The 140,225-nt window shown below is 40.6% G+C and overlaps 5 protein-coding genes across 16 annotated transcripts; 1 reads left to right on the top strand and 4 right to left on the bottom strand.

The window, feature by feature from the left end:
- Window positions 1–22,954: 22,954 nt before the first annotated feature.
- ankdd1b (ankyrin repeat and death domain containing 1B) lies at window positions 22,955–33,429 on the bottom strand. 4 transcript variants are annotated; one of them, XR_007386626.1, is made up of 16 exons: window positions 33,237–33,429; window positions 32,337–32,437; window positions 32,136–32,234; window positions 31,660–31,758; window positions 31,314–31,418; window positions 31,095–31,199; window positions 30,232–30,330; window positions 29,716–29,814; window positions 28,992–29,090; window positions 28,708–28,806; window positions 28,340–28,438; window positions 27,319–27,414; window positions 26,194–26,395; window positions 25,504–25,635; window positions 24,365–24,547; window positions 22,955–24,017 (listed from the first exon to the last, which is right to left on the bottom strand). XR_007386626.1 is itself a non-coding variant. In XM_048998999.1 (15 exons), exons 1-15 carry the CDS (start codon window positions 33,394–33,396, stop codon window positions 24,492–24,494), a joined length of 1,650 nt encoding a protein of 549 aa, XP_048854956.1. In that variant the 5' UTR covers window positions 33,397–33,429; the 3' UTR covers window positions 24,041–24,491. The 4 variants fall into 4 exon arrangements, 2 of the variants coding, with proteins under 2 accessions (XP_048854956.1, XP_048854961.1); XM_048998999.1 differs by lacking the exon at window positions 22,955–24,017 and having other exon boundaries at window positions 24,041–24,547; XR_007386627.1 differs by lacking the exons at window positions 22,955–24,017; window positions 24,365–24,547 and having other exon boundaries at window positions 26,194–26,337.
- A 204-nt stretch (window positions 33,430–33,633) lies between these two features.
- On the bottom strand, window positions 33,634–46,448 carry polk (polymerase (DNA directed) kappa). 4 transcript variants are annotated; one of them, XM_048998939.1, is made up of 15 exons: window positions 44,272–45,623; window positions 44,016–44,185; window positions 43,000–43,119; window positions 42,635–42,787; window positions 42,316–42,447; window positions 42,042–42,180; window positions 41,417–41,605; window positions 40,894–41,018; window positions 40,256–40,422; window positions 39,238–39,270; window positions 37,649–37,745; window positions 36,573–36,744; window positions 35,395–36,459; window positions 34,855–34,924; window positions 33,634–34,637 (listed from the first exon to the last, which is right to left on the bottom strand). In XM_048998939.1, the coding sequence occupies exons 2-15, from the start codon at window positions 44,145–44,147 to the stop codon at window positions 34,553–34,555; spliced, it is 2,679 nt and encodes an 892-aa protein (XP_048854896.1). In that variant the 5' UTR covers window positions 44,148–44,185; window positions 44,272–45,623; the 3' UTR covers window positions 33,634–34,552. The 4 variants fall into 4 exon arrangements, with proteins under 4 accessions (XP_048854896.1, XP_048854897.1, XP_048854899.1 ...); XM_048998940.1 differs by lacking the exons at window positions 44,016–44,185; window positions 44,272–45,623 and adding an exon at window positions 46,329–46,448; XM_048998942.1 differs by lacking the exon at window positions 44,272–45,623 and having other exon boundaries at window positions 43,000–43,129; window positions 44,016–44,261.
- LOC125722783 (ceramide transfer protein) lies at window positions 46,321–90,548 on the top strand. 4 transcript variants are annotated; one of them, XM_048998997.1, is made up of 19 exons: window positions 46,321–46,460; window positions 46,843–46,951; window positions 47,886–48,020; window positions 58,176–58,292; window positions 75,596–75,703; window positions 76,560–76,698; window positions 78,325–78,408; window positions 78,795–78,952; window positions 80,942–81,034; window positions 81,221–81,307; window positions 81,779–81,871; window positions 82,195–82,272; window positions 83,044–83,139; window positions 83,845–83,977; window positions 84,060–84,130; window positions 84,604–84,732; window positions 87,756–87,885; window positions 87,985–88,121; window positions 88,949–90,548. In XM_048998997.1, the coding sequence occupies exons 2-18, from the start codon at window positions 46,856–46,858 to the stop codon at window positions 88,110–88,112; spliced, it is 1,875 nt and encodes a 624-aa protein (XP_048854954.1). In that variant the 5' UTR covers window positions 46,321–46,460; window positions 46,843–46,855; the 3' UTR covers window positions 88,113–88,121; window positions 88,949–90,548. The 4 variants fall into 4 exon arrangements, with proteins under 4 accessions (XP_048854954.1, XP_048854953.1, XP_048854949.1 ...); XM_048998996.1 differs by lacking the exon at window positions 46,321–46,460 and adding an exon at window positions 46,512–46,752; XM_048998992.1 differs by lacking the exon at window positions 46,321–46,460 and having other exon boundaries at window positions 46,512–46,951.
- Window positions 90,549–93,787: 3,239 nt separating this feature from the next.
- LOC125722769 (myogenesis-regulating glycosidase-like) lies at window positions 93,788–99,204 on the bottom strand. Of its 2 annotated transcripts, none has more exons than XM_048998974.1 (3): window positions 99,004–99,204; window positions 97,584–98,052; window positions 93,788–96,638 (listed from the first exon to the last, which is right to left on the bottom strand). In XM_048998974.1, exons 2-3 carry the CDS (start codon window positions 97,859–97,861, stop codon window positions 94,847–94,849), a joined length of 2,070 nt encoding a protein of 689 aa, XP_048854931.1. In that variant the 5' UTR covers window positions 97,862–98,052; window positions 99,004–99,204; the 3' UTR covers window positions 93,788–94,846. The 2 variants fall into 2 exon arrangements, with proteins under 2 accessions (XP_048854931.1, XP_048854938.1); XM_048998981.1 differs by lacking the exon at window positions 99,004–99,204 and adding an exon at window positions 98,348–98,981.
- A 2,698-nt stretch (window positions 99,205–101,902) lies between these two features.
- On the bottom strand, window positions 101,903–127,936 carry LOC125722840 (protein FAM219A). Of its 2 annotated transcripts, none has more exons than XM_048999026.1 (6): window positions 127,554–127,936; window positions 115,623–115,722; window positions 107,620–107,722; window positions 107,165–107,245; window positions 106,100–106,175; window positions 101,903–105,612 (listed from the first exon to the last, which is right to left on the bottom strand). In XM_048999026.1, exons 1-6 carry the CDS (start codon window positions 127,611–127,613, stop codon window positions 105,454–105,456), a joined length of 579 nt encoding a protein of 192 aa, XP_048854983.1. In that variant the 5' UTR covers window positions 127,614–127,936; the 3' UTR covers window positions 101,903–105,453. The 2 variants fall into 2 exon arrangements, with proteins under 2 accessions (XP_048854983.1, XP_048854985.1); XM_048999028.1 differs by having other exon boundaries at window positions 106,121–106,175.
- Window positions 127,937–140,225: the final 12,289 nt, after the last annotated feature.

Here is a 140,225-nt window from a genome sequence, read left to right as displayed (position 1 = left end):
TTCAAAACACCACCAAAATATAAACAGAAAGTTATTAAATGCAATGAATATGACCAAAAAGAGCATAATCTATTAAATAATAAATAATAGATATTTATTATAATAAATGAATAATACATATAAATATATACATCAAAAGATTGAAGCACACAAACCTCGATGTTTCAAATGTAACATTTTGAAAATCAGATTTTTCCCCTTTGCAAAAATCAGATGACCCTCTATACATTTTATGATTTCTCAGTTGCATTCTAAGTTAAAATATGATGCTTGTCACACCCATCTCACGAGCTTACCAGCTTATGAGGGAGATTTGCCACACCTGCCGCTTGCTTCTTAAACGATCCAGGCTGACTAATAGTGTGAGGTATTGTTGATCCATTTACTGAGCGATTGCTTCCTGTCCTCCATCTAGCCCTGTGGTCCTGTTCGTGCCCGTTCTTCTCGGATTCCCTTCTTGTGTTCACCTCCATCTTGAGCCTTCTCCGTTGGGCTGACCTCTGACCTCAAGCGCCGTGACCTTAACCAAGATCCTGCCTATGGATTTTCCTGTGTTTTTCAATTAATAACCTGTGGACTCGGCAATCCATGCTTCACTTTGTGTTTTGTTGCGTGACAATGTATATTAAAAACAGAGGGATTGTGTTTACTTGGGAATCGCAGTAAAGAATTTTAAGTTGGGACATCTGACTATTAGAATTGTTCAAAAGGTTGCATTATTTGGTAGTGCTTAAAATCTTTTTGTCTTTATGTCCCCTACACTGATCTCCCATAACATTAAAACCACTTGCCTAATATTGTGTAGGTTTCCCTCATGCCACCAAAACAGCTCTGACCCATCGAGCCATGGACTCCATAAGACCTCTGAAGGTGTCCTGTGGTAACTGCCACCAAGACGTTAGCAGCAGATCCTTTAAGTCCTCTAAGCTGTGACTGTGGCCTCTATGGACTGGACTTGTTTGTCCAGCACATCCCACAGATGCTTGATCGGATTGAAATCTGGGGAATTTGGAGGCCAAGTCAACACCTTCAACTCTTTTTCATATTTTCTCAAATCATTCCTGTACAAATTCTGCAGTGTGGCAGTATGCATTATCCTGCTGGAAGTGGCCATTGCTATTAGGGAATACAAAGCAACATCCACATGAATGCCAGGACCAAAGTTTTTCCAGCAGAAAATTTCCTAAAGCATCACACTGCCTCCGCTGGCTGACCTTCTTCCTATAGTGCATCCTGGTGCCACCTCTTCCCCAGGTAAACAATGCACACGCACCTAGACATCCACATGATGTAACAGAAAACGTGACCCATCAGAACGGGCCACCTTCTTCCCTTGCTCCATGGTCTGGTTCTGATGCTCATGTGCCCCTTGTATGCACTTTCGCCCGTTGGACACGGGTCAGCATGCGCACTCTGACCGGTCTATATCTACACAGCCCCACACACATCAAGCTGCAATGCACTGTGTGTTCTAACACCTTTCTGTCATGGCCAGCATTACTGTTTTCAGCAATTTGTGCTACAGTAGCTCTCCGGTGGGATCAGCCCACACAGGCTACCTTTCGCTCCCTCCGTGGATAAGTGAGCTTTGGGAGCCCATTACCCTTGTCTCTGATTCTTTTCATTTAAAAGAATCCAACTGACTAGCTGCAATGACAAAATACCTCAGAATTGTTTTCTTTTTTCCCACTCTTCTTTTCACTATTTTCTTCCCTGCATCCCCAACTTCATCACCATTTTATTCTCTTGCCAATTCAGTGATGGAGGAATGACATTATTCTGATGTTTAATAGGGGTTTTAATGTCTAAATATGTGTAATGTTACAGAATGCAACCACAGGTAATTCTTATATATATTTTTTTTTGGGTGGCACACCGCTGCCCAGAAGTGACACTGAAGGCATCGAGAAGCGAGCAGAGCGTGACGTCACCCTGCTTCTCTGTGTTCCCTCAGGCCAGTGATTACACCCCTTTCACCGCCAGGTGACTTGCTGACCTGCGGATCCCCTGCCCGCCCTGCACCACTGGTGGAGTTCCAGCTATGCTGTTATTTACAGCAACTTCACCATCCCTGTCATTAGGGGAGGCCTCCTGCCAGGGAATTAGGGACTCGCTCCAGAAGGTTAGGAGCCCAACGCCGGCAGGCTTTGCTCAGTGTCCGGGGGCATCATCCTGATGCAGGGTCGTCACCTTCTTCAGATCCAGCTGGGGCGGGCAAGCGTCTCATATGAGATCTGCATCATGGGCGCGGATCTCATCATCAGTCATCCTTAGTGAGCGGGACAAGGCCCAGCTGGATCTCCTCAGCGGCTGCTGGCAGGTCCGTAGGCCCGGGAGAAGATGGCCTTCATGTGGGAGCAGGGCCTGTGTCAGTGTCCGGTTCTCCCTTTTGGGCTGTGTAGCGTCCTCCTGACCTTCGAGAGGTTGATGGAGCAGGTACACGAGTGGATCCCGATCTACTTGTCCATGCCCACATAATGTATCAGCCAACCTATGGCTGGTGTTTAGAGGCATCCGGTGGACCAGCCTCCTACAGAATGTGGTCAGGTTCATGGGTCATGCAGTCAGCGAGAAGAGCATCGAAACAGACCCAGAGAAGGTGAAGGCGGTGGAGACCTGGGCAGTCCCATGATTGACCACAGAGCTGTGGAGCATCCAGGGCCTGGAGAGGTTCATCCGGGCCTTTGCTGGCATTGCAGCCCTTCTGCACCAGCTGGCCTGGAATGATACCACGTTCCAGTGAGGATGCGTCCAGCTAGCTGCCTTTGACCCGCTGAGGGCTGCCCTGTCCTGGTCTGCCTTGACTCCACCCTGCTGTACATCATAGACATGGACCCCTATAATTCCAGCAATGGGGCAGTCCTGTCTCAACGGCGACCTAATAGAGAGAGGGCCATCACCTACTTCAGCCACTGTCTCATAGATCCAGGATGCAGCCAGAGCTTCTGCCGGTGGTGGCCCGTCCTTGGCCCGTCTGTTGTGCTGGCTCTGTGGGGACAGGAAGCTAGAGTGATTGGAGCGGAGGTCACTCAGTCCCACTGTGAGGGCGTACTACTCTCCTTGGGACAGCCTTGCTCTCTGTGGTGGTTTGCTGTATCAGTGCTGGCAGGACCCTGTGCCGGGGCAGACCGTGTGGCATCTCAGGGGGGCGCGGCTTGGGTGCATACAAGGGCTGCCGCTTTTGTTTAATTGTGAGTCCTTAAGAAGTCCTTGTAAAAACTGCCTTTAGTCTCCCCGTTATAATGGCTGGGTCTGTGAGACAGAAGCAGACTTTTACGAGCTGGGTTCCATTTTTTGTGCTCAATACCCTGATGATCTTGTGTGCGCAGAAAAAGAAACATGCAAGCAATAAAGTGTATAAAAATGTTTATTTGCAAGCAATTTTAATTAATAGATTATTCATTATACTACAAGAGTGGGGACAACATGGGTACTTTGGGAAAATGTACACTCATTTTTAAATTTTTAACACTGTTATGCATCAAACTTGTCAAGAATGAAACTGCTAAATAGCATGAGTAGAATAGAATAGAACAGTACAGAATACATCTTTATTGTTGTTGTTATTAAAAAACAATGAATCACTGCTCTAGGATTGTCAGGATATAAAACGACACCAAATGCAGACATAAATATGAATACACATTAACATAACACAGTGAAGTAGTATGTACCAAAGTAGAGGTAAGGAGCATGTACTGATTACAGCATGTTGCTGCACCCACCACATGACAAACCACCTCAGGGGTGAGAATCTGAGTGCAGCCATGTGGCCAGTGATACCTCAACACCACACTAGTCCAAAGTACTGGTACAAAATGATAATCTGTTAGCTTTGGTCCTAGATCCACTTTCTCTTCACTGTGAGTCAAATGAAGCACTTCACTGGCTTGTGAGAGGAGGCTGACACAATACTGTGCATGTTTATACACACACACACACACACACAGACCTGTACACATATCTTTGTGAGGATCGTTCAACAATGCCAAACTTAACCCCCACCCACCCCTAACCATAACCACAAGTAACCAAACAAAACACAAGACATTTGACATTTTTAATTTTTTGATTGCAGTCACCGATTTTTATAAAATTTCCATTTGAATTTCCATTTGGGATGACCGGAAAAATTGTCGACACAATGTCGATATAACAAGCTTTTATCACATTGTGGGGACATTTGGTCCTCACAATATAATGTACATCTGATCCAAACACACACAGACACACACATAATATTTGAGGTTGGAAATCAAAAGAAATGTGTGGAAATTGAATCGCATGCCGCTGGTGAGATGCTCGGTCATTCTATAAATTTCAGTTAGAGTCGTTTTTGACTTTTCTTGGATGTGGTGTCTGTGGTGGCCTCTCAAAATAATCAAATATAATTGCTTCTGTATAAAAGATGCCATGTCATGCTGGGTCCACAACTTTATAATAGCAGAGTAATATATGGGTGTGTAACTGCCACCCTTACCTCTTCATCCCCGAAGTTACAATGCTGGGGACTTTCTTCAGTGTGATTAACCTCCAAACCGCATCATGCAGAGATAGTAACTGAGCATACGCTTAACAGACAGCCCCGTTAGATGGAAGGTCACCTCACCACACAAGCCATCTGTTAGCCAGGAGAACGTCTTGCTTGTGTTGCTTACAGAGATTTCATCATTAATTACTACATCCACCTGTATGGCCTTATTTACTGTGGTACCCACTGCAGCTCTGGTTACCAGCAACTGAAGCATCATGCAGTGATCTTAGCACCTTACTCAAGTCAGTGGTCGATGTTTGATGGACGGAATGGAACCCAGTACCTCTCAAAGATAGTTATTATATTTCATGTGCATACATTTCATATATTTCTGCTGAGAGAGCAGAAAGAAACAAATTTGAAACACTTTGGGGACAGAAAAACAAATGTAACCTCAAACAAAGTCAGCCTCTTGTATCCCGTTGTATAATACTGGCACTAAAACATCAGAATTTCATTGACCTGCAGGACAATTTTCGGCACATTTGGATCTGCATGAAAAACGTTTGTGTAAAAACCTCTATTCTTCCTCTTGCAAGCCTTCAGTCTACAAATGATGTTTCATTACAAAACACCTGGAAAGATAACCTTTTCAGTGTCACTGTGCTTTTAAGCTGCGTCTTTTAGAGCATCAGAGCTGCTTTCTGGCCTTTTTATTTTTTTTGCCGATATTTAGAGATAAAACTGACTTTCACATTTGATGGATCAGTCATTCAGCCTAAGCAAAAGTTGTCATCCTTCACATTTTGACCAAGCAGTGTTTTTTTTCCTCATACATATTGAGTATTTAGTGCTCTGGGAGAAAATAACTACAAAATATAGGGAAAGTTATATTATGTTAAACCTCACAGAACTTCCTCATGGCTGCCTGTGATATACACAAAAATAATAATAATCATAAAAAAAAAAAATCTAAAGAAAATGAACATTACTTTGTATTTTATCATTCCTCAGTTGTGGCAATAGTGTGTAATCTCGGGACACAGCTGACAAATAACATACGACGAATGCAACCCAAAAATGGCCGCAGCTGTAGACTGAAAAAAGCCGTTCGGTGCCTGCGGCTCGCAGGAGTTCCCTGCATTAGAATGTGTCTGCATGGAATGTCTGAAGCATCTGTGCAGGGATGTCAGAATCGGAGCCAGCAGCTAACAGGGCTGCATGACAGTGTGACGGCGGAGCCCCAGTTACCCACAGCTAGTGCTTAATAAGGCCTCCCAGCTGTGGCCCAGTTCCAGCCTGCCAGAGTTTCCATAAAAGCAGGAGAGCAAGGAGTGGTGATGGGTGGGCGTCTTCTTCGGTGAGGTGTCAGCCGCAGTTTGAAGTCAATTCAAAGCAGGTACGGAGGTTTAAGTAAGTAAGTAAGTCAAATTTTATTTATAAAGTACTTTTCACAGACAAAAGTCACAAAGCACATATATATGTACAGTATGTGTGTCTGTGTGTGTATATATACTGGGCAATGTGTTAGGAATGAAAGGATGCCACATCATTTGATGGAAGTGAAGATTATCATTATCAAATACATCCTGAAAATCAAAGTGAAAAAATGATGCGGCAGGCTAGTCCAGAGGTGTTCTATTGGATTTAGGTCAGGCAAACATGGTATCAATTCCTTCATCCTCCAGGAACTGCCTGCATGATCTTGCACATGAGGCCGGGCATTGTTGTGCACCAGGAGGAACCCAAGACCCACTGCACCAGCATAGGGTCTGACAATGTGTCCTAGGATTTCATCCTGATACCTAATGGCAGTCATGGTGTCGTTGTCTAGCCTGTAGAGGTCTGTGCGTCCCTCCATGGATATGCCTCCCCAGACCATCACTGACCCACCACCAAACCGGCCATGCTGAACAATGCTGCAGGCAGCATAACGTTCTCCATGGCTTTTCCAGACCCTTTCACGTCTATCACATGTGCTCAGGGTGAACCTGCTCTCATCTGTGAAAAGCACAGGGTGCCAGTGGTGGACCTGCAAATTCTGGTATTCTATGGCAAATACCAATCGAGCTCCATGGTGCTGGGCAGTGAGCACAGGGCCCACTAGAGGACGTTGGGCCCTCAAGCCACCCTCATGAAGTCTGTCTCTGACCAAACAATCAGAGACATTCACACCAGTGGCCTGCTGGAGGTCATTTTGTAGGGCTCCAGCAGTGTTCATCCTGTTCCTCCTTGCACAAAGGGGGAGATACCGGTCCTGCTGATTGGGTTAAGGACCTTCTACAGCCCTGTCCAGCTCTCCTAGAGTATCTGCCTGTCTCCTAGAATCTCCTCCATGCCCTTGAGACGGTGCTGGGAGATACAGCAAACCTTCAAGCAATGGCATGTATTGATGCGCCATCCTGGTATCACCTCATGCTACCAGTAGTGACACTGACCGTCGCCAAATGCAAAACTATTGAAAAAACAGTCAGAAAAGATCAGGAAGGAAAAACGCCAGTGGCCTCCACCTGTTAAACCATTCCTGGTTTGGGGGTCGTCTCATTGTTGCCCCTCTAGTGCACCAGTTGTTAATTTCATTAACACCAAAGCAGCTGAAAATGATAAACAACCTCTCTGCTACTTAACTAACCAGTTCAGTTACTAATTGACTTGATGCTATACTCTGATTAAAAAGTGTTCCTTTAATGTTTTTGATCAGTGTATGTGTTTCTCGAATGCTGTGGCCTACGAACAATTTGCTTCGCGACAAAAAATTTCATGAAAAAAGTGCATTGGTTCACGTACAAAATTTGGTCAACAAGTAGATTCCTCGCCCAGATTTCTTTTTTGTTATACTAGTGTAGCACCGGCGGGGCACATGTCCCAGCATGCACCAGCATGTCCCAGCATGCACCAGCATGCACCAGCATGTCCCAGCATGCTCCAGCATGCCCCACATGTCCCAGCATGTCCCAGCATGCCCCGCATGCCCCAGCATTCCCCGCATGCCCCAGCATGTCCCCGCATGCCCCAGCATGCACCAGCATGTCCCAGCATGTCCCAGCATGCCCCAGCATGTCCCAGCATGCTCCAGCATGCCCCACATGTCCCAGCATGTCCCAGCATGCCCCGCATGCCCCAGCATGTCCCCGCATGCCCCAGCATGTCCCAGCATGCCCCGCATGCATTTGTAAATAGAAGGACCACAACAGGCACCCAACGAGCACCAAACTCAAATGCATAGATGGGAACCACAAGGTTGTCAGATGCTGAACTGCAAGATACACACATGGTGTAAGATTTACACACACTAAATACACATGAGGATCGGACCGGGTACACACAAGACACGGGCAAACAATGCATTTGCATTGCATCCGCCTGTCCCCACACTATACTGTATTGTGTTTTAGTTTTTACTATAAAAGCCAGAAAATTAATTAGGCCTGTGAACGAATTAATCAGCCTTGGTTCACATACAAATTGGTTCGCGACCACATTCCTGGAACAAATTGTGTTCATGAAGCGCAGGCACCACAATATATATATATCCAAACTTTTGCTTCAGGCCCTTTTAATTTTTTTGCAATTCTGTATCGATGACAGATGGAAATAAAAATGTTATCGTGCTTAAAATACTAAAGAAATGTGTCAACTTTAACTTTATGCCTTTTGGTGATAGTTCATCTTCTGTTGTCTTAAGTACTCACAGTAAAACGTTTTAAGAAAGGGTACCCAAACCTTTGCATGCCATTGTGTGTGTGTATGCGTGTGTTAATATATATATATATATATACCTAAGGAGGAAGATCATTCCGTTAAGTACTTTGGGGCTTGACTGTTCACAGCCCTATAGGTAATTGCAAGGATCTTAAACCTTATTCCAAAATCAACAGGAAGCCAGTGCAAAGATGACAATACAGGTATTATGTGAGCCCTTTTACTAGAAGGTGTTAGAAACCTAGCTGCCACATATTGAACTGCTTGAAGACGGGAGACAGTAGTTTTATTCAGTCCTGAAAATAAAGCATTACTGTAGTCTTAACAAGATGAGATGAAAGCATGAATACGCTGTTACCCTTGTCAGTCATTGATGTTACCTAGTGTGCGTCCTCGAGTGATGTTTCCTATGTCCAGTCCGTCCAATAAATCCCCATTTTCCCTACTTCTGCCGGCTCGCCTGTTACCTGCTCGCTCGCCTGCCAGCGCACTCGACCGTTTCCCGGACGGTCGTGACAATTTGCATCTTTCAGTTGCTATGGCATTTGTTACTGTTTAAAGTGATAGATATACAGTCAATGGCCACTTTATTTGTTACATTCCAATTACAGAGTGGGACCCCCATTTGCCTAGGAACAGTAACATCCTGAAATCATTGAGGGTGGACTCAACAAAGTGTAGAAATCTTCCTTCAGAACTTTTGAATAGTTTATTACATTTTTCATTATAGCCTTTAATCCTCACTTTACCTTTAATCCTACGAGCACCAACGCAAGTGGTTTCTCCCTCAGATCAGCAACTGACGAGATCTTTATCACACCATAATCTCATAATCTACAGTGTAGATACTGGACTGCATGAATATTACAAGAGGGTAGCTATTTCATGGCTGGTAGACCAATTGTTATGTCTGACACCAACAATTCTAATATGCTCAAAATTGCTTAGATCAGGTTCTAAAGCAAAATGTTAACTGAAGTCACAGCTAAATGATTTTTTTGTTCGTAGGAAGTTGGAATGAATGAGCAGGTATAGCTAATTAAGTGGCCTTTAAGTGCATGTACAGTGAGAGCTTATTTTAGAAAGGCCAGGCAAATTTCTAAAATAACCCCTGCTGTAAGATAATTTGATGGGGAAGGAAGCACTGGAGACACGGGTGCAGAAGGATACCCTTTGAGAGTCAAGGTTTTTCATTCCCATACTGTACCCTACTGGTGCTCCTTACTTCAGATCTCTAGGTAACCATGGTTACTTTGGCCTGTGTGGTGCTGTTTGCCCCCTGCTGGTGTGTAGTGGGTTTCCAGTGAGCCATTCCATCACAGCAGTGTTCTTCCCTGGCAAGGTGGAAGATGAATCTGTAGCATTTTATTTCTAAAGATATTACATATTTGTTGTATTCAGGTTTATATGATATTATATTATATTATATTACGTTATATTATATTATTATATATTATATTTAGGGCAGGGAACTTTTTTGAGGTAATGCATACTGTTAATTTTAAAGTCATAACAGATCAATGCATGTAGTATTTTGGTACCCAAATGGAACAATAGTATAAACAAAGATCTATTATAATATTCCTTCCTCATTGTAAACAATGTGAGAGTTTAATTGATGCTGTTGCACAGAATCTCAGATTTCAAAGCTAAAATCAAAACATTCAGTTACCAAGTCATGGAGAAACTAGTGTTACATGTTTTCTTTTGTCAGAATTAAATAGTACTTCAAGCCAGAGTACCTGCTGGACAATATATGGACATGTGCTATATGCCATTAATCACCAAGGTGTGCAATTAAAAAAATGTTTAACATCCTAACTTGTAATGCAATGCCCCTCTTGTCTTATTGTCATTTGTGAATCTACTCTTTTTGAAAGCATAGAAATTCAGCTTGTTCTTGTCTGTATGTAGTATTTTTATTGGAAATGAATAATCTGTACACCAGAAGTAAAAGTTAAACCATTATATAAACATGGGTCATTCTTACAAAACAATGGCACAGTGAAATATAGTACTTTAGTGTAGAGCCATTGACATTACCTAAATTTTTTAGATATATTAAAATTATGTCATTTGTTTGATTTGGTGATTTTTAAAACTGTGACCCACTGTAAACAATATATTTAGATAGGATCAATAGTTTTGCTCACTTTTTGGTTAGTTTTGCCATTTTTGCTTCTGTTTAATACAGAAATAAATGGTAATATATTAGGTGTGATTAATGGTGATTAATAACTGAAAACTGCAATTAATTCTTTTTTTTTTTATCAATTCAAAGCCCAAATTATATAATATAATATAATATAATATAATATAATATAATATAATATAATATAATATAATATAATATAATATAATATAATATAATATAATATTGTGAGTGAATGGTGTGTGAGTGTGCCCTGCGATGGGCTGGCCCCCCATCCTGGGTTGTTCCCTGCCTCGTGCCCATTGATTCCGGGATAGGCTCCGGACCCCCCGCGACCCAATAGGATAAGCGGTTTGGAAAATGGATGGATGGATAATATAATATAATATAATATAATATAATATAATATAATATAATATAATATAATATAATATAATATAATATAATATAATATAATATAATATAAGAATGGTGTGTGAGTGTGCCCTGCGATGGGCTGGCCCCCCATCCTGGGTTGTTCCCTGCCTTGTGCCCATTGCTTTTGGGATAGGCTCCGGACCCCCGCGACCCAGTAGGATAAGCGGTTTGGAAAATGGATGGATGGATATTAGGTGTGATTAATGGTGATTAATAACTGAAAACTGCAATCAATTCATTTTTTTTAATCAATTCAAAGCCCAAATAATATAATATAATATAATATAATATAATATAATATAATATAATATAATATAATATAATATAATATGGGGGCTAGGCTTCGGATCCCCGCGACCCAGTAAGATAAGCAGTTTGGAAAATGGATGGATGGATAATATGAATAGAAAGGATTAATAAAAATGCCCTGTGTGGTACTCGATGTCCTGCAAGTATTGCATGAGACCACAGTGGATAATATTATATTATATTATATTATATTATATTATATTATATTATATTATATTATATTATATTATATTATATTATATTTTTATATGGCCCAATTTAAATTGAGGAAATTCAGCATGGATACAGTCACAGGAAAGGTCGGCTCCTACAGTAGCTAACGATCTGAAAAGTGAAAAATCTACTCATTGAAATTCTCATTACATGCAATTTAGAAACACCCTTGGCCATGAATTATAGGGGGTGGGGGGTTGTAATAATAAAATCAATACCACCCAATACAACCCCTAGACCCTCTTAAATGGGTGGACATCTCAACCCCTCCAATGCTCACCCCAAAGTTGTGCCCTCGGAAACACCAGTTCACTTAAGTCAGTGGTTCTGAAAGTCGGCCTTCGGGACCCACTGCCCTGCTTGTTATCCTGCTATCCCTGCCCCACACACAAGTCCCAGCTGTCTTTCAGCTTCTGATTGAATGAACACACCTGATCCAGGTAATCAGCAGTGGTTGGGCAGGGATAGCTGGGAAACAAGCAGGGCAGTGGGTCCTGGGTAAGCTGGGTAGTAAAAATGAATTATTCATGAAATGACAGCCGTTTAAAGAGCTGGGTTTTACTTAAGCTATTCACACATTAGTTATAAATCTTTTCCCAGAAGCAGCAGCATCTGTGGTCAAATGGAACAAAATTGACCACAAGCAGAGGCAAGTTTGAGTTACGTTTCTCAGCACAGACCACTGGGTTGTTGATTAAGGCCTGTTTTTCTCCCCTGTTTCAGTGAAACCCTCCAGACTGCTGTGACAATGTAGCATTCAATAAAATTTCCTCCATATACATGTCACTTACAACCCCAAGTCAAAGACTATAAGGGGGTCATTCTGCTAGTTTTCCACATTTCACACTGGGACATTTTTCAACTGTTGTTCCAGTTCAGGATACCCTTGTTCTTTTGTTTTATTTTTTTTATCAATGCCTTCATGTAAACACTTAAAAAATAGATCTATGCCTTTCATTTTTCCATCATATTTTCAGTATTTAATGTGTACACTCATACAATTTCCCATCTATTTAATTCAGACAAATTTACGCCATGTAGTATCATTAAAGGTAAGATTGTACTGTCCATAGAAGCATGGATGAACAGGAAGATCTATTTTCAACTGGCCTCCAGCGATGATGCAGTGTGAGTAGGATGATAATGAAGTACCAGCTATAGTTGGCGTTTTGTCTTTCTGTCCATAAGTCTATCATTACATTTCCCTTTTTCCACCGCAATAATTTTCCCGAAAGACCATTCAACTAAAACACCCTGCCCAATAAAAAAAAAACAAAGCTCTTTGCTGACATGTAGCAGATTCTATTTAATTGGGGGATTTTTTTTTAATTGCTTCACCATACCCTTCAAGGGCAGTTGTGGCGATACTTGGATTTTCCATGGTTAGTGTGACATTAGCTTTATATAGTCATATTCTACCGGCTCTTTCTTTTTCTCTTCAGCAACTGTTTTCATTCTCCCCATTGCCACTCCAAATTTGCAGAAATGTACCTGTTAGTCAAGGGCTGTGTGCAGGAACCTACAGCAGACAGATTTTTTGTGTGGGTGTGCTGAAGATAACGGTGCATATTCATACCCCTACGTCTGACTGAACCTGAGCTGGCAGGATATGCACATTGACATGGTGAATTCAAACTGATACAAGGATAAACAAGGCAGGGAGAGGACTGTGTGGGCGGTGTTGTTTGGGAACAAAAATGCACAATTCTGCTCTCATGTATTTCTCTTGCAAGCAAATTCCCTGAAAAGTTAAAAAATCTCTAGCAGTAATTGGTGCACTTTGTGTGCAGTTTGATGGATGGGTGTGTTGAACAAACAAAGTTAAAGGAGGGTACTCATAAGCATCATCTCCTCATTGGAAACAGGGTGAAATGGTGTCTGAAAGCTGAAGAGAAAAGCTTTGCACTGATAAAAGCCTGGCAAGAATAACTGTTTAATACATTAGAAGCCAACATGAAAAGAAAATAAGCCAAGGTCAAGCATTTGGAAGAATAAGGATGTAGGTAATGGAAGCATTTCTGTATTATATAGTTATACGATTAAACAAGGGGCTGCATAGTTATTAGGAATACACCAATACAGGCAATAACACCAGGACTAAGACTGCAATAATCAAATTCTAAAACAGCACACCAGCAAGAAAATAAAATAGTAGCAGATGAGAAGACTGGTCAAACATGGCAGGTGACCAGATGAGCAGTATCATAAGTATCATATTTGAACATATTACTCCATGAACTTCAAAGTATAAACTTCAGAGATTTAATTTATAAATATGTACAAATATTATAGTGTTGATTTTTGCACAGTTGACAAGAATCAAAGATGATTTCACAGAGTAAGAAGGCCTAACTGAAGCTCCAGCTGGCTGAGTTTGAGGGCCGAGAAGCCTGTCACTGGCAGAAGCAAATTATGCAGAGCAATCGTGGTGCAACATTCTGTTATGCTCCAGTGAATTTAAGTGGCATTTGAATGGGGAAAACCTAATTATGTGATGCAAATGGGAGTATGTCCCCACAAAGACCACTAGCCTGAGGATTGTTGGGCTTGTCCAGAGTTGTGTAGTTGCTTATGGACTTTAATGATTAAGATTAAAGAATGAAAACTGATGTCTTCTACGTCTTCAGAAGTGAAGCTGTGGTGCAAAAAGCCAGACCAAGGAAGCCTATGTAAATATATAGTATAGTGCATAATACTCGGGTGAGAAGTGCAGTTTGTATTATACAAGCTGCTTGTCCTACTTTTTAATCAACTGAATGTTTTGAAGGCCTCCCGTTGATACTTTTTCACAAGTTTTACAAGACATTCATGAAGGTTTGCTTTTTTCACTGCACCTGAGAGGAGGCTTAGGGACAAGATACACTACATTTACTATAGTACTATTTTTATTTCATCAGTCTGATATTTAACCTTATATTTAAAACAACGGAAGTGTCACAAGATGTTTACAACTTCTGATCAGCAGAAAAACCACACGCAGTTTTTGATGCAATATTAAAAGTGAAGCAAATTACCATGAACTCTGTAAAAGTTCAGAACCACACCAGTGGACAGCAACCTCACCGACTCAATAAGGCGGGGATGAGTTTCCTGAAGCCTTCTCAACGATGCGTCGCTCGTAAATGTTATCCTTTAACATAGAACTCATGAACTATGTAGCGTTAAGAAGGCTTTGGGAAACACATCCCAGACATTTTAACATGTTAAAGCTCATACATGTCTTCCGCCAACTCCCAGGGTCACAGAGAGACTCCTAGTGATGAGTTTTGGTTCTCAGTTACAGCCAGCACAGGGAACAAGATTAGGGTATGTGCTGTGATATGTTGATAGAACTTTAGCTAACGTACTTTTGACTTGAATTCAAAAAGAGTGGTCAGGGAGATGGAATTATTAAACCTAGTAACTCATTGTTGCCCTTAACTCATATCAGTACAGTACGTGTTTAACCTCCAGAATAATACTATAAAGTTAAACGATATAATGAGATATTGAAATATTAAATATGAGATAGTGAGATATTAATGTGCGGTGCTTAATTTAAAAACTAAATACCTAACTAAAGTTTTTTTGTTACTGTCAATTTACAATCATTAGAACCTGAGTATATGGAGAGTTAAAAAATATATAGATATAGGAAATACATGTAGAAATTACATCCATTAATCCCCATCAATAGACAGTAGCTCTCTAAATGTCAGGGTTGGTGCCTGTCTAGGCCTGTCCCATTTGTTTTGTCCCCATTTGGCCAGCAGGTGTTGCTGGCCATCCTGTTCCCTCTGTTTTGTTGCCGTAGCTACCTAGTGTGCTTCCCTACTCCCTGGGCCAGCACATACCTCTTTGGGGTGATTGAGCAGCTCAGAAGCTGACACCCCTTCAGTCATGGGTTCAAGGGTGGCCTAAGGCCTGCCTCATCTTTTGTTTAATTTATTGGGTTTTATTTTATCCTTAGCTGTTGGCATTATTTATCTTAGTTTTTGCTTTCTGTCCCTGTTTATAGTCTACCCCGCCTGTTCCTTGTTGAATTATGTTCTGCTAATGTTCCTAGACTCTCCTATTTTAGTTCGCCCTAAGTGTTTATTAATACAGACTCTCCTCTACTTACGAATCAGTTACATTCCGAACGGCTGTTCATAACTTGAAATGTTCATTAGTCGTTATTCAACATCATTTTAAGGGTATACGCAAGTACAAAGAACTAGGATGCTGGGAATATACATGCTACGCTGCTGTGTGGCGAGGACTTGGCAGAATTGGCGTGCAGAAAAAAAAAATGTTGCGGACAGGAAACGGGAGCCCAAGGAACACAATTTGGACTTACAGTCCTCTTCGTTCGTATGTCTGACAGTTCACAAGTTGAAAGTTCGTAAGTAGAGGAACATCTATATTTCCTAGTTTCTTGTACTTAATAATTGCAACTTATTTCACTTGTTACTTGTTGTCCTGTATCTATCCTGATAGGTTGATTTGGTTATGGTCCACACCTGCCCCTTGTTGTTTGCATGTATTTACATGCCTGCCCTCATCCAGTTCTTTAGTTAGTCATTATGTTTAAGTTGTTTTAGTTCTTTAGTTTGTACTTAGTTCTTATTTATTTAGTTCTTATTTCCCTCATTTAGTTCTTCACCCCTCATAGTCCCTTAATTTTGTGGTTTATCCATTTGCGTTCGGTTTTTTGTTAATTAACCCCTTTCTCCATGGATCATCACCCGGAATCTGCCTATGTCATGCTACACTGTAACACTTAATAGTAAAATTTTGAAAACAAATATCCTATATATAGTTTAATAATCCATCTGGGCTGGAGTGGTGGCTCTGAGGCTAGGGATCTGTACCAGCAATTGGAAGGTTACTGGTTTGAATCCCATGAATGCCATGAGTTATCTTACTTCACTGGGCCCTTGAGCAAGGCCCTTAACCTGCAGTTGCTTCATCCTGGGTATGATGTTAATCTACATCCAGCCCAGCAAGGAGGTCCTAACTTATAGGGAAAAATTGCCACATGGCTGCACTCAGGTTCTCATCCCTGAGGTGGTTTGTCATGTGATGGGTGTGGCAAAGCACTGCAATCACTGCATGCTCCTTACCTTAACAATTTTCCTTAGCTGCTTGTCCTATGCTGGGTCACAGGGGTCTGGAGTCTGTCGCAGAAGCTATAGGTGCAAGGCAGGAAATAACCCAAGATGGGGCAGCACTGCATTTCAGGGCACACATACCAGACAATTTGGTAACTCCAGTTAACGTCAGCATATTTATCGATGGTGGGGGGAAACTGGAGTACCCTGAGGAAAGCCTGCGATGATACAGGGAGGAGATGCAAACTCCACACACATGTAGCCACGACTCAAACCCTGGTCCTAGAGGTATGAGGCAACATTGCTAACCACTGTGCCACCCATAGCTTTGTAGTAAAACTATATGATACCGCAATTATTAAATATTGGGACTTTGGAACTCTGCTCTAGTCAGTATAGTTAAACCACTCCAGGTGTGAGGTAGCAGAACTCACCACTGAGACACTGCGCTGTTCCAGCTAAAAAAAAAAGTGTCAAAGGAACTAGTAAATTAGGTATTGGGTATTAGTTAAAGATCTCCAGGGGATTCGTTTCAAACCTCACCTCAGTGTGTGTGTTTTGGGTTTGCATGTTCTTGCCATTTTGAGGTGGATTCCTGTAATTCCTGCTCCACTTTCCTCCTACCGTTCAAAGACATGCAGGCCTGGCTTCCTGCCCAGGAGAGTCCCAGGAACGCTCTGTGTCCTTCTGCTCCCTCGGACAGGCTCCAGGTTCCCCTTTGCCGTAGATGCTGAACATATATTTAGAGGTTTGTTTTTTTTTTCATGCAAATCCCCAGTGATTTTTATTTTATTAGGTTAATTTTGCAGAATCAATGCGTAGGCAGAGAAGGATGTTCAGGTTACGTCGAAGGGTAATGGCAATAATCTAATTCGGCCTGTTCTTCCACCTCCTCGTTCTCCTGCTATGAATTGTCTGCAGGGACATACTGCACCAGATACCCATTAGCAGCTGACACCCTAACCTTGCTTGGATTCTTCCGTAAGGTGCTGGAAACGTTCTTCATGGTGAACTCCACTGATTGCCTGTCACACCATCCTCCGTAAAGTCTAGACACCATGATGTATGAAAATCTCAGCATGGTGGCAGTTTCTGAGATGCTGTGGCACCAACAATCATGACATTCAAAATTTCTTTTGGGAATATTGCTTCAGCCCCCTAATCCAATTACTATTATTCCCCAAATCCAATGATTTTGTGATCTCTGTAGTTTTATCTCTCTAGTGACAGTATAGCAGTAGACAATCAGCAAACACTCCTCCAAGCACAAGGATGAGCCCATGTAATACATGTGTTCTTGTATTCTGTTTGTATGACACCTAGTTGAATCTAGATGGTATTCTATTGGTCTAGCCTCTGCATTTCCAACCAGTTATTTGCAAAAATGGCCAAAAAACATGTTGCAGCTCAATTCATTGTAAAGCTGGGCAGTTGTCAAAACTTTTTTAAGGAGTTGAATAATTTACTGTGTATTACTTCATAAGTTAAAAAATGTAATATTTGTCGTCAGTTCATAAGAATATAATTGAATTGGTCCCAGAATGCGGTATTATAAGTAATCACGCTACATTGCATATTTCCTGATGGAGAGAGAGACCCAACAGGCAAATCAACACACTATTTAATTCTGACTGCATGACTGATCTAAAATCTAAAACCTATTTGGCAAATGACTCTAAAAACCACTGGAAGAACATTTAATAATATGAAATATCCTAAGACTTTATGACATAAGCCTTTAACAAAACGTAGGGATCGTAGACTACTCATCACCGCATCGCTTCAATAGCCACATCACTGATCAGGCCTCAATAATGCTAAAGCATGATATAAAAAAATAGACGGGGAGACAGACAAGTCAGATGACAAGTCTTCACTTGCATATTCACTTGCAGCCGTTTTGCTAATGATATCTATATTCATTTTACTTTCCTCAATGGATTAGACCAACATTCCATATTTGTATATGTCTTTGTACAATGACTGTCTCCTTCTTTGAGGATAAAAATCCCTTATTTGAGTTTACTTTTCACCACCGTGAAATGAGGACCTGTTCTATATTCATACAATATTTGTAAATATTACATGAGATGCTAAAACGGAGTCAGAGATCATTCACAGGAGACATCTTTCAGCACTTACTGGCATGTGCACCTGACTGATGATCAAATTGGTATCCAGGAGATCTGCTTGTTACACTCTCCTTTATCCCAGAATGGTACTTGAGTCTAATACATTATCATTTGTCAGTATGTTGAAGCAAATCGCTGCCGGCTCTCAGAGGTCAGAGTCTGAATGAACTATCTGACTGTTAGCACTTTTTGCTAAACAAGTAATTAAGATAAGCTAATGTCTATTAACCCCAAAGGAGTAGTAACAAATCCCCAACTTTGCACATTTTAACAGGACGGTATGTTGTGTGAACAGGGACAGGTTTTCTAGAGTGGATATAAATGAGTAGATAGAAGTAGAGAAATATTATCTGTTATAGTAGAATAAAAGCCTGATTTGTCTGGCATTCATGCAGAGATACAGCACCCTCCACAATTACTGACACCCTTTGTAAAGATTTGTAAAAAAGTTTAGAAAAAAATCCACCTTTTGGTGACGACACATTGAAAAATTGAGAAAAATCCAACCTTTCATTAACATAAATTTATTTCCAAGAAAAAAGAAAGAAGATCCTTCATCAAGAAATACTTATTTTTAACAAAACCACATGCGCCATGTTTATTGGCACCCCTGGAAATTATAGTGAACACAATGTAACTGAAGCATGTTTCCCCTATAAATTATACATCTGTAAGTTGAGTGCAGTGAATAGGATCCATCAAGCTATAATCCATGACTTCCTGGTTAACAGAGATACGAACATGAGGTGACACAGATCCCAAATTCCCTTTATCATCCATCAACATAGGAAAGATAAGAGAACATGCAAACCAAATGAGGGAGAAGTGTGTTGACCTTCATAAGTCAGGGAATGGGTATTAAAAAATAGCTACTCACCTGCAAATGCCCATTTCTACTGTTAGGGCAATAATAAAAAAGTGAACATGAACTGGAATTGTTACAAACCTGCCAGGCAAAAAAATCCCATAGGATGACTGTTGGTGAATTCCTCTGAAGGCCCGGAAACCTTGTTATGGTACATGGCATTAAGGATTCCATGAAATACCAGAACATTTTAAATAAATTTGGCTGCCTTTGCCAGGAAACAAAAACTGAACCGTCATTGTATCTTCCAGCTGGACAGTGATCCTAAGCACATGTCCGAATCAACGCAAAATGGTCAGCTGACCACAGAATCAAGCTTCTGCCATGGCCATCTCAGTCCCCTGACCTGAACCCCACTGAAAACCTGCGGGCTGAGCTGAAGAGGAGAGTGCACAAGAGAGGGCCTCGGACCCTGGGTGATCTGGAGAGATTCTGTAAAGAGGAATGGACTCAGATGCCCTGCTCTGTATTCTCCAACCTTACTGTATAAAGTGTTACAGGAGAAGATTCAGTGCTGTTATAATGGCAAAGGGATGTTGTACAAAGTATTAAAAGTACGGCTGCCAATAATCGCGGCACATGTGTTTTTGTTGAAAATACTTATTTCTTGATGAAGGATTTGTTTTTCTTTCAATAGTTATTTTAAGGAAAGGTTGGATAGTTCTCATTTGTTCAGCCTGACATGAAACTACTTCACCAAAAGGTGGATTTTCACTAACCCCTTTTACAAATCTTTAGAATGGAGGGTGCTGTACGTAAGTGATGCGACTACAGGGACTGTGTTTTATAAAGTGCACCTGCGGCTCTCTCCTGTTAATGCTTTAGAGGTCCAGTTACAAATAATAAGCAAGAATTTAATTGTACCTTTACTTCATGTGTGCATGGGCCATGTAGTGCTACTGCTTGCATTGTGGATTATGCATACCAAAAATATAATAAGCTATGCAATATTTTGGTAACACTGTTGGCAAGACTCTGTTTTGCTTTTTCTTCTGTGATTCCAGATGATTATATAGCATTAAGGAGTTGTGCAAATTGGTGTATGTGAAAGTTATCTGGACTGATGCCTACTGCCCCAAACAGATGGCCTAACCGTTTTAGCAAAACTGTAAGATCCATGATGAATCTGTTCACACAAACCCAGGAGACTGGAAGAAACTAATAAGCCATTTATTTTTAGCTGTTGCATAGATTCCCATCTCCTCCATGAGGTTTTCCCTTATGAAGTCTTACACAGCCAAAGGCCACAAAGAGTGTGGGGTACATCCAATACCTGTGAGCAGCCGAATCACTAGGGGCGCTGTCATGAAATTATTAGGTTTGCAAACAAAATTTCTGTTTTCTTCATACTGGGATAGAAAATGCTTGCAATACTGCCTGTGTTTGTCTCTAAAATGTTTGCCAAGACACAAGGGCTGTTCATGGTCAGAACGTAGATAGGGGCGATTTTGACAGTCAGCAGAATGACTTGAGGAATGCAGTCCAGGTATGGAACAAGGAGAAAGGAGGCCAAGTTGGTTTACTAGTAAAACAGCCTAGCTCAGTAAACTTACGATGTAAACTTAACATTTAACAACTGCTAGTTTTCAAAATAACAGAGGTCCAAATAGGACACTTATCAATGTTTTTTTTCTCAAAATCACAACTTATTTTTCTGTGCCACAGCATCAACACACAGGACTATGCTGATGAATAAACTCCGTTTCAAACTTATAACAAAGTATAATCAGTCTTACCCAAAATGTATGCAACTATCTAGTAGAGATCTAGCAAGTAGTAATTATTACCTAGCAGTCCATAACTATGACTTCTCAGTTATACATGAAAGTAATCATTACCTAGTAGAGATTTAGTAAGTAGTAATTATTATCTAGCAGTCCATAACTATGACCTCTCAGTTATACATGAAAGTAATCATTACCTAGTAGAGATCTAGTAAGTAGTAATTATTACCTAGCAGTCCATAACTATGACCTCTCAGTTATACATGAAAGTAATCATTACCTAGCATTTTGTAATTATGTCCTCTCAATTATTCATGAAAGTTACAATTCTTTAACAGCTCACTGTTATCTCATAGTCATGTTCCCTTTTACTGGAAAATCAATGTAAAGCCCTGATTTAGTTGGTCCTCTTTTTCTCAAGTGATGAATATGTCTGCTTGTACTGTAACAGTCTATGATCAAAATAAAATCAAATGTGATGCCCATGTTGACGATGTATAGCCATAAGATCACGATAAGATTAACCTGTGAACTCAAGACAACAACTTTATCTCAAGATCACAAGACAAATAAGTTGAGATAACTTGAGTTCTGAGATAAGAAAAAAATAACGATGATGCATGTCCTCTCTGGATTTCCATGCAAAATTGGCCAAAACGAAAAATTATTCTTATTGAGTTTAACTGCAATCTTTTAATTGTTATTTTGATGCCTATATTTAGCATCTGTAAAATGGAATGAGCAGACAAAGATGGCGTCAAGCGAGGATACTCATGCTGTGATACTGTACATAGTTATCCTAGGAAATCTTTGGACATTGAATCTTAATCTGATAGGAATATGGTACATTTACCTGAAGCACCATGAACTCAATACTAACAAAAATACAAGCTGAACACTGATAGTCCTATAGTGAGTGAATTGATGCTGCAAAAATTAATGAGAAAAAGGAAAACATGCACTGTAAAATCGTGCAAAGAATTCAGGCATTCCTTAAAAGAGAGAAACAACTATTAATGAAAATCCATCAAGCATTTGCTGACACCTTAGAATGTATCAGCAAGCAGATGGAGGATGTGATGAAAAATAAATGAAATGGCAGAAAACAAAGTGGGAAAACTGAAGAAGAAAAATGGTCATGCTTCATGAAAAATACGAATTTGAGAGTCAGTGGCATTCAGGAGCGGGGTGACACTAGAGATTATGGGCCCAATGAAAAAATATTATATTACCAAAAGGACAAAGTCTGGAGAGATTCCAAAACATTTGCACTTCTGATATAAGAGAGGATTCAAGGATCCTTCACAAGGTATAAAGTACACAAGGAACAAAACTACTGGTTGAAAAGGTAAGAAAGGAAGAGTGATGGCTGAGTTGCACTGTACTTTGCATTAATAGATGGCTGGAAAAAGAAACTGACTAAAAACAGTGTTTATGATCAAATGAGTTCTCAGACCCAGTGGATGTGTGTGGTTCTGAGTTGACTGCCAAGGTCAGCAAGGTTCCAAGATTCCATGAATGTGACATGCCCTGCATCAACGAAGGGCTGGGTAACTTGGAACTTTGATTTAGCACTGGAGCACCAGTGGTAGGTTTCCTTATGCCTTGAAACTGGATTTAGCACTGGAGCACCAGTGGTAGGTTTCCTTATGCCTTGGAACTGCATTTAGCACTGGAGCCCCACTGGCAGGTTTCCTAATCCCTTGGAACTTGATTTAGCGCAAGAGAACCACTGGCAGGTTTCCTACATCAGAATGTGGCAAAACCAAAAAAAAAATGTGAGGGTTTACTCAAAGACACATGGCTAGGTTTTGTGATGTTACACTACAGTATTACAGTAGTCCTTTAAGTGGTTTACCATACCAGCTTCTTTTATTTCACTTAATTTGCATTCATATTAAAATAAAATGGGTTGATATTTTCCTTAGTGAATATACTGTGGCAAAGAATCAAAAACGCTGGAATAAAAGCAACTAGCACAACTTTTTTAATCAACAACAAAAATGCCTGCATTTACATCAGATCTTAAATATAAAGATAATAAAATCACTTCATGTATGTGTGTAGTTAACCACTATTTTCTTTTTCCCCATATACTGTGAAACAATAAAACCAGCATTTTCAGACATCTTTTCCTGCATGTCCGTTATAGCGAACAAAACTACAGCTGGATATCACCGGCATGCCACGCGCCTTGTAGGCGGAGCCTGCAAGTCCATTATAGCGAACAAAACTACAGCTAAAAGCAGCCCAGGGGACCAAATTGTTTGTCCGTTATAAGCGAAATTCCGTTATACGCGAGTCCGCTATATACAGTAACATGCTTTTTCTGCATGTTCTTAAAAGCGCACGGCTGGGATCATCGGACCTCGTCCGTTATAGACGATATTCCGTTATAAATGAGTCCACTGTAACGGGATTTTACTCTATTACATACTATATTCTACATCAGACATGTCTGCTGCATGATTATCAATGACATTGCCACCACTATGCTTACAGATATAGTTGTGTGAGGCAAATCATAAAAAATGTATATAACCATACTTTATAATGATTCAGAAATATAGTTTAAACTAGAAGAGCTGTTTGGTCTTCTCTTGGTACTTAATTTCATTCCTGTTGGCCATTTCACAACAACATTTTTTCTCACACTGCGTCAGAGATAAGGCTAAGGAGTGAAACATAGAAAATACTGAGGTAGTAACTTACTACATCACTAGTACAAAAGTATCTTCTTAATATTGTGCTTACAATGACAAACATAGAATTGAATGGTGGGTTAGGGGTGCACCAATGAAGGGGGGTCAGTGTCCACTTCTGCCAACTGACGTATTAAATCCAGGTTCTCAGCCAGTTGCTCAGAGGTCAGTTGGACTTTTGTCCAATTTGCTGATTGTAATAATTAATCTCAAAGCTGATTATAAACAAATGCCCTAAACAGGGCTTTTTGGTAGCTGCAAAGAAAGGGTGGAAGGACTTTCACAAAACCGAGCTCCTGTAGTTTCTCTTCATTAAAAAGGATCAGAATCACAATTAGGCGGATAACTGTATCCTTTCAATAGTAACCTAGTCAAAAATGAAAGTCAAAAGCTAATTGATTCTTGTATGGCAAGTATTAGAACTTCTCATCTCCTCATATGTCCTTTTCCATTGATGATGCATGTAATAGGTTTGTCTGTCTACAGTAAGTCTAATTAAAAAGTGGTAGGATAATAAAAATTCATTTTTCTGTTCCACTGATCATTTTCTCCAAGGACAGATTGTACACATACACAATTCCAGGAGAAGAACACCTACTTACTGTTTTGCATATTTTAATGATCAGATATTTTCCCTGAAAAACAAATGCTGCTATTGAAGCAAATCCAGAAAATCCCATATGACTGGTGTTGGCGTCAGGTGGTCTATGCTGTCATATGTTGTTGATGTTATGAGACCGAACATTTTCTCGTCTCCTTCCCATTTGTGTCTGCCCTTATTTTGTCTGTAAAAAAAGACACATGATTTACACAGACAACGCCAGACTGGAAACATCTAATACTGAAAACATAACATAACTCAGTCAACACACTATATATGTTAATGGACATGTAACCTGCAAGCTATGAAAATGTGTGCTGGACAATAAAACATAAGTATATAAGCCACTAAGCATGCATGAAATATGACCACCTGACATCATGCTATGTCATAAAAATGTTTACCAGGAAGATGGTACAGTAGACACAATGGGAATTAAAGCAAGAGATAAGTGCTCAGAACTGTTCACAGTTTGTGATTTAAATCATTACAAAGCTCTTTCATTGGCCCTGACCAGCAGTGAAAAGATGAAGATTTTCCCAGTTCACATACTAACCACAAGTTCAATAGTGATAATTTTTCATTTATGACTTCAGCTCTTTTCCTGCAAAGCCCATAAATGATCCTTATGATCTGGACACTGGTATAAGAGCAACTGTTAACCATGATGGGTCTCTTGCCAGAATGTAGGATTTGTTCTTGCATACACGTCCTGTTTCAGCGACTCAGTAATTCAATAATGAATGCTGACAAAGCACTGGTCAGCAAGAGCGATTTCGTTGGAGATGGTTGGAGTTTTCCTGTTTGTCACTGACACTATCCAAAACAATATATACTTTATAATTTTTCAACATTGTCCACAAAGAACAGGGCAGTTAAAAAAAGGATTTAAAAAATGTCCAAATAGTTGTAATACTGGTCATGCAGGGGTGGTGTTTGGTTCCATGGGCTAAGCCTCTATGCCTGTGAGCGGAAGGCTGCTGGTTTGACTCCAGCATCAGCAAAGAGAATTCCCCCACAGGGATCAACAAGGCATCATTATTAATATGCACTGTAAATTAAACTAAGCATAAATTGTGAGTGAGTCCCCCCCCCCCCAAAAAAAAAGGAACCAAACCAACGAAATGACAGCCAGGGTACCTGCGATACTTGTGTATCCTGTAGAAAGTAGACTCTCATGAAGCTCTTTGGTTGCATTCTTGCCTGTCATACAGACTCCATGTAGCCAAATCAACATCATCCGGTTGCCATGTTCCTGGTAGCTCTTCAGGCCTGGTGATGTGCATAAGAATGTTATAAAGAATGCATCACAGGAAAAGACTTCAGGCGAAACATTCGAGCCAGAGTTTATCTGAAAATCTATTACACGACTTTTAATTTTGTTGTTGATCCAGTAGGATTTGTGGTTCATGCTGGTTTTTGTGTGTGAGAAACTGTTCTTTGTGGTTGATCCAGTAGGTTTGTGGTTCATACTGGTTTTTGTGTGTGAGAAACTGTTCTTTGTGGTTGATCCAGTAGGTTTGTGGTTCATACTGGTTTTTCTGTGTGAGAAACTGTTCTTTGTGGTTGATCCAGTAGGTTTGTGGTTCATACTGGTTTTTGTGTGTGAGAAACTGTTCTTTGTGGTTGATCCAGTAGGTTTTCTATCCTACCTGGCTTCGGATCTCAGGAACATATCAGGAACAGGTGTGGCTCGTCAGAAGCCAGGTAGGATAGAGAGTTGCACAGTAAGTAAATGACAAGATGGACATATTTAATTTCTCCTCTCCTAAACTTGAAGATTTCTTTGAATACTTTGCCTTATCCTTTAAAGTTCATGTGATATATCACCTGTCCACTGCTCTTCTATGGCTGCAATCTGTGGGCCAGTGAAATCCCAGTGCTGTGCAAGTTTCTTCCAGTCATTTGGTTTCAGCAGGTGGTAGCCCAAATTCCAGATGGTAGCACGGATCTGCTTGGTTTCTGCACTGTGGTCTAATTTGAATGTCAGTGGAAAGTCGTTGTGAAGGGTTTCATTAAATTCCACATTTGCCTGAAAGGGTAATCAAATCTAGTCATTTCCTGAGAAAGGGCACCCATCCTGTAGCCAAGCAGTGAAACAGAAGGCTTAGGCAGGTCACACAAAGACATTACTAGGTATCAATGACCTTTTCAAAAACATAATTAAAAATCATTATCATTTTTCATTGATCCAGTACAGGATCTCAAGGACCTGGAGGAAATCCAAGCAAAAGGCTGGAGATCACCTGGCATGTGATGCTAGACCATCTCAGGCCACAAACACCAACACATCACACACTACAGGCAATTCAGAGATTATGTTTTGCCTAACTGCACATCTTAAGTAAATGCGACAACAATAATAACAACTATCGTTATTATAATTACCACCAAGGGTTGCCACCGTTAGTCAATGGATTGGAGGGTCAAAGACAGAAAGACTATCCTGTAGTCGTGGTCCCCATTGAGTAACATAACACACATGCAGGGAAGCTGTATTTGCCTGAATCATCGATGTAGGTGCCAGCCAATAGTAGGCATCACAACACAGTGATAATGAGGAACAGGAAGCCAGCTGTCTACACCCCCAGCGGGAGGCACGTCAGTTTCCATTTGTTGGGTTTCCCTGCCAAAGGTGGCTAATGTTGCACAGCAGTCATTGTTCTTGGGTCCAGACGGCTCCAATTACGCTTACTTCACACGCTGGCTGGAGCAAATATTACAATAAACGGGGAGTCCCCTGGATTCAGGTTTGGCCACCTTGCCTTGTATTTCTTGAGAAATCACTTTAGAGCCATGTTTCCCAGTCCGGTCCTTGCAGACCGACTGTTGGTCCATATTTTTGCTCCCTCCCAGCTCCTGGTAAAACGTAGACTGACTGTAGGCCCCCGAAAATCAGATTTGGAGACACTGTTTTATACTGTAGTAAGAGCTGAGTGAATCACACTGGCTCACCTTTTTCCACGCAAAATATCTTTCTGCTTTAATGATCATATCCACAATGATGACCATGTTGCCCCTGGCTGCCACTCCCAGCGGCGTCTTTTCTTGCTGCGCGAATGGAGAGAGAATGAGAGAGACTTCCAGCAGACTGGCCTTCGCCACGTAAAGCCGCAAATAGTGGCAGTCTCACTTTTTACTTTGGCTATAGATGCTCTCAGCAAAATTCTCTGGAAAACTGCGACTGACAATAGCTTGTTTCTGTTATTTGTTTCTGTTACTTCAAAGTCAAATTAGCAGTGTTATATGCTTCAATTGGGAAGGTGCTCTGCCTCTGAGCCCGTACATTGTTGTTACAATTTTGTCCAGTAGATGGCACAAGTTTAGAAAAAATACATAATGAAAAGCATGAAGTTGTGCATATATTAAACTAACTCATGTTGAGCAGGGGTCATTAAAGTTAAATGGCACCCAAAAATGCATAATATTTTAAGAAAATACATTTTGAATTTTTACTGAATTTTAAAGCCCAGTACCGGACTGGCTTATAAGGATTATAAAGAACCTACTTTAAATGCAGATTTTTTTAAACAACTACTGCACAATTTCTAACACATAGAAACCAATATAAAACCTGTATCATTTCATATGCAGAACCATTTCCTTCATTCTGGGAAGGAGAATAATGATGTCAGGTGAACATTAACACTCTAAGGTTCAGAGTTATTTATTTCACATGACAATCCAAGCATTGGTCACCGTGAGCCGACACTATATTTTTGATGTCTTCTTTCTTCCCGTCAATTGTCAATGTGATCAACAGGTGATCAATCCACATTAAACAGATTGTTTGCTGTGTCTGTTACTTTCAGAGATGTGAATCGCCTGGCATCTTCCATCCTGCTTTGAGCTTTTAATGAATACTGATGACAGGCATCGGGGGATTTGTCTGCAAATAATCTGCCGTTTCGATATAGATCTATGAGGTTCTTTAGAACAAGGGACCGATTGTCTATATGCCAGTAGTTCTGGTTACCTTGTCCCGGAGAGATAGGTCTGTATCAGCTTTCAGAATCATCTCCACAACATCAGTCTTTCCCAGCTCTGCTGCAATATGAAGTGCGGTTTGTCCCCTCTGAAGAAAAAACAGGGAAATGTCTCCTGCCCATTTTGGTAACTTAAAGATAGGATCTGAGCAAAGATTTACATATTTCCGGAAATAACTGAAACATAATGCAACATAGGCGATACAGGAAGAGGAGCAAATATAACACCAAGGAAAACTCCTGTTTCTGTCTGAGAAAGCAAAAAATTGGCAGCTGAACGTCTTATTTCAAGCTTCTGGGGGAGCACAATGGCTAGACAATTATTGTTCCCTGTGGTTTTCACTGTGATGTCACACACATGGTCGGTGACGTCAGTGTCACAGCCGGCCTTCAGGAGTGTGTGGATGACAGGAATATGGCAGTTCTTCACTGCCAGGTGAAAGGGAGCCTGTAGATGCTGAAAAGGAGATCGAAACGTATTAGCAGTTTAGCTTAACAGGGAGTCTTTTCACAGAGACACTAATAGCGTTTCTTGTGTCGACCAAATGAGAATGGATAGGCGGTTCATTCAGCTACGCTGTGGCTTTTAATGAAGGTGAAATTAAGAACACATTCTTTCACACATTTCCCAGACTTCCTCACCTGATTCTGCAAATTCATGTCGGCACCATTATCCGTGAGGAGCTTGACCAGGGACGTGTACCCCTTTTCTGCCACGGGATGCAAAGCGGCATTCTTAGCCTGGCAAGAATAGTCAGTCTCATTCAAGCTAGCATTATATGAGTCCCACTGTGGCTTTGATAAAAAACAGCTACACAGCCCTATAAAATGCTTTTTCTCTTTGAACAAGTTGCAAAGAGCCATATCAGTAACATACAGAGCATCTGGTGCAGATCTTACTGCTTTATGAAGCACGATTGAGAAGTAGTTCTACTCCATTTATTCCACAGGATTTGATGCTCTATCACCACACAGGCACTCGTAATTAACACCATCATGCTCTCGTCCTGAGTTTTACTGCTGGAAGCCATGGAACTTAATTTAAGAAGCAGTTCAGTATCACTAGTTTCCATTTTTCTTGTCCTCAGGGGAACCAGGGTGTCATAAACAGTGCGATTTCACAGAAGAAAAACAACACATCAAACAGATTTCACCATCAGCTTGTTCTGTTACAAGATGGTACCATGGTAAACAGGATTTATTACTTATTACTAATCACAGCGAAAGAGGCACTTTTCAGGTGCTAGATTTACACCTTATTTCAAGAACATACTATGTTTTAAGCTAGAACTCATCCCAAGATTCCTTTTGGTAATAAACTGTTACACTGAGAAGACCGAAGGGTCTGTAAGAAAGTAACACATACGGTAGTAACGATATTAGGGTCACAGTCAGCTTCTAACAGTGCTTGGACACAGTCCTCATAAGCACCGTTTGCAGCCAGGTACAGTGATGTCTCTCCTGCCTTGAAGGAATGGGCGTGGTCAGTAACACATGATCAAACAGGCACTAAGGTGTTCAAACAAATGCAATAAAAAACACAAGGCAACTTCCTCATCTGAGGAACATAAGTTACCTAGAATGTAACACACCAAATATGTTACGTTAAAAATGCTTTGAGGATCTGTCTTAGAACAGGCAAACGTATGAAAGGCCAGAAGAATGATGGTACTACCACGGCTGGCAATATTGCCAATGCAGCGACCAGAGGTGGAGATTTGAGGTCCAAATGTACAAATCCAGAGCAGGATTTTGTTTCAACCAACCAGTTGAGCATAAAGAGTCACAGTCACAGAGTATTCAACTGGTTGGTTGAAACAAAATCCTGGTCTGGATTTGTACTTTCTGGACCTGAAATCTCCACCTCTGCCAGTGACCCTACCTTATTGACCTCATTGCGGTTGTCAAAATTCTGAAGTAGGAGCTGAATAGCATTCAGGTGTCCATTTTTTGCTGCAAGGTGCAAAGGGGTGTTGCCGTTCTATGAATTAACCAGAAACTGTTAGTTACACACTGATCCCATGTTCGTTCATCATTTATCAGTCATAACAGTTCAAGTATTTCATGCACTTACTTTATTTGTTTATGGTTTGTACTTGAGTAGTTACTGAGTTACGTGGTTACTTGTGCCCCCTAAAGTGAAGTGTTATCAAAAAGACTAACAAAAATGTAATATAATTATAATAGAACTTTTCACTGACAAAGATAAACTTGTTATAGCTGTAATGGCATTAGCTATTAGTACTATAATATTAGTAGCGATAATAGAATATCTTTCAGCTTCATAAAAATAGTAGCAGTATTCGTAATCCTTAAGTTCTTTAAAGAAAAACATTTTCATGATACTTTTATTGCACCATGGATGGCTGATACTTTCTGTGAGTCTCCTTTCTTCAAAATTTAATTTGGATTAAACTAATTTTTCAGACTGTAACTGTACAGTATAGTCTAGGTAAGTTTTGCAATATGCATGAAATGTGCTATTTCATCATCATTATGTTTCATATGTCATTATGTTAATTGTCATTTTATGTTACGGATATCGCTTCGATAATAGTAAGAGTGGTATAATGGATTAAGTAGTAACACTTCAGTAGTAACAGTGGAAGCTGTATTATAGGTGTAATGTTATGAAGGAATAATTGTAGGAATGTCACACAGTTATTGCAGCAGTATCAGAACAAGAAAACAGTTGGATTTTTAAACAATCTTAAAAAGACCCTTAATCCCTTGGGTGGGATGAACCTGATCTTCCTGCATGGTGGCCATACTGAACGGCTCCTCCAGCAGCAACTCCATCATCGGCACGCAGCCATGCTCAGCTGCGCGGGAGAAAGCCCGCTTCCCTGACTGAGAGACAAGAACAAGGCTGGTCCTGTGGGTCTCTTCACTCCAGGGTGCACCATGAGAAATGGCTAACTTCTAGCCTGAATCTAAAACATGTAAGAGCGATTGTTTCTTTACCTGGTCCTCTTTATCCAGTTCTTTCATCTGCAAGTCATTTACAATGTATGTCACAATGTCGGTGTGATTATTGATGGCAGCACAATGCATAATGGTCATTCCTTCCTAGAGACACAGTTGAAAATCAAAATCAAACACTAGAAGATTCGAATGAATTCATAACGTATTTTGACATGACATCTTAACAGCCTGTTTCTGATCTATCCTGCATTGAACATTTAACAGTTCTTCAGGTGGCACTAAGGTTGAATTTACTGTATATACTGTAGTGTGCATAATATGAGCTTTGTTTTTTTGTGAAATAAAGGCATTTTGTGTATTAGGGAATTCAGCTCAGTGGTTGTACCTGGTTCTCAGTTTTCTGGTCGGCCCCAGCCTGTATAAGCAGCTTAAGAATAGCCAGACTCCCAAACCAGGCAGCCAAGTGAGCTGCGGTCACTCCATGCTGTTAGGGATGAATATCAAATCATTTCCTGTCTTTGCAGGAATTGAATAGTAGGAAAGGACAAATAGGTGTCTGTGTGTCTATAAAAACTTGTGTCCACAGTATAGAAAGGGGCATTAAAACCAATTCACCAATTCAGAAGTGGGCGTAAATTATGGTAGTAATCAAAACCAGCTAATACAACCTCCTGGACCCCCTTAAATAGATAAAATAGGTAGAGACCTCACCCACCCCCCCCCCCACCCAGTGCTCAACTCAAAGTTATTCCATTGAATCAAATTCACCATCTGCATATACTTAATTAAGATATATTACATTGCTGTTCATGAGGGCTTCTGAGAAACATATTATTCAACTGAAAGCAACATGGCCCTCACCTTGTCTTGTACATCTAACTTGGCTCTTCTCTGAAGCAAGAGTTCCACCGCTTCCTGGTTTTTCCCAGCCACAGCGTAGTGTAGTGCGGTTCGATCGTGCTGAGGCAACATGCAATCCTTTACTGTTTTTGCACCAGCACTATGAATGCCTTCGTTGCACACACTAACACTGCACTTCTCAGACCTCTGGGGGATACTCACGACATTCTTTGCATTGACATTGACACTCTTGCCAAGGAGCTTCATTGTGTGTACATCATTCTTCTTTGCAGCTTCCATATAAGCCTTTTCGGAATCCAGCACTGCCCAGACATGAAAAGACAAATCACATAATACTTTTGACCTGTTATCAGAGTGAAGCTAAACTAAGGAGATAAAGGTGAATGTCAATAAAATACTTCCCATGTTAAGCAAATAGCTAAGATTAGATGGTACACTTGTCATAAACACAGGAATGATCACGAATGTTTTGTACAATGTGACCAGCCTCCATACTGTACCTACACTCAGCCCATCAAAAAAGGCTGCAACACCTTCCGGAACTGTAAAGCTAATGATTAACATTAGGAATGAGCTACATTCTGGTGAAACCATTTAGCAATGCTAGGGTATTCTTTCATAAAAGTATAATGGTAAAATACCTGGTAAAATAAGATTTGAATATTTTATAAGCTTTTGTCATTGTAAGGTATAGGTCAACAAAAGGCACACATAAGACTTTCATGCAGAGGATATAAAATGATCAGCGGAGCAGAAGCAGCCAGTGCCGCAGGGTCAGCCTTAGGCAAACACTGGTGTCCTTATAAAGCAGGAATTCTTCTCACACCTTATGGGTGTGCCATCTTAAAAGACCTCATTATTTATGAAATAATGCCATGTTCATACATCTCACAACATACATTCCCCTGCAGTAACATTGAAATAAAATGTGCCTTTATGTTTCTATATATTTGGTCAATGTGCACAGCTAGAGTGCTGTATTCAATTATGCAAGAGAACTCGGTAGAGAAACGAGACACAATGCCTACAGCTATTGTTATGTCAGAAAACAGATGCTAATTGGTATTATACATATTGTGCTTGAATTGCAGATGTACTTACGCATATTTTCATCATCAAAATTTTGTCCATCTGTCTCTTCTGATTCTTTCTGCAGTATAAAGTCTTTAAAACCTTTAATATTCTCTGCTTTTATCCAGGTTTTGGGATTCAGGTTTTCCTTGTTCAGAATTCGATCTTTGAAAGCCAAAGCTTTGTCCATTGTGACTCACTGCAAGCACACTACTCTGTGGTTTCTTAGATGTAAAGGAAGTTTAAGGAGTCCTTTGTTGATTTTAGAGGCAACCGGGTAATTACTTGCCCACACCCTTGTGAAACTCGTTCCTTGACCAACTACATGATTTGGCTCAGAAGTACAGGTGAGGGGGAAATGTGGGGTGTTTTACCCTCTTACGTTCGGAAATTTTTAATTCAAATAATGCATCAAATGCTTCCAAAGTTACAATCAATTTTGTTTATCCCCAGGTCATCATACACACCATAAAAACTAACTACTTGCAATCATATTAATGGTAAACGCATCCTCATTACACAATGACAAGATAACAGTATTTATGTAAATTACAACATAGTAAACAAATTTAGTCAATACTCTGGTTGATAGTTTACGCATTAACAGTTAGGCAATTTCCTAAAATCACATTGCAATATGTAATTTACTGATGTACTGAGTTATAGATTTAGCACATAAAGAATATTTTACATACATTTCATTTTTATTGGAGTCGAGTGTTTTTATTGAATACATTTCACAGAAAGCAGGTTTTCCCATTTTTTATTTTTACTGCAATAACAATATTTTACTGCAGTAAAAGTACACATATCTAAAACCTAGGCATTCAAAATATTAAAGCACTAATAAGACATGAAATTATACTGAATCCATCAAGAGAAAAGCACAGAACTATTAAGACAGCATCCCTCAATTCATTTTACAAACCAAGATACAGCAAGACTACCAAGGTAAAGCTCCAATACACAGGTCAGCACAAGCATAATTCCTACACAAGCACCGTGAAAGAAAGCTTGCCTGATAACTTCTGTCTAAACTACTATATAAAATTGTAGTTTGATACAGAAAAACATACATTTTGATTTTGTAGCAATAATAATGATAATTTCAAGGGAATAAATAATGTCATAAAGTGATCTAGTGTACATTCTAACTGTCAATAGTTCATTTCTCACTGCACAGTGGAAAAGACAATCATTGCTGTGGTTTGCTGGTTGAATTAGGTGGGAATCCAACATGTCTACATATGCTGCTTCCCTCAGTGATACGGTATGTGGAGACCAGGATGTAGGGCGATGGGTGCTGAGTATCCTCTTGATTTTCCAATCGCTGTTTCCCACAAACTTTACCTGAAGAACCTGTCAATAGTGTTCAGGGAACCCACAGCTTTGGCTCTCTTATGGGGAGCAGGTGGGGGCGGTGACCCCTCCCTAGGAGGAGGAAAGAGAATGGGCCAAACACGCATCATTGTATCTCCAATTTCTGTTAAGTAAGCAAGTGTTAAGCGGAACCTCTGCAGACATTCACTGATCCAACATACAGTACGTGAAACACCAGTATTGGACTGTAGTATTTGATTTAGTATAAAAAAAGGAATCCACTCATACAAAACCGGAAATAAATGCTTATGAGGTAAACATGCCGTACCGTTTGTGTTTGCCTCTTGAGTCAGAAGCTCTTGATGTGCTGTCAGATCTTGGGAATTCTCTGGGAAATCCTGAATTTCAATGAAAATAAAAGTTTGCGATTCCCTGGAAACAATTTTAAAGTCTCCCTTGGTTTCCCACACTTTTCACTTGTCTAACCTGCTGATTAAATAAAGCCACCAAGCTGCATTTTAATTTGCAATAAACATTAAGGACAAAAAAGGTTAAAAAATTCAAACCAATAGGAGAAGCACCCCCTGCTGGTAAACTTATAAAGTGCAGCTTCATTTTGCATTTATCAAAACTCTACAGTACAGAAAGAAAATTTTACCATTGACATACAGAAAGCAATACAACCTTTGATCATAAGTGACATTTTTATCTTCATTTGTCTATTCCAAGGGGATTTACTGATTTTCTGTTGCCCCGCAAAACCACTATGAGAATCTTGACTCGCTTTAACTTCAGAGAAAATGTGTATGAACTAACAAGCAAGATCATTATAAAATTAAAATCCAGTGATCTAAGGGGAGATGCTGACCTTTGACTTTGGTGCATGATGGACTGCTGGGATTGCTCACTGCTACGTGTTGGCCAAGCTCCTGCAGGATACCCTGGCTAAGACAAACGTCCACGTGACGATTGAAGAGGACGAGGTCGGTGGTATCTTGCGGCACGCTGCAGACAGGGCAGACGAGATTCGGGTTTTGGGGATCCAAACACGCTGCCTCAGCAGGAGTCTCTCCACCAGGAAAAGTCCTGTCGTCATCTCCATAGCAACCATGAAAATCAGTAACAATGGTGTCACAAGCGGTGGAACGCCTGCTTGAATTCTGGAAGTCAGAACCTGAAGGGCCAGGAACACAGAGGCTGGGTTCATTTTTTTCTGTTTGCTTAAATAGCAGTCCACCAGGGGCAGCGGGTCCGACAGGCTTTCTATCTGAAATGGCTTGCAGACGCGTGCTCTTCGGCCCCGAGGCTCCATGCAGTTTGTTGCTGCCCTTCCTTTGATCAGTGATGTCTTGGCTTGCATTATTCAGATGTACCTGCCAGCTCCCTTCTCCTTCCCAGACACAGTTCCCCACAGCATCTACACTGCCATCTTTCTCCCCGGGCGCTATGGAGGACCCACTAAGGCACTTGTCCACATGTCTGTTAAACATCGCCAGATCTGTGCTTTCCTGCTCCCTGAAGCACACAGGACACGTGAAGCACTCTGTCCTTATTGGATTCAGTAAGACATGACCAGTATCACTAACGCCTGGGAATTCCTCCTGCTTAGCCTGTACACGGAGCCTGTGTGCCCTCTGGAAGAAAGACTCCGGGTTTCTCTTAGGCCCCGATTCTGGCTTCGATACTTCCTGTTTCATCTGGCCAGTACTGAGCTGCTCAGCCAAATGAAGAGTGGCTGCCTGCTGACTGCACACTGTGTCTGGATGCATCAGATTGGAAGCCTTTTCTGGACTGACATTAGTGACCCCATGTTCAAGGCTTATGTGTGGAGTAGCTCCTCCTGATTCTGACTGGCCTGTACGTAGAAAGCTGATGATGCTCTTCTGAAGGGGTTTCCTGTCATCTGTGCTGACAAACCCAGACACCCGAACACCTACCGGAAGGGGAAAAAAACTCATAAGAAACTGCTGCCTCGTTTACAGGGTATTTAATGATGTATGGGACTCACCCAGCAGAATGCCCATTGAGTAAACAAAGTGAATTTACCCATAAGCCTCAGCTTGAGAGGATGGGGGCTAACATGGTCAATCTCAACCTTCAGGAGATCTTTAGCGGCAGCAAAGATCTCCTCCTCTGTGGATACCACGGATGACAGGGTCAAAGCTCTGGTCTTCACCTCAAAGTTAACATTCTTCAACTTCACGGTCACAGTTTTGCCCTGAAAAAGAAGGAAGCATGAAAGGGATAAGGCCTCTGTTGTTTCACCCATTACACCAGCATACAGGGTCACTGCAGTGTAGCATGTTCCTCTCACCTGTCCTATAATGCTAAAGTAGTTGAATCCAGCCTCAAAAAAAACTTACTTATGAGATGGAAACTGGAGTGAGAACCAGCCAATACGACCAATGCACACGAAAGGCCTGGGTTTGAAAGATGCATGAGGTTCATTCCATGTATTGATTAGAGCAGTGTTTCCTAACCCAGTCCTTGGGGAACACTGGAAAGTTCAGGTTTTTGCTTCCTCTCAGTTCTCAGCCTACCTGTACCAGGTATTCGGTGTTCCTGATTGGCTGGGAGCTGGGAGGGAGCAAAAACGTGGACTGTCCGGGGTTCCCCGAGGAATGGGTTGGGAAACCCTGGATTAGAGAACAAAATGACAGAGAGAATAACACTGGCTGGATCACTGTTCTGTGCATGCTGTTAATTAAATATGTTTAACATATCGCTAATGAATATTGAAAAATACTTATAGATCGGAGAAAGCACTGGTAATACTAAGGCTTTGTAGGATAGTGACATGAAGTGGCAACCATATTAATGACTCTTCTCATGAGCATTTTCTCCTGCCCTGCTGCAAAAAAATAGCAAACAAATGAACACCAAGAAATACCTGAATCTGAAAATTTTATTTGCCAAGTACAGAGACGTACAAGGAATTTCTTTTGATGCAGGTGGTGTCATGACATAAGCAAATTAAACATACAACTAAAAAAATCTAAAAAGTAAAGATACTAGAGCAAATAAGTAGAATAAGGAACAAAATATACAATAAAAATATGTAATATTGTTTTATGTAATATCCGATGATATTACATAAAACAGCAGAAGAGGTAGCACTGTACCTTCAGGCCCTCCTTCTGCAATTCCTGGGACAGGTCTCTACAGAGCCCACGGCATAAACCGTACTGTTCCTCTGCATCGCTCATCTCAGCAAATGTCCTGTAGGGGGCAATATTGAAACACCCAGATAAGGAGGGAAAAGAGATAAACACAGCACAGATGATGTTTTCCTACAAAATAACCATATATTTAATTTCAGAAGCTTTATCACTCATCCAGAATGGAATTTACAGCAGAGTCTTCCAGTAATCACAAAATATTCCATCTCCTGGCAGATATTAGAAGATTAGGAAATAAAAACAGGGGAAAAGCAAAAAATGGGCAAACATAAGATGCCTACAAAGTATCCTGTAGGAGGAGTGAAATCAGAGCACAAAGACATTTCTAAAAGAAAAAATGCCCTGATGGTTCGTCGAAAATCTTACCCTTATGTAAGTGGGAACACACTGTAAAACTATGTAAAATGTACAGGCACAACGATATTTACAGCGACAATCTAATACAACCATGTAAGTTTTACCTCAACCATTACTGCACCTTGTATTGCTAATCAATACCTCATTGACTTTGTAAACGAATTAGTTAAGATGGCTGGTGGTGAAATTTAATGAAGACATAGAATGGCTGGGATGCGCCTGAGCAGAGGTTTGGGAGCCGAAGCAGTGATCTTCTAGTCACCCAACAAGATGATATGTTTTTGGAGAACAGAAGAAATTCTTGTTAGTTTTCATGTGTTACTCTTTAATTTGCATATGTTCTAATGTTAAGTTGTATTTCTTGTCTGAGCAAATATATACTCAGTACACAAATAAATAGTGTGTCACAAAGCAGGATTTCTTGTTTAGCCAGGTAACTTGTTGGATTTAAAGTAGTCTATGTGAAATGTAAGTGAATGAGGATAAAGTCCATTTAATCTGGGATACTTTAAATCTGACAAGTTATCCAGCTTTATGATACAGGTCTCTTTTAACAAGAAACCAAATCATAAGGAAATGTATGTTTTATATGGATACGAAAAGCCAACCACGTGAAAACACTGCAAAATTGCAAAATACATAATATTTATTGGACAAGAACAGTGCAATTGAAATGTCTGTCAATTTCATGGAAGTAATTGGAACATTTTTGTCAACGTAAATATAGTTACCACAGGGTTTCGAATTAAAATATAACTTATTTTCAGTGGGGGGCGGCATGGTGGTGCAGTAGTTAGCACTGTTGCCTCACACCTCTGGGACCCGGGTTCGAGTCTCTGCCTGGGTTACATGTGTGTGGAGTTTGCATGTTCTCCCCATGTCGTCGTGGGGTTTCCTCTGGGTACTCCGGTTTCCCCCCACAGTCCAAAAACATGCCGAGACTAATTGGATTTGCTAAATTGCCCATAGGAGTGTATATGCAAAAGAATGGTGTGTGAGTGTGCCCTGTGATGGGCTGGCCCCCCATCCTGGGTTGTTCCCTCATGCCCATTGCTTCCGGGATAGGCTCCGGACCCCCCCCGACCCAGTAGGATAAGCGTTTTGGAAAATAGATGGATTTTCAGTGGTTGCTGTTAATTCTCTGAAAATCAAGGAAAAATAAACACAACATTTACCTTTCTGTGCTCATGCTTTTTCTCTCACCATCCCTGGAAGGGAAAATTTGAAAAAGGTTTAGCTCCTAAATCTGTGTAGAACTTAGAAAGACAATCCAGATGGGGGTGTGAGATACCAGTTACCTTATCTGGCTCTCCCACTACCTTGGCAATCAGATTTCCCCACTGCAATCTGCAGTGTGAAGTCTAGTAACGCGTAATAGTAAGAGCAAATTAATGTGCAATTTTCACAAGTGACCTATTCAAAAACAGATTTGTGAATGTTGTGGGAGTGGTGCTTGGTGTCTGATTAATGTTTGACTAATTTGCAGCTTGGGGGGGGGGTGTGTATGCACAAAGCAGAAGGGCAAGGGGGAGTGGATAGACAAGAGAATAGTAAAACTGCTTGGGGACCGCTAAAGGCATCTACAGCAATTGTAAACAACTGCAGTATAAATGTTACATCAAGATGGCAGAGAAAGTAATTCTATCTATTTTGAAAGATTAAGCTGTATTTAGTGTGACCTTCAATACCTAAAGGAATCTTTAAATAATACTAATAAATAATACATGGAAAACTGCAATTACTGGATGTGAGTTATTTTAGTGACAATTTGATCACTATTATCAATTACTTAGCAAGTCAAGTATGAGGCCTATTGCATCTAGAGTACATGCAATTTCACATATAGGCCTTGCTATCTAACTTGACTGAAAAAGTGATTATAACATTGGCAGCAATCATGCATCAGTTTCCAATAGACAACAGGAATCTTTCCTAAACTTTCAGGGAACTTGTATGGGAACCTCTATGGATTGTAAATATTCACTTTCCTATTGAAAAACATTGGACACACCTTTTGTTGAAGGTGTGAAAATATTTACATTTATTTTCAGGAAAGAGACAGAAAAATATTCCAGTGGACCACACACAGACTTGACAGTAGCTTTCAAAATGAATAGGATCAGAGATTCATGACGTTTACCAGACTGCATCACTGTGGTATCTAACAGATTATATAGTTTATAAATTAAGTACCTTTCGACATTTGTGGATCCCAGGCCTAATGAGATCTGCAGGAAATGATGCCATGAAGTGTCGGAAAAAAGCAGGGAGAGCAGAGCCCCTTTCTGACGGAGCTCGGCACAAGTGGTGATTTCCAGAGCACTCAGCATCTTCTCGGTCACCTTTCCAATACCTGGCACCTGCAACAAAAAGACACGTATCATTAATAATACAGCTTTACGTAGAACGCCCTTAAGAAGCTGTCCCTTGATCCACGTTTTAGCGGTGCATGTCAAAAACTGTATTGGATTTTCAGGCATATTCTAATAAAGGCAGCACGATTAAACAAACAGAGGCAAATAAAGTATATAAAGATTCTTAATGCATAACTAGTTGCATAATACAGCATTACCTGTTCAAAATCTTTGGCAAAACCTATGTACATATTCAGTTACTGCTAACTTCAATCAAAAATTCTATATTTTGAACAGAAGTTACTTCTCTACCTATTTATTAAAATCTATCAATCTTTCCAACTGACTTTAATCAATTCTGACCCATTTCCTTTAGTATAATAGCTTAATCCAAGTCTTGCGACAACATGTTAAGGGCCTCAGGTCTGATCTCAGCCCTGCTTTCCTTCAGTCATCCTGCTGTTGATAGGAGCCCACCTTGCGTATGGGGAGATCCTGGATGAAGTCCATCACTGTCTGCCGCTCGGCTGGGATCCTGTACTGGCCGTTTGGTTTGTTCTTGTCACTGCAAACCTTTGCCAGCATCATATTTGGGGCAATGCCTTAAAAAAGATAAAAGAAAAAAAAACAAGGGTGGTATGTTGGCCAGCACTGTTGCCTCACACCACCAGGGTATGGGTTCTAATCCCACCTCTGCTCTGTGTATGTAGGGTGCAAGTTCTCTCTGTGTCTCACCAGCTTCATCCGAGTCTGATTTCCTCCCAGAGTCCAAAGACATGCAGCTAGACTAATTTGCGTCTCTAAATTTCCCACAGTACAGGGTTTTGTCAGTGTGTGAGCCCTATGATGGACTGACATCCCTTCTGGGTTGTACCCCTGCCTGGTGCCATATGCCTCTTGGGATAGGCTCCAGTCCCCAATCCAAGTAGTAAAAAGTATAGACTCCCCAAGTAAGGGAAATAAGGGTCTGACTGACCACGAGAGGGTAGCACAGCCTCACCTGCACTGGCTGTCAGCGCCGTCTTCTGCTCAATCCGGAAGCGCATCTCTCGCACCGCCTCTTCGGCGCTCATCCCAAACACGACAGCGCCTAGTGCATCACAGGGGCTGGCTGATGCAGTGGGACTGTCCTCAAACAGAACCGGGGACAGATCATCGGGTGCTGGTTGCTCCTTCCTTTCCCCATCGCCTTCGCAGAAAGAGAGGCACATTACACAGAAAACAATAATCACTCACCAACCATGTTAAATGAGGCAAACAGGAAGAAAAGTCAACATTAAAAGTTAATGGAAAACGGGTAAAAAGGTCATGACACGTAAATTTATTTTACACAAGCCTTTTCTGGCAAGATTTTAATTATTGGTGGTGTTATTTTTCATCCAGGACTGCAAACAAAACAAATATGAATTAGGTTCAACACATAAAAGAATATTATCAGAGTGAAAAAAAAAATATTGCTTACTCTCTTGTAAACAACTTTTACACTGCCTGGTGAACTTTAAGCAAAACGCACTGAAGTGCTAAAGGCTAACTGCAGTCCGCTGGCACAGCGCCTACTCGTGTCACGGCCTCCATTCTCCTAAGTGAAAATCACCGCGAGGCAGACAGCATTCGCTACTCGGCACCTGCTGAACGCAGGTGGTGTGTCCTCATGGAGTCCGGCCAGCTCAGTCTCTGCACCAGGTGATCGGTGATGTCCAGGTATGCCTCATCCAGACTCATGGGCAGAAAGTTCTCGTCGTATTCTGCAAAGATCTCGCGTACCTTGGTGGTGGGGGTGGTGAGGCAGCAGTAAAAAAAAAAGAATAAATCTCTTTAAAAATGTGATTTGTTGTAACACCTATGTGGTTATATCTTACACTCACGACTTTTTTGAAGAAAAAAAAATCAAGTCAGTACCTCTAAGCTCACTGCTCTGTACTTCTCAAAGTTGAGGGGGACAATAATCAGGTTTGGGCAAAGCTTTTTTGCTATAAAACCAGGCATTGCTGCACGAACTCCAAACTTCCTTGCATGATAATTGGAAGTTGACTAAAAAGAAAATCAGAAAGAGACACATTACACAGAAACATCAACACGGGAAAAAATGTCAAAACAGCAAAAACATCATCAAGAACAAATATAAGAAGTTAAAACACAGTGGAAGACTAAAAACTTTAAATTTTGCTTAAATATACCGGAGAGGCCCGTGTGAATTGGGCGAGGAGCGGCAGCTTACCAGCATACTCCAGGAACCTACTGCCATTGGTTTATCCTTCAGCTCAGGCCGATCCCTCATCTCCACAGCAGCATAGAATGCGTCCATATCCACATGCACGATGACTCGACCCAACTCCCGACCCCTTTCCAGTGCAGCTGTCAGCTTGTCTACCTGAATGTTTTTAGCAGGCCCACCTTAGTTCTCCGTGTGCATTTAACTCTTACACGCTCCTACCATAACTGTCACTATGAAAAGTCACCTTACATGTGCATTTGGGGTCAATTTGACCCCAGGGTAGCTATGAGAGATTAACCAGCTTCGGCATAAATAAATCTGAAACAGGCTGGAAGTTTGCACTGTAAATCTGAAGCAGGACGTGTCACCTGTGTCTGGGCACTCTGGAGTTGCTGCTCTGTAATCTGAGCCGTCTGCTTCATCATCCTCCCAATGCGCTGGTTCACCTGCTGTTCCTTCTTCAGCTCGTTTTCATAAAACCTGGAGCCCTGGAAGACACTTTTAATAGCTGCTTAATGATCCTCTGATACAGTGCAGCAGTAGCCGTACTTAGTGGCTATAGAGAAATGCCCTACGCACTCAAAATGAGAGAAAAACAGCCGGTCGAAAACAGATTCTTGGTGCTTTTTAGTCATGGCATTTCAGTTAACAGGAGGATCTCAGCTTTTGGTTAAATGAAAACAAACCAAAGGAATGTACAGTTATATAGTCAGTTTTCAGAGTTGTTATAAATCCCTTTTGACAATTTTCCTATAAGTTTTACTCCATTATTTAACCACAAACCAAGCATTTACACACACAAATATTTTCATTTAAAGCAGTGACACTGATACTGGACTAGTAAGGCAGTGTGATGGACAAGTTTAACAGTGTTTGACACAATATATGAGACAAATAATTTATCACGTATGCTTCACATTGTAACACGACGCCAGTCACGTGACATTCGCCTATTCCCATACCTTTATCACTTGTACACAGATTTACGAATATTTTCTTCCAAGATATGCTATTTAAATCACATTACCAAAAGAAGCCAGAATGACAAAGATTCTTACTTAACGGGTAAATTATGCAAGATTGTATGACTAGTAAAGATACACGAGACGTTGAAACATATATAAATATTAATATTAACAGCTGCAGTACGCTGTCTTCTGTTGTATTAAACAGGTTTACCCTCAAGATATTCAGAAAAGTTTTCGAAATAATTAATGAGGTTTGTATTAGCTGCATAACAGATGGTTTTATTGAAAGTATAATGTACAGTATAAACGTTGCCTATTTGGGGTTAGCTAGTTAGCAATCCAGTTTGAGTATCATGCTCAGTATTGCAAGAGCTTTTGAGATTTTATATATTTTTTTTTACTTATCCCTCATTTACCTTGGACGCCTCCAGGATAATCTTGTTGATTTTGTCCCGGTCTAATCCCTCCATACCAGCTTTGTTGTCATTAAGAGCCATTCTGGACAGGAAACCGCTCCCGAAAGTAGCGGCTGTGTTTTTCGCTTCCATGCTGTCACTTTTTCCACAGGCCGATTCTAGGTGAACTACTGTGTGATGGAACCACATTATTTTCTTTGTCAGTGCTAAACAGACGTTTCTCTAAAAATATATACAATAAAATAGGCAAGAGTACCTGCTAATGTTGAATAGGCAGACAGTTTTGGCTTTCTCGTCAGCACAACTTAAACCACAAAGTGTCTATATTTCCCTCGTACTACCTATATAATCAAGGAGATGCATCGTATGCTACGTTTCATAAATTCGCAGCATTTGATGAACAGAATTCAATTAATTGGCCAATGTAACCCACTTAGCATGCTATCTGACAAAGTCAGAGAATACAGCAGCCTGTAAAATAAATACGAAACACGTCAGGTATGATCCTTTAGCTAGAGACAAACTGTCACACTCGAAGTGCTGGAGAGAAGCATTTCAGATCTGAAATACAATCTAAGTAGCACACCAATCCGTCGGATCTCTCTTTCTTTTTGGAGATTGAAATCATGTTGGCCGTTTCGCTGCTGTTTCTCCCCAACACGCGCCAACATTAGTACTTCCGGGATTTCGCGAATAGACACGCCCCCAAGCAAACGGCACAGCCCTCGTGACGCCACAAAGCACAACCCTCAGACCGTATGCAAATCTGCGAGCGTGGAGCAACCTAGGATATCAATTTAATGCACCTATGAATGTGACAACTATGTACAAGCTTGGCATCCCCACTAGAGTGATACCAGGATTTCTCAGTTAGCTGGGTTAAGATAGAAGTTATGATTGTGCAATAGGAACGCTCCTTACTTAAAGTCTTACTGGACAATCATCACTTCTATCTTAAGTTAACTCAGCTAACGGAGAAATCCTGCTTATTTTAACACCCCAGACTACATTCTACCAAATGGGATAGGCTCCGCAATCAACGACACATTAAATACATAAGAGGTTACTGCAGGGGCATTGATTATAAGTGACATTTTACACAAGCAGCACAGGTAAGCTTTATTTTAAAATGCGTTGCAGCAAAAAGAGAGGTATGGTGGCTCAGTGAGTATTATTGCTACTTCCCAGAATTCCCTCCTGCGATCAGTAAAGTTAAACATAATCTTTTGGTGTGTAGAATTTTCAGTCTCCCCATGTCGTGCAAGATTCCTCCAGATCCTTCCATTTCCTCCCATGTTCCAAAGACACGGGTCTTTAAATTGCCCGCCGTATTTGAGTGCAAAGTAATGGACATTCCATGCATACTGTACCTCTGTCTAGTGCTCTTTGCTGCTTGAGAAAAGCACCAGGAGCTATAGTAAAATATACTACAGATATTGCAGCATTCTCCGTATACAATATAAGAAAGAAGAAAAGAAAAAAATCTCTAACCCTCCCAAAGTTTACCACTTCACCCCTGGACTACAGTATAATACAGAGTAAATGAACTTGTTTCAGTCTGACATTAACAGTGAACAAAATATTGTATGTTATTCAGCCAAGATCAATACTGAGAAGATTAAGGAAATGTTACTTGTTATGTACACATGCCTTACGGTACAGGATCAGAGCCACTGCTAAAACATGATCAGTATATATATTATATATACAGTATATGTAACACAGTATACTTGAATCCTGTCATACATGTATCACCTGTTTGGAGAATATCCTACTAGGAGAGCATAACAAAGCGCTCTAACTGTATTAATTGAACTATTTTTCGTAGTTCTGAAATTGTAAGGTATTAAATAATAATTCCAGCCACACTTCTAAAATTTTGACTATGAATCACATACATTTTCGTTATATTACGGGGAGTAACACTGGAAATAATGGACTAATTAAGTTGAATACTTTATAACATGCATTTTCTAAATTTATAGTACGGCTACAGGCTTGGAACCCAAAATACCCAGTCTCAATTCGTATTCTCCAAGTGAACAAACAATATTACAAAATACCACTAAATACCGTTATATCAGATTAGTTTATAATAAAATAAATACTAGAAAATCAAATAATGCATCTCAATCTATAGTTTTAACTTTTAGTTGTTTTATGCCATATCTACATTATACAGGTTTAAGGTCAAGTGATCAGTTTTATCCGCGGTGAAAAAGCGTTCTCGTCATTTTCTGGCGACGCGTCGCGCTTGATTATACGTCATAATTTACAAAAACAACAAGACCACCGTCTGACAATAATCCATACCTTGCCATATAACTCTTTCAGCCCACAGATAAAAAAACAAAACAAAGAACAACAGACATCGTCAACACAGAGCATTACAGACAACCAATTAGATAGGAGAGAAGGACGTAGAAGAAAATGGCGTCTGTTTAGGTCAGTTTCGTCACCTCCCCTAACATCGAGCTCATTAACTCAGAGGTCTGTCAAGGCGGTACCAGTGCGGATCTCATGTTTCAGTGTTTTCCCTTCAGCCAAGCGTGCATACGCGGTGCTTCTTTTTGTCCTGCCTTGTCTGATTGACCAGTTATTTGTTGTCATTGGTGCAGTGTGTTAGTATCGTTTAAATGGGCAGTTTTATTTCTCGCCTTATCGATTTAACCACCTTATTCCCGATGCTGGATTAGATTTTAAGTGCGCGCTCCTTTATTTTCACCTGACTTTCAATGTGAGAAGTGACGCCCGTTTTTCGCGGCATAGTTTATTATTATTATTATTATTATTTATTTCTTACTTTTTTGTACTTTGTTTTGAGGAGACTGGCCAGCTAAATGTCGGATAATCAGAGCTGGAACTCTTCGGGCTCAGAGGAAGATCTGGACACGGAGTTCGGACAGCCTGTTGAGCTCTGTGGGGTTCTCAGTAAGGTAAGGCTGGATACTCTGCTGCTGTTGTGCTTATAAAAGGGAGGGGTGCCCACATGTAACCAGCTTAGGTACTATTACAAAGAAGGATGTACGGTATTTAAGTTTTCTTTCATAGCTTAAGCTACTTTATCATTAGTAAAGAAAATCTCAGTAATTTCTGCGGATTTATATCCATGTTATAATAAGGTGGACTGGTGCGATGATTACATTTTTCATTAAATGCAAGCAACACCCAGTCAGAGTTATGCGCTCTTAAGGGTTCCTGGAGGCAACATTAACGTAGTTACTGGACATTGGGAAGACAGCTGATGTAAATTATCTTAATATACAAAATACTGATTAGTGTGCAGAGTTTCTTGGCAAGCGCTTTAGTTTCACACTGGGTTTTAAACTCACCCGATTCGTAATAAAATATGTGCGTTGCGTAAAGTCCAAAGATCTTGCCGATCCCAGTCTAAAGTCGCCTAGCTTGGAGCTATCTGGTAGTATAGCTGGCTTTTTACTGCTTCACATTCGTTTTAACTGTTGTAACTTAAGTTTTCCTTTCCCTTGTTTCAAAACACCGCAAAATGCTGTCCGATCAAAATTCTAAATTGAGAAATAGCAGATCTGCAGCAACATGACTGATCAGGTTATAATATCTGTTTCACTGACGCCCATGAAATTAGTACCGGTCATTTCATCTGCAGAATAGTGAGGGCAGAAACGAACCACTTTTCTTAATAGGATTATATCTTGCTCCTTATTGCATTAATTGCAGAATCGCATTTTATTATAAGGTCAGGAAAAATCTTTTTTTTTTTTTTTAATATGTCTCCATTTATGCATCATTACACTTGTCATTAATAAAGTAAAAAAATTATACACGCTCACACACTGTAACAAAGAATGTGTTCGGAGGTTGTCTTCTCTTACAATGGTTTGTTTTCTGCAGTGGACCAACTACATTCACGGATGGCAGGACCGATGGGTGGTGTTAAAGAATAACACCCTGAGCTACTACAAGAGCGAGGATGAGCGAGAGTATGGATGCAGGGGCTCGCTGTGTCTCAGCAAGGCTGTCATTACGGTAAGGCCCTTGTGGATGATGTAGGGTAGTTCCTGCGCTTTAATCAGCTTCATTCAGAATGCAAGGTGACAGGGTGCTGCTTCCTTTGCTTGGATTGCAATTTTCGGGACCTTGGGGGGCCGGAGGGAGTGCCTTGCCTCAATCCATGTCTGTGTTTCAGCAGAACAAGGACACAGTTTAGATGTGATGTTTTTATTGTCCATCTAAATAAGGAAATGTATTGTCATGTGCTGTCTTGAACAAATGGATAACTTGGCCAGTGTCATCTGTTAGCCACTTGTTACGCTTATAATTAGAGCTTCAAGGTTACCAATACTAGTTTTCGTATCAAGTCTGATAAAGTGTAGCAATACCTGCGACCGAAACCACATGATGGCATCAGCGATATTGTTGGAGCAAAATTTACAATTTTGCAGACAGACTTACAGTTAACGATAAAATCCGAAGCATAGTAGACTACAAACTGTGCTGTGCTGAAATATCAAGGAGAGGCATGAAAAAGTTCATACAACACAAGTAATCTAATTAACCATCTAAAAATCAAATGTAAGAAAGAGTTCAAAAGAATTGCTCCCAGCAGCACCCTGCAACAACCCAGCGAGCGGCAAACAGTAGTGTGGAGTGAGAGAATATCAAACAATAACTCTTGCAGTGCAGTGGAAATAAGATGCTCCTTGTGGTATGATTCTGATGTGTTCCTGGGCTCGACGCTGTACTATACTTTCTAATGATTCTGGTCTTGAAAGAATACATCCAGCCACGCTTCCAGTCTCTGTAGTGATCATGAGCATAAACATCTCATACAGTGTTTAACAACGTGTCCTTTTTTTCATTTTTTTTCTTCTGTTTAGTCAAATATTTACTTATTCCTTGACTTCCATCCATCCATCCATCCATTTTCCAAACCACTTATCCTTCTGGGTCGTGGGGGGTCCGGAGCCTATCCCGGAAGCAATGGGCACGAGGCAGGGAACAACCCAGGATGGGGGGGCAGCCCATCGCAGGGCACACTCACACAGCGTTCACGCACACATTCACACCTACGGGCAATTTAGCAACTCCAATTAGTCTCAGCATGTTTTTGGACTGTGGGGGGAAACCGGAGTACCCGGGGGAAACCCCACGACAACATGGGGAGAACATGCAAACTCCACACACATGTGACCCAGGCGGAGACTCGAACCCGGGTCCTAGAGGTGTGAGGCAACAGTGCTAACCACTGCACCACCATGCCGCCCCCTAATTCTGTGACTTATTCATTTATCATAACACATTGTTAATAACTGATCTTGATGGTGAAGTTTCTGAATGACTGCTTTTAGATGGTTTTAGCCTGCCTGCGACATTTTAAAATCATAATTATATCTAGCACGTCTGTCCGTCAATTCCTGCAGAGAACAGTGATCGTCACCCTTAATCAGCCTTCCGGATTAGATTTAACACAACCTGTTATCCATACATCTTTTTATGCTATTATTTTTTTGGAAAAAAAAATTGTGGCCTTCTTGGTGCGGTGTGTGTGTATGTCTGTCTGTGGAGGGTAATTTCAGTATTCTCATTTATCCCAGTATTAAAATATTGCATTTATTTATATATATATCTCCCATCTGTAATTGGTATCGAGCATCAGTGATTGTACTGGAGAGAAAATGGCATTGATTTATCCCCAGTTATAATGTTGACTCCTTTGCAGGATATTAGAAGTATTATTATAATGCTGTATTGCTATACCAGAACAAAGTCAGAATATTCTGCCGTAATGTCATCTAAATAGTTGCCTGGAGTCAACATGAACTTGATGGCACCTAATAATAACCCTAATAATACTGCATCCCATTAACATACTCTTTCTGGTTATATAAATAATGGAGGGAAAACACATCAGTTTTCCTCAGCTGTAGATGATTAAAGTTTTTCCTGGTTGATGTCCGCATTGATATTGCCAGACTTGCTTCACTTTGCATCCTCCAGCAAAATGAAATCATTAAGTGACAGAAAACATATGGTCCTTGGTTAATTTACTGCTTGAGGTTTAGTCCTTTAAGTTACGATTCGAAAGAGGCTTGTGGGCTGGTTGTGTATTTTAAGGAAGCCTAATAGTCCTTTATTTATTAAGATACGACACAGCCTGAAACTAAAGCTTTGGTTTTAAATGTATTTGTTTGAAACAGAAGCGCAAATACAATGTCAGTGCTTTTCAAAAAACAAAACACACACCCCTGTTTTCTAGCAGTTAGTTTTGCCTTGTTGATGTTGTTTGAATGTGTCCTGCAGCTGTCTTGTGCTCTGGGCACAGGAGGCCTAAACGTTGATTTGAGTAACTGGAGGTGGGACGGCATAGTGCTTATTTTGTGACCATGTATGTACCATATCAATAGAGTTCCATGCATGACTGCTGGTTGAAAGTGCTGTTACATAGCTAAAAAGAAAATCATTGGGCTGCCTGGTGTAAAGGAACTCAGAATCTCATCAAACTGGAATATGTGGCATTTTGAGTCCATGTAATCAAGTGACATTGATGGAATATTTCTGTGTTGTGTTCTGGTTTTTCCGCTTTGTGCGAAATGCATTGTCGTCTTTGGAGTGTTCCAGCGTCGTCTTAGATTTTAACTTTGAAATTTGAGAAGTTAAAAGCCACAGTATCTGTTCTTACATGAAGGCTTCCATTTAGTCAAATTGCCTGTCTTTCACATTTTAAAATCTTTTATGGGAAATAGCTGAAGAGGCATATTAATCTTATTGAGAAAAATATTTAAAAAAGAACATCCATCCATCCATCCATCCATCTTCCAAACGCTTATCCAGGTCAGGGTCACAGAGGGGAAAAAGAACGTACATATCTGGGGTGGGCTGACGGTGAAAGTTGTCAACGGGGGAGGGGGGGGGTATGCTACGATGTTCCTTGCCAGGGTCTGCTTCTGCTCAAAGATAAAAAAGAAGGCACTTTGAATAGTTTGTGCCTGCGTTTCTATAGCCTTTGGGGATGAGTTTTTAATGTTGCTATAACAAAACTTATCTGTGACCTATTGGGGAATAAATCCTAGTGCCTTTTCACAAGAGTTGCAATTTTAAAAGCAGTTTATTGCTTTTGTTTTATTCTGATCTGGAGATGTTCTCGGATGTCCAAGGGTTTTATATAAATGATCAAATTGTTCAGTGGAGGTTTTACTTCTAAGTTGCTTCTTCTAAGACTTCTAAGTCTTTCTGGTTATTGATGTAGAACTTGATCATGCTGGAAAAAAACATTTAGAATGTTTTTTTGTGCCACATTGAGAATAACTATTATCTTACCTTTACACTTCATTTAATATGATTTATATTCTAATTTGGTCTTAGATGTATATGTGGAGCAAACACCTAGAATGTTTAGACAATATATTTGCAAGAAAATAACTTCCAGTTGGAATTATGCGTTGAGCTTGTTTCTGTGAGATATAAAAAGTGGCACTTGTCTCTAGAGGTGCTGATCTGGATGTACTTTTGAAAAGACCAGAAGCAAATGTTGCTTTTCCACTAGCATGCTGAGCCAGAATGAAGCACAGCCAGACTTTTCTGCAGGCTGAAAGAGCCTTTATTGTTCGTTATGCTTGTTCTTTTTTTGCTGAAACTAGCAGAACTGAAGTTAGTGGTGTGTGTCTGTGTGTGTGTGTGTGTGTGTGTGTGGAGTTTGCATGCTCTCTCTGGGCTTTCTCCAGCTACTCTGATTTCCTCCCAGGAGTATGAAGGTATACGGTTAGGTGAAGTGACGTTTCTCAGTTTCTCGTGTGATGTGTGGGTATTTGCATGGACGTGCCTTGTCATGGGATGGCATCCTGCGCAGCGCCTTCCCCTGTGCCTTATGCCGCCTGGCATGGGCTCCAGCTTCTCCGTGAACCGTGTATGAAAGGTTCAAGGATGGATGGATAGTTGGATGGCTGGATGGTATGCAAGGTGCCTTGCAAATAAGTCTACATCTAAGAACAATGAATGCTGGCTCCCCTGGACATTGGTGTTTATCCAGACAGAGATAAGTGCTTGGACCTTGTCCTTCTCAGGGATTCTTCAGGCTCCATTATCTCAATTTGTAAAATTCAATGAACGCAGCTTAAAGATTAGTTTTAAAAAGGCACTGCGCATGATTCTCATTGATGGTACTATGGATGACCCGTAACAGAGTGTTATGTCAGCAAGCTCTTATTGAAGACATTCTCTTCTGAAATCTTTCCAGGGCTTGAAAATGGCCAGTTTTTTTCCACTTTGGCAAGCATAAAATTACAATGGAAATGCTCCAAGAGCTGAGCTTTCCTATGAAAAGCAGATCTGGGCCTGGCTCGGCACAGGGTTTTGGAGAAGTTGAAGACTTAGCGTGCATACATTCTTTTTATTCTGCTGGTTCTTAATGGCGATGTACTGTTTTTGTGCTGAGGCATTCAGTATAGTATGCCTTGAATGTTTTTTTTGTTTGGTTGGATTATGTGCTCGGGTATTCGGTATAGAGAGAGGTAAGGAGCATGCAGTGATGTCAGTGCGTTGCCACACCCACCACATGACAAACCACCTCAGGGATGGGAACCTGAGTGCAGCCATGTGGCCGGTGATACCTCAACACCACACTAGTCCGAATAGATCAGTATGAGGTTTTTCCCAAAGGACAGAGTGCAAAACCTGCCACCAACCCCCAAGTTATTCTCTGTAAGTTGGAGGACCTCCTTATAGGGCTGGATGTAGATTAACATCATACCCAGGACAAAGCAATTGCGAGTAAGACAACTCCGGGCATGCATGGGATTCAAACGAGCAACCTTCTGATTGCTGCTACAGATTCCTAGCCTCAGAGCCATCACTCCAAACACAATACATTTTGTATAGTATGCCTTGAATGTTTTTGGTTGGATTGTTTTCAAATAAATAAAACTTTTTAACACCCTGTGATGGCTATGCATTTCAAAAGTTATGCAATTCACTATTGTGTTTACTCCTTCACTGTCAAAATATCGGTTATGCATTTATTTAATACTAAAAATGTAAAGTTCTGACATTTCAGATTTATAAAGATGCTAGCCTTTTCTACCTCTTAAAATGTTTAATATGTTAATATAAAAGCATTGCATGTTATTTTTTCCAAGGATAAAAAATAACTTTCGCGGGTTAGCTCTGTGTACACTGGACAGGGATCCTAATGAAATTACGGCAATGAGGTTCTGATGACTGCCTGGCTCACTAACAGCAAAGAGCCTAAATTGCATTAACCTGCGCATTCGTAAACTGTCCTGTGTATTTGTATTCTTTTTCTATTTCGTCCCACAGCCAATGACTGCTGTTATGGCCTATTTAGAAACACATAGAGTATGATTGTATGTGTTCCCAGTCATGGACTAGCACTTCGCCCAGCGCCTCCCTCCTTAATGGCCACATGACCCTTCCCAACCCTGATTATGATAAGCGGACATAACATAGATGGATCCATGCATGGATATTTATCCTGTTTTCTTGTTTTGAGTGGTTTGAGTGCTCTGACACACATATAAAGGTACCAATTCCTTAGGGGACATGTACAGTATCCAGACAGCAGGGACTTTCTCGTTGTTTGCGGGCTGATGGCATAGGAAATTTTTCCCCAAAAAATTCTCATGAGTACAGATGTTGTAATAATTTCCGTTTTAATATTACTATGCACCTAAGAACAACATGAAGATACAAATTCGACTTAATCCTGAAGGTGGGCATTCATATTTCACCTCAAGTGCTTCTTGTTGGGGCACCTTGTCATAACTTTCATGCAGCCATTGTTAGCAAGTGCTTATCCAGTTAGGCTCAATGTGATTTGGATCCTGTTGACAGTAGAGTAACCCTTAAGGCAAGGCTTGGTTCAACAGCAATCTGTCACATGCACTTACATTTAGACCCTCTCGTTCTCAAAGGCACTTACAATTGGTAATTTACCGGTTTTTCCTGAACCACGTAGCTTCGGACTGTGGGCGGACACCCATAAAAACAATGAGGAAACACACTGTAAAACACTGGCCGTTTTCAATGTGCCAGATCCAGTCATCCAGACCTGCCTGTGCTGAACATGCTACACTGTTGTGTTTCCCATGATTTGCTGCCTTCTCCAAAGAAACAATGCATACTTTAAGTGTTTTTATTGCAGCAGTATTGACAGAAAAAAAGAAACAATTTATGTTTTGTTTCTTTCACCCCTACTGTACCAGACAACATACTGAGCGTGACTTCTAAACCGAGCTACGTACCCAATCAGGATTTTTCGTACCGTTACACCACTAAGTGCAGATATACCAACAGTCCATGACCTTTCTTGGGTTGCCTGGTTTCAGTCTTTTTCACTTTAAGAAGGCTGTCTCTCTTAAGATGGTCACTAGGCTGGAAAAAGCAAATAGCACTCAGGGCACAGCGGTTTCTGTTTTGTGCCTGTTTGTGAGTCAGCTGTAGCTGACAGTCCTGATTCTTATAGGTTGTTGAAATTTACTCTTGAGAAAGTCATGAAGCCTGGGGTATGCATTGCTGTGACCTAGGAAGATTTCTAGATGTGTGTGTAGCCTGTGTTTCCTCATGCTCCAAAGAATATTATGTGAAATTACCACCTGCAACACTTCATTTTCATTTGAATTATTTCATTTGAATCTGTAAGTAACGCATTTCATTTTGTGGTAGTTTAGTGGAGTGTTTAGGCATAGTTTGAGTTTGAACCTGTAACAGGGTCTGATCCCTTGCACCTTGCTCACGAAAGAACCAACGAACGAAAGTTTCCAGGCGGTCTTCTTATGTGAGTGCGCGCAAGCTGTCAAACATTTCTTCACTGTTTACGTGATATGTCTGAATAATAAGCACGAGCCTTATAAACATCACCATAACAGAATAATGTTCACACTTTTATGATTTACAAAATCATCACTCAGACGTCTGTAATGTCTGTTCAGTTTATTGTCAAATCAAGGAAAATACTCCATTTAAAATCAATATCTGACACATTCTGGAATTCCAAAAGGATTTTCAAGTTCCTCCTCGTACCATGCAAATCTTGACTCTGTCATTGGCTCTGAAGCTGAGGTCTATGGATGCATTTCATGGAGGAGAAGTTTTTGTCTTCGTAGAAACTGATGCACAGAAAAACCTATAATATGTACAACTGTAATAAAAAACACGCAGAACGAGTGTCCATCCACACTACATAGTCCTAATAAGCCAAAAGATTTCTAGTTTAGTAGTGCTGTGGGTTTTCTTGTCTTTGGAATGAATGCAGTTGTGTTTTGCCCCTTGTCATAACATGTGGTCCAGATGAGCTAATTCTGAACCCGACCGTAAGATTGTTCCCCTGTGATGGCTGTGCTTTTTAAACTCTTATTATTGTTTAAATGACTCAAGGGGAGAGTAGTTTTCTCAGGCTTGTGGGAAAAACCTATAAACGAGCCCAGTGTAAAGGAGACAGCGTTGCTTATCTTTATTCGCATAATGGTGCGGCTACACTGAACACATCATTGAAAGGGATTGGTTGTGTATGTAATATTTTATGTTGACAATTGCAATACATGAAGGGACGTGTATTATAAAGCCTTTGCTCTGTGTGAGGGTGATATTTGTTGGGTACTGAGGGTTTGTTAGGACTTGTGCTTATTATTCAAAGTTATCATCGCAAACCATAACAGTGTAATGTAAAATTAGTGTTCTCAAACTGCATATATGATAAAGTGATGATAAATCTTCTATTTGCCATTCGCACAAGTACTGGTACATTGGAATGCTTATCTTTGCCTGTCCCATCTTGTTCTGTAGCACTCTGGGGTGGGGTAGGGGTCACAGCACAGGGTCAGCCAGTATTCAGCACCCCTGGAATCAGAGGGGTTAAGGGCCTTTCTCAAGGGCCCATGGACATGCGACTGTCCTGCTGAGGCCGGGGCTTGAACCGGCAACCTTCCGATCACAGGCAAAGGGGCTTAGTGCTCTGAGACACTGAGACACCCCTGTGGGACTTCTGTAGATAGGCATACATTTAGAACGGATTTTGTCATTTGCTCATCTTTTAATTACTGTACTGTGATTTGCAGTGACAAAATATATAAAATATACACACATAAAATAAATGAAACTGTATTTAAGGAATCAATTGTGCATCTTTTACTTATAAGCCTAACTCTGTTTAAAGTCTACTGCGGTGAGTGTGACTAGTGTGTGAGAGTATGCCCTGGAAAATATGCGTGCTTTAGTTTCAGACTTCACTTTCTTAAGATGTTTGACCCCTGCCACTGTACAACAATGCATTCATTTAAGCACCAGCTCTCCTTTCTTCATTTTCTGGCAATGAGCACACTGCCAGTGTCCCACCTCGCAAATCCAGTCCTGGCCTAGGTGTAACCTGCCACACACGCTTTGGACTGGGACAGTTCCTGATCCCAGTCCTGTGGTTGATCTGAACTGCTTTACCATGTATAGAAAATATATTTTATTCAATGAGCATTTCAGTAAGCTCTAGTGTTAATCAGTTATTTTTTTTCACCATACAGTGGTACCTTGGTTTGCGAGCATAATTCCTTCCGGAAACGTGCTTGTAATCCAAAGCACTTGTATATCAAAGCGAATTTTCCCATTAGAAATAATGGAAACTCAGATGATTCGTTCCACAACCCAAAAAATATTTATATAAAAATCATTAATACAAAATATAAAGAAAAATACATAAAACAAACTACCCTGCACTTTACCTTTGAAAAGAATTGTGGATGGTGTGAGGGAGACGAGAGAGAGGAGAAGAGGAGAGTTATTTTGTAGGACGACTTTCACTATAACTAACAGAACCACTGCTATCTGTTGGCTCACTGGAGTCTTTTTTTCTTTTTGTGCGACTTGTGCTTTTGCCTCCTTTTCGATTTTTGCGGTAATGTGGACATTGCATTGTTATTAAACAGATTCATCGCTTGCACTGCTATGCCCTTATTCGGGTGGTGCTTTTCTATCAAATTTTGACTACACGGGTGAGGCTGAGTCCAAGCATGGGAAATGATTACCCACAATCCCGCAGCGAGAGAAATAGAGAAGAACCATGGGCTCAGTTGTGATCACGTGAAGCTCAGCATAAAAAGCGTATACGTAACACTGGTATTGCAAGACCTCGCTTGTTTATAAAGTTAAATTTTATTTTTAAAAATTTTGCTTATCTTGCAGAACACTTGCAAACCAAGTTATTCGCAATCCAAGGTTTTACTGTATATTGTACATCTCACCACAGCATTGCAAGACTGCATGATTTTCCCTTTGCCGAATAGTGCTGCAACTGAAGAAATGTGTAGAAAAATGTTTAGTTTTCCAAACCACATTATTGGCCTGACTTTAAATACCACCATTATATAGTTTCAATTTTTACAGTCATTTTACCAAAAATCTATTGTTACTAGTGGTTTACTGTTCATAAAACAGGATTCCTGTGTCGAGGATTTTTTTGTGTGAATTTGAAAAGTCTTGTTTGCGATTTTCTCTGCTACAAGAAAAATGGATGACAAACTTTGCAAAATGTCACAAGGTAATATCAGTGAGAGAGTGAATGGTTTGTCACAAAACCCATTCACAATCTGTTAAGACCAGAATGTACTTTTTTTTTTGATAGGATAGTGCTATAAACGCCTAATCCCCCCGGGGCACTATAGTTCAAGTACTCATAAAAAAAGGTATTCCTGGCTGCTCAAACCACCAATTTTGTGTGTGAGATGAAAACATTCCTTTGTTAATGGAAGCTGTATCAGAGGATTTTGTGTCTGGGGAAAAAAAAACCTGCTTCTACACTTTTTTGTTTTAGCTTGGTATGTGACCGTTTCTTACAGCGCTTCATGTACAGCAAAAACACTGGCAATTTTACACTGGCAAAAACACTGGCAATTTTAAGGCAAACAACAGCTGCTGTAAAAACAGTGTTTTAAGTGACTCTTGCAACTTCAGGGACTTTATAGGTGGCATGAATTTAAAAACAGAAAGGCGAAACAAAAACACATTTAATGCTTTCGAAGCAGATTGTCCCGTAACACTACAAATTTAGTTTTCCGTAAGTTTTGGCTGTCTGCTCTGTCGTATAATAATTAATAATAATCATTATCACCATCATCATATTTTTTTTTTTTTTGTCTGTGTGCCCTCTACAACAGCTTTGCTAACTTGCGTTTTCTGCCGCAGCCCCACGAGTTCGATGAGTGCCGCTTTGATATCAGCGTCAACGACAGCGTCTGGTACCTGCGCGCCCAAGATCCTGAGCACCGGCATCGGTGGATCGACTGCATTGAGCTGCACAAGGTGATTCCGCGTTAACTCAGCTTAGTGTCAGCCTGGGGGCCATCCGCAGCATGCTTTCAGAAAGTATGTTTATATACACTCTGCTGTATTATCCCAATTAATTTTTAGCATTGACTCTCACATTATCACATGTATTAAGTTGCATATCAAGTTCAATGTTCCTGGCAGAGCTAATGCTCATTGGCAGCTAATTACATCATGATCGTGACTCAAACCACATTTTGGATTTCCTGTATGATCATTTTTAATCCGGGGCAGATATTGATTCTGCAGTGACGGATGTGTCAGGGGGTGAACGTTGCTCCTCCCGGGGACATGGTGGTGTGCCGCTGCAGACAAAGAAAGCCGGTCTGGATGGGTGGGGCGGTGCGTGTGTGTCTGTCTGCACGTGTGTCAGTGTGTGTGCGTCAGTGTGTGCGTCAGCATGTATGCGTTTGTCAGTGTGTGTGCGTGTGTCTCTGACTAGGCTCCCACAGCAGGGTTACTTGTTGAGATTTCCAGGCTTGAAAAACCTTTCGCCTGTGCAGAGAGTCTAGGGGCCATGGTGAGCAGTTCGAGATGGCTGGGTGGTTACTGCAGAGACATGGTCTAGTTACTGTTGTTGCACCTTTTGAGGAGAATTCGTAACCCCCCACTGGTCTGCATCGAGCTGTATGAATGACTAAATGAGAAAATGGGACTGGAGTTAAGGAACCCTCCGGTCACAGTTCGGATGCGTTCCAGCTGCATTATAGTGAATTATATTGTGAACATCTCCCTGGCTTGGTGAGTGTAAATGGGTGGGACCAGCCCTGACGGCGATTGTCAGACTGAGAAACATCTAAGCTAAGGGGAAACACATGGATCTTTTCAAGTCATTTAAACGGAACCATATTTCAGGCTGCTTATATGGAGAGACAAAATGCCCCCCCCCTCCCCACCCCAGAGACTCTTCCAGGCTGCTTTGTTTTGATTTGAACTTGAAAGGCAACCCAAGGCTCATGACTTATTGTTATTTTTCCAGCGCATTGATCGGCGGCCAACACGTGTGCAGCCTGCACGTCCCGCTGTCTGCCCTGTGCCGATGCTGCCTGCCCCCAATCCCCACCCATCCCCAGGCGCGTCATGCTTTACCCCCCGTCTCCTCCCTGCAGCTCACAGCCATAATGTCTCCCTCTACACCACACTGCTAGCGCAGGACGCTGTGTTTTTTTCTGCCTGTTTAACTCCCTGGCCCTGGTGCAGTTCCTGTCTGCATACCAGAGATGGGTCTCTGTGCGAGAGGAATGTGGCGGGATTGAGCAGAACTTTCTGCTGGGTTAGGGTTCCCATACATATTTTGAGTTTATTTGAATTTCTTGTCATTTGCGTATTTGGATAAATAAGTAAAAATGTCTTCCAAGTTTAGTTGGAAAACATAACAGACAGCTGTAATATTGCAGGATAGTATTTCTATTATCATGCTAACATGCTAAATCAACCTAAGCATTTACTAGGAGTAATAAGGTAATAATCAGGTAGGCTTTCATATTTCCCATATAAAAAAAGACTGCAATCCCAGACATTTAGACTCAGTTTTAATGGTGCCTTTCCCACAGGAGCCTCCTAGTAGATCTGGTTGCCCAGACTGCATGCTGGCTTCCTTGATGGGCCCTCCATGCTGATCCATCATTTCCAGCGGAGTCTGGGTCCATGCCAGCTGGGAAACCTGCTCGATTAGTGCAGTATTTATTTGCCCTTCCCCAGCTTTGGGCATTGGGGAATGTGTTGAAAAGCAGTCTTCAGATGTAAACCAGGTAGATTTACCGCTTGTTTTTCCAGGCTCGCGATCAAAAGGAGATTTTAAGGCAGCTCTCAAATGTAACACAGCCCAAACTGCCATTTGTCTGTCCTGATGGCGGTTTTGACATGTGGTCGAAGGTGGCAAATCGGAAAAGTGCATCATGCTGTCAGCAGATAATTGCTGCTTTCTTCACTCAGCCAGCTCCAAAAAGTGCCCTACTTTTTCCAGAATAGCTCCACCGTTGATCTTTGAGTTTTTTAAGAGCTGTGTTACCAGTGAGCACTCTTGATACACACACATATACACACATATACACACATATACACACATATGCTCTTCCCTGTTCTCACTGATACAGCCGGCTCTTTGCAGTCTCTCACCATTAAAGATCCCTGTAACTGCTCGCCTCAGTGGGGGGAGAAATGTAAGAGCCTACAGCCCTGCAGGCACGGCAGCACACCCTGTGTCCCAATTTCCCTAACTGCCTCTCCCCCGATAAGCTTGGTCGAGCAGCATGGGTCACCTTGTTAGTCTCTCTGCTTGGGTGGTGGGATAGTGGCCCGTGTGCAAAATTATGTACAAAACAAAGGCAAGTTTTTGCTCATTTCAGCAGGGCAGCTCTTCCTTTTGTTCATCATTGGAATGCTGTGTGGACTGAAGCACAGAGCACTCTGTCTGTACACGATGCACTATCCCTGTCCGCACAAAAGATCTTTGTCATGATTTATCAGGTCCGACAGCTTACGAGCTGGTGTGCTGACAACTAAATATTGAGTATGTCCAGGGCTGGGTGTAGCACTTGTTGCTTGTCTAGCTTGAGAGCTTCCAGATGTTTTGCTTCCCTGCATGACTGTAAGTACATAAAACCTTCTTCACAGCACAACTTGAATTTCACCCCCACGTTTATAATTTAATGCAAACTTCACGCATGAAGTTTATAGAGTATGGAGTGTATGAGCGAAGAGATATGTAATTGCTGGCTGGGGCCTCCATGCGATCAGGACGACTCGAGTGCAATAACCCAGACCTGCTCCTTTGAACCATCGGTATTCCTGTATTTCCAGTGTTTCCAGTGTTTCTCTTGCTATCCAGTGATGGGCCTTTGAATGTTAATCCTCGTCACTCTGCTCTCATGAGTCAGAAAGTATCAGCTTACAGGAAATGATTTCTGCACCCATCCGCACTTTTCTGGCCTTTCTGACCCATGGTACTTTGGACTAATCACTGTATTACGTTTGTGCATAAAATTTTTGCAACATCCCGCAGAAGGATTGTGCAACCAAGGCCTTGAGCTGACTGCTACGTTATATGTTTTTGCTACCAGGTGATGGCTTTATTAGAGAGTCAGGCAAAAGCGTTGTGTTTTATTGTTTTCTGTTAGCTACAAATATGTATTTAATATTGTATTAATTTTTTTTGGGCAAAAAAAACATTTTATAAACAAAGCCGTTTGGCTAGAGCTGAGCTCTGGAAAACCTTGATGATCCATCCAGGCTCAATCGCATAATATGTCATTACTTTGCTAAAAGAACTATCCAAAAAATTGAATGGAAATCCTTTAACACTCTTATTACTCTCAAACTCATTGTCATCACAGATTACAACAGTCGTAGTTATCATGACATTCATTCATTTTTGTTTTTTTTAAATCGTCTCTGGAATGGTAAGTTTTTGTGTTTCTTGTGTCTTTTACACAGGAATAGGAGAAGGGCAGGAATGGTGCTGAAGTCTTTGGGGTAGCCCCATATTCATTGGCTCTGCTCTTTGGGGTAGCCCCATATTCATTGGCTCTGCTCTTTGGGGTAGCCCCATATTCATTGGCTCTGCTCTTTGGGGTAGCCCCATATTCATTGGCTCTGAATGGTGTCAGTCATAGAATGTGGAACACAGGTTTCCAAAATGTACTTGTGTGAAGCCACTGAAATTTTAATGTTTCTCAAAATTGCATCAATACTGAGTTTGTGTGTGTTGGTGTTTCTACTGATATGAGTGGTTTATTTAAAGTTAGCGGGCCCTACTAGGTGAAAGGTTGAATAAGAACTGTAGTGGGCAAACACCGCAACATGGGCTATCACAGGAAAACCCGACTCATGGAAACTCATGGCACAGTTATGGTGACTCTCATCACGTTCATGGGAAAGAAGGAAAAGAACCATGGCAAAATTCCGAGTGCCTTAGAGAGAGAGAAGCTCATTTATGTTCCATGGGAGCAAAGATGGAAATCACAGAATACTGTAACTTTGAGTCCTGACCATTGTGCTGTATGCATATTAACAAAAGAGTGCAGAGTATATTGGAAAAATAAAATTAAAAGGTTAAAAATATTTAATTTTATAGCCAACAAGTACAAGAAATTAGCGTAATATATTTTACTTGAGCTTTAGTGCATATCCAGATTAAGGCATCATAGCCCTAATTATTGTGCAATTTTACAAAATATTGGTGTTTTTATTATTTTGTTGAAAAGACCTTGGTGATGGCCTTGATTTTCCTGTTTGGATGCCCCCCCCCCCCTTCAATATAATGTGGAGCTATCACTTATATATTCACACCGGACTCAATAATAAAAAAGCAACTTAAAACTGAATGCAACACAAGAGCAGCTGCAGATAAACGGTAAGGCAGCTCACAATAAAACTGGCAAGATTTATATAATGCATTTGAAAATAAAATCTTGCGTTGCCCTTGCCTCATGTGAGTATTTTATCCAAAACTTTTTAGTTGAATTAAGTGAGTTATCCAGTGTCAGTTGGATTGCACTGAAGTTGACTTCAGATTCATTATGAAACAGTCATTTCAGATACGTTTGGGAACTCTGAAAACCTGTGGGAAGAGTCTCTGGGACATTTTTGCCACAGGTGTGACAGTCATAATGTCATGCTAATTTCATCTGATGTCTCCTATGTGGTGTTGCGTCAGCCCTGTGAATCACATCGCATTGAGTAAGTTTCTGGGCTATGATTGCGGATGATTCTGTGAAATTTAAGCACGCTATAATCCCAATTTGGTTTAACCTCTAAAGAGCCAAGTTCATGTACCCACGCAGATTCAGTTGCAAATGCCTTGTTACTATAGCCCACAAGAGAATTTTATATATTAGATTCTATACCACAGGAACTGGAAGAGGGCTTGATCTATTCAGGTCAACTGGAAGGCCTCTTGAACAAGGAAGAGTTTAATATACAGGATTGATTCAGCACAAAAGACTCCTTCTCTTTGACCACATCTGTATGTTATTAGTGTGGTATCCATCTGTATTACTGCATAGTGTAAACTCTGCAGACAGACCCGTTAATCACATAGCATCATCAGTATAATTTGTTGTCTTAGATTAGATTAATTTAGAGATACTATTTTAATCCTATTATGTCATCAGGTACAACTGGGAAAATGTATTAACAATAAGGAATGAGGGATAAGGAAAACCTTTGGTAACAATATGATCAGTAATTAAACTATGTTTATAGTGCAAAACTCAATGTCTATATTCATAGTAATTCAAGAAACAGTGTAACATTAACGCAATCATCCCGAATCAGCAATGACAGCTCTGATTTCACCGGCCGTAGCCAGTGGTGTGGCCTTAGTCTTAAATTTAGGCTCATCCATTGCAAAATATCTGTCAACGATTCTTAATTTTCTTCCAGATTTAGAGACAAGCATTTGGAAATAATTTGCAATTGAAGCACCCAAAGGCAAATTCAGCACTTCTGGTTTTCAGGCGATGTACGGCAGAGCCAGGATTCCAGTGGACTGTTCCATCTGCATTATATCAGAATGGTGATACACTGAACGAAGACTCTGCGAAAGAACGAAAATATATTCTTCGATTTTAGTCAGTTCTCAGGTGGATGGATGGGTGGATGATCTATATGAAATTATTTCCTATTTTTTCTTTTACTGTTTTTTCTATTAGTACATATTCTGTGATAGAAATAAAAAGTGTAACTTGGATATAGTTACACCTTTATTCAGAATTTATGCACTTTATACAGTATATTTATACAGTATATTCTCTGTTAGCTGAGGGGAACATTAACAATGTTACCTAGATGCCGGTCCGGAATTTATAATGTCTCTTAGGGTATGTACATTTATTCTGGGGAAAGAAAACAGGAAAAAGTCATGCCCACATAAATTTTAGTGTGAGCTGCCTGGCAGATATCAGGTACAGAGGGCGTGGATCCCGTCCGAAATGGTAAAGAGCAGCAGCTGAGCTTGCAGTGTTTAAGGCCGGGTCAGTGCCAGTGATCCGTGGCTGAGTGTGGATCACTGCACATGACGCCGGCTGCAGGCGGGCCAGTGTGGAAGTGGCCTCGCACATTCCAGGCACGTGTTAGCCAGGCCAGACTTGCTGGAAGGAAACGGCAGCCGGGACTGGGGGGGAGGGGGTGGTACCAGTTTATCTGTCTCTGAAATCATAAGGTAGATTTCTAAGAGTGAGAAGAGGTGCAGGTATTTGGAGATCCGGGCATGAATGTTGCTGTCGCAAAGGATCATCATGCGTTTCCAGGTTCGGTCTCATTCAGAGCCACTGCAAAGCAGTTCTTGGAGTGTAATGAGATTTCTGCAGCTAGCCGCTTCACTCTGAGGGCCTGATGTTGGCTAAAATGGGCTCTTGGGGTTGGTACTGGGTTCACTGATGGATGGGAAACCAAAGTGATTAACTGTGGGAAACTGGCCCTGCTGAATCCGTGGCAGGATTGCAGGCTTTGCTGGAACTCTCTTGTTTTTGACAAATAGTTACCCTCCCCTCGCAGAGACAGAATTGGTATGGCCCTCTGGTTCCCCCTGCTGGTGAAATGTGAGCCTGCCGATCGGTCTGATTAGCATCAGATAAATGATTAAGAACTTTGACTATAGCCACTTTTATGTCCCGTTAAGAACAGTTGTCATTCAGCGTTTTATGTCTTGCCTTACGAATTACCTGTAAAATGCTGAGTGTGCTTGGGTATTGTATCTCTTTAAAATCAAATCTTTTCGTTGTTTAAAATGAGATTATATTCTAATTGTTGCAGTGTTATTTGTATCATCAGTAGCATATTTTGGACATGAATCGTTTTTTTCTTCTGAAAGACGGCCTTTATTTTACCCTGGTTCCTGCAGACTTTCTGAGCCAACCCCAAACTGCAAATTGCTTTAATCGCACATTATAAATAGTCTACTGCAGTCTACCCCCCTGTCCCATATCCCCTTGGTGTCCCTACATGCATGTAGGTTTGAGCCGTTTTCTGTGACGGCTCAGAAAAAGGGACGAAATTAGAGGGAGAGCTCAACGTTTCTATACTACTTTTACTTCTATACTACTTTTGTATGCAGTCCAAGGAAAATTAGTCTCACACTTCGGGGACTGGGGTTCGAGTCTCACCGTTTCACTGTGGGTTTTTCTCTGGGTACACGGATTGAAATGGAATTACCAGATTACCCTTAGGTGTGGATGTATATGAATGGCATGTGAGTGTGCCCTGCAGTGGGTTGGCGCCCCATCTTGGGTTACTCCCTTCCTTGTGCCCCTAGCTTCCAGGATAGGATCTGGACCCTCTGTGACCCTGCCTAGGACAAGCAGGTAGAGAAAATGGATGGATATACTGAAATGGAAATCTTCATAAATTACACTTAATGTCTTTTTTTGGTTTCTTCCAATTGCTCTCTTTCATTGCATGGCTACATAATTAAATTGACTATGTTTGGCATAACAGACTGGCGATCACTGACAGAATAATATTTCATTCTCCCAGCAGGCTGTGTCATCACACCCTTGAGCTTTATTTAAGGCGGGGACTGAGCTGTTTGAATTGATAAAATTGTAAATAGCTGTGGTATGTTGGAGGATGTTGAGGGGTTGGAGTCTTAAAAAAAGGCAAAAGCTATAACAAAAGTAGAAATTTTCAGCATAGAGTTATAAACGCTAATATAAATCAGTGGACCCCTCTTGCATATCTCTGCCACTGAGCATGCACGCCAGTTCTACTGTCCTTATCACCAAACTAGTAGTATACTGGTGGAGACTTGGGCCATGTGACAGCGGGTCTGAGACTGATCGCATGCTTACTGATAATTATTGAGGGCAGAATTCTGATTCCCACTAAACAAATGTTTAAAATTCAGCTATATGGAGATTTAAACTGTGATTTTGCATGTGTAGATAAAATTTTAAAGTGCGTGTATCTCAGGCTTTTACCCTGACCATAACGAAGTTACGGTCTGGAAGTTCATTGGTGGGACTTGGCACAACGGAAATGACTGGTGTCTTTTAATTGGCTGTGGTCCACTTTCTCACCATAAATATGTCTGGTCCAGGGGTTTCTCTGCTCTTTGTATTTTTGGCAAAGAACAGATGCCATAGCAATGTGTAACACACTGACGCAGATCTGTCACTTGCTGTTGCCTTACGCCAATACTGCAAGGGCATAATTAACGCCTGCTTACTCTTCTAGTGCAATGTAATGTAATATAATTGTTTGCTGTGTGGTGGAAATTGTTGTTTAGTGTTAAACAGGTTATTTAAATGCTGTAAACATATGCACGTTAGAAATACGGGTACGTATTTCTGCCTTATACCATTTTCTAATTACTCATTGAAAGAATGAATGCTTAATGTAGTCAAAAGGGATTGTACTTCCACTCGAACGGGGTGATAATGTAGTGATTGGCTGTTCCAGTGTGGATTTGTTGCTTTTTGAAGAGGTTGGGGAGTGTTTTATTATTCTCATTTGGAGTTTGTGGTGGTACTTACGAACAAGATACGTTCCGAACGGTCCTTCGTAATTTGAAATGTTCGTAAGTCTTCATTCAACTTCATTTTGAGGGCATACGCGAAGAACTAGGATGCTGAGAGTACGCACGCTATGCTGTTGTGCGGTGGAAGTAGTTTAAGACTACTTACAGTCCTCTTTGTTCGTAAGTCTGAAAGTTCGTAAGTTGAAAGTTCGTAAGTAGAGGAGCGTCTGTATTGTCTAATGTGGGCCCGATCTCAATGAAGGCTGGTCACTGCTCTGTTAACTGATGAGGTCATCTGCACCCCATTAATGGGATCAATGTCTTCTTTGCAAAATGAAGTTATTCTTCATCCATGCGCAGTAATATCACTATAGCCAGATTAATTAATTGCTTAAAATAGGGCGAGTTTTGTTAATTCCTTTAAGAATTCACATACCGCTCCCTACACTGCGTCAGCTTTCTCTTCATTACAAATGATGTAATAATATTTTTTAATGCAACCATAGACTGACTATATGGCTGACTAGCAGGAAATCATTACAGCAGCTATGATAACGGCCCAGATGGTGTACGAAATTAATGGTTTGAAGCATAGCTTTTATAATTTGCAAATTCTATCGTATACATTAAGCAATTTCCCCCGTGACCAGTAACAGTGACATGTGCAGCTGATCTGAGCAAGTCTGACATCCACAGTACATTTTTTTATCTGCCATTAGATTTATTGTACCCTAAGTAACATGTTTTAGGTCATGTAATCTATACAAATGACATATTACTGTATGTTTTCCATGGCTGCAATGCTTGCTTGGTGAAAAATGCAGCCAAATGTGAAGACTTAGGAAATGTTGGCACAATGACTCATGGCGGGGAGGGGACTCTTCTGAGTTCTGAGTTTCTCTGACCGCCTAGATGCAGTACATCACGGGCGGGGAACCTGTTCCATGGAGGGCCGGAGTGGGTGCGGGTTTTTGGGTGATCTCGCCATCAGTCAATAATAAAGCAGTGGTTCTCAACTCCAGTCTTGGGAACCCTCTGTTATTGGCTGATTGAGAGGTCATTCCAAAAATCCACACCCACACCGACCCTCCATGGAACAGGTTCTCCACCCCTCCAGTAGATAATATTTGATATCGGTGCTTTCTTTATGGACTCCATTCTTTAAAGAATCAATACTTTCACATGCTACATGTAATTTTGAGATACCAGTTAGCATCTGGTCTCGTTTGGAAGCGGTGCCTTTAACCGAGAGGGAACCCACAAAGGATGGAGAGAACCTGCCCACTGCACTTGTACAGGGAGAAGGAGGCATTTGAACCCTAAACTTGGAGTGCAGCACCAGTGCTGAAAGCTGACTCTGTGTGTGTTCCCTTTGAAGGCCAAGCTCAATATTCTAACCCCATGTTTATGTCCACTTGATACATTTGATACATTTAGGTAACAAAACGATTTGCTTGAATTACTTGGGTAACAAAACGATTTACTTGAATTACTTGGGTAACAAAACGATTTACTTGAATTACTTGGATAACAATACGATTTACTTGAATTACTTAGGTAACAATATGATTTACTTGAATTACTTCATACATTTTTTTTACATTCCGAGAATACTGTTCAGCTGCCTCGGTAGCTGTACAACACCGCTGCCACAATGCTTGTCGACAGCACAGCCCTAACCCTAACCCAATGGAAGTTGAAATACTTTAAAATTTTAATGCGTGTGGCATTATCGGTTAACCTAAGTGTAGCAGACAGCAGTGCATTTTTATAAATAAATTAAAAACATTAATTCAGGTGTCTGCCTGTTTATTGAGCTGAAACCTAATGCGATAGATGTGTTTCATTGTTGTGACTGATCACAGAATTGCCAGGCGTTGTTGTTTAAAATGTTTTTTTTTTCCTATTTGCCATGACATTTATTTCACTTGAGATCAACAAGCCAATGGGTGATTTGAAATGTTAGTGACAGTGGCCTTTAAGGTAGGAAATCTTATTGTTTAATTGTGAAAGAGACACATTCAATTGATTTGAATACGTGTTTTATTAGCACAAGCCCTTTCAGGAATGTAATTACGAAATTAAGCAGCTTTAAATGATTAAAGTAAATGATACAATGACCATGAACAGGATAATAAATTAGAGGCCACACACATACACTCACATACACATACTTACATACACACATACACAAAGACGCACATACTATATTCACAAAAGTATTGGGACACATCTCTTAATCATTGAATTCAGGTGTTTCATTTAGACCCATCGGCACAGGTGTATAAAACCAAGCACCTGAATGGGTCGTTCTGAAGAGCTCAGTGAATTGAAGCGTGGTACTTTCAAAGGATGCCACCTTTGCAAGTTTGCAGAATTTGTTCCCCGTTAGATATTCCGTGGTCGGCTGTAAGTGGTATTATTGCAAAAGGGAAGCATTTAGGAACAACAGAAGCTCAGCCCCATGAAGTGGGAGACCACTTAAGGTAATAGAGCGGGGTCACTGAGTGCTGAGGCTCATAGTGCGTAAAAGTCGCCAACGCTCTGTAGACTTAACTGCAGAGTTCCAAACTTCTGCTGGCATTAACTTTTTGGACAATTCTATGCTTCCGACTTTGTAGGAACAGTTTGGTGAAGGTCCTCTTCTGTTACAGCATGATTCTGCCCCAGTGCACAGAGCAAGGTCCTTAAAGACAGGGTTAGGTGAGTTTGGTGTGGTAGAACTTGACTGGCCCACACAGAGCCCTGACCTCAACCCCCTCGAACACCTTTGGGATGAAATAGAATGGAGATTGTCTTCATGTCCACCATGAGTGCCTGACCTTACAAATGCTCTTCTGGATGAATGGGCAGAAATTCCCACAGACACACTCCAGAATGCTGTGGCAGCTGTTATAGTTACAAAAGGGGAACCAACTCCCCACCTATGGATTTAGAATGGAATGTCATGAGTTCCTGTAGATATATTATGTTGTGGGGACCAAATGTCCCCACAATGTGAGTATAAACAGTTATTTTGACATTGTGGGGGAACCTTTTTGGTCCATGCAAGGGGGAGCTCTGTTTTATAAAAAATCTGAGACTGTAATCAAAAAACAAAGAATGCTGAGAGTTTTGTCATGTGTTTTGTTTGGTTACTTATGCTTAAGGTTAGGGCTGGGTAGGGGTTAAGGTTGGCATGTGTGCGGTGCATGCGTATCATTTCTTGTATATCGGAATGCTTTATTAATCCCGGGGGAAATTTTGGTTTTATTGCAGTTGCTCCAGCCAAGAATAGAAATAAATGAGAACAGGCAATTAAGTTGGCATACAATAACAATTAAAATAAAAAAGATAAATAGTACATAAATACCTATGAACAAGATGTATGAAAGTGTGTGCAGTTGCTCAAGAAACAATAGTTGCCCAAAGTTTTCTGCTTTATATTAACATTAATAGCAGTGTAGGTATTACACAAGTCATTACTGCATAGTTATTTCACTGTGGTCATAGTGATCATTATATTGCACAGTTATTATAATAATAGAATAGGTGTTGAGGGAAATGCATGAGGGGCGGCATGGTGTGCAGTGGTTAGCACTGTTGCCTCACACCTCTGGGACCCGGGTTCGAGTCTCCGCCTGGGTCACATGTGTGTGGAGTTTGCATGTTCTCCCCATGTCGTCGTGGGGTTTCCTCTGGGTACTCCGGTTACCCCCCACAGTCCAAAAACATGCTGAGGCTAATTGGACTTGCTAAATTTCCCATAGTTGTGTATGTGTGAGTAGATGGTGTGTGAGTATGAACTGCGATGGGCTGGCCCCCCTTCCTGGGTTGTTCCCTACCTCGTGCCCATTGCTTCCGGGATAGGCTCTGGACCCCCCGCGACCCAGTAGGATAAGCGGTTTGGAAAATGGATGGATGGAAATGCATGAGTTATTTGTGTAATAAACCAGCCTATTGACCCTGATTGACAGACATTCAAAGGGAGGAGTTGTACAGTTTGATGGCCATAGGGAAAATGATTTCCAGTGCCTCTCTGTAGTGATGCATCACAGCATCTACTGAAGGATTTACTAAAGGAACTCCTATGCTTGTCCAGCATGTCAGGAAGTGGGTGGGAGACATTGTTCTGGGTGGCCTTCAGCCTGGGCAGCATCCTCCTCTCTGGCACTGTTGTCAGGGACTCCAGCTCCACCCCCACTGCGTCAGATGCACATATTGTGGTCTGCTAGTCAGATAGTTGATTATCCAGGACTGAAGGTGGGCATCAGCTTTCATTGCCATCAGCTTCTCCTCCAGAAGAGCAGGATGAATGGTGCTAAACACACTGAAGAAGTAAAAAAACATGACCCTTACAGTGCTCGTCCGCTTTCAAGGTGGGAGTAGATGCAGTTTGGCATGTAGATATATTTCTGTGAGGATGGTAGGGATCTACTACACGAGATCTACCATATTGCGGCAAATAATGTTAGCGATGTTTACATTTGGGTAATTGCAAACTATCAGTAATTATTTTGTATCTTTTGTGCTAATGTATGTTTTAGGGTACATGTTAGTGTTCATTAATTTACTAGTCATCTGGCATTTAACATTGTTTTATAGAATGTATGGCTGCTTGTAATGGATTCTATCATTAGCAGTTAGAAAGGAAAAGGGAAGCTTGCTCATTGTTGCCGGAGATCTCTGAGCATAGCGGGGGCGTCTGCTCCACCCCCGACACCCACCCTCACAGTGTGCACAGTTCAGTAGCGGCATTGACCCACAGGGAAACCACATGGCCCAGGCTGCAGACCGAGCCGATGAAATGGGTATCGAGAGAGTGGGAGGTAGAGAGAGCGAAGGAGAGAGGGAGGCAAAGACGGAGGAAGAGAGAGAGAGGGATGGGAACGGCATGATGACCCCCCCCCCCCCCCCCCCCCCAGAGAGCCGATTTCCAGCCCTGCCCCCTGCCCCGTAATCACCCTCGGTTTCAGTAACTCGGGCCGGCCGCTCAGATGGATCCCATTCAGCGATGCGAAGACGGCGTGGTCATCCTGCAGGGATTCCCTCACGTCAGTGGCTCCGGGGAGTGAGGCTGCTTGCGCTTGGCACTGAAGAGTGGGAGCTCGCGGGGGGAGCCCCGAGGGGCCGGGGGAGGTCGCGGGGGGCCGGGGGAGCTCGCGGGGGGCCGGGGGAGCTCGCGGGGGGCCGGGGGAGCACTCCGCTTTCCCTGCCGCTGGCTGCCACCGCTGCCTTTTTACTTTTTCGGTTTTTTTCCTCCCTGCTTTCCTCGACTGTGGTGGTGAGGGAAGTCCCCCCCTCCCCTCCTCATTACCACCCTCACTGCCCCCCCCCCCCACAGCGATAGCGGCGGCCATGCTTCTCTGAACAGCAGCGATGGTGCGCTCCGCCGGCCGAACGCGCCGCCACGCGCTTCTCTGCCTGAACTGCTGGAATGGCCGACGGGTGGGCTGAGAGTCCTGCATGGCTGCATGCGTGTGCGTCCTGCGCAGCTCCGTGGCAAACTCACTGCGGTCAGAGGACGAGGCCGGGCGGTGCAGTCCGACGCGATCCTGCCGTCTGCGTGGCTGTCTGTGCTCGTGTCGTCTCCATCTGCTGCATCTCGCTGTTTCTCTTTCATCTCCATCTTTCCTCTCGTCTGAAATCAAACTACATGTGTGATAGTTGCGATTCACTCACTCGGTGGTTTTGTTTGTTTGCTTTTTTTTCCTGAGCTAATCGTCAGTGTTTCAGCCTTGGGTCAGTTTTATCAGAATGTGATTAATGTTGAAAAGTCATGAATTTAAAAAGTTGTGCCAGGAGCCTTTAGGGCTAATGCTTCCCTGTGAACTCGTAAGGTAATTTTACATATTTTTATTGAAACTGCTTTTTGTTCTTGTGTATTTCAGTGCGCTTTTACATAGTGTGGACACTCCCTCACTTCTACTGATGTTGCATTTGTGGAATAGCTCCCAGATTCAGCAGAATTTAATGACTGGCAGTTGCATGAAGCTCGTTAGAGTTAACACAGGTCTAGGGTATGATCTGGATGTGCAGCTTGAGGAAAATTCCGTTTTTTCTATTATGTTGTGATGGAGAAGCTTTTCTGTTCCCATTAGGCTGTGATTTAATCGATGGGCCGGACCGCAGATCCACGTCTCTGCACTTCAGTTGGTTTGAAAATAGGAGTCCTTTCATCTGCATATATTCCTTTCATCTTGACTTACTTTTCATTGTTAATGCTGGTGAAGATCCGTAGTATTAAAATAATCCACTTTGAACATGGGGATGTGGCTAACCGCAGTGAAGTGTTAGATATTGTATACTTTTTGGTTATGCTCTTTGTGTGTGTTTTTCTTCAGCACTTTACAGTCTGTATAGCTGTCACAACGCAGCACAGGGACGTGAATTTGGAAACAATCCGCAAAAGCCTCTAAGCCAACTAGAAAAGCATTAGGTGATTTATAGTGAGGATGCTGGACTGCAAGGCCAAGCTGTTCAGCTTTGCATTCTGAGGTCTGTACTGTATTGACAATAGAATGCTACTACTCAACTACCTTTATCAGATTATAAAGCAAAAAAATGGTAGCCTTGCTTACATTTGGCTAATTGAAAGCCATATGTAGTCACAAACACAGAAGCGCTTTGCTCAGATGTGAATGGATGAAAAACCTGTTAGTTAAGTGCAAGTTAATGTTAATGCAAGGAAATGTTTGCTTAGGTTTTCTTACTTATAATTTGTTGGCATATACATTGATCGGTAAGTATGTTAAATTTGCCTTTGCAAATTGTGCATAATGGTATTTGTCAGCGTTTTTGATTTTGCTTTGATAAAATGAGTACTGTTATTATTTGACATTTATTACAAATGATAATACTGTTATGAGTAAGCTCGTAATGATTTTAAGTATTATAATTTATCTGTCGTTCAGTGATAGTAGTGTGACTGACTGACTAAGCTACCTTGCAACATCCTCCGCAATCTCTATAGTCAATAATTAAATTTACTGGTTTGTTAGCTGGACTGATGCTGCAGCTTTTTATTGCAGTTAATGAGATCACCTTTTAATAAATAAAAGAAATGTAACTTATCTAATCTGATTTGAATCCTGTGCTTTTATTATTATTATTATTTAAGATTTAGGTTTCAAACATTTATCACAGGTAATATTACCCTGCCTTTAAGCAGACTAGTATGTGAGTTGTGGAAGGAAACGTAGCATGCTATTAAAAGAAGTAAACAAGTTATGGAAGCAGGGCCTCTTTCACAGGCTACATTTTACAGTCTCTTGAACCAGACCATTAATCTGCCAAGAACAGCCATTAGCTCTTCTAGGAATCTTTAAGAATTTAAAGCATATGCCGTCATTTAAGGTATAGCATGAAACACATACATATTTGCTAATGAAGCACAGGAACTTTACATCAGTGAAAGCATATTGTTATATGTGCATTACTCAATGCTCACGATGGATGCTGACATCACTTAGCCTAATAGCATGATGGAGGTACTCAAACAAGTAATGTTAGCAAAGCAGCCACACAGTGGTCAGTTGTCACTCACTGCAGACCTGCTTATGTTATTATTGCCATCATAGCAGTTTAGAATACTACAGCTTCCTGGCCTTTTATCCCTGTGTATGATTTGTGTTAATGTTTTTCTTCACATAAGACTTATTTGATTATTATCTTGGGTTCCTGAGGCCAGTGTTAGCCAATGTTTTTGAAATCAGTGTTTTTGGTGTGTGTTCCAGTGCAATAGAGGAAGGCCACAATATGCATTTCTGTATGTTTAATTTGCCAAATGGTTTGCATCATCATATGCGTTCCAGAAGAAATCTTGAAAGCTGCACATATGGAGGAGAACATTGTAGAATAAGCATCATTATTTCTGTCTGCCTGCCTGGCTGCCTGTCTGTCTGCCGGGAACCTTTGTTCTAGAATAAAACACAGCAGAATACAATTGTGAAGGGTGTTATGTAAGTTTGTAAATGTCTGGCCACTGGGCATGGCCTTATCTTAGAGCGCGGAACTGGAAGGGATATGCTGTTACATAATCACCCTGAGCTGCTTTACACAGTGACACCCAGCATTAAGAATAGTTTTAGGCAGATATAAAATGGCTCCATTCTGCCCTATGCAGACTTGCTGAAAGTACTCGTTAACATATTCCAGGTTGCTTCCAGATACCTTCTTAGCTGTGTTTATTTCACACTTAACCTGCAGCATAACTCCTACGGACAAATAGTTAGTTTCTTGATGTAAATCCTCTGAATCAATTGGAAAAATAATCGGAGTTCTCTTACCGGCAGTAAGAAAGAGTCACATATAAAACCATTGTGTCAGTCAGAGCCTTTTACCCTAAGCTGAAATGTGACCTGAATTGCGTACATCCGACATGCTTAGAAAGTGAATTATAGTTATTGATAGTGCACCTGATGATAAATGTGTTACTACACTTGAAGCAAACAGTATAAGTAGTGAAATATAAATATATTCATATATGCCCAGCTGTCCTGAATGATTACATCATTATTTCAATAATTATTAATATACGTAAAATGCATGTCTTAAATTTGTATTTTTCCAAAAGGATTTCGTAGTTCTTGGGAATTTGGTTTATTTATATGTTCTTCGTTTCATAAGTTTACATCAGTTTAACTTTTTCCTGTTTCACTTAATCGGATGTGGATTAGGGGTAAAGTCTTCGTCGCTGTCAAACGCCAGGAGCCGGAATGACACGTGATTGGAGTTCGATACGTCTGAGGAGAAGCATTGAGGCCCAGGGATCTCGTGCGAGTGTTTGCTTTGTGGGTCTGTGTCTATGGTGGGCTTGACGCTGGGCTCCATTTGGTTGCAGGCGGAGTCTGGCTATGGCTCAGAGTGCAGCTTACGCCGCCACGGCTCCATGCTGTCCCTCACCTCGGCAACCAGCGGCTACTCCGCCACGTCGGCGTCGTCCTTCAAGGTAACGTAAGCGCTGGTATGCGGCGTGGCCGCGTGTCACATCCCTCCGCTGGTTTTACTCATCATTGCAATAAGCAGCGCCTGTTTAACTCCGGTGATGAATCACTGGGTGTAAGGCGATACCAGAATGATGGTGTTGGGGAAATAGAGGAGATTATGGCTGTTTGATAATTATGTCTTTGGGTTCAAAACCACTATAGTGATTCAGTACTTGGCTCATGCTATGGCTAATATTCTGCAGCTGTATAGAGCAGTTTAGGTGCAAATACAGTGTTTCCATGCACTGTGATATGATTCAGTTACATCATAAAAACATCGTAAAAAAGTGTCATAGCCTATCACAACAACAATAAGCATAATACTCAAAGGAGTTTAATGCAACTTATTTTTGTTAATTTGGCCCTGAAAATAAATGGTCCAAATTGTTTTAAAAAATATCATATTATTGTTATTATTGAGCTGATAGCCATTATTCATATATTTAATCTTCATAATTGTAAGTGTTAATGTCTAAATTCCTAAATTTCCATCGGGATTAATAAAGTATCTATCTAATCCATCTGTCTATTCATCCATCTGTCAGTCCGTCTGTCCTTCCGTCCATCTATACATCTGTCCATCTATCTATTCTATCTATCCTATCTATTCTATCTAATCTATCTATCTAATCAAGGTAAGTGGCAGTAAGGTAATCTTTGCCTTGATCAGTCCAAAGCCTCACGAATCACAGAGCTATTTATCACCAGCAGACACCCCGATGCATGGAAGCTGCATGTATGAACTGACCCTTCCTATTCCATGACTTTCATAATCGAGTTTTATCAGCCTAAGTGAAGACGGCTGCCTGTGTTTTACAGAAAGGGCACAGTTTACGTGAAAAGCTGGCGGAGATGGAGACCTTCCGGGATATTCTTTGCAGGCAGGTCGACACGCTGCAGAAATACTTCGACGCTTGTGCTGATGGAGTCTCCAAAGATGAATTCCAGCGTGATAAAGGTAATTCAAAGTAACAACACGGGTTACGGTTCAAATGAGGTACTACTTTTCATCATCAGTTGCTGAAACCTGGTTGTCAGGAGATGAGTCTTGATTTAATAAGCTTTAGCTTCTCGGCTTTCAGAGACGCCTGGTCCTGGTTCTTAAGGAACCTGATCGTGATGGAGTCTTTCAGGGGTGCTTTCAGTTCTGTGGCCTGTACTACGGAGCGAGGTTACTGGTTTATCGGGGTAACTTGTCAGATTTAAGGTACCACAGTTGGACTTTATATTCGTTCACATACATTTTGCCCTTTTAAGACTACCTTAAATCTGACAAGTTTTCCCTGTACAGGCCCCTGCTGTTTTTGCATTTCAGTACGGATATCCTTTAGCAGATGGATGGATATTAAACTGACAAATGTCCGGACCTGTCAAACCTTTCATCTGTATGCAGATTTGCTTTCGTACCAAATAGTGGTTCGGTGTTCCTTCTGAGCATGTTTATCCGAGGCTTGTGCACTCTCTTCACCTCTGCTTTATCACCAGTCATCTAAAATTGACTTTTTTTTTTTTATACTTCTCCACTCCTCTTTGTTACGCCTGTTTCTACACCCATACTCACATAGTTGTCATTCTGTCCTCCCACTAGATAACTGACTATTGATATTTATGAAGCTTATCAGAATGAAAACCGGCACACCCTGCGCACTTCAAGGAGGCATTTGAAGTTTCGCAGTACTGCTAATGAATATGGTGCAATTAGTGTTGCACTTTTTCGTTTGATTTTTTTTTATATAGTTGTTTTACTAGGCTCTTGCTTCTGCTTACACTTGTGACTGGACATTAATTGAAAGCTCAGTCTGGCTGAACTTATGCCCTAGTCAGCTCCTTAGCAGCTGTAGGCCTGATGTTTGCCACACACAGTTTATAATGGTTATCCAAAGATAATGATCAACTTAGTTCTATTGCCAATAATTATTACCTTTCCAAAAGTGGTTTCTCCAGTGCCCTAAAAAAAGAATTAGCAATAAGAACAGCATGTTTTTTATGAAGGTGCACATGCATTGCAGTGTGATCAGGGAAGGGTTAGGGTTAGGACTGCAGCAGTTAGATTAGTTAGTTTGCAGAGCCTTCATCCTCATAGATACTCGAAAGAGCCCTGCCTCAATTTGAGTAGTTCTGTAATTCTTTCCCCATGAATCCCGCTCTTGATTGCAGTTTTTTAACCTTTTTATAATTCGGTGTTTGATGATTCAGGTGATTTGCAAGAAAGAATGAAAAGGCAATGGTAGGGAATTGTTGTTTTGCTAATTTAAATACGTTTAACACACAAGCAGTTTTCAGCATTGCCTTAGGAAATGAGATATCACATGCCCCCTGAATAGCCTGACGTCATTACAATATACGTTTCTATTCTTGTTCTTAAATGTTAAAAACAGCGTCTCTCTAAAGCAAAGATGCAGAATGAACTATGGTTCCTTACCCATAGTAATGGAGAAGTGTGCATTTGTGTTCTTTTTCTGGGCTGAACTGCATATTTGCTTTACTTCAGTAAAATATCACGCTTCCATACCTGTGCCCGTGTTTTCTTGATGTGTGGCTCCTGCCGCAGCCCCACAGTATAAAACATCTGCTCTCTTTTTAGTCGTGGAAGATGACGAGGACGACTTCCCAAATACACGTGCTGATGGGCAGTTCCCACACAACAATAACGGCAGTAAGGAAAAGTGTAAGTAGGACATGGTAGAGTTGCTGGTGCTGAACCGCCTCTTTTTATTTACAGAAAGCTTTGTATTACTGCCACATACATCGTTTGTGTCATTCATTAGCTACATGGTCTCACCAACTTAACATCTTTGAAATGTGTCACTCCTCTGTCTTATTTCCTTCAGATTTTTTTTATATTCTGATGGCTTCAATGTGCAGTTTTGTTTACTTTTATATAAGAAACTGAACAAGCCAGCAGGTCATATCTGTAAGAGTGTGGTTCATAATGCAAATCTCACTCAGTTTAACCAGGTGTGTAGCAGATGCTACTCCCCCAGTGACAGGCAGTACAACTCATGCTCTCGCACGATAGTGAGTCCGGCTTGTCTTTTCACCCCATCCGTTCAGTGTTTCCATCCGTGAACCCCAAAGGAATCAACGGGATTGACTTTAAAGGCGAGGCAATCACCTTTAAGGCCACTACTGCGGGGATCTTGTCTACGCTCTCACACTGCATTGACCTGATGATGAAGCGGGAGGAGAGCTGGCAGAAGCGGCTGGACAAGGTACATCCTTGTGGATGGTGTTTGGTTCACCTCCATTGGCTGACATGCCGTGTCGATCATGGTGACTGACATACGCAGATTTGCCGAAGTAACATTCTGATGCTACTACAATTTTTAATTCTGTGTTACATCCATAAGACGGGGGAGGGGAATTGCCTTGAAATATAGCTAGTACTTCTATTCTTCTTTTGCAAGTTAGGTGTACATCAGACAAGTGACATTTGTCCCCAAAAAAACTAGAGCAGGATTTTAGGTTTGTGAGTTTGATTATTTCATGAAACCGAACGATCTTTGCTTGAGTGGCTTTTTTAATAACATAAATTGCATTGCATTGTGGGTGCGCGTGATTACGTTTGCACTTTGGGAAAATAACAAACTTGAAAACGTAATGTGGAGGTCTGATGAAGATATGTCAGTTCATTATTTAAGTCTCTATATATTGTTATGTAACAGAATTTTTTGATGCAGTCAATGCAAGTGGTGCACAACTGAGTTATATTTCTGACAGGGCAGTAACACCTCAAGCAGGTTTTCAGTGTGTTATTGCCATTACAGTGGACAGTCTTACATTTTTTGCACTTTATCGGATCTTAACATTGTTCTCGTGACATTGTTTGAGATAACGCTCCTAAAATCAGCTGGCAGTGTCTCACCTTTTATTCGGGATGTGTTCACTTGTGTGTTGCTTGTTAGTAGCCACATCCAAGATATAAAAACGTAAAAATATGCGTTGATTGCCTCCAGAACACCATCTGGTCACCAGCATGCATGCTACATTTTATAGCACTTGAAAGACAGCCTTTCACATTTTCTGTCTTCCTTCCCCTCTTCCTTCTCCTCCTCCTTCAGTTCTGTGCAGCATTATGATCTGTGATACATCTTGACAAATCCTGACTGAAAATGTGGATGTCTGTGACACCCAGATTAACGAAATGGAAAAGATCATGAAAATGGCATATGGCTATGAGTGCAACGTAATACCAACTTAGTGTTACATAATACTAATTTAGTTTGAAGAGTCCCACATTCACATGCAACTTTAGGAAATGTGCTGAACAGTTGTATGTAAATTAAAACAACCTTTAACCTTTTTTGTGACATAAGGGTTGAGTTGGCTTCTGCTGTGGCTTTTTCACCCTTACAGTTTAATGTTTTTAAAAAAATTTCCCCCCACAATCATCCTCACCAGACATTTGAAATGTCTTACACCACCTCGCAACCTGCTTGCTAAACCAGTTGTTCCACCCTCTGTGCAAACAAAACACATTAAAACCTTGACGCAAGAAACGTTACTGAATTACTTGAGAGATCGCAGGGAAGGCAACGCTGACGTAGGCCAGCTTGCTCTGGTCTCCCTCCTCAGTCCGCCTTTGTGGATCGAGAGTATGGCAGCAGTTTCACCTACTGGCAATTCATCAGGAAAACTCTCCTGGGCGCCTCCCTGGAAGACCAGGTTGTGGTGGGCAGTGGAGACGCTGAAATCTGACAACCAGACGTGGATTCCTCTCTGCACTAAGAGCCGCCTGTATGCAGTAGGTTTTAGGAAGGTATTACCCTGTCGAGGACAGGGCGAGTGGAAATATGAGAAGTACTTGTTCTGTGTTTTGAATTGTAATGTTTATTCAGTGTTTTGGAAAGAAAAATGATTACCCCATTTTTTACAATAGTGATAGGATTTTAAACTGTCTTAGACTTTAACAAGGGGTCTAATGTGTTTAAAATGTCTTGTTAATACAGCAATTTGGGTTTCTGGGTGTTTGACAAGGATTATGAAGGTCATACCCATGAGAGTCTGTCTTCCATGGTAAACTACACAGGGAAGTGTTTATCTGATGAAGCGGGCACCTAGGGTGCCCTTGCCGTTTTACAGGAAGGGGCGGCTGCCCGAGGACATCCTCGCGCTTGAATGGTTGGCTTCTCTCTTGCTAAACGGTCAGTTTTCTAGCTCAGGAGGAGGCTGAATTTGTCCCAAATGTTTTATCTCTGAAGGAAATTGAGAAAAGGAGGCGGGTGGAAGATGCTTATAAGGTCGCTGTGATTGAGCTGAAGAAGAAATGCCAGTATGGGGGTCCTGATTACGAGGTGTGTACGTCCGGAAAGAGAGACTGCTTTTTTATATGACCTGTTCACCTTTTACGCTTATTATTATTTTTACTTTTAACACGTCCATTTCTGAATTTAAATATTCAGTCTCCTCCGGTCTTTTCCTAAAATGTGTTTCTTTGATGTGTGGTAAAAGGGTAAACATTAACCGTAGTTGTTCCACAGGAGGGACCAAACAGCCTGATCAATGAAGATGAGTTTTTTGATGCTGTTGAAGCTGCCCTCGACAGGCAAGACAAAATCGAAGAACAGGTTATGCTGCATGTTTTATTTTACATGCTTTGTTTTGCGTTATTAAAGCCAAAATGAAATCTGCACATCTGGCTGAATGAACAATTAACACTGTCTAGTTCTTCATTAATACTGATGGAATAATTATATTGTTTAATAATGATGAGTAATGAGGAATGTATTTTTTCTTATTTGAGAAACAGTTTTTATGTCGCAGCATATTTATTTATTAAATTCTATTACTCAGTGCACCAGCCATGAGCAGAACCGGGGTTGAGCTGTTCTTTTAATGGAAATATCACAAAATGCCCATTTCAAAAACTTGACACATTGACAGAAGATGACCAGGGATGCATACATATAAAAATCAGGAAAATACTTTTTCAAAGCCAGTTTTAAGATTGTGTTCAGGATTTTTCTGCCAGAGTAATGTTCCAGAGCAGGATGTTCAAATTTTAAAGTAATTATAAATACGTCCGTTCGCTCACACAGTGCCAGTCTGAGAAGTCCAGGATACACCGGCCCACTGCAGTGCCTTCCGGGGATATCTATTCCTCCATTGGCAGCCACAGATTTGCTCAGAAGGTATGATCTGTTTTCTGTGTATATAGATATAGTTGTAGATATTGATGGATGGATATGTGTGTCTTTGGAATCTCTAGGTGTAATTAAACACTGATTAAATGCAGTTAGTAGACACCATGCAGGATACACCTGTAGACCTCGGTCCTGGATTTCTGACTCTGATTAATTAAGGGCGATTTAGTGCCCAGCCTTTTGCAGAGGTTACCTCTTAGAGATGCCCCCCACTTTCCAGTGGACTTTATGTTCCTTTCCTGCGGTGCCTCCCTGTTTCTCACTCCTTGCTCTGCTTTGTGTGTGTACTTCCTTCTGTTTCTGTCATATAGCCCTATACTCGCTCTCCCTCCATGTCTTCTGTTGAGCTAGTCAGTGCCTCTGATGATGTTCACAGATTCACCACGCAGGTACTGTATCCGGGGCATTCCGCTGTGCCTGCCGTGCCGCCCTCAGCCTGCCTGACTCCAGCCTGCGGATTTGGCCCTCCTCTACCTCGCATGCATTGTCTTTTGCATTCCTTTTTAATCCCTTTGTTAGAACACAAACCACTTCCACACCAGTTGAACTGCTTCAAAAACATGGCGATTTTATGGTGTCACACTTATTCTGACTCGCGTCCTACCCCAACCTCTACACTGATTTGTTCCAACTCTTCCAGTGCAGTGTGCTTTCCTGCTTGTTTGTCTATTTTATACATTTACTGAAAAGCTGATTAAAAGCATCTCCTTTGAAATACAGTTCCTTGGCTTTGAAGGCAATATTCAGTGGGTATGAAAATCAAGCCAAATAAAAGGTTAAATTCTAGTTTAAATGAATTTGAAGGGCAACAGTAGTGTAGAAAAGGGACCATCAGTCTAAAAAAAAAATCTAATAAACCAGTGTATCTGAATTGAATTATTTCAAAAATAGTGAATTTATATTCATTTAAAGTATCAATCTGAAAGGTTGTTTTGGTGTCCTAACATATTTCTTATAGGCATGTGATAATGTGAATGCTTTACCCGGTTAGATCCCCTTGCTTGGTGTGTGGTCAGATTTTTATTAATGGGAGAGTGCTTCTTCTAGATTCCCAGTCTAGAAAAATCTTTCCCCAGTGGCATGCAGAAGCACAAAAAGGCAAAAGCATTCATTATGTAGCCGTTTGAGCTTTTTAGTGTTTTCTCCTCTCGCGTTTGCAGGTGGAAGAGATGGTGCGGAATCACATGTCCTACTCCCTCCAGGATGTTGGTGGGGATGCTAACTGGCAGCTGGTAGTGGAGGAGGGGGAAATGAAGGTGAGATCAATCACTGTTGACCTCATGTACTTTCTCTTAATTACTTGTTGCTCAGAACTGGCTTAATATCACCAGAATCAACAGCAATAACTCCCCTCCCCTTTCATGAGTACCGCATGCTGAGGGACATAGTGGTAAACTCAGAAGTAACCACCTGTCTGTTAAGACCTGTACAAGGGTGTCTGCTCTGAAAATAAAGCCATGTTTGTCATTCAGAATAGTTTATCCAGAACATGGACACTGTAATAGAACACATAGAGAACAGTGCAGGAAGTCTGGTCTAGTTCAGTTCTAAAAGGATTAGGTCTTTCATTTTTTCAATATTTTGCTGTTATGCAGTGCAGTCAGGAACTATTTGTGTTTATTGTATCCGTCCATCCATATGTCCGTCCATCCGTCCATCCATCCATCCATCCATCCATCCATCCTAATCCTAGGAAACATGGGCCAAAGGAGGACTTTGGATAGGATGTCAGTCCAGGCCACAGCCACACACTCTCACACATATTTTGGGAAATTTAGAGACGACAGTTTACCAAGATGCATGTTCTTGGACTGTGGGAGGAAACCAGAGCACCTCTTGCAAATACATCTAAAACATACAAGATATGTTTTCTTACTTGCTTGCCGGTCATGTTTCCAAAGCAGGAAATGAAACACGAGTTAGATTCGAGGGAGTGTAACGCGAAACCCTGCTGCTTTCAGGTGTACAGACGTGAGGTGGAGGAGAATGGAATCGTCCTGGACCCCCTGAAAGCGACACATGCTGTGAAAGGAGTGACCGGCCATGAGGTCTGTCACTACTTCTGGAACACAGATGTCCGAAACGACTGGGAGAGTAAGTTCGCCTCACCCTCTGGCAACCTCCGTATGGGTAACCTGTGCGGCAGGAATGTGGCATAAGCATTCTCTTTTTTCAGCGACTGTAGAGAACTTCACTGTGGTGGAAACGTTGTCCGAAAATGCCGTTATTGTCTACCAAACTCACAAGGTAAGGTACCTTTAAAGCTGTGTTTTTGGATGACTTGTTAATCACAGATCAAAATGGCTTTCATCTTATCCAGTAAATGGTTGCAAAACAAGGAATTAAATGTTTGCTACAGGTAGATTGTTGTAACTGAATTGTGCTTGTCTGTAGGTGTGCATGTGTGACTGAATGGTATGTGAGTGTACCTTGCGATGGGATGGCACACTATCCTAGGTCGTTCCCAGCTTTGCATCCATGGCTTCCGGGATAGTCTTTTGAGTCCCTGCAACCCTGAATAGGATAATCGGTTACAGAAAATAGATGGATGGATAGATGGATGAATGAAAAAGGAGGGACACACATTCAGTAGGATAGGAATATATTCAGTAACATGTTTTTGCTTTTGTTATCAGCCCATTGATCTTTTTGCTTATTAGGTGGTTGATGTTTCAGTTTCAGTTTCAGTTCCCAGATAAATATTTTGGCCTCTTTTATAGCGTGTATGGCCGGCCTCCCAGAGAGACGTGCTTTACCTGTCCGCAATCCGGAAAATCGTGGCCACTAATGAGAACGACCCAGACACATGGCTAGTCTGCAACTTCTCTGTGGATCATGACAGCAGCCCGGTGAGTGATACCGTCAAAAAGTCCTTTTCTCACAAGATGGGCCCCAGTCATGCAAGCGTGACGTAGCGCTGCCTTACTGTGGTAAGGCTTAGGGATGGTGCACAGGGATGGTGCACAGGGATGCTTTTCCTCAAATCTTGCATCTACAGAACTACAGCACTTTGGTGTGGTATTGCTATACGCTGGCAGGTTCTCTTATTGAGCTGAATAGAATTTGCCATGCAAACGCTGCTGTTAGAGAAAACAAGAGACCTGCTGGATGCAGGTAGCCAGTAAATTTTAGTTAATATTCACATTACGATGTTCAGTATGTAGAAAGTTCCAAAACATGTCCGACATTTTTCTGTCTTAATCACAGTAATCCTCATGGAATTTATAATCCACTTTTGTGCTAAATAACACATCAGTAATTGTAATTTGTAAAGTATTATGGGGGCATTGTAAAACAAATTCTATTTTTTTTTTTATCTATCTAAATCTGCATATGTGACCTCCTCCTGAGCTGACCTCTCGGATTTGGGAATTAATCCTCAGTGTGGAGTTTGAATGTTTTACCTGTGAGGTACCTTGGAGTACTCTGGTTTCCTCCTGCAGTTGGCATCACTAAATTGCTTATAGCCTATGACCGTTTGCCTGTATGTGCCCTGCAATGGACTGGCATCCTACCAGGTGCCTCATGCTGCCTGGGTTAGACTCCAGGGCCACCTCCAGCCTGTAGCTGATAAGCAGTTGAATGATGGATATGCATGTAATATAGTGCGCGATTAAATCACAATAAAAAGTGCAGATATCAGGGCGAGTCGTATTAGGTTGAATGGCAACAGCATTTGATCATCAGAGATTTGAGTTTTCAAGGCAACATGAGTTCCACAGAGTCCAAAGTCTGCTGCTGAATTGCAGCTGCATCAGTCGGGTACATTGGTCAGATACATTGAACAGCTAAATAATTTCGTCTGTGAAGGGGACCAACCCTCAAATATGACGGTATATGGCAAACATGGACATACTGCATTGCAGAAAAGCAAATAATAATCAATAGGAGAAAAGTGAACAGCATAGGCATGCGCTAAACAGCATATCGGTGTAGCTTAGGATGGTGTTTTTCAGTGTTTCCCAACCCAGTCCTCGGGGAACCCAGACAGTCCACGTTTTTGCTTCCTCTCAGCACCTAACGCACGTGTACCAGGTATCCGATGTTCCTGATTGGCTGGGAGCTGGGAGGGAGCAAAAATGGACTGTTCGGGGTCCCCGAGGACTGGGTTGGGAAACTGGTGTATTTCAACATTTTTTGAGCCCGGCACATTTTTTACATTAAAAAAATACCACGGCACGTCACCAACCAAACATGTTACAAAATGACACTCTGTAGCCCAGTAATGAGGAAATACACTCAATTTATTTATACTCTGTGAAACTGTCAGAGTTTGCGGTTGCGGACGGGCAGGCTGGCGGGAAGGAGGCAGGGAAGGACGAGGCAGGGAGGCAGAATAAGGAGGAAAACTGGGGTTTTATTAAGGGGAAGACGGCTACAGGGAGAACGGGACATCGCAACGATACTAACATCAATGACAGACAAACGGCAGGGCAAGACGTGGACTGATATAGAGAAGACAGGGCGAAACAACAGGATACAGCTGGGCACAATTGGGGAAGCACACGTGGATGATGAGGGGGCGTGTCACACACGAGGATCGGACGAGCCGGGCGTGACCGAAACCTGAACCTGTTTGGATGAACACAAAGCTGATATCCTGGCAGGAATTGAAGACAGACACACACACGAAGCTCTTCCTCAACAGCTCTGTCTCAGTTTTTAGTTTTGACAGTATATGAGTTGGAAAATGGGAGTAATGTTGAAATAGCTTTGTTTGTTTAGAATACATCACTATTACAGCACAGACACTTGACAATGGCATATTATTTGCAAATAATAATTAATTTTCAAAAAGGTTTTCTAGACCAATTAAGTGAAATTGGATAATTTCCCATGGTGCACCTTACAACCGCTCACGGCACAGTGGCTGAGAATCACTGGCTTAAGATACCTCCAAACTCATTCAGCATCTCTGTAATACATTCCCAACAAAAACAATGCTGCAAGCTTCACAGATGTGAAATTTAAGGCAGGGCTGCCATTCAGCAAGCTACGTGTATCCAGTGCTGATTTACAGGGAACGCTGGTGTAAGGAGGACAAATCCTGAACCTGAAGCGATGGAAAAAGTTATAACGTTTGAGTCATTGCATTAGACCCGTATGACTGCATTCCCTGGAGGACTGAAGCTGTTTTGAAAGCAAAAAGTGGCACTTTGGTATCAATATATTGTTGGGTATTTCTGTTGTTTTTCCAGCCCACGCGTACAAACACACTGAGGTTTACCATTAGGAAATTCAGAAAATAGAACAATTGGCACTTATGAATACGGGCTGCTTATGCAACTGCATTTCTTGACACATCATGCTAGGATTAGCTGGTAACCAAAGCTGCTTACGGCATGGTCATAAAAACAACATAAATTTACAAACGAGAGGAGGCTATTTGACCCCTCAAGCTCGTTTTGGGGAGAACTTAACTAATAGCTGAGTTGTTAAAATCTTATTTAGCTCCTAATTTTAACTCAGGATTTTAGTACTACACAAACAGAGATACTATTCCATACTCTAACTACACGCTGTGTGCTTCCTCAAATTCAGTTTAAAATGTTCCGCTAATTTCCACCAATGGCCACGAGTTCTAGTATTTAAATTAATGTTAAAGTAGCCATTTGGCTGAACAGCATCCAGACCTGTTAGAATCTTCTATACCTGGATCATGTCCCCCCTTAGTCTCCTTTGCTGGAGGCGGAACAGATTCAGTTCAGCTAAGCTCTCCTCATCTTGACGAGGATGGTCAACATTGGTTATGATGGATGCTAATCTTATTACAAACACCTCAGCTTAGCAATTTCAATCTAGACTTTGACCTCCACAATGTGTATCCTGTCACACAGGTTGAATGTTTTCCTGTCTTTTTTTGTGCTTGTAGCCCACTAACAGGTGTGTCCGAGCCAAAATCAACGTTGCCATGATCTGTCAAACCCTTGTCAGCCCACCAGAGGGAGACAAAGAGATTTGTAGGGACAACATCCTCTGCAAAATTACCTATGTTGCAAATGGTAAGTCGTGCTTTGTTAGCAACGTAGTGGGTTATCTAGGGTAGTTTTGTAGTAAACAGGGGGGGTTGCTGATTAGACATACTGCTCTTATGTTCACAGTGAATCCTGGTGGTTGGGCCCCAGCCAGCGTCCTGCGGGCAGTGGCCAAACGGGAGTATCCAAAATTTCTCAAGCGCTTTACCACATACGTCCAGGAGAAGACGGCCAGCAAGTCAATCCTCTTCTGATTTGTCCAGGTACATGGATTTTCTAGTGAAAACAGGCTGCATGATCCATCACACATATATGTAACTAATCGCTTCTAGGTTTTCAAATTTATTTAATTATCAGGCCATTTTTACAGACAGGCACTGTTACTCACCCTTTAGGCTATATCCCCCAAACACACTTAGACTTTGTAATAAAACTTTGAATTGTGCAATTTCTGTCTTGGTGAACGCCAAGGAACTTTTTCATTGTAATTACACAAGCAGTGGTGTGTGTGTCCTGGATGGCAAGAATATTTTGGTTCAAGTGTGACCTCTAATGTTAAACTGAAACCTAGATGAAATAATCCAAATATTCAAGAGCTTTATGGTCTGGTTTACCTCTGACTTTGAATACCCTGGCATAAAACCAGTGAGAACTGCAACATAAAATGTTTCTTTTTGGATGAGAATGAAAGCTTCAGTCAGTGAAGCAGTTTTTTTTTGTATAGCTCATTTTCAAAGTCTAATACATTGACAGACCAAAGTGCGGAACAATAACAAAAGACATAGAAACTGATAAGATTGAAACTGAAATGAACAAATAAACAGAGAGATACTCAGTACTAATGGTAAAACAAACACAAACAGCTTACACACAAAACACAATAAGACGGGACTTCCTTACCTTTGGAATCCAGCCCCTTTGAATTCTGTTCATGTAATTCTTGTTATACCCATTCATTGAATCTTGAACTGCAGCTATAAAATTCTCGACTGAATGCAAGAGGACTGCTTCTATTTCAGGAGCTCAAAGTAGACATTTGCACATAGTCTTAAGTATATTCTTGATGGTCTCTCTTTTTTCTGGCTTGTAGTGCCCTCCTACCACTATTCTATCATTATCTTCTGGTGCCCGACCCAAGCAGAGAGGCATGTCCAGCTCGGTGAACATTCTACCACCCTGGGTGCCACCTGCCATCATACTCTTAGCCCCGCATGAAGTGGCACGGACCCTGTGCCCACCGCAGCAGAAGCCTCAGCCGTGAGCTCTTCCAGAACTTTCAGTGCTGTCAGTTACTTCCACAAAGTCCAGCACTTACATATGTGCTCTCACCATCCTCAGCTGATAAGCAATTCGCACATCGCTTCACAAAAACTAGTGTAGTGTGCATCATTTGCTCAAATATAGTCATGTTGTTTTTTGCCAGAATATAAAAACGTACACATATTTAAGGTTATAGTTTATATAAAAATATTTTGCAAATATCAGTTGTGCATGTTGTCCACTTATAATTGTTTTTAGTCAATTTTTGTCTTGTTTTTCGGGTTTGTTACAATCACTGATCTCATGGCTTTTTCCATGCTGCTAATTTTTCTAAAGAAATGTGTTTACCTTTTTTATCTCGATTGCTAGACTTTAGGGCTGTTATTGACCTTTCGACCTTACCTTTTCGTCTCCGTCTCTGGTGAAGATCACACGCGTGGTCTGATGGAGGGAGATACTGAAAAGCTTTATATGTTTTTTGTTTTGTTTTTTTCTTTCAGAAATGTTTACATTTCGTACCTTGTGTAGCTGTAAATGTATCACAGAGATATGTTGAGAGAGAGAGAAATGCAACAGCTGCAGTCAGCATTATTCAACAAAATCTGATCTGATGGCTGATTTGATCTTTGAACAAGTGGCTAAGTATGGAATCGAAGACAGAAAACAGACACAAGATAAAACTAAAAGCACTGCAGGACATTTATTCCAAGGGTGTTATCCCACTCGGCAAACTTTGGTTTCTTACGAACACTAAAGGCATCACCGACGGCCCTATGTTAACTACCATCTTATTTTAACCATCTTATGTCATCTAGTCACACCTTCTATTCAGCTGTTTTGCTCAGAAGTACAGAAATAAAGCAGCGCTTCTGTTATTTTCTGCATTTATTAAAAGGATATTAGTCACATATCACTTTATTGAATATTTCACATCTAACCAGTATCGATTAAGTAAAATGGTTTTGTGAGACTGTTCAAACCTCCGATGCCTTAGAAAGCAGTAGATGGTTGGAGGTGTGTTTCATAGCATTTAAATCACTAGAGAATTGCCTCAGTGTGTCCTTGCAGGGCATATGATCGATCATGAGGTAATAAGCATAATAGCATAAGCATTTAAAAAAAGGTGAGATGTGCATTCATATGTTTATCTGAAGGTGGAAAATATTTTTATTAGTTCTTACCTTGAAACCAATTTAAAATGTGATTTGGCAATCAACAGGACTGTCTGTATAAAAACGATAATCAGCCTGATGGAATCAATTGGAAATCTCAGGCTACAGATTTTCAGAAATCACACAGAGGTATTTGTTTTTAATTTTTTAACACACGAGTTGTGGGAATTTAGTTGTGTATTTTGTGTTTTATTTTTTTGTAATTTGCACTTAATGTAATGTCATTGGAAATTGCGTAATTAAAAGGATTACACTAAAGTGGAGTAATGTGCTTTCTTTGTGGTTGAAATTAAGTTGTAAAAAGCTGTTCATGCATTTCATTGACGTGATGTACTCAACAGCTACGCAGGTCTTACTTGTGCAGTCACTCATGTAAGTTGGAAGCTTTTACTTTTATTGATGAAACGGTGAGTAACATACTCACAGTATTCTGTAGATTCCCATCCCATGCTGTCTAAAGGAGAAATTAAAATGAATTTAGAGCAACTCCACATGATGCACTGGATATGTTTAGTTTTATATTCTAAATGTACATGAACTAGGGGCTGTCACACAATTCTCTTAATAGTGATTAACTGCACATTGTCACATAATTTGTTGTAAATTAGCATGAAGGTAGTGCTAGACTAACAGAGCAGGCTTAAGTATAGACAGAGCAAGAAGAGGTGTGACTAAGATGAACTAAATCATGAGGTAATAAACGAAATTAACAAATAACACAAATCAATAATGGTAATCCATAAATCATAAAGGTGCTTAACTACCACTAAAGCAGTGAGTGATTTAATGAGCAAAGCTGAAGGCAAATAAAAGGGAAAACAGAGTAAAAGAAGTTCTATTTAACAGGCAGAGATAAACACATTTAATCCCCACCAGCTCAGAAAACGTTATCAGGACCAGCGGACATCAGCTTTGTGTGATGAAATTGGCGCCAACCCCAGCATATGCAACCAAAAATTGGATTTAAAAACAAGCCTGACAACCATTGAAAGTGCACTTGATAACTTAAAGGATCCTCTATTTAAGGTTCAATAAAATAAACAAAATTACAAAATTTTCATTCTGCTTTTTTTAATGAAATGAACCAAGTATCAAAGTTTCCTCACCATTCCTTTTAATTTGGTTCCCCATGAAGGTGTAAATTCTGGGATTCTGTGCAACATCACAGCTGAAGCTCTTGTGTTGCGTATAGGAAGGAATATTACAGGTTGCTATTAAAAATCTTTGCTCATAGGCCTACTATTCTATTTAAGTATGTAACAATGTCAAACATGTATTATTCTCTGATTGGTCCACCTTCAGTCTTTCCCACATCCAAGAGAGGGTGGAGAAGCAGAGTGCAGCATGGGGGTGGATCAGTGATGGTTTGGGCTGTAATATCACGGCATTCCCTAACCCCACTGCTTGTTTTATATGGGTGCGTCACTGCCAAGGACTACCGAACCATTCTGGAAGACCATGTTCACCTGAAGGTTCAAACTTTGTACTCTGAAGGTGCTGCCATGTATCAGGATGATAATGCACCAATGCACACAGCAAGACTGGAGACAGAGTGGTTTGATTAACATGAAAGTGAAGTTGAACATCTCCCATGGCCTGTAGTCACCAGATCAGAATATTACTGAGCCACTTTGGGGTGTTTCGGGAAATGTTTTCCTCCACCAGCATCACGTTGTGACCTGGTCACTGTTCTGTAAAAGGAATGGCTCAAAATCCCTCTGGCCACTGCGTAAGATTTATTTCCGTCATTCCCAATACAAATGAATGCTGTACTGACTGCAAAATGCAGCCCTACATCATACTAATAAATTGTTGAGGCCTTAAACAGATGTTTCAGTTTCACTGCGCAACCTCTGGTCAGCCTATTGTGCAGCCTTCTGAGGACCATTCTTAGCCCTTTTTTCAGCCTGTGATTTCCAAAACACACAGCACAAGCTCAGTTAAGGTAGAGTGTCTCATTCGTCAAAGTGAGCACAGTCCTAAACGTGTGCATACGGTTCATCTGTATGCACAGGCAGAATGATATTTATCAGGCATACGTACGAACAGCTGGACAAAATGACTGTCGATAAATTCCAGATTCTAAATGTGACTGTGCATGAACGGCCAGATTAAACACCCTCAATGAATCACATACAGGCATAGAACTTCAGCATTAACACTTCAAACCACACAACAGGAGAACGTGTTGGAGAAACATAACCTGTTAAGAGACATACTTCCCTATATCCTTATTTCTGTCTGAAATATATTTTGTGCTGGAAGGTTTGCAGTACATAACAGGAAAAGGGTACTTTTTGGCAACTTTACTAGGTACCTGCCAAAGAAAGACAGGGAACTAACAAAAAGACAGGGACCTAGCATAAAGACAAGGAACTAACAAAAAGACAGGGACCTAGCATAAAGACAAGGAACTAACAAAAAGACAGGGACCTAGCATAAAGACAAGGAACTAACAAAGACAGGGACCTAGCATAAAGACAAGGAACTAACAAAGACAGGGACCTAGCATAAAGACAGATGAAGGACAATTCATCACTTTTCCACGTGCTTTCGGTTCGTCATTAGGATATGGTCAGCTGCGGTTAGTGCATGTGTAACCTAGATCTTTGTCTAGCAGAAATCGTGTGCGTTGAGACCACGAGTGTAAGATAATGGATTACCGGTAGGTACTTCCAGTAGGTGGCAGTGTGGACTTTCACATATCAGCAGTCAACGATGAAAGTGTAGAGGAAGAATAGTTCTAGTAGTAGTATGGTGAGCAGCTGTATGACAGGGTCCACATATCTAATTTTTTATATTGTTCAGACATTACACTGAGGTTAATGGTATTCTTAAAAGCAGCACTATTTCCGCCAGTTTGAAATCTTGGTGTAATCACCGGCTAATTTTGTCATAAGGATTTCAACAGACCTCGGTATATTACTGAATGGCCCAAACCAACTAATAAACTGTTCATAAAAGTTTACGCATTTCACTACAGTGCTTGCATTTGCTGCAAAACTTCTGCCATCTCTTGGTCTGGTGGAAAAAAATTAATAAATCACTGCTGTATGCATGCACCAACCGCAACCATCCGCATCTACAGCCAAATGTAGCATGAACAAAAGTTGCAGCGCGATCATCCCCAACCCAAAAGCACAGGAAAGTGCACACAGACAAGTCAAGTATGAACTGACCTTGACACCTGTAATGAGAACAGTGGCAGAGGAGGGGAAGAAGTGCTTTGATCTGAAAACTAAATAAAATAAAATATATATATATTTTTTTTTCCCACACCCACAGATCCCACACCTGTCTCCCAGGGGGTGGCCCAAGCACGATGTTAGCCTCACCTCTGGATGGTAAAATAGCTGCCATCATAGGCGAAACAAAGGTCCCCAACAGGAACACAAACGCATCGTTAGAATGGAAAAACGATGCCAAAGATATTTAAAATGTCACAAGATGATTTAGACTTTTCACGTTCATTAAGTACATATACAGATGCAAAAAGACACTGTTTGACAGGTTGTGCAAATATATTTTCTTTAAATCCGTATTCATGTTTTTCCATATACAATTACATTCATTGTATAAAACAATTTCATACAGTGCAACAAAATATATAATGGGCTCCGATTCTGAAAATCATATAACTTGTTTATACTTCGCAAATATACTATAGCTACTGTGAAACCTCACCTGAGTATACAAATCAGTGCAAAAAAAGCTTATTACTGCAAGCATTTTCTTGGCAGAATACGCCAATCAAACAACTAGCAAATCTGCTGTGATCACAGACCTGACCTGCTGCATTTTATAACACTATGCATTAGACCTCTTTATCATGCTAATGCAATTAGCATGACGACTAAAAGAATGAATCTAGGGTGTCTGAAAGTCATCACAACCGGTTCTCACTTCATTAAAGCATTTCGCAAAGAGCCGCAGCCTTTGCTTGGCCCGTTAGGGGGTGCCATTAGATACTCTCCATAAAAGTCATCTTGGTTTTCCCCATGGAAAATGTGCAATATGCCAATACTTTTACCTCAAAATGTGTCACTTAATCATACAGTGCACCCTCTCATACAAAAATGTAGTGAGTTACCAGTTAATAACTTTTACGGCTGTAGTGCAAGGTGTCAGCTGGACATCTGTCAGGCAACAGAAGTCTACATGCTTAAAATGTCAATCATTTGACATTACAAATGACTGGAAACCATCAATCAATTTACATTTTTGGATATTTAGAATTAATAAAAACACTTTACTTAAAAAGGCACATAAATGGCTCTCTGTAATTGGAAGGCACCTCTATTTTCTTTAATGTACAGGGAATTAGACCTAAATTACAACAACAAAAATTAATGAATGAAGTATTACACATGAATGCTACCTTGGAAGTACTTTGATCAGGTGAGCCATTTCAAATAAATGTATATACTAAAACTGCTATGTTCTCCTGAGTTAAGCACAAGCATTTTAAAGAACTTGGGAAAATTCGCTTATGCAAAATATTTTATGTATAATGCAGTGAGGATTAATTTATGATGTAAAATTAATCAAAACGATACCTACTGTGCCCAGACAAAGTAAGCAATCTCATCCAGGTCAACTGGGTAGTCTGTGAGGTACATGGGACCCTTATCAAAATACTCCCCTTTGTAGCTGTGCCACTTGCCAGCTGGAAGGTAGATATCTCTCTCCTGTTTCCCCGGCTCAAGAACTGGTGCAACCATGAGATCATCGCCAATCAGGAACTGGGAGTCAATCTTATAAGCAGCCTCATCGTCAGTGGCAATCCACCACAGAGGTCGCACAATGGGGTCCCCAGTATGTAGCACTTCCCCTGCAAGTTCCAGCACCCTGGGGGCCACCAGTGTCTCGTGAAGCGCTGTGAACCGCTGGGCAATCTGGACAACCTCATCGTCGTATTCCCAGGGTGGGATGGAAAACTGCATGGCAGGCATGAAAGCGGAGAGCTCCAGCCAGCGGATGTATAGTTCTCGGTCTGGAAGTTGCTGACTGCTGTCAGTACGATTGAGATACATGTTACCACCGATTGTGCCAGGCAGAATGAACTGGTAGCCCAAAATGCTAATAGTTAACACAGTAGGGATAAGTGATTTGAGGCCCAGCTCATAACCCCATACAGAATCACGGTCAATGAGACGAAAGAAGCAGGAGATGTTCTGCGACTGGTACCCAACCCGGAGTTCAGCCCGCTCGTTGAAGGGGATGGCCATCTCTGTGTAGCGGCGAGTGAAGGAACTAGGGTCATGCAGAGGAGCAAAGGTGCTAAACTGCCAAGGCAGATAGCTGGTCTCACCTGCATCGAACTTAAAGGAGGCTACGCCGTATTTGGACTTGAGAGCACGCAGCTGGGAAGCATACCAGTCCCGGGTTTCTGGGTTTGTGAAGTCGAAAATTGCACCTATGCCATTCCACCAGCGCACTAGAGCTGGAAGCTTTCCAGTGGGCTCTCGCACAAATAACCCCTTACGCACTCCTTCGCCAAAGTTGGCCGAGTCATAGTTGGCAAAAGGATGAGTCCATAGGGACACAAGAATTCCATCTGCCTTTAACTTCAGGAACATGGCTGTGGCATTTGGGAATTTGATGGGATCAAAATCAAAATCGCCATAGTTGCTTGTGTAGCGGTCAACCAGCTCTAGGTGGCTGCAATTGAAGCCATACTTTTGGATGTTAGCTACATATGTTAGCAACTTCTCCTGGCTGACTTCACTCTTGTGCAGGGCTCCCGTGGACCATATAGGGTGGTGAAACACTGCTTCAGAAGGAACCTTATTGGGCTTGTTGAAGTAGCGCCGGACCATGTACTTATGAATAGAGGTGATGTCAGAGCCAACACAGACTCTGTAGCTGAGCTCGGCATGGCCCTGCTGTGCTTGGAGCAGTTTGTAAGGGCTGTCCTGATATCTAGCCTGAAAGCGCATGGTCTGTGCTACTTCGTCCCAGCCCAAATGGAACGGTACAGAATCGTTGATCTTAATAGCTACAGCATTAGACGAGAGCCAGTAACGCTCCAGGATGCCGCCAAATTTATGCCGGTTGGAGTAGACGTCGCTAGTGATAAAGGGTTCAGGCTCCTGCTGGCCTGCTATGGAGAGGGGCCAATGCTGAGTGGCTCTTTCATCACCGCCATACCAGTGTGAGCCATTGTAGTCCATGGCGTGCTCCACAGGACGCCCGGGTACCAGCTCCTCCCAGCGCACCCTGTAGCACATCACTGTGTCCCTGGGCCATACTACCTGAATGAAGAAATTGACTTTGCCCACATCCGACCTGTCACAGCTCAGTATCACTCCCTTCTTCGAGCACGAGTCCAAGTCAAGGGTTCCTGATCTGTATTTCCATAGCCAAAAAGAGAGAGATAGAGCACATTTGGAGTCATGCAAGTCACAGGTATTAAACTCAACTTAAATTCCTAAGAAATCCAAACAGTAAAGATCTAAAAATGCACATTCCCATCACAGGAACTGATTATAGTCCCTCGAAGGTAGCACCTTCTTTTTTTTTTAAGTTCCTATTCTGGAGTAGGTATTTTTTGCTCAACCAGGAACTACTGGGTGCAGCATATAGCGATAAACGTTTTTTATAGGTTACCCATGAGCAATTTTGGGTAGAAGCAGTATTGGAGCAAAAATTGAGTAGACAGAATTATTTTTATTTCAATTATATTAACTGCATTAATGAACACACCTTTTCTTGCATCTCCATATTTCTGCATAAAAAATTTATTAGATGATCAATTCATTTTTGTATAATTTCACCAGTGCAAGCAGTGAAATTTGCCAGCACATAACAGAATGACGTTACGTTATTTTTATTTTGTGGAAGATCGATCTGCTGGCCAGATCTGATTATGAATCAAAAACACGTTATGGGCTGTATAAATAAAACACTGTGTCCTGTTAGTTGGAAAACGCCTGCCTACTTTGTGTAATCACTAATCTGCGACATGTTCTTACACCAGCTAATGTGTAGACATCCTCTGTGTGTGTCAACATGCTGGTAGTTGCAGCTGGTCGGTCAAAACTGAACTGCCATGAGCAGATACTGTTACCGTGTGCATAAAGCAAATTGCTATACACCAGGAATGAGCATTTCATCTTCAGTTCATGTTTAATTCATGAAACGCCAAACAGCAAAAAAAAAAAAAATTGTAGTTAAGCATATTCCCAAGAGATTACTGACGCTTTGCAAAGCAGATAAATTTTATGACCGATGTAAAACAGATTTAATTTCAATGATAAACAATGAAGTGACCAAAGTCACAGCTGAACACACCTGAAAGCCATGCGGAAAACCACGGCTCCCGCCTGATTGCGGATGACAAACCCATCCTTATGGAGGTCCAACAGCTCGGTCTTCAACTGATCAGCCTTTTTCAGGGAAGCCGTGTAGTAGCACCAGGCACCCACAGCAACAATTATAAGGAGGACACCCAGGATGCCTGCAGCTATCAGACGGTGTCCTTCTCTGCCTCTCTTACGCTTGCTGGCCGCAGCGTTTCCTCTAGGACCTATGTTACTGGACTCAGCGCCACCCAGAACCACCTGATACATGGTGGTGAGATAAGGTTCTCTTTAAAAAAAAATCATTAAAAAAAAAAATAGGCAAATAGATCACGGAACCAACATGTACTAGTATAGCTCCCAAATCAATTTGGATGCCAGTGCTGATGTCATAAGACTAGAAAGTTTTTTACAGTTTACCAGGCCATTTTCCTTTAAATTTTCTCCAGCCTTTTGTATACCTATAAAAGAAAATTATATAAAATCAATTTAAGCGAGGAAGCATGCTGAGAAAATATGCAAATACACAAAAAGTACAATCAAAAATGCAAAATATACAGTCAGATCCATGTTTACATTTGATGCTGTACTGTTTATTACATAGATTTTCAAGTGCAAATTTTAATAAAATAAATCAGCTGTAGTTCAGGTTTTAATAGCATACAAGCCTAAAGAAGGCAGATCTGAACGTGCAGTAATGCTCTTTATTTTCACGCAGCGTTTAACTGTTCATTAGCAATTCATTAATAAACATACCATTTTAATCGGAAGAAATATTCCTATAATCCTGCAGCTCTGAATAAACTGCAGCTGCTCAATGGTGTGAGCCACCTTACACGATGCAAGCATAGTTCAATCATATTGGGGGATCAGATGCATTATTTGTCTGCATCACATTAAATATGTTTACGGCACTGATACAACCTATAAATAACTTGAGTGGCTAACAAGCAAATGAAATTTACAAAGACTCACATACCCCGCAGAACAAATAGGAGGAGCGAATGCATTTATCTAAAAAAATCTAACTCGAAATCAATTAGCACAACTACGTTTCGTAATTTATCGAGTGGTACCGTCAGACCATGCCTGCTCAGCTTCTCTATGTAACTTCAACAGATTTTCTAAGAAAACCACTTCACGGAGTACATGGGCCGTTACTACAAGTCCACTATAGCCAAAAAAGCAGAAAAAAGATCTTATTTTACAATTAAATCCCATAAAAGCTAATCCCTGCAAATGCAACAGGTGAATCGTGCAGCAGCAAACACAGACCACCTACTTTCGCACAAATACTACATTCTCTTTTGGCATTTAAACAGGTATAGATTTGTTTCGACGTAATGAAACTATGATCAATTACAAATACTTCCACGTAAATAGGACGCCATTGTACAACTTAAAAGGCATACCTCCCCGGCGGCGGAACACGCGCACAATCCGCGCGGCTCCGCGCAGTCGAGAACTTATCGCGTCCGCACGCATCACGTGGTGCAGTGACGTAAGGAAAAGCGGCTCAGAAGCCGAAAGGGAGAAGGAGCGGTGCGCGCGCTGACTCCTAAATTACGCTTCGGATTGTTTGCAGACATGAAAGACATACTCCGGTTCAGTTCTCCCCTTCAAATTCTAAGCGTTTCGTTGAATTTAGGGTTGTTTAGGCATTAATTATTGCATTTTAAATTTTGTCATCTTCACTGCGCATTAGGTTTCTGTGTATATCTTGCAGTATATTTCATTGCTGACATTTCTGGTTCATTTCTGATCTCTTGAATACGATAACAGTTGCGGTTTGGATGGCAGCCGGTAGTTCGTTATTCATGTGTGATAAGCATGCATGAAGTTATTTTTCAAGAAGTTAGTGAGACGAGTATTGTACTAAAATTCAGAAGTAAACCGCATACGTTTTTATCTGGCGTAGGCCTTAAATTAGTTTTATCTGGTGTTAAAAAAGTGGCTGTTCTCGTGGATGTAATTTTAATGTTTGATGTTATGATAAAGTGAATGTATGCAAATAATGCTGCTTTGGAACTTGAAAATAGCGTTTGTTATTCTTGTGCAAGAAAAGGAAATATTTAAGTAGCATTTTAGTATTCTAGTTAAATTTGGCAACATTTGAAACACGTTTGGTTCTGGGAACTCTTCTGGTTTATATATTTATATGTCAATATATCGACGCGATGTCCTTGTCCAAGGTGAAGGAATTGATGTGTAATCACTAATCTCTGTCACATGCTAATGTGTAGACATCCTCTGTGTGCCAATATGTTGGTAGCTGCGATTGGTCGGTCAAAACCGACAAAAGCAAGTGAAAACGTTTTTATCTACACTACCATGAAGCAGTTTCGGTCACATAAAAATTTCCTAGTTGAAAACATACATAACATAAATTGGAATGGGAAGTATAGTTACATAAATGGGAATATGAAATATATGACGAAGTTAGAAATAATCATTGTTGAAATTAAAATAAGAATTTGTTCTTCAAACTTTACTTTCGTCAAAGATTTCAGCATTTGCAGCAATTACAGCCTTGTAGACCTTGGGCTTTCTAGATGTCAGTTTAAGATAATCTGACACGATGTCGTCCCGTGCTTCCTAAAGCATCTCCCACAAGCTGGACTGGCTTGATGGGCACTTCTTACGTACCAAGCTTACGTACTTCGGTCAAGCTGCTCCCATAACGCTGTCTTGGCAATCGCAACGCATTTCTGATGGCAGAATGTGCTTTTTCACTCTTTTGGTGGCAGTAGAGAGTTAGATGTAGCGCTTTGTCTTCTTTTTACCCCTTTCATTCAGTGTAGGAAAGAAAGCATATCCGTACTTTGAAGTGCATATGGGCGTTTGTTTTTTTGGCAAAATCCACAATCTGATGCTGATTGTCAGTCTGTCACATTGTGTATGTCTAACCGCTGTAAATAAGTCGTAGTCAAAAAATCCCTTGGTCTTTAACATATGAAACTACACATGCATTCCATCATACCTCGATGCTAGCCTGAACAGTAATACTTATTAATAAAGCTGAGTGTTCTGTTATAATGGTGAGTGCGCATATTTGTTAAATACTAGTATTAATTACATAACCAAGATTTATCAGTATCACATACATGTTCTAATACTCAATCATAAATTCTGATCTGAGTTGCATATAGCCCTAGCAACAAGCAGATTTTGTTTGACAAAAAAATGCTTCTTTCTCAACCATGAAGACAATGGCGTTCGTTTTACGTGGAATGGCTCAAGCTGGGTTTCATCAGCTGCTTACTTTACTGCTTTGTGCTGCAGCACATCTGGCTGGAACTCATGGAAATCAGCGTATGTAAATACGCAGTTTTATCCCTCAAAGAAACAGGTGAAAATGTTGCTCTCAAGTGAAATCGTTAAATATTATAATTCATTATTTAAAGTGGAGAGTAAAATGCAGACTGAGTTTATAAAGGTACTACAGTGTGACAGGTTCAGGTCACAAGGTCAGTTGGGAGTTTTATTTAATTAAATTAAACTGCATTATTGGAAGACCAGAAGAGGACAGTATGCCAGTTTATCACAACGGAGCACACACAAAGGATAATTCAAGGACAGAATTCCAGCCAGGTTGTCTCTTTGGATTGTAGGGGAAAGGGACAAAACACAGGAGGGAACATGCACACTTCACACGTGTCGAAATGGGCATAACCCTGCAAGTTTAAGGCTACAGTGCGACCCACTGAACTACTGAGGATGTTGACAGGGTGAGGAAACCCCTTACTGAAAAGCAGTGGATTACATGTATCATCACATCAAATAGGGGCATTTTAAAGACAATTTAAAGGATTAGTTCAAATTTGACATCCGTCCAACGAAAATCTAATTTATAACTGTATAGTTTTAAAATCTCTCTAATTCAGCTCCCCATAATGTACAATCGCATCAGTTTGCATGACCTGGATTTGCCAGGAAAATGAAGCAGCTGCAAATGCAATGATGAAGAGTTTAAAATTAGGCAACGAATGAAAATATAAACCACAACTACAAAATTGAACGTTAAGGAAAATGTATCTGATCCATGTCTAGCTAAAACAACGTAGCAAATGACCAACAAATTAAATCTTTCGGAGTTGTTTATTTTTAATGAAGATGAGATTATACATCTATCTGAAAAGGATGCATTATTGATTTATTAAGAATAAATGAATACTATTTAATATAAATGATTTAGCTCATGCACACCACCAGGAAACCTTCAGCAATGTTGTATTTCAGTTGAGTAGTGTTTATATTCAACATTCTGGGGGAAAACCCACAACGGAACAAAAATCACAGAAAATCTGACAATTGTTGCTGCATTAATTTATTCATATATTACACTACACAGAACAATAACACTGTTAAATACCAGTATGGAAAATGTTTACATATTTAAACCATAATAAAAATTGGTGTAATTCTATGTTAAAAAAGAAACATTTTTGTATCCCTTTTGAAATTTAAATGGTGGCATTAATGTACAAGACCCTTAAAACTGAAAATGTAAGGCATACTCGGGCTGCGAACATATCTGAATGTCGAAAATATGAATGCAATTTCAATAAATTAGAGGACAACAGCCAACAAGAAACCCCAAAAAACATAATACAGCCATTTAAAAATTAATCATATTTCTATTCTCCGAGCAGAAAACAAAACTTAGAAAAAAAAGTTTTTTGTTTTTTTTTTACATTATAGTTTAAGCAAGTCTCTTTTGTGTTTGTGATAAGGGAGATACCCTTGGTACATGATCTGTACTTACTGAGCTCTATCTGCATAAGGTAGTGTGATCAGACTGGGAATTGGTTCAACAAAGCCAGCAGAAGGAGAGAAGTCTGTTTGCTTGTATGCAGAATATCAAAACCTTCTCAAACATTGCTTTTCTTAAATGCAAGAGCAATAAAAGCAAAAATATACATATTAATCATAACATAAATAGTGCACATAGAATCTTTTTGCTGTTGCAGTGGAGTATATTAAGCAATAGGAATTACTCTTCCTGCATGTGTTATATAAGTACTTTTCAGAGTAAATAGCTGAGGGGTAATACTTTAAAAACTTTGCAGTGGACCATATACAACATGTATTGAAGGAAACTTGCCACAATTTTGTTTGGAATCTGTTACTTTACACAGACTCAGCAGATAATGTCCTTTATGAGAAACATAAGCTGCTACAGGACTGACTATAGGATAAATATATTCTATAAAAATTTCATATTGCCCTTTGGGTCTTAATATATTCATTAGTGGATTGTGTTTGCCGGTACACTCTAAACTTTGAAAGTTACAGTAATAAATGGATAGGGGGCGCCAAGAAACCTTTACTCACTCTTCAGATTAATCTAAGTTCACAAATGTTCCAAAGAACATCTTTAAGAAACACAACCTATGGACACTGGAATTTTTGGGGGAGTGGGGGTGAGGGCTGCAAGTTCCCTCATCTTACAAGCAGATGCATTCTCTGAATTATGCAAGAGTGTAATATGACATGATTGGTTTAGATTGGAAGTGTATGTGTATAATGTAATCAATTTCCCTCTAGTTCCATCACTAGAACTGTTCATTTATTTACAGGTACAATTCATACAACACAGAAGAAAAGCAAATTCTATGGCAGAGAGCTTTATCCATTGACATGTGCAAAGATATACAAAGACATGTGCGGAGATTTAAAAAATAAAAATGATTAATTGACGGTTTTGATCATGCTTCTTGAACAAATCTGCAGGTTGGCATTGCTGCCTGGGACCTTTTCATTCCAATGTTATACAGAATGAACGTTGCATATTTTTCATAATTCCACGGTCACCGCCATGCTCAAAATGCTAAATGGCCCAGTGTGACAAAAAAACAACAGAGTACTGAAAGGAAATTTGAGACAATCGCCCATTACATTCTGTAACAGAACTGCAATTTTACACTGATCCATAACTGAAAAAAAATGTTCCTCCTCATTGAGAGCTTTGAGCTTCCATTTTACTACCGTTAAAATATTAATCTAGAATTATGACTCCGGTATTCCATTGCTTCTCTCACACACGTACACATTTTGATACCCAATAAATTTAAATTTAGGGGAAAAAATCATTTCTAATTTGCATTTTTTTGCCACATGCAGAGTTCAGAGAATTTTTCAGATTTGGTATACCAAGTTTGGTGTACCACATACTGGTGAAAAATATGACCACTGTGCAATTATATCTAAATGTTTGAAGAGAAAGATCCTAGCAAATTTAACTAGTAACTAGTACAGGGGTGGCCAGTCTTATCCACGAAGGGCCAGAGCATATACAGGTTTCTGAGATAATCTTTAGGTCAGCGGCTCAAACCCAGGTGTGAGGACTCTTCAGCCAATCAGTCCTCTAATTACGTGATTTAATTATAGAGCTGCAGCAAAAACCCACATACACACCGGCCCTTTCAAGATAAGATTACCCACCCCTGAACCAGTAGCATTTGCCAGAGACTTTAAGGTTTCTTTTTTTTAACCTTAGTAAATCTTGCTCAACTTGGCTATAAAAGCTTTAAATACATAATGTATTATTTTTACCTATAAGTTATCAACTACCAATTTCTATCTTCTTTACACCATTATCATAAAAAGGTGTGTTTCTGGATTTTCAAAGACTAAGGTTGCTGAACATTTCGCTTGGGGAAAAAAGCAAAACATTTCTTTTTCATTTGCCAGCAGCAAATGGATTTTAGGCAATGCATGCAATGTATACCATTCACACCAGTAGGGGAACACACAATAGCATTTAAATGTTTAAATCAGCCACAAATTCCCTCTGATTCCTTTGTTGTAAAATAAACTTCTAATGGACTGTTCACACACATCTGGTTTTGCTATACCCACAGGAGGTAGGCTACATAGTACCAAAAACCAATTCTTTCATATTACATATCATACATTCAAGTCTCACAAACCTCAAGTGATTCCCCTTTGTGAGGAGTGAGTCCCTTTGAAGTTTTCTTAAACAGGGAACTGTTAAATAGTGGAAGCAGCAGGAGTTGTACACTGGGAAGCAAATCCTAAATTAAGCATCTAAACCCATAGTCAAGGCTACTTTGGTTTAATCATGATTTAGGACATTTTTATTTATATATGTCAAAGAAAATAGTTACATCAGACTTACAATTTAGTATTTCTATAACGATGGAGGAAAAGAAAAGTATCCTTCTGTCAAGCGGAAAATTAGTTACACTTATACAATCTTCTCCAAACAGTTATTTAAATATTAACGGAATTTAAAAATCTTCATATGGGGGGGGGAGTAAAAAGTGCAATCTCTTAGTCCATGCTACAGTGATACTTTCAGTTTAATTCTTACAGATACCCAGAATACCCTGGGGCACCAACCAGCTGGATAATCCTGAACCGTCACGGTTTTCAATCCTGGCTACACACACTCCCTCACTCCTGGTCCATTTTAAAACTTGTACAGATACACAGAGCCTTGGATAAAAGGAAAACACGATCGGCTGAAAGGGTGACTGGCTTCTCATTGTTGCTTGTTCCCAGTATGTCTGTGTTTCAGAAGTAAAAATGTTTCAGCTATTTCCATGGTTGTTTGATGTTTTTTTCAATATATATGTTATAAACATGGATTCTACAGTGTTGGCAAGAGAATGATGCCAGGCAGCCCTCTGTCTGATTCCTCCAAACTTTCCCAACACTAAGAGTGTGTCTCCACTCACTTCTGTTTTTTCTTTTTATGCAAGTTTTGTACTGATATTTTTTCATGTGATCATCATACAGGTGCCCTGCAACCCCCTACCTCCCCCACCCACCCCTGGCTCACTGTTGCCACCCTAGTGGCAAAGTAAACTCACTGCAGATGTGGGGAGTGACACAAACTACTGGATCTGACAGGCAGCAGAGGAGGTGGCCTGGCAGCAGGTGCAGGTGGGATTGACGGACTTCGGTGGAATGAGGTCCAGGTCTTCATCGTCTGGTATTTCATCTAGCCGATATCCATCTTTCAGCAGCTGGATATTCAAATCCTGGTTGATCTGCTACAAAGGCGAAAGGAAATTCCCATATTGATAACACTGCATCAACTGTCTCTATCCTTACAGGTAAAGAGTACGTCTGCAGTGAAGCACATTTAGCCATTGCTAAGTGTATACTGATGCATCAATTAATGCAGAGTTTAGGATAGAAACCAACGGTAAATGGCATCAAGACCTTAGCGATAAAGGCCTTTGCACAGATGGCATGTTTTTCCTGGCTAACACTCATTCAAAATGTGCAAAATTAAGGAGCTTTGAAATTAAATGGATCTAATATAGCTGAGGAGGGTGCTTGGTTTTTTAAGCTAGCTAGCATTTACTGCCTTCATGCTAGTACCGTCATGCAACTGATGTATTAACCATGTCAACGTTATTTTGGAGGGAAAACTGACCGAGGTTTCAGGCAGTCTTAATTGCTACAACACGATGCATACCTGTAATATACCTATAAACACGTCAGTACAGTTGAACGATTCAAGTGTATAGCTACCTGGCCATTCAGAAATCTCACCTCAGCCGAGGAATACCCTGATGAAGAGTATCTGGACATGTCAAAGTCATCATCACTGAATGGCAGGGAATAGAAACAAAAGTCATTTTTTTAATTATTTTCTCTTCTACTGCTGATAGTTTTTTTCAGGGAGTAAGTATGCAAGAATGACATACAATAAATTAATTGTTTTACTAATTTTTTCTAAATCTTTACACTAATTGTATTGTTTACATCCAAATCCAGGAGAATGTATTTACATGACTTGATTGTCTTTCACCCAAAGAAAGGAACTATCAAATATGCAATCCTCAGATTATAAGGAATCAGACATGATTTGTTAGTCATTAATCTAAATATATTATTTTTTTAATTGCGCGTGAAGCATTCAGTAAACAGGCTCTACAAACACTGCCTGTAGTCTGGAATATATTTTTAAAGGATCTAGTGGATGAATGTTTTACTTCTTCTTTGACCAAAGCTAGATGCATGACCCTGAAGTGATCTGAAACAATGTATTCAAAAGACCCAAACTTTTACGTTTCCTAAAAGCCCAGTTATATCAAAAAAATGATTTTTAGATTAGGAACTTCATGGTGGTCATGGGAAGGAGATGCTTTACTACTAGGGGACATGGAAACAACCAAAAGGTTTCGGATATCAACCAGATATATGTCGCTCAACTAAGGAGGACACCATTTCGTCAAAAAGGAATAACATCCATCCATTTTCCAAACCGCTTATCCTACTGGGTCGCGGGGGTTCCGGAGCCTATCCCGGAAGCAATGGGCACGAGGCAGGGAACAACCCCGGATGGGGGGCCAGCCCATCGCAGGGCACACTCACACACCATTCACTCACACATGCACACCTACGGGCAATTTAGTAACTCCAATTAGCCTCAGTATGTTTTTGGACTGTGGGGGGAAACCGGAGTACCCGGAGGAAACCAAGGAATAACATGCAGACATTTAATAGATACAAGATCAAACATCACAATATGTATTAAGGGCTGCGGATGCATCCTAAATTAGAAACTTTATTCAGCAAGAATGAGTCTGATACCTGTCTGTATCCAGTGCTACCAATGGCTTCTCATCTGGGCTCTGGTCTAAAGAGGAATAGCCTTTATTGGGAACGACCAGCCTGTTTGGAAGCGACAATAATTAGACAGTAAATAAACCAATACAAGTAGTAAAGATTAAAGGGAAAATGATGAGATCAAAAGTAAATAACAAAAACTCCCTGTAGATCTTTCACCCCCCAACAGTTTAAAGTACTATTTGAACCATTATCAGTTTCTGATGGATTCTTTGGCTCTTACGTCCAGTAAACATGCAAATCATTACTGCATGACACATAACACTGCCATTCATTTTTAAATCCACAAATGATTTTAATTCATACGGCTACTTCCACATTTATCTGTTAATTGCGCTGCAGTAAATGACGATGATGTATGCTATGTATCTTTTAGTCTGCAGCAAAAGGGGACGTGAAATGAAAACAACAGGCCTCACCGTGTCCTGGCCATAACATTGTTCTTCTTGGGCTGCTGGTTCACTGGACTGCCCACATTCCCGTTCTTCAGGGATCCCTTCCTGACCAGCTCTCTCTGTTTCTCTACCAGAGGAAACACTGTCGTTAGACCAAACCTATTCAGGCTTCACACTGTAATGCTGCCACAATGTTCACGCATCAAGATTGTTACCGGATTTTCTGTGATCTCTTTTCAAAACGCACATGAATATATTTCGGGAAAAATATGTAATTGCGATTTTTCTGACAGATATTGCAATTACGATTTGATTTGCGATATAACATTTTAATATGTCAAGCTCCAGTTCAAGTTCATATTAAGTGTGTAATACACTTAAGACATACGACACAGCATTATCACATGATACCATCAAAATATTAACTAGTCTACATTCTAATGCAAGGATGAGAACTTAAACATATGAATTTCTTCCAATATGTACTTATTACATTTTAAATTAGCAGAGAACAATCAAGCATATAACAATGATCACAAAAGCTACCTTAAATTAAATAATAATGATAAATAACAAAACAATTCCAGTTAAAAGAAACAAATATAAAGATATTGCAGGGAACGCTGCTTGGACCCTTAATAACAGTAGAGCCACAGTTTTCCCACGCCAATGAACGTCAATCTACAGTATAATCTCCGAGTAAGACGTACTTCGGTGTATGCAGCCCTTTGTTTGCGCTAATGTGCCATTGGAGTTAATAACAGCTGAAAATCTAACGCTCTCAACCAAAAAGCCGTAATGTTCCTAAAAGAGGGGCTGCTCTGTCCTAAAATCCTACAGCTGAAAAGTTTTCAAACGCTTTATGCATTTTATAAAACGCTGTATAAACAGATCCAGTTTATTGGTGATTTCATGTTGGTCGAAGTTTCCGCTTTTGCTATATAAATTAATGTTATTTTTTTATACAAATCAATTCTGGTGAAATAATAAAAAATGTACCTTTCCAGGGTTTGTCAACTCTCACGCATCTGGCGTGACAGTCACGCTCAGGGAAGAAATCTTACGGCATATAAAACTCCATTATAAACCTAAAATTAACTACATCAAAAGCGTTGGGGTAGATTACAAACCCCGCAGACTATTTACAGTAATGAAACTATTACATATATGTAAATGCATTCGAATATGTATGCAGACTTGAATCTAATTGAAAATCTTACTCCAGACTGCTGACCAGTTGGCAGCCCTGCATTTTATTTGAAATGAAAAGTAAAATGTACTGTTTTCGCAGGAGCGTCTTGTCATTCCTTTTGCGTTTTTACTCCGAAAAATATAAAACAAATATGAGAAAACATAAGTGTCACTTGTTAAATCTTTTCGAAATAATAAGACCGCCCATAACCAACTGTAATAGCAATTAAAGTGATCAGTTCTTTTGGTATTTCCGTTAAAGCGATGCTTTTATTTTATTACCAGTGTGGAATTAAGATTAATTTCACAATATTAATCTATAGACACCAATACTTAAATCAATGAGTACTAAAATATATGACTGTATTATGGGTTTTGTCTTTTTCGGGGTGACAGCAACTCTGATGCCGTGAGGATTACTGACTATTCCACTGTTTTCTTGATGGCTGAGCGGTATGCTACTGCGACTTCCCATTAACAAAAACGAAGAAGAGCAGAAGTACGTGCGTCTGGCGGTTAAAGGAGGTCGCGGCGAAACTCTGACCATGAAATAAGTAGGTAATTCACTTATAGCTCAGCAGCAGCATCAATATTTTTTCGCACCACAAATGTAAACTTGTTCCTCGGGTTTCACATGGTTGCTGTTTGTGGGCGTATACCAGTGGCTTTTGGTCACTTTTGATTGGCGAGCGTGACTGGAACGCGAGGATCACAGCACCTCTGATTGGTGAGAATGACTGTCACACAAGGAGCACAGCATGAATTTGTAAGTCTGTTCTCCTGACAGTTTTAAGCCCCGGGTCAGACATGCTGTATAATGCATATCCTAAATCTAGCCTTTGCCATTGGCTAATCGCGTTGTTTGAAATTGCGATTTCGATTTGAACGATAAACCATTTATCCCTTGTTTCGGCATCGTAATGCATTCTATAACACGAAAATACACATAACTAATAATTTACCAAAAATTAAACATTATAATCCCTGGAGAGTCAAAGCATACGCATGCATATCAGCAAAAACAAAGAAATAAACGCATAACCGTGTTATGGCAGCCGAGTTTGTGATGTTATAGAGCCATATCATGTTCTTGCCCAAACATGTGTGTTTAGTGAAAATTATATTTCTCTCTTGAAAGACCAATACAAAAATTACACATGCATTTCATGTTTTTGGAAAGAGATTTTATTTGACATTGTCAAAACCAACTGTGCAAAGCTGCCCCAGTCCCCCATATTGTTCTTCAATTAATATTAAGTCGTTTATATAAGATAGCTAATTATTGCTGCTGCTGGCAATTATCCCTATTATTTTCCTCAATAATCAATTAAAACAACTGGTCAGAGGTGGAAAACAAGGAGCTCCAGTAAGAGGCTAATATCTTCCCACTATTACAAGAAATCATGCAATTAAGTCTAACCCAACTTAGGCCACCTCCACCTACCACCAATTTCTCCCTTGCAGGAATAGATCAGGATGGACCTTTCCGATTTCTTAACACAACATAAAACAACCTCTGCACAGGATGTCTAATCTGTAAGCCAAACATCTTAGCATTAAATCCTAATAGTCATCCATCCACTTTCCATACCCATTTCTCCTATGCAAGGTTGCAAGGGTCCAGATTCTACCCCAGAAGCTACCCGAGAAGCTACGAGTGCAAAGCAGGAAATAACCCTAGTTGGGGCACCAACCCACTACAGCAAACCGTAAATATTAAACACTAAAATGTTCATTCCCAGTTCATTATCCAGTACAGGGTTATGTTGAGATTGAAGCCTTTCCCATGAAGCATGGGGCACAAAGTGGTGGACATCCTGGATGGACTGCCAATGGAAACGGCACACACACATTCAAAATGGCAATATGGATGCCAGTTTCTCATGGTTTTGGATTGTGCATGGAGACAGGGAGAACTAACAATCTCCACACTCAGAGCTGTGAGTAGGAACCACACCCACAACAGTGGATGTGAGTGTACAGGGCTAACCACTGAGATGTGATACTTACGTCTAAGGCTGACGAGTCACCAGTTGCTGACAGTTGGGTTGTTCATACTGCTGACTGAAAAGCAGCATGACATCAAACAGCACAAATGTAGAAAACCCATTTAGAACTACATTGTGTACTGAAACATTTATCACGTTTTCCTGTTAGTCAATCTATCCCCTCTCCATGGTGCTGAAACAGAGGCAATGTAATATAAAATGTCATGCTTGTCAATTTATATGTTCAAGGGCCTCATAAATAAAAATATCAGAAACCTGCCACACAATTTCATGGGCCAAAAACAACTAGATGAAAAACACAATAAACTGGTACCATCCATCTTCAGGGTTTTCATAAGAACATACATAAGAACATAAATTTACAAACGAGAGGAGGTCATTCGGCCTATCAAGCTTGTTTGGGGAGAACTTAACTAATAGCTCAGAGTTGTTAAAATCTTATCTAGCTCTGATTTAAAGGAACCCAGGGTTTTAGTTTGCACTACACTAGCAGGAAGACTATTCCATAATCAATCTACACGCTGTGTAAAGAAATGTTTTCTCAAATCCATTTTAAAATGTTCTCCCACTAATTTCCACCTATGGCCACGACTTGTAGTATTTAAGCTACATACCGTATGTGGAAACTAATATTACATTAGTTATGGGGGTCTTGCTCTTCTCAAAGAAATTTGTAACCTGAACAGGGTAAGACTTAACCATCACATAGCTTGTGGCCAACAAAAGCTAAGTGTCTGCTTCCCATGCTAAACGTGCTGAAATGCTGAACACTTTCCTTTGAAATGTAAAAGAGGTGACCAGAAATGTGTAGCTCATAAGGCAGCGTATTTGCAGGTGAATTGCTGAACATTATTCGTCACCAAATTCCTATAATTCGACTCAATCATACCTATCTTAATATTGTCTATATAACCTTTTGCTGCTCTAATGTTATTTGATATTATTTTGGGGAGACAAATCATATCTTGTGATCTACTCACAAGATGATATATCAGATGGTAGTGATGATGACATTTGAGAATTCATCTGTGCCTGTTACTGCACATACATTACTATGGATGCTCTGATGATCGACCAATAACTGGAAATGGCTGGTTTTCACCCTGATGGCTTCTGACCAGCAACCAGCCAATCAGTCTAAATATAACCAATTGTATGAGCTGATGTTTTCTCCATAGAAACGTACATGTAAGACAAATAGAACATTAGAAACACGTGACTAAGAATAAGTGTGGTTAAGTCAAGCTTCCAAATAATGCCGAGTTACAACTGCACTATTTAACATTTGTAATTAAAATAATAAACAAACTGGCAACCATCAACTACACGCTGCCTGGGCATTCAGAATCTAATACAGAACTACAATGAAAACACAGACGTAAAACAAAGTGACTTCAGCCTGCATAACATCTCAGTGCTGTCTGTATATCTCACTTGTCAATTATTTGTCTCAGTCAATTTTTAGGAACTAAAAATGTAATTGATCTTTTTTAACCAATTAGCTAACTTGGTGAAAAAAAAAACAAATGTACCATCAGACTGCTAAAATATTTCACGTTTCACAGAGTAAACAACACATGGTTTGAATACACTGTCCGAATACGCAGAATAATGTTTACATCATGGTTCCAAAGCAGGCTGTACTTTCAGCGGAAATGGTTTGTATTTTCAAAATCCAACATAAACCAGCCTACTGAAATTTGCAACTTTGTACGGATACTCTGTGTACAATTTTTTTCACCACCTGAAATGTTAGCACTCGCAAGGAAATGCATGGATTATCTGGCCATGCACAGCGTCTTCAACATCTACCTAAGTAATTAAACACTTCTTACTAACAATTAAATAATAAATGTAAGATTTTGAATTTAATTGTTTTATTTATGCATTTTATGTTTGTATTTGTTGCAAACGGAGTGCAGAAATGTGCAGATATTGACCCGCACAAAACTTTTGAAACTTTAATAGTAAAAAATAAAGCACTTCTCTAAAACGAGTCAGATTCTATGTACAGTATTTCATATTCCTTAATAATTAAGTGTATTATTATAATGCCACAAGCAGTAAGTGCAGACTTGCTGGTTAAATGGTTATTGAACATTACTACATGTATTCCAAAAAAAAAAAAAAAAAAAAATCACAATATTGTGGATTGTGGCCATAACCAAAAATCCTGTGATATGACATTTTGGGGGGGGCGGCATGGTGGTGCAGTGGTTAGCACTGTTGCCTCACACCTCTGGAACCCGGGTTCGAGTCTCCACCTGGGTTACATGTGTGTGGAGTTTGCATGTTCTCCCCATGTCGTTGTGGGGTTTCCTCCGGGTACTCCGGTTTCCCCCTACAGTCCAAAAACATGCTGAGGCTAATTGGACTTCTAAATTGCCCATAGGTGTGCATGTGTGAGTGAATGGTGTGTGAGTGTGCCCTGTGATGGGCTGGCCCCCCATCCTGGGTTGTTCCCTGCCTCGTGCCCATTGCTTCCGGGATAGGCTCCGGACCCCCCGCGACCCAGTAGGATAAGCGGTTTGGAAAATGGATGGATGGATGACATTTTGGCCATATCGCCCACCCCTACACCAAACTCATTTAAACTCATTCCATCCAGTTGTGTCCCATGCCGCTCACCTTCTCTCCCCCCAATAATATTTTGTGATAGGTATGCTAAAAGATTTATGAGAAACATGCCTGTTTGTTCAGAGATTTGTTAGTGTTGGACTAACATTTGCAGTAAGATGTGAAGAAAACGTTGTTTGAGTAACTACTCCAAATACATTTGGAACTACCTACCGTAATTTAATTTGACACCCGTGAATTCATTTGTTTTTTTGGAAATTTTATCCAAAATATTATGCTTGCAGAAAGCGAAATTCATTAAAGAAGTGTTTAGTCCGCTAATTATTCGATATCAGCAGGTCAGGCTTAAAAAAACAGGCAGGCAAACAAACAAATAAACACAAATTAAATCAGGATCAGCTAAGGAAAACGCAATTGGTGCAATGATGGATTCTATTTTCTCTCTGTCCCGAAACACAGGACTAGACCCTGATACCGGATCCCGTACTATTTCAGGCTGAATGGGCCCTTTTGCCATCTCTTTCATTTTCCCTGCACTGACATTAAATGCCTGCCTTTTGTTTTTGTTCCTCATCAGCCTATTATTGAAACTCCGGTACCAAAATGAAGCCCCTTTCCCTTCCTTCCATCCCAGTATCCTGTGGTTCTGTTCACCATCCCGCTAGCAGGAAGCGCTACAGTGGCTTATTTTCAAAGCAATGATCAGTGTGACGGGGGAAAACAGCCCCTTAATCCAAAAATATACCTTATACTTGTGTGAAAAGCACCCGTGTCATTATACATTAATGCATTTTCTTCCCGGTAGATTGAGCAGGCATCTTCAATAAACAGAAATTATATGGAGAAAACTGCAAATAGATTACTTTTATATAATTTTGCTTTAGGCATTTGGTTAGTTCATCACCACTTTTTGATATGTACAAATGTAATTAATGTAATATACAACATAGTAAAATACAACAGCTATAGATACTATGAAGTTTTGGCAGAACACTGACAAAAATGAGAATTATATTCTGCTTTTGTACCTATAAATTTACCTTTAGAACAAGCAAAATGTGGAAAAAACGTATTTCATAAAAATAAAGGAATAGATTAAAATGATTTAAATCAGATGATTTAATTAGGGGGCTTTGAGAGAAAAATAAACCGGTTGAAAAGGGACCCTAACCAAGCATAACTAGTCAAAGATTAAAATATACGGTACGGTTCATCTTGTACTGTATTCAGCGTATTGCTGTAAACATTATTTACCATAAAATACATTGAAAGGCAGAAGGCTGAACAGGAGAACAGAGTTACAGACACAGATGGCTTAATCTGCAGAATGAAAATTTTCTACTGAGAAAAAGATTCAAAACAATAGCAAAGACAAAACTGCAGTTGTTAATCTAGCCTCTGCAACGGTTTCGAATCCAGCCGTAATACTTTGGTCTTCATGGCACAGAGGCATACAGATGCTTCTTCACACACACACACACACACACACACACACACACACACACACACACAGATTCAGCACGACACATAACCTAAACGGAGTAGCAAGAACACGAACAAAGCTCACCCCTAATGTGACGCCCTCCCCAGACAGGCACTGTGCCACTCTCACCCACTGTCAAGTCAAAAAATTCAGGTTTAAACCAAATCCACCAACGCCGCCACATGACCAGCATGCACTGAGAGGCGAGCGGGGGAGAGGCACCGTTTGTCTGACAGATCAACGCAAATCCTATCGAGCGTGGAGTTCTGTGCTACAGATAGAAGACATCATCGCCCGATACCTTGAAAGGACGACTTAAATTAACATCAGAACATGTTCATTCTCACCACATTAGACCTCGGTGATGCCTTTTACCGACACTGAATCTAAATGCTTTGAGGTTATAAATGTGGCACTGGTGTCAAACCCACTCAAACACCTTCTCCTGGTCGAATTCCAAACATTACTCATGGTCGACGTGTTTTCCACAACTGTCTTTCCAGGCACACCGAGGAACTAGGCAAAGTGATTAATGTGCCCAAAGCTCTCCCTCAACCTGACAGCTAACACACGACAGAATTTAATATTCCACGCAGAGCCAAGCCCCGTCCGTCAAATTTGTTATAACCTGAAAGTCGGCCATTAATTCAAAAAAGGGAGATTAAGAAACAGGCAGCACTGCGTTATCCTGCAAAGTGCTCCGTTATTAAGCCATCGTTAACGATAAGGAACAGACAGAACTCGTCCACAAGGCACAGCGAGCTCACCTATTTTCATCTGTAGCGGGGACGGTTTGTAGTTCATAGCTACAGACTCCCCTTCCCTCGTGTCAGAGTCACCTTCCAAGGTGGAAGAAGTCGCTGGGTCCTGGAGACAACAACAAAGGGGAAAAAAATGTATAATCACTCTGAGAACAAGTTACCATGAAGGCAAATAGCAAAGTGATGCTAACTGGGAACTTCTTTATTTAAAGTGAAGTAATTAAAAACTATTCAAATACATGCAGAGCATTTCATCTGGAATAACAAGTTTTTTTTTTGTATTTATATCCACTATGAATTCTATCTCCACCGCCTTTATTTATATCGTTGTTAGTGCCTTATACTTGGATTTTTAAACCCAGTTGAGCCATGTGAACTGGTGAATAATGGTGTAATGGTTCTGAGAACGAGACCAAAACCACGGTATAAATAATAATAAATATTGCTAGGTTCACACTACAGGATTTCAGCACCAACGTTACTGGGGTTCACTTGATGCTGGAAAATCAGCATTGGATTGTTATTAGTTCAAAGATGCACCTGGACAGAGTCACTGATGAATTACAGATAGCAGTCAGATATCTAGCAGGCTAAATATCCGGACCAGTCTACAACTCCAAATCCTGTAGTGCGAAAAGTGTTGCAATTGGCAACAAGTGTGGGGACGAGCTACAGCCAATGAAAGTACAAGACACAGAATGAGGTGAAACCCAAAGAAGGAGGTTAAAACAAAAGGTGTACATAGTTCAGTTAATTTAGAAACTGTTCTTAGTGTACAGGGAAGAAAAGTAGAGGTATTCAATGAAAGTTTACATTTCACACACTTGTGGTTAGTTGTAGCTTTAAATTGAGATGGTGCAGGAAAAGTCTCTGCACACAATTACTCATTCATGACAGCTCTGTGCCAACCTCACGCATGTCAGTCTCTTAAAATCAGGCTGTGTGGGCAAGAATATTAGCAGCACCAAATGTGAACTACATAATTTCAGTAACCTACATTTAAATGAATGTTTACAAATAGTGTAACTCTCATACACCTTGAAGAATCGCAATTTCTAACAGAACTGATTTCCTGCCCCACCCTGCATATTTTGAAAATATCACAGATCACGCCTTTTTTATTGTCTGTGTGTCATGCAACTATTTTGGTCCAATCATGATCAAGCAGCTAAGCCTGTAGTAATAGCTAGGCTAATTTCACTAGCTCAAGATGAATAATAACAGTTGTTTGGCGATAAGTAAAACCCAGTCATTTCCCCCCGCCCCCTAGGTATGAACCGGACTGTGGATTTGGAGACTCATTACACCCCTACTGGTGAGACATGGAACAGTCGCAGGGTGGAGGTTGTAGACTTCCGTCACTGGGCAAATGATTCCAGGTTAGAGGAACTGCTGCAAACACTGGTTGAGCTTATAGAAGACAGTGCTGTAGGAAGGTTGTGGGAGGGTTATGGGGAGTATGGGAGCACACTGAATCTCCCCCCCCCCCCCCCAAAAAAAAAAAAAAAAGCTGACACCATATTCTAGAGTAAATGTATTAATAAAGATTGAGGCTTCAGTTGTCAAAGGCTTTGCAAGTGGCTTCCTGCACAGATAAAATTCAAAAGAAATACGTCATTAGAGACGTTTATAAGCACAGAACGGTAGGATGGTTTCTTTTGGGATTTAGCTACAGATTCTTTTAAGGTTTAACACTAACCAGGTTTGCACATGAAGAAACAAATAACTGCATTGAAAAGTTCTGTCCTTCAACACTTCACATTTTAGAGCTTAAATATATAGTTTTAATTTTATGATTATATTATTGTCATTATTGTGTTCAATTTTACCATGTAAAATATACTGCACTATACTTCAGCTGAAAAACAAGAATGTGAAGGTTATTTTGTGAATGTTACCAATATAATACTAGTAGTGAGGTATATTTTATATGGTGACGTAAAGATCAAACAATATTGATAATACTGTATTTATAGAAGACCAACTAAGCAACAAACTGTACAGCATAAAATATACAAGATTACAGTTAGAGAATTGTTACCATAAATCTTGGAGTCTAACATGAGGCAGATGCATTAACTGCCAATCAAATTCTCTAAAGCTCAGTTTTGCAAGTGTCACATTGTACAAAAAAATCCTCTAGTGCACAAAAAGCTCACGTGGAGGCAAAATTATTGGTTGCCATTAACAATTAATCCCAAATTCTTTGTGCGAACTCTACATGTCAGAGTTATCAGAGTTACAAAACACAGACATTCTGCAATTCTGTTTGTCTTTGCTCTCTCACATCCTTTGTCTGTGGTGATTCTCTATTTAAAGCTTAGCATCTTACAATCATCATGTGCTTCAGAGAAAGTCATCCCAGATTCCCAAAGTACCAAGCTGGTACCCAGTTCCATTTCATATTTGAGGTTCAAAGGTTGAAATCAAATTCAAAAAAGTAATATGACAACACAGCAGATTGTTACAATCAGCATACTAATTCTATACATTGACACAAAATAATGAAACTCAGCCTCATTTCAAAAACTAATTATTAACCTTAGGTGAACAGCAAATTCAAGTTAAGATTAAGGGATTTTGCAGAAAACCACAGATTCATCCATCCATCCATTTTCCAAACTGCTTATCCTACTGGGTTTTTATTACTCTGCACACATGTGACCCAGGCGGAGACTCGAACCTGGGTCCCAGAGGTGTGCGGCAACAGTGCTAACCACTGCACCACCATGTCGACCCACCGCAGATTCAAATCGACAATAAAAAAATAAATACATATGGAACTAACGGATTAATGCTGAATTGGACGTTGGACTTTCTGACCAAGAGACCTCAATCCATAAGACCAATGTCTTCTGATTGTTATTCGAGATTATAATCAAATTTACAGATGATCAGTGTAACAGCTGAAAATGGGCACACTCATAAGATAAGCTTTATTGATCCCAGGGGAAATTCTTTAAAAAGATAAAATAACAAGAAAAAATTTAAGTAATAATAATGGATGCATATAATGGAGACAAATGGAGAGAACCAAGCTTTAATTGCAATCTAGTAGGAATAATAGATGTTTGTGGGTAGCAACACTAGAAATAAAAAGTATTTAATATAATATACAAATCACAAAACCATCAAAGAATGATTTAGACAAAGGATAAAGGTTATGACAGGCTAAGAGAACGCATGCAGAGCTTGTGCAAAAGCAGCAGCAATAATCTTGAAACTGATTTTTTAAACATATACTAGATGCTCTTGAGAAGGAACAACTTTCCAATTGCAAAGGTTGCTAAGTTTTGTTTCTTATGATAGAGTAAAAGATGGTTTCAGCAACGCTTAAACTTCCTTGTGCTATAATGTCTGAACAGCATGACAAAGCCTGATCTCTAACCCATCCACCTATCGTGGTCCTTGTGGTGTGAGAATACCCCGCCTTGCATTGTGATGATGTCATTACATGCTGACATCAGTTTTTACACCAACAGAAAACCAACACAAGCAGTACCAACCTTTAGATTTTTATTTTTTTTTTAAAGCACCAAATGCAGTGGAAAGCGCAGTATTGTGAATTTCTTTTTGAACTAACATAGCGTCAGCTTGTGGCAAATAAGGGACATGGAGCAAATGAAAAAGCCACAAGTTGTGAATTTCCAGAGTTCTTTTGACAGACAGAACTGAATAAAATATGCAAGTTTTCATTCATGATAAGGTCTAACTTTGTTTATTATGACACTGCAACTGAAACAGGGTGAGCATTTAATATGTTTTGTTTGTAACAGTGACACAACACACTTAATTCCTACATACATCCATTGGTTAATCTATTTTCTAAAACTCCTTATCTAATACATAGTTGCAATAAGCCTGAAAGCTATTACAGGAGGCACTGGGCAAAGGCAGAATTCAGCCTGGATGACTGCCACTTCATTACAGTGCACTCACTCAAACACACGAGCACACAACATGACATCACTGCACCCAAACTGAACAGTGTAACCAGTGGAAACCCAGATAAGGAGGTAAAATTGTGAGAATTGAATCCGCAACCGTTAAGGTGCTAGGCCGCAGTACTACTCACTAACACACCATGCTGCCTATCCTTGAAATGATCTACTGCACGTATTCCCCACATTGGAAGAATTTAAGCATGTCCTACAGTCAACAAAATCAGCGTAACTGTAATGTGACTCAACCTCAGCCATCTGTGGTCTTCCTCACCCTTCGCATCTACAATACTGTATCTCGTTTTTCTGCTTGTGATCAGCTGACCCATTTTCCACCCGAAATCTCAGAAGTTAGATGGTAAAACATTTTCATGAAACCACACACACACACACACACACACACACACACACACACACACACACACACACACACACACAGGTTGTAATTATATCTTTGTGGGGACTCTCCATTCATTTATATGAGGAAAACTCTAATCCCAACATGATGACCTTAACCCCTACCCAGCCCTAACCTTAACCATAAGTAACCAAACAAAACGCAAGACTTTGCAAGACAAGGCATTTTTACTTTTTTGACTGCGTTCACAGATCTTTGTGTGGACATGAAAAATGGTCCCCAAAACATCAAAAAACGGGTTTTTATTACATTGTGAGGAACATGATCCACACACACACACACTCAAATTACCAGCAGCTGTAATAAAAAGTCAAGAGCACATGCATTTTAAATTGTTTCCTGTGACTTATTCATTCAAGTGGATTGTGTTTCCAAAAGAGCTGAAAATGGTTTTGACACTGGTAGATGCAGAATCTTAGCAGATAAAACACTATTATTCTGTCTGTCATTTCATAGCTAAAGCCTACAGCACAAAAAAATCTGGATGTTAGATAATTCTCAAGCAAGCTATACTAAAACAATACAGTCATAAAATGGGCAAAAGCCTGTACTTGTCATTAAAAGCTATAATGTTCTTAGCAACGTATCTGACATTGTGTTAGTGGCGTACAGATTTAATGCAAATAGTCTTCAAAAAGAACTTGATCAATAAGAAAATTAATTAACAATGCCAAAATAATAATAAACTGGCTACTTAGTACAGTACTTAAATAAAGCCAAAAACAATGTTTACAATTAATATTAAACACGTTCACAGAGTCATCTGTAGTAGAGGTAAATTTTACTTGAAGGAATCACTCCAATACAAAACCAGCTGAGTGACATTTAATTATGCTGAATTCTGTTATCGCCTTAGCTTAAGCCAGCTATCACAAAAGACTTACCATGCATGTAAAACAAATCTTAGATGTCCAATCAGTACATTAGAATCACAACAAACACCCACAATATCTGTTATATCTATATTATATTACTGAAATATATATCTCAGTGTCATTATCACTAATCATTCTCTACAACACAAAGGAGGAATACCGCAATGGTTAAGCCCATAAAACTACAGGCGGCTTTTTTACCCCATAACTAGTGGATTTTTTTTTTTAAGAATCATAGAGCATAATTACTTCTCACTGGAAGCCTACACTGGTCTGGAGGGTACTTCAGCAGGTCTTGGTATTCCATTCACAAGATGAAAGGTTAACGTTTCCTTAACCCTGGCACCTCCAGCAAATTTCACTGGGGTGGATAGGAGGCGTCTTCTGCCTCATAACAAGTGTGTGACGAGCATCCGAGTCCAAACCCTGTCCCAAATACACAGAAATGAAGCACCCAGACATTTGGAGAAAGTGTTAGCGTATCCACTGGATTTGTTTACCTTCATAATGTTTGATGAGCTACAAAAATCTAACAAAGGTTTACAAGTAGGTCTTGACTTCATGAGCCAATTCATTTCAAATTATCACTCATTAATTGAGATCTCGTAAAGCAGAAGGTGTTTTCCCATAGAAATGTAATAAAAATGACAACTTTGGTTCCAGCCAAAAAAAATTAAATTCTCAAATGTATCAGTAGAATTAACATTTAATAAAAAATATGCACATTTAAACAAATAAATCCTTGGAAGAAAATAAACATTTCTTTTCTAAAATAAACATTCATACTTTGATTTTTTTTCCTTCATGTATCTTATTCTGAGCTGGTGCAGATCGCTCACAATCCGCAAGTACAATTAATCTGGTGTATTACCGGGCTCAGGTTGGGCTGTGAAACGAAGTGGTACAAATCAGGCACCATCATAAAATATGCTGTGAAGTGCAATGCTATGTGCAAGGTACAAATCAGGCATGCAGGGTCAGATATTTTGCAAGCCAAAGGTATCTGAAAAGTTTGTCAGGCCACGGAGAGCATTTTTTGGGCAGCGTGCGTTGGGTCACGTCATTTTTTTGTTATTCTTGTAAAGATATAACCTTGTAAATCGGGAGCTTGGAAAGCGAGAACTAACTGTACTGTATTTGCATGCGAGTTGGTCAGACAACACATAATACCTGGCTAACACTGAACAGCTTTACCTTCAGGCAACTGTACCACACACAGCATGTTTGTAGCTCAAGAATACTGTACATTTAAGCAACCGCTAAATAATTAGCCCAATATTTTTCTGAATACAAATAAATTAATTAAAATCCATTGTCTTTTTCCCCACACAAGAGTTTGTTTGTTTGATTTATGCAATACAAACAGTCAGCGGTTACTTTCGCTAGCAAGTAGGGTATTGGGCCTCTCATCACCAGAACCACTGGGTAGAGGAGTGTGTTCTGCATACAACTGTTGAACCAAGCTGTCATTTTTGCACTCATATTTCTCCTGTTAGCTATAATAAATCGAGCCATTCTCCTGAACCTCTTAACCCTGCCTACAAGTTACACACAGCCACCATTTGCTATGTAAAGGCGGCTGTTTGCGTTAACAAGCAAACATATCCACTAAACTGGCTACTGAGTATAGTACTTAAAATAATCGAGGAATATTTAATAAGGTGGCGTTTAAGGGATTCTCTGGTTACTTTTAAGACTTCTGTGAATGTAGATTGATAATATGCAAATGAAAAGCAGCCACAAACATATTTCATTATATACAACACTAAAAAAAACAGCCTTTTAAAAATACATCTGTTCCATTGTGCCTAATAGGCAACACTACTCTATAAAAGCTGAGAAAAAACATGGGAATTAACCCTCCACCTACATTACACTCTGCTTAACTACAATGTTACACCACCTCCACTAAACAGGATATGCATTGGCGTCACATTCCCACCAGAACACGCCCCTTCAGATGGACTGAGCGGTAAAACATGCCAGAAGACTGCTGATTGCCTTAAATTAAAGGCAGTTGGACTCGACAGGGATCTGTACAACTTACCAAAGTGGACAATGGACATTATGTGGCCAGGAATCGGGTGTCCTGACAACGTATTCTGCAGAAACTTATTTTATCTGGCTTTGTGGAGCAGCCCCATATAAGGGAAATTGGGTTTGTCTAACACACTATCTAACCGCCCTCCACTTTGTGGAACACAAAGCTTATCATGGATGTTTTTTAATGAATGCTGACAAAGACTTCAGTTACAAAGAATATTAATCAAAGGCGCTTAATATTTAATTACAGTCAATACATTATATAACTTAAGGTATGATTTTACCTTTGATAGCTTCTCTTTTCTTTAGTCTTCAGGAGTTTGTAAAAAGTGGTAACTACGTGATGGAGCAGAAATACTTAGTAATAACTCAATTACTAGTGAAGTAATAAGTAGAGAAGTACAAAAATATAGGTGCTAATTGAGATAAAACATCCATCCATGCATCCATTTTCCAAATCGCTTATCCTACTGGGTCGTGGGGGGTCTGGAGCCTATCCCGGAAGCTATGGGCACGAGGCAGGGAACAACCCAGGATGGGGGGCCAGCCCATCACAGGGCACACTCACACACCATTCACTCACACATGCACACCTACGGGCAATTTAGTAACTCCAATTAGCCTCAGCATGTTTTTGGACTGTGGGGGGAAACCGGAGTACCCGGAGGAAACCCCACGACGACATGGGGAGAACATGCAAACTCCACACACATGCAACCCAGAGGTGTGAGGCAACAGTGCTAACCACTGCACCACCATGACGCCCCGAGATAAAACATGTCACAATTCATTAATATCGAACAAACATAATCAGTATTTCACTTGTTATTCATGATTAGTTCCTTCAGTAGTTCCTTCAGTACTTCACAAAGGTTTACAGAATTAACAGATATAGTAACAAATATAGAAACTGCTTGAGATAAAACACGCATCACAATTAATTAACGATAAATTAACATGAGATCAGTATGTAACTAACACTTAGTTTGTGGTTAATTAATAGATAAGTAATAGTATAATGCTCAATTATGGTTGCCCTGTTTCCAAGATTGTACAAATCAATTTAAGAATAAATATGAACTATCAACCCCACAATAGTGCTTTTTCATTTTAGATGCGCTTTAGCAGCATTCAAGACGAACGCTAATGCTGCTACTCAGTCATTTTGCCACTCAGTGGGTGTGAGCGCAGTGACTTCTGCTTACTGTGAAGTCATGCACATACCCTCTATTGGCTTTGGCAGTATAGAGTGCTACCAATGCATTCGGTCCTGTGATTTAAGTTGGGCGGTGCTTCAAATTAGTATGTCGTCAGTGAAGCTTAACTTATGATTCAGGAGGTGGGGAAGCTGATGAGCAGGGATGGGAGACTTGGAGCAGTGTGCAGCTGATTGGGTTAGAGGTCTGTGCCATGTACAGAAGATCATGATTTGAAATCCTGTGACTAGCAGATACTCGTATCACCATTGGGCTCTTAACCCCGAGTGTGCAAGGGATTCTGGGAGACACTGCTCTCAGATCCTCAAATGTGTTTGTCCAAAGTGACACACATCACCTAAATAAGTAAATGTCGAACTACTTTGTCAAGTGTTCCATTGCTGACCCAGCTTATTTTCAAGAGGATTTGAACACTTCAGCTTTGAGCAGCAGATGTCAGATTGATGCTTGCACTTAATTTCACAGAACTCAATTAAATGATAAGGCCTTGGAACCCCATCTGTGGCCGACCAGCCATGATAGATTTATAACATAACAGCAGGGAAGATCGTATCCGGTCTATGAAAGTTTTTCTTGAAATAGTTTGAAAGCTACTGTGTTGTACAGCAAACTTTTTTTCTGCTACAGACACACTGTGTCCTATTTCGTGAAGCCCTACCCTGCAACTGAAGCATATGAATTTCACTGTGATCCTCGAGAAACACCGGGAAAGAAAACCTGAAGGTTGAGACGGACCAAAGGATTATGGGAAAAAGATGACATTTTAAAATAATATCAATCACATATTTTAACAATCCATCCATCCATTTTCCAAACTGCTTATCCTACTGGGTCGCGGGGGGGTCCGGAGCCTATCCCGGAAGCAATGGGCACGAGGCAGGGAACAACCCAGGATGGGTGGCCAGCCCATCGCAGGGCACACTCACACACCAGTCACTCACAAATGCACACCTACGGGCAATTTAGCAAGTCCAATTAGCCTCAGCATGTTTTTGGACTGTGGGGGGGAAACCAGAGTACCCAGAGGAAACCACACGACAACATGGGGAGAACATGCAAACTCCACACACATGTAACCCAGGCGGAGACTCGAACCCGGATCCCAGAGGTGTAAGGCAACAGTGCTAACCACTGCACCACCATGCCGCCCCACATTTTAACAAACAAACATATATTAATCATTTCATAAGTCAAATGAGTCATATTCAATAACGAGTAAATTACAGAATACTCAACTAAAAATATTAATCTATACCTACTTGTGCTATTCAAATGGACATTTCATGTACAGATTTATAGAATGATGGATCGTACTTGATATACCAACGATACAATAGGAGAAGATCGGTCATATGACAAATACCTAGACATCCTGGGCCCTTTTGACAAAATGGCTCCCCCCACAGAATATTACGTATAATTTTACATATTATATGCCCCCCTTTCAAGTGCAGGGCTCCCTGAATCTGTCAGGGTATCCAAGCCTCCCCAAAACCACTGGTATCCAGACTGAGAAGGCCATCTTGAAAAGCTGGGTGCATTTACCAGCTTCACTTCATTCAGAAATATTTTCAAATAGCCTCATAAAATCAGAAAACACACTCAAATGTCAAACTATGACATCATGTCAAAAATTATTTGGGGATATTAATAGAAGTAATTGGAACCACAAAATGCAGAGTCAACTTTATAGTAAAGTAAAAGATCACATGGAGATACAAAAAAAAAAAAGTAATTAACTCCCAGCACCAGGTTACATATCAAAACTAAGGCAGACAAAGATCTTATCAACTCATTAATAAACTTTCAATTAATTGAACTCTATTGATATTCATTGTTAAATTCAAAACGCTTGACACTGTTCCAGTTATGCATTTCAAGGATTAACTTACAAATAATAAATAAATATTACAATTATATTTACAGTGTATTTTAATGCAATTAAAGCACTAAGTCTAATGCATTAAGTACTGTAGAACGAATTTAAAAATCACTATAACTGGGTGGAAATTTTTTAACTAAGGTTACAAGTAAATCAAGTCAACACATCCAAGAACTGAAATTTGAGGCCTTTACAATAGGAACATCACTGTGAACTCATAACCACATCCTACCGGAGTATCTGCATTTCACTCTGGAAACCCAGGCAGGGAAAAAGGGAATCAACTGCTGCTAAAAGACTATTTACAATATTGTTATTTATATGTTAATTTTTTAAAATCTGTCCTTAGTCTGAGCTAATACTTTTTAAACATTTCCTTAATAAAAAAAAATGTGATTTATTTTATTCAGTTTCCAGTACCAATTACTGCAACACTTCTAATCATTTGACCACTACTTAAAACAGCTGTAGCTGGGTCAATTAAAAAAAATAGAATACTAACTGCGGAAAAGGTTTTTAAATATTAAGGGGAATGACTTTCAGTTCTGTTCATTCAAAGACATCTTCGCAGGGGAAGCTCAGTCACAAGGCAGAAAAGAGCAAAGGAGACGTGCAGTACTGCCGGCTGTGAAAGGGAGGTGGATGACGCCGACAAGGAGGGAGGAATCCCTGCTTACACCCTAAAGTGCAGGCCTACAGTCGGGATGCTCCACACAAACTGCCGTCTAACAGGGCAATACTGCAACAGGGAGATCAATGCGGGGGGGAGCGAAATCACAGGTTTATATGGCTGCAGTGACAGATCACCTATATGCACGAGTATAAGTGCGAGGAGCCTGTCGACGTGAAACACCCTGTTCAAGTCAGCGATGCAGACATAAATGTAAGAGGAGGTGATGAAAGGATGCACGGTGCACCGTTAAGCAGGATGGATACCTCCGCATAATTAAGTAAAATAACGACAAATCCCTAAGTGAAAGAATCGCGAAGATGATTTCACTGTCTGCCCACTCACGCCTTTTTGCTTTCTTTTGGTTTAACCCGACACCGTCACATTGGGAACAGCCTCCGCCTAGACGCCTATCCTGGCTGCTCCATCTGGGCAAAGCAAACCCTCCGCACCCCGATGTAAAACAATCTGTACACCTAGGAACACGCACGGCGAAACAATGAAACAAATCTAATATGACAACATTTCGGCAATAATAAACGGAATCCAATACCCGACTCTAGTTAGCAACAACACCGTATACAAAATACACTGGTCACGTTGGTTTATTATTTTTATTTTACAAATTTACTGGCGATCCACACACACACACTAGATGTGGGTTCCCATCGCATCGCACTCGGTTTAGAGGAGCAGATGGTTGCTGATGCGCAACGACACCGTTTTAATATCGTGCTAAGTTTCTGCTTCATTTACGGCCATCAGTCGTTTTCTTTCCACGACACGACAAATAAAATGTTAAGCAGCCAGGCGTAAATAAATGTTTTCAATGGATGCAGCCGTGATGGCAGGCAGCGGAGACGCCGTATAGGAGGCTGCGACCGCACTCACCAGGGGCTGCATCTCCGAGTGAACCGTCGGCACTTGGAATCTATCGATTTCCTCCATCATGTTGGCAGCGCGTTCTTGTGAAAGTTATTTCGTAGCTGCTGATCTACCACGAATGTGTCTATGCGCATACAGGTATATATTACATAAAAACTGGGAATCGTGGCTGATTTTGAGCTAAAGGCGATAGCACGGCTCCGTTTGCTGCTTCATTCCATCCATCCAGCGACGTCTCACTTCCGGGTCCGGCAGCTCCGCTCAGCCTCCGATCTCACGTTATCACGGCGTCGCCTCTGATGCCCAATTGCCCTTCGATTACTTATTCATGAGTGTCTTCGTCTGACTCACTTGTTATTGAATATACGGAGCAGGCAATGATTGTGTATTTGCCTGAAAAATAAATCTGATGGCATAAGGGGCGGCGCGAGGGAAATATTAAGGGGGCTTCAGCTCCCCCCAAATAAATGTACATTAATGTGGGCCCATGGGCGTCGCCGCCATTAAATCTGAGGATGACGTGTCCCTGTCACATTTCATAATTATTCGTTTCGACCACCCCCCCTCACATTTAACATAAAATATTAGTTTTATGCCAGTGTGTCCCCCGATAATGTTTCTGACGCCCCTGTGTGGGCCATTTCTATCAGATATAATAAAGGTATCACTCTCCTTCTCATAAATGTCTAGTGACGCTCCTGATTGGTATCTTTCGTAGTTGGTTATTAAAATAAGAGATGGTTAGAGAATTACGTTATAAGGTAAATAATTCATAAATGGCCTGGTCAAAAGACAATTCTATGTTTAGTCACTTAACATTTACATTTATTTTACTATTATAGTGTATTTTCCCCGTTCTGCAAATGGTTCTATTGATTCTGACAAATTGCAGTATATCTGAAATAGGAGAGATATTTAAAACACTGTTGTAACCTTTGTTAGTTTCACTTGCCTGCTGTTGAATGCCTATTTAAACAGTGTGGAAGATTCCAGAAATCGACGTAATAGCTTTAGAAGCCCCTGAATGGCAAATTGTTTTAATTATGCATTAATTGGGAGTGCACCTGTGGCTGTATTTAAGCACCGAGCTTGTCAGGCCCTGTCATGTTGCCCTTGATGCGTCTCCTTTTGGAAGAGTCCGCTCTGCTTAGAGGAAACACAAATCTGTTTGGACATAATGACCAGCTTCACGTATGGAGGGTGAAGCCAGAGCTGTGACATCTGCAGCAACAGCAGCATGTTGGGGGGCTGTTTTGCTGGTGAAGGTATTGGTGCATTTCAGAAAACAGATGGACTCATGAGAGGAGGAGTATCTAGAAATGCTGAAGCAGCACCTTAAGACATCAGCTACAAAGTTATAACTTGGTCTCGATTTTATTTTCCAGCAGGACAATGATACCAAGCATGCCTCTGCAACAAAACAAGACAACAAGGTGAAAGTATTGCCTGACAAGGTCTGCCCTGAATCCCATTGAAAATTAGTGGGCTGAACTGAAAAAGCATATCTTACAGTAGCTAAGAGACCCACAATCCTAACTCACTCACACCCATTCTGTCAGCAGAAATTGGCACAAATTCTAGTAGAATTTTGTGAGAAGCTTGAGGAAGGCTACCTACCCTAAGTGATTCAGGATGTGCAATTAAATGGCAATGCCACAAAATGCTAATATAGTATAATATAGGTAAACTTTTCACCAAATGAAATCAGTTATTTCCTCATTTGGAGTGATTTTATTTTCATAATAGCATAATTTTTTTTGGTTTTTTTTTTGTTTTTCATGTATATCATTGATTCAGTAAGTACCACTATTGCTGTATTGACAGGTCTAATCTTACCCCTGGCTCTGTGTGTGTGGCTTGCATGTTCTCTTAGGGTTTTCTGGGTATCCTCTAGGTATTAAACTTTCTTCTTGTAGTCCAAAACCATGAATTAATCTCGTTGGCATCCCACATCTCGTGTTTCACAGGCTGCACACTTATATCTAATCACTATTGCATCAGAGAGTATGGGAAATGGACGGAGTGTTTTGCTGTCAGCATGGACTGGTAGGTTTTAATAGTTATTACTGGATTAGTGATTGCTGAAATCATTAATTTGGAACTGTGTTGATTATAGTATTTCACTTAATTTCATAAGGTTTTCCATAAGAAATAAATACTTGGCAACTAAAGGCAGCCATGTATAAGGAGTTATAATCTTAACATCGTTGGCCCAGGGGAGGCTCTGTTAATAATATCTGAAGTTTTTTAGTATTAATATTATTGATAATAGTATTATTCTGTTTGCGCACCAGATGTGGGTTGTGGGAATAATTGAAGTGTCTTTGCCTTTCTGAAGTAAGAATCTCCCTCACAGTTCAGTGCCCAAAAATTATTTTGCAACAAAATGATCGAGGACAATAAATACATCAAAAAATAATTGTTTGAATGTGGTAAGGGAAGGTTCCCCCTGGGTCACGTGTGTGGAGTTTGCATGTTCTCCCCATGTCGTCGTGGGGTTTCCTCCGGGTACTCCGGTTTCCCCCCACAGTCCAAAAACATGCTGAGGCTAATTGGAGTTACTAAATTGCCAGTAGGTGTGCATGTGTGAGTGACTGGTGTGTGAGTGTTACCTGCGATGGGCTGGCCCCCCCATCCTGGGTTGTTCCCTGCCTCATGCCCATTGCTTCCGGGGTAGGCTCCGGACCCCCCACGACCCAGTAGGATAAGCGGTTTGGAAAATGGATGGATGGTAAGGGAAGGTTAAACTTGTAACTTTGTAAGTTGTAATATTATGGTAAATTCTAATATATTTCATTTTTTTGTAACCTTCCATAGCTTTGTTTCAGCATCAACTGCAAAGAAACAATGACTTCTTATGTTGCTTGTTTACTCCTTAATGTAATGGCTGTCTGAAAGAAACTCCTCTAAAATAATTCTGGTGAACACATTTTCCGATAGGCTTTTCTACTGCAGCTTTAACTTAAACTCAAAATCAAAAAGTCATATTTGTGGTGTGTTAGTCAGATACGAACTGTGCCACATTTTCATATATTATTTTATGGCTTATGGTAAAGCAAAGTATTGCACAAAAATTTTGTTTAGATATCTTGTGTATTTTATGGTCTTTGCGCTATGTTAGCATGTACTTACAGATCTTTCAGACAATCAAGCGAATGATAATTAAACATAATTTTTAAGATGATAGTATGGCAGCTCACTGGATCGCACTGTTGCCTCACATATCCAGGGCTGTGGATGTCCAGTGTGTTTGTGTGTTCGGAGTTTTCATGCGTATTTATTGCATGATTTAATGGCATGCGGCTTCCGTGAAGTGTTGCCTTTAACTTCACCTCAGTGTGTGAATGCTCCATGATGGACTGTAATCCTAATCAGGGTGCTTTCCAGGGCAGGCCTCAGGCTTGCTGTGAGCCTATAATGTACTTAAGTAGGTCTTGGTAAATAAATGGAATCTTAAGAACTGTGAACAGCAATTGCAATAATTGCTATATTGCTATTTTGATGACATTTTGCATGAGAGTTTTAAGATACAGTCGCAATCAGAAATATTCAACCTCCTCACCTCAAAAGACATTATAGGTTAATGAAAATATACAACAAAGACACATTGCACAACTGTGTAATTATATATATGAGATATTTTGGAGAACATAAATTGACTTAACTTTGACTTTAAATGAAAAATGTAGTCAGTCTCACAAATGTGCGTGTGCCTTTATAACTGCTAAAAGGTATTATTGGTAAGTGCTGACCAGCTTCCTGTACTTCTCTGTTGGAATCTATGTCCATTCTTCACATGCAAAGGCCTTCAGGTCATGTTTTATGGCTTCTGTGCTGTGAACTGCCTTTTTTAAATTCCGCCAAAGATTTTCAATGGGATTTACATCCTGGAACTGAGAAGGCCACTCCAAGGCGTTCCAGGATCTATTTTTCAACCAAGCTTTGGTTGTCTTGGATGTGTGCTTCGGATCATTGTCTTTATGGAGATTCCAGTTATCGCTTAGATGTAAGTTCCCAATCGAAGGCACCAAGTTCCTCTTTAAAACGGCCGGGTATTTTTGGGAATCCTTGACTCCAGGTGCACAATCGAGACTGCCAGGTCCTGCAGCAAAAGAAATGATCAGTGACCCACCTCCATGTTCTCCATGGGGATGGTATTCTTCTGGTCATGACCCTGGTCCTTCTCATGCCAGACAATCTGCTTCTCCATGTGTGAAAACAGTTCCACTTAATTTCATCAGTCCATTCCACTCTCTCCCAAAACCAAGTAGGACTATCCAAATTCCTTCTGGGATATTCTAGTCGACCTTTGATGTTCCTTGTGGTTAAGAGGGGAGTCCGGACATGAACTCCTTGTTTGTTTGATGCTTATCTTATTGCTGCCACTGAAACACTTGTCCCAGCCTCCTTCAGGTCCTGCGGGTGTTTTGTGGTAACATGGGGGTTTTCTTAGTCATCCTGATTAGGTTGCTAATCTTGATATTTTGGGATTCCTCTCATGACCAGGCAGGTTTGCAGCTGTGTCATAAGTTTTAAACTTCCTTATGATGCTCCCAATGGTGTCTCGAGAAATATCCTTCAGGTGTAACAAAATAATTTGTTCTCTAAGCTTTTGTGAAATTTCCTTTGTCTTAATCTTGACTGCAACTCACCTTGACCACATTCATGCCTGGCGTTTTCAAGTCGAACCAAATAAGGGATCATTGCAGAGTTCCACAAGGCGTAATTATGTTTTACGTCCTCTTCAGGCCATAAGAAATAGCAGAAGATCTTAACAACAGCAATACAATATAGGGACTGAATTAATGTGACATGTCTATATTAACAGAATATCCCATTCCTCAAGAATATTGCATCACGCACATTCTTTGTTGAGTTCATGTATCACTCAACTGATAAAGAGGGCATCTAAAGGTACAATTTAGCTCTTTATTAAAACTTTTGTTGGTAAATCCTCACAATATTTGGGGGTGATATTTCTGTTTGCAACTGTAAATGTTAAAGAAAAATGTAATTTATATATACAAGTACAATACCACACACACAATTAAAGTAGGCTGAACAAGGGAGTTAAGCTCTACAAAAAGTTATTCTGTACTAGGACATGGGGTCACGGAAAAGATCATTGGATCTAAAATTCATGTACCATGGTTCTCGTGGTTCTGCCTAAATTGACCACCAGGTTGCACTGTTGCCCATAAAAAAACTTGTTCCTCACACAAAATTTCACGTTTACTTTTTGGTCAGATAAGCTGTATAAGAGTATATCTTTATCTTTCATTTTAATTTGAAATTTATATATTTACAATTTAAATAATTTAATGTTAAGCATTTTTATAAATATTTAGTCTATTTAGAAATAAGACTTGGAAAGGCTTGGTTGTGTGCCAACGATCCAACAATCTTTTTGGTATTAATACTTGCTTATTTGCTGAAAAATACAGGATTAGGATATTAACCAATTTTTCATTTTTAAATGATTCTCACCCAAATGTGTTTTTTAACCGCAATGGGATGATAAATTCCTACATGTGTTCGTCATCTAACCACATGTCCAGCACATTCAGTCCTTGGAAAAGAATCAGACCAAACCCAAATTACACAACATTAAGCTTTGGCCCATTGTTTTTGCCCAGGCGTGCAGTAATGGGGTTAAGTAGGGAGGGAGCTGCCTATCCCAGAATGTACAGAGCGGGACAGCAGTACAACAGGAACACACTGATATAAACAGATCAAGTCATTCCCCATCACTGTAAAGAAACAGAAACAGAAAGAGTAATACAATCCTGTTTAAAGTGAAATAGAATAAGCCATCAGCAATGTTATTAAAATAGTTTGCACTCAGACTGAGCACAATCAGAAACTAAGACAATCAGAATCAAGAACAAAAAAAGAGATGGAAGAATTAAAATTGTGGCTCCACCTGTAGACATTTGATGAATGTCTGCTTATTGAATGACCCTGGGAGTGTATGAATTTAATCAAGGAACCAAAGGGGAGATTGTGTGGAAGCCAGCATGCGGCACGCCCCGAAGATTCCAGGACCATATAGCTGACACAGGGCAGACATAGCACTGCGCTTTGCCGCTTTGTGAAGGCTCCCTTCTGCATTAATGGTTTTATTCTCAGTTTCCACACAATGGTGATGATATTTGCCACGTCAGGAAGCACGGAACACTGAGGAACTCTGAGATCTTTGGGAATGGGCCCCAACTCATGCCACAAACTATTACATGACATAGAATAATAATAATAATAACCATTATCCATCCATCCATCCATTTTCCAAACTGCTTATCCTTCTGGGTCGCGGGGGGTCCGGAGCCTATCCTGGAAGCAATGGGCACGAGGCAGGGAACAACCCATCGCAGGGCACAGTCACACACCAGTCACTCACAAATGCAAACTCCACACACATGTGACCCAGGCAGAGACTCGAACTCAGGTCCCAGAGGTGTGAGGCAACAGTGCAAACCACTGCACCACCATGCCACCCTATTATTATTGTTATCATCATCATCATCATCATCATCATCATCATCATCATCATCATCATCATTATTATTATTATTACCCTTAATTTGTGGATTATTTTTATTTGGTCCTCTAGTAATATGTGAAATATATTACTGTATATATAAATGGATGCATTAAGAAGTAAATCCAATTGTGAAAAGTAATTACAGTACAGACTCACCCTACAGCCTTGACCAGGAAAAGCACTTAGATGACAGATGGAGGGATTACAGGCACAACGATTTAAAATAATTCTGGAGACACCTAGAACTGTCATTTGAGGAAAAAATGGATGTGACAGAGGAAAAATTAGAAAATGAGATGTCAAGAAAAGACTGAGGATTGCTGGCTCAACATGTTTTCTCTGTACAGATACAGACAGTATCATAGTAGTCATATTTCTCGATGGACATATTCTTTATATGTAATTTCTTGAACAAAGAGGAAAAATAAACATCCTGCAGCAAAAGTATGATGGACTGAAGCCTTATTTCTGTTGACAGAAAATACTTTTGAAAATTGCAAATCATTAATGGTGCTATACCACCTTTGGCTGCATGAAAGATACACATCTTTGTTACATAATGCCGGCAATATTGTGAATGGTGACAGACATGTGGTGGGACAGACGTGTCGTTGCTATTTTTAATCAGTAGTCACTATTTACCAAAAGAGGTATGGTTAATTTACTTATTGTTGACAATGATCAAAGCCTGTGTTGACAATAATCAAAGATCTCTATTTTAGAGAGGATAGTACTTAATGCAATTATTTTAAAGAAATGTGGTTTTTGAATTCAGGAGCTGGGTCATTGTCATCCATTATAGATTTAGCACACTGGACAGCTTCTGTAATGGTTGTAGTCAAATACTATTAAATAGCTAGATGTTTAAGGTAGAAGGGATGGATGGATGGATAATTGGATAGATAGATAGATAGATAGATAGATAGATAGATAGATAGATAGATGAGTGGATGGATGGATGGATGGATGGATGATACTTGATGCATGTATGACTGTGCACAAAAAAATACAAATTAATATTAATGTTCAAGTGCAAACTATGTGCCCTGTGATGGGCTGGCCCCCCATCCTGGGTTGTTCCCTGCCTCGTGTTCCGGGATAGGTTCCGGCCCCCCCACGACCCAGTAGGATAAGCAGTTTGGAAACTGGATGGATGGATGGAAGTGCAAACTATCTTGAGAGGAAAATGATGAACAGTGAATTGAAGTGCCTGAGGTTCATACACAGAACACTGCACAGAACCAAAACGAATCAATAAAATGAAATGAGCGTTACTTAATGGTGGGAACATTTTAAAGGCAGTTCCCTCTCACAGATACTGATAAGACTTCTGTCTGGAAGGCATCTTTATTGATGTGGACAGTTTGGGTGTGCTAAACCCAAGTCAATGATGGTGGGTAAATGGACAAATATTGCAGAACTCTTGCCTCGGTCTGTTAAACTGTCACCAATGAATAATTGTTCTCCACCAGTGCATTGTCTAGGGAACTTACTAAGAGTGTAATGTTAATATGTGGATGTCTTTGACATTGCAGGGAGGACGAAGGCAGGAATCGGGGAAAAACCAAGGGACTTTATTAAAGTAAAACACACCAGGAGAGGGAAAAAAGGGACTGTAAGGGGTCAAACATAGGCAGGGAGAGCGAGGAGGATGCACAGGGCGAACAGAGGGGGACAAGCAGTCAGTAACATAACACATGTAACAATACAATGACCAGACTGAGGAGCTCAGGATGAGGAGGCACTTTATACACCACAGATAAGGGAGCAGACGAGAGGCACCTGGGATCATCCACACGACGGCTGAAATGAGAGGCAGGGTTAAACGAGGATCAGGTGTGGCTCGTTAGTGCCACACCACTGAGAACACAGCAGAAAAAGGCACGCAGGGCATGACAATGTCATCCACACATGCATCCATTTTCTGAAACTGCTCAATCCCTACTGGGGTTGAGAGGGGGACCGGAGCCTATCCCAGGAACAATAAGCATAGGTGGGAACCAACCCTGGGCAGTCACCAACATAGTACACGGTGCACACAACTACAGGGCCAATTTAGACTCACCAATTGACCTGCTCTCCATGCTTTTGGACTGTAACAAGAAACCAGAATTCCTAGTGACATTCCACGTGAACAGCATGCAAACTCCACACAGAAAGAACCCAGGACCAAACCCAGAACCTTCTTGTTGTGAGGCAGCAGTGCTAACCACTACACCATGATGCAATTCCCACATCAAAGTAAGGATCCATCCAGCCACGCCCAGTTGCTTCCTGGCCCATTTAATCAATTAATTGCTGGTATAATCTTAATTAATTGGTGGTATAAAATCACCCTGTGTTCAGTTACCACCTTGTGGAGCACTAAATGATCTATCATACAAATAAGCTGGTTTTTGATCTGGTTTTTATGTATGACTCCAGCTTGCCATACCAGTTTTTGCATCAGTCTGCTGCCAAACAGTCTGTTTACCCACAACTGTAGCAAAGCATGAGAAAAACAGCATCTTCAAGTTTGCAGACGACACCACTGTTATTGGCCTCATCAACCACGATGACGAGGCTGGGAGCTAAACAACCTGGCCCTGCCACACAAATAACCTCTCCCTAAACATCGGCACAGCAAAGGAGAGCACTCCCAATCAGGGGGTTCCACTTCCCGATTTCCATCAATGGAACTCCCCTAACACCATATCACATTACTCATTTATTATTTATACTCATTCTTATACTTTCTTGTCTTGTTTGCGCTGCTCTTTGTTTTTCTATCATGAACTTTTTCATTTTACTTTTCATCTGTGCAGTTTTCCCTGATGATTTCTCATGTACATCAGAATCCAGCACAAAGATGAGCGTCGAGTTTACTTGGGAGTAAGTGCTGTGCTAAATTAAATCTAATGGAGAATGGATTTTTTTTATTTTTTTTAAAGAAAACTCACTTATTTTATTCTAAACAGAATGTCTAGGCTGGTATGAATTGCTGAAAATTAATGGGAGATATATGATTTGAAATCTTAGAGAGTTTGAGATTACAGTGCACTGTAAATCCATCCATCCATCCATCCATTTTCCAAACCGCTTATCCTACTGGGTTGCGGGGGGGCCGGAGCCTATCCCGGAAGCAATGGGCACGAGGCAGGGAACAACCCAGGATGGGGGGCCAGCCCATCGCAGGGCACACTCACACACCATTCACTCTCACATGCACTCCTATGGGCAATTTAGCAAGTCCAATTAGCCTCAGCATGTCTTTGGACTGTGGGGGGAAACCGGAGTACCCGGAGGAAACCCCACGATGACATGGGGAGAACAAACTCCACACACATGTAATTCTTTTCCATACAGGGTTGGGTTGGAGCCCCCTAATCCCAGCAGCACAGGGTAGAATGTGAGGCACCATCCTTGATGGGATGCCAGTCTATTATAGGGTAAATACCGGCACAGTATACATCATTTTGCCTAACTTGAATCCTGGGGCCTGTATCACAAAGCAGGATTTCTTGCTTAGCTATAAGCAATAGCTGATAATTTGTCTGATTTAAGGTACTCCAGGTTAAATGGCCTTCGTCTTCATTCACATTCGTTTTAGACTACCTTTCACTATCCAATTAAGCTTGAAATGCAGCTGCGTGATACAGACCCCTGCAATCCTTGATGGCGCACAGGGACAGCATGCACACTGCACACATAGAGTGGCAGCAGGATGCAAACCCCAATCTCTGGAAGTGTGGGGAAACGGTGAACTTGAGAAACTAAGACTGTAACTGGGAAATTGTTCATAAGTAGCCTAATATATAGTCATACATATGTTAAATTCACTTGAAGAAACCTGTAGCCTGTCATATTTGTTTGTGTTAATTTGGTTTCCCTGCAGACGCCCCCCGCAATGAAATAAATGTTCTTATTTGATTAATTCTTGGTGAGTGCTCTAATCAAATCAAGAGTTTTGTGTAGGTGTGTCTGTGGTTTCACTGAAAGCCTATGAAATCACTTAGGTTGTCATCTGGTCAGCTAACCTTCGTCTTTGTCAAGAGAGCAATTTTCCGATGTTGCTGAGTAGTTTGTCTTTATTTTTCCTCTGCACATTTCGGAATGATAGAAAAATATGTATTTAGAAACATAAATTCATTATTGTTATTCTGAAATGTATGATGATGATTCATATTATAATTATAGCAATTTTTGCATTGTTTTCTTAGCTGATGTCATAATCCAGACTGTGTTATGGTAAGTCAGTTTTATAAGCGCATATGACTGACCTGATATGTTTACCTCAGTACAATGGCATTTAAATAAAAACCCTAAAGTTTACAATATAGAGGAAAATCCATATTTGGGGAAGATGGTGCCGCAGGAGGTAGCGCTATTGTTCAGCAACCGGAGGGTTGCGGGTTCGAGTCCTGGTTCCTCCTGACCCCATCCAAGTGTCCTTGAGCAAGACACTGAACCCCAAATTGCTCCCGGTGAGCAGGTTGGCGCCTTGCATGGCAGCCTCCGCTACCGGTGTATGAATGAGTGTATGAATGGGTGAATGTGAGGCATAAAATGCAAAGCGCTTTGAGTACTCGGAGGAGCACAAAGGCGCTATATAAATGCAGACCATTTACCAGTCCATTTGACTGCAAAATTTGCTCATTGGGATGTAGTGAGGATCTTATTAACAAATATCTGAGACAGTCGCCTTGTTTTTCCAAAATAGATCAACAGACAGTGGAATTAGCGGGCAGTGTGTGACTCAGCAGGTTAGGATGCTGTGTGTGTGACAGGAGGGTCGCTGCTGTGAATCCCAGGGTTCATGGAACAAGGCCCTTTGGTTTCGGAGACTATCTGAAGCTACCGTCTCAAAAAAAAATAAAAGTCTCATAAAAAGTATGCTGGCTTGAATGAAAGTGTCTGCCAAACAAAGTAAATTGCAAGAATCAAAATACAAGGACCAATCATGGTGTCTCTCTCTGCTTACAATCTAGTGAAAAAACAGAAAAGTATTAGTGCTTTAGACTAATGTCTGGGGAACCCCATACAGTCCATGTTTTTGCATCCTCTCAGCTCCCAGCCAATCAGGAACACCGAATACCTCTCCCCTGGCATTGCTCGAGTCCCCTGGCATATGTAAGCCTCCCTTCTTACACACATCTTGGCTGGATCAGAATTTAGTTGTCCTAGAGGAGCAGTCTGAAGGAGCAGTTCATTTTAAACTATAATAAAACATTCCAAGATCATTATATGGACTAATAATGTGTCAATTATTTTTTTATATAGACTTGCTCAGTGGGACATTGTGAATGATAATATTTTATGTATGAACAAATCTGAAGTTCTGTAACTGTCCTAGTGACACAACCTGTCTGGTACTTCATTACTAATCCTCCATATTAGTAACATCTGTCAGTTTGGTTATCACACATTGGAAAGTGTAAGTGTAGTGGATTGGAAGGAGGTACTTGTTCCTTTAAGGTGAGCTGTGTGTATTTGTGGCATGCCTGATGTTGCTGCAAGCAATTAGTACGTCGACCGAGGGTGCTTCTCAATATGCAAACCTGACCGTACTTGTGTCTCTTGTGCTCGCTTTACGTCATCTTCCATTGCCGAAGATCAATTACAATACTTGAGAACAGAGGTACAGAGGAAGGTAAAACTCTCTGGTGTCATTCTTGCCTCGCCTCAAATATCAAAGATTCATTATTTGCATCCTCGCCAAATGAGACCAATCCCATCATTCATTGCGCCCCAACTTCATTTTTGGGAGGCAAGTTAGCAAAACCGGTCTTGCCAAGACCACAAGTACAACTTTTGTGTTCTTTGTATTGAGAAACGTCCCTCTTTTCCTCCTCTTTTCTTCTCAGTGCCAGCGGCACAGTTAAGCTTGCTTTGCTCGGCTCTGTTCCTTGGTAGACCGGCCTTTCTCTTGGCCGCGGCCCAGCTAGATTATTCGCCTTTGTGCAGCGGTGCTGCTGCTTTATCCCTGTGATTTGTTTCACATTGGACTGGATTGTTCACTTCCTATTTTGTTAGTGTATGTCTGTGTTTTTAGTGTGAGTGTGACAGGAGTATGTCTAATTGCTGTGTTTTTAGTGTGAGTGTGACAGGAGTATGTCTAATTGCTGTGTTTTTAGTGTGAGTGTGGCAGTAGTATGTCT

The sequence above is a fragment of the Brienomyrus brachyistius genome, chromosome 2 (assembly GCF_023856365.1).
Source record: "Brienomyrus brachyistius isolate T26 chromosome 2, BBRACH_0.4, whole genome shotgun sequence".
Taxonomy (NCBI): domain Eukaryota; kingdom Metazoa; phylum Chordata; class Actinopteri; order Osteoglossiformes; family Mormyridae; genus Brienomyrus; species Brienomyrus brachyistius.
This window is presented reverse-complemented; position numbering and strand designations above follow the sequence as displayed.

Excerpts from the sequence above, each read along its gene's own strand:
- LOC125722783 (XM_048998997.1), top strand. The coding sequence starts at position 46,856 with ATGTCGGATAATCAGAGCTGGAACTCTTCGGGCTCAGAGGAAGATCTG. Across the intron at positions 83,978-84,059 it reads TGTCCGAAACGACTGGGAGA|CGACTGTAGAGAACTTCACT; the intron begins GTAAGTTCGCCT and ends CTCTTTTTTCAG. Across the intron at positions 84,131-84,603 it reads TTGTCTACCAAACTCACAAG|CGTGTATGGCCGGCCTCCCA; the intron begins GTAAGGTACCTT and ends CCTCTTTTATAG.
- LOC125722769 (XM_048998974.1), bottom strand. The coding sequence starts at position 97,861 with ATGTATCAGGTGGTTCTGGGTGGCGCTGAGTCCAGTAACATAGGTCCT. Across the intron at positions 96,639-97,583 it reads GTTTTCCGCATGGCTTTCAG|ATCAGGAACCCTTGACTTGG; the intron begins GTGTGTTCAGCT and ends ATGGAAATACAG.
- polk (XM_048998938.1), bottom strand. The coding sequence starts at position 44,204 with ATGTGGTTCCATCACACAGTAGTTCACCTAGAATCGGCCTGTGGAAAA. Across the intron at positions 42,788-42,999 it reads TCCAGAGTGCCCAGACACAG|GTAGACAAGCTGACAGCTGC; the intron begins GTGACACGTCCT and ends AAAAACATTCAG. Across the intron at positions 41,606-42,041 it reads ACACCACCTGCGTTCAGCAG|GCGATGGGGAAAGGAAGGAG; the intron begins GTGCCGAGTAGC and ends CTTTCTGCGAAG.
- ankdd1b (XM_048998999.1), bottom strand. The coding sequence starts at position 33,396 with ATGGACAAAGCTTTGGCTTTCAAAGATCGAATTCTGAACAAGGAAAAC. Across the intron at positions 27,415-28,339 it reads ACCTATCTCTCCGGGACAAG|CAAGAAAAGACGCCGCTGGG; the intron begins GTAACCAGAACT and ends CCATTCGCGCAG. Across the intron at positions 25,636-26,193 it reads CATAGAAGAGCAGTGGACAG|GCCTGAAGAGCTACCAGGAA; the intron begins GTGATATATCAC and ends GCACATCACCAG.
- LOC125722840 (XM_048999026.1), bottom strand. The coding sequence starts at position 127,613 with ATGATGGAGGAAATCGATAGATTCCAAGTGCCGACGGTTCACTCGGAG. Across the intron at positions 115,723-127,553 it reads ACTCGGAGATGCAGCCCCTG|GACCCAGCGACTTCTTCCAC; the intron begins GTGAGTGCGGTC and ends TGTTGTCTCCAG. Across the intron at positions 107,246-107,619 it reads AATGTTATGGCCAGGACACG|GCTGGTCGTTCCCAATAAAG; the intron begins GTGAGGCCTGTT and ends GCTTCCAAACAG.